At 34.8% G+C, this 144,179-nt stretch overlaps 5 protein-coding genes across 6 annotated transcripts; 2 read left to right on the plus strand and 3 right to left on the minus strand.

Moving 5' to 3' along the window:
• The first annotated feature begins 9,854 nt into the window (after positions 1-9,854).
• On the plus strand, positions 9,855-14,391 carry LOC122598437 (transcription factor ABORTED MICROSPORES). The gene is made up of 9 exons (XM_043771030.1): positions 9,855-9,944; positions 10,458-10,561; positions 10,658-10,846; positions 12,202-12,280; positions 12,392-12,460; positions 12,605-13,300; positions 13,396-13,704; positions 13,777-13,953; positions 14,067-14,391. The coding sequence occupies exons 2-9, from the start codon at positions 10,464-10,466 to the stop codon at positions 14,325-14,327; spliced, it is 1,878 nt and encodes a 625-aa protein (XP_043626965.1). The 5' UTR covers positions 9,855-9,944; positions 10,458-10,463; the 3' UTR covers positions 14,328-14,391.
• A 6,503-nt stretch (positions 14,392-20,894) lies between these two features.
• Positions 20,895-21,560, minus strand: LOC122597897. Its single transcript, XM_043770482.1, has one exon. It carries the CDS (start codon positions 21,422-21,424, stop codon positions 20,999-21,001), a length of 426 nt encoding a protein of 141 aa, XP_043626417.1. The 5' UTR covers positions 21,425-21,560; the 3' UTR covers positions 20,895-20,998.
• A 2,001-nt stretch (positions 21,561-23,561) lies between these two features.
• On the minus strand, positions 23,562-28,805 carry LOC122598365 (protein ALTERED PHOSPHATE STARVATION RESPONSE 1-like). Its single transcript, XM_043770956.1, has 4 exons — positions 27,746-28,805; positions 25,882-26,102; positions 25,131-25,354; positions 23,562-24,765 (listed from the first exon to the last, which is right to left on the minus strand). The coding sequence occupies exons 1-4, from the start codon at positions 28,713-28,715 to the stop codon at positions 23,934-23,936; spliced, it is 2,247 nt and encodes a 748-aa protein (XP_043626891.1). The 5' UTR covers positions 28,716-28,805; the 3' UTR covers positions 23,562-23,933.
• An 8,044-nt stretch (positions 28,806-36,849) lies between these two features.
• Positions 36,850-37,479, plus strand: LOC122596893. The gene has a single exon (XM_043769537.1). The coding sequence runs from the start codon at positions 36,850-36,852 to the stop codon at positions 37,477-37,479; it is 630 nt and encodes a 209-aa protein (XP_043625472.1).
• Positions 37,480-55,623: 18,144 nt separating this feature from the next.
• Positions 55,624-61,872, minus strand: LOC122595749 (probable protein phosphatase 2C 60). Of its 2 annotated transcripts, none has more exons than XM_043768181.1 (5): positions 61,613-61,872; positions 60,505-60,904; positions 59,331-59,698; positions 56,931-57,167; positions 55,624-56,215 (listed from the first exon to the last, which is right to left on the minus strand). In XM_043768181.1, exons 2-5 carry the CDS (start codon positions 60,821-60,823, stop codon positions 56,003-56,005), a joined length of 1,137 nt encoding a protein of 378 aa, XP_043624116.1. In that variant the 5' UTR covers positions 60,824-60,904; positions 61,613-61,872; the 3' UTR covers positions 55,624-56,002. The 2 variants fall into 2 exon arrangements, with proteins under 2 accessions (XP_043624116.1, XP_043624115.1); XM_043768180.1 differs by having other exon boundaries at positions 55,624-56,251; positions 61,613-61,864.
• Positions 61,873-144,179: the final 82,307 nt, after the last annotated feature.

Below are 144,179 nucleotides of genomic sequence, written 5' to 3' on the forward strand. Positions count from 1 at the left end.
CCATAGAGAACGTAGAAGCAAGACTTGTCATGCTATTCCTGCTCTTTCAGATTCAGCTAACTCCACTCCTGCTGCTGATGCTGAGATTGATCCTGATGTTGCAGCTCAGCATGATTCTGAATTACGTGAGATTTTTGAGGATATGGAAGATCCTGTAAACAGAGCAAGTTCGGTTAGTCCGGCAAAGAGGCACGGGAGTATTGATCTTCAATATACCATAATTAAGCGTCGACGTGTTGTTGAAGCTTCTTCTGTAGCAATGCCTGATTCTCCAAGACTGACTGCTGCTGTTGATCCTGTTCTTGGTCGTTGTGTTGATCTTTTGGAGACCAGAGTTCGCACTTTGGAGTCTGATCTCACTGATACTCGCGCTGCTTTAACCTTTTTGATCAACTGGGTCAAGAATCAAGGGGGAGAAGTTCCTGAAGAGGTCTGCAGATTGTCAGCGGTTCAACCAAGACGTCAGAATGACGATGATGATGCTGATAATGCTGGTGAAAGGAATGTTTCTCGCCCAGTTGAAGATAGAGGAAAGGGTGCAGCGATCGAGGGGCAGACAGGAGGTGATACTTCTCAGCAAGGTGCTTCTGGTTCTGGTGCTGGTCCTTCTGGTGCTCCTCGTGATTCAGGTTTCTAATTTTGATTATGATAAAGATTTTTAGATAGAATGTATAATTGATTGTGTGTAATAAGTTATGACATTTTGTGTAATGAAAATGTAATCTATCTTATTTCAATACAAGTACATTTCATCTTTATTATAATTGTCATGATTATTCTTTCTATTCTGGTGTTCATTTTGTGTAAATTTATATAGATGATCCAGATTATACAGATTTATTCTTTGATGGTGATGAGCTCGAGGAAGGCGAATTTGTCCCTGAACCAAATCTAGATATATTCAAGAAGCCTTATGGGTTTGATGAAGTATGGGACTCAATTCCTGAAGATCCGTTGATTGAAGAGAATAGAGTGTTGGATCAGAAGAGATCAGATGTTAGGGAAAGAATGCTTCAAGTCCCATTCAGCAGCCTAACTCAAGTTTTACATTTTGTTGTGTATGCTAAGAATGGTGATGTATCGATTCCATTTGACTATGAGGTTAATGTGACAAAGCCATTCAATTCAAATGATTTTCAAGTTCCTCTCAGAGATGATGATTCATTACATAGTGTTGATCGACGTGTTCCCGAGAAAAGAGTGAATGATTGGATAGTACATAGGGAAACGTGGAAACCAAATCTGTATTGGACTCATATCTCGGATAAAGATGCTGCAAAGTACAAGACAATCATCTGGAGTTGGTTTTATGATGATGAATTGAAGTTGTTTGTGCTTAAAAGACCAGAAGGTTGTCAGTACTTAGCGTGGTGTGAGAGACATTTTAGAAGTTTATGTGAAGAAGATTTACATGAGCTTGGAAATAACTGGATTATCAATCCAAGCGATGATGGCTTAGCTGATGTTGTTGGTAAGAATCTCAGAAAAGATTTCTGGTTAAGGAAGAACATGAAAGATTCTGATAAACCACAGTTTAAGATTGAGCCAAGATCGAAGAAAAGAGTGGTTAAGCCAGATAAAACAGTTGAGTTTGTTCAACATGATATTAAGTGCATGATCAAGGTCCCTGCCAAGAAATGGGCACAAGATGTCTTGGACAAGATGGATAATTGGGAAATTGATCGAAATTCTGGTGAAGCCAAGATGTATGCAGATTCAAAGAAGAAGATTTTGTTGAGAAGAGTTTATGATCCGATGCAGCTGGTGAACTTCTCAAGAAATGATCTGAGAAAGTTGTACGATACAGAGTGTTTGTTTTTGCCATTTTGGAAGCATGAAGAAAGTAGATATCGTAAGATACTTCAACTCTGCTTACATGAAGATATTCATGCAAATAGCAAAAGATTGTTGTTTGATGAATGATCAGATTTTGAAGACTAAGAAATCGAAGGTGCTGCTGTCAAGGGGGAGTTTGTTGATGCACGTTGATGTGACAACAACAACTTAGATTTGATATGTCGTTTAGATTGAGACATTATGTTAATTTATGTCGTATCTATATATGTAATTGATAGATTATGGACTTTATGTTTTGGTAATGATCGATTACATGTTTTGGTGTTATATATATGTGTTATGTATGATGTTTGTTGTGTGATATACAAGTACAAACATAATATGTGTTAGGATTCCTTAATATGAAACACTTAGGAATATAACTAAGTCTTATATCTAACGAAGATAAGGTATATCTGTTTTCATTTAATATTAATTGTATCCTATATTTGCATGTTTAAATCCATGAATATTTAAATATTCTAAATGTCCAATGTCGATTAACTATATGAGAATATAATTAAACGAAGACAAATCTGAGTGATTGGTAAATATTTTTGGGAATATATGAAGATAGTCCTACCAAACTCGCATGATATCCATAGAGATGCATATCGGACTACCCCACTTAACGAATCATCACTTTATGGATCGGCGTCATTGAGTGAAATTTATAAAACGGTTGCTTTATTTATCCTTAGACTTGAGATACAAACAGGTTATGCATGCGTGGATTGTATTTTCTTGATATAGTTCTAACTATCCTGAATAAGGTAGTAATAATGGGCTATTTTCAAAAATGTAGTGAAATGACATCACTAACACGTGTAGTCAAAATAGGATTTGTTCATTCAATTTGCAACTGCAGAATAATACCATTGGGCCCCTCATTGATTAATTAAGATGTTTATACGGCCGTATCTAAATGATCTCCATATGTAGTCTCGATTAATTTAGTAATCTTAATTAGTTATAGAAAGGAGAAACAGAATTCTTAAATTATGGAATGACATCAATCCATATCCATAATTAACAAGGTATCTGAAACAAATGAATAATAAACACTTAAACCGTTTCAAAAGATACTTTAAGAAACTATATTTAAATATTTCTAGGAGCATTGGCGTGTTGCTCGACGCTAACCAATGTTATTGTTTTATATAACATACTCAAGTAGGAACTGTTAGAATATGATCACGTTAAATAAACGCATGTCCGAAAAATATATAAGCCTACAGGGTCACACAAAATGACACATATACTCCATGAAATTAATTAATATGTTAATGTAATATATTAATTAATATGTTCACGAAATGATTAATAAACGAAAGTTAAAAGTTAAATAAATGTTTATTAATTAAAAGAGAAAGATTTAATTGTAAATTAGGAATTGGAACTGTTTCCTAGTTCCTAAAGGGGGCCGAAATTTTGATGGGGTTTCCTAATATCCATCAAACTTGGTCACCAAGTTTAAAACCCTAACAATTAATCCTTACAAATAGAGGTTAAAGGTTAAGGGTTTTTATGCATACATACAAGACATTAGTTTTGTAAATCTCTCATCTCTCTCTCTCTCTCTCTCTCTCTCTCGCTCTCGCTCTCTCTCTCTCTCTTATTCGACTATAGCAACAAAAGAAAAAGGGTTTTCAGTTTTTGAATTCAAGGGTTAAGTGCAACGGATTTGTGAGTTCATGATCGGGTACTAGCATACATCATAGGGGTGTCAAGTGTGCGATCGTAGGGGGTTTTACTTTAAACCCTAACTAATAATAATAACTTATTATTAATATTATTGATAGCTAAGCTAAAAGGTACACATCCGATTCTTTACTTTGTTAATTAATATTATTACATATATGTTTCTTTCCGCTACGTACTCGTAATTATTTATTTGATAATATGCATAAATCCTAATAGATGGTTTTCTTAATATTTACTCGATGATATATATAGATATTAGATACACTAGAACATAAAAACAGGAGCATCAATTTTGTTACGGTAAACATAACAGATTTGAAACATAAATAGAAAATTGGAAATTATAGATTGTAAGCAGCACTCAGGTTGTTGATGTTAATGTAAACGGATTTTTGATCATTGGAATAAACTTTGATTCTAATTTATGTCACAATTCTCTTTCAGAAGGGAACGAATTCGGAAGCCATGAGCTATGGTAAATTATCAGGAGTGAAATCATCAAAACTTTTGGAAAGAATTTTTGGAAGTCTTTTGGGATATGATGAACTTTAGTATATTCCTGATATGTGTATCATGCATATTTGAAGTCTTTTGTAATCAAATATGCACTTTGAATTCGTGGCTAAAATCTTTTGTTAATCGTCCGAGTATTTTGTTTAGTTGATAATCGTAATGGTATTCGTAGTTGCATGATGATGTTTTTGTGGTTCATTTTTTGTTTGATAAGGAGTGAGTAAAATTCTGGATAGTCGGGATGGATTACCCATGACAGACAGGTTGTTGACCTGGAAAAATTCTAGGTGGGAAGCTGCATTTATAGCGAATCCATGTTGAAAATGGCAAAAAATTTAGGGAGGATTGTCCTCCCTAAAACATATTGCGTGGACACCTTAAAATAAAAGAAAAACTTATACTACAAGGACGGTTCTCACGAATGCTAAATACGATTACTGTAGCTTAATACAAAGTATTATTATTTGAACGGTATAATATAACCTAACAATACATATATTTATACATTTATATATATTTATATATAAAAATGTATTTTTTTTATTGCGAGGACAGTCCTCCCAATAAATAATTTATATTTCTTTTTCCTTGTTTCTTTTTCTACTATATCTCCTTGCTATATGTCATAACTAGATTATTGACCCGAGTAATACGCGAGTAGATATATATAATTAATAACATGTTATCATTTCATGACAACATATTATGTGATATAAATAAAAAAAATTAATAAAGATTATATTTTATATATAAATATTTGGTTTTTTTACATAAGATGAGGTATTTTATTTAAATATAAAAAATGACATAAATATTTGTTTTTAACATATTATTTATTCTTCTATTTTATAAAAATAGGAAATTTAATTTTTCAATTACTTTTAATAACATCTCTTTTAAGTTAAAATTTGTCACAAGGTTTAAAACTTGAATCAATATAAAATTAATAAATTAGTTGATTAAAAAATTAGTAAATTTTAGTTAATTATATTTTATTTTTTTAGAATCCCAAACTACCCTACCTATAATCTTAAGCTATACAAATACTTAGAATAAAATATAAGTCTCAGAAACTCTTCCTGGCCCCTAACTCTCAATAATTCACATATACAAGTGTAGGAAGTGAGACTCGAACGCTGAAAAAGATCTCAACCTTAAAAAAACATACCAATATCCAACCAATCTCATTGGAATCATCATTGTTAATCAACGGCTCATATTCAATTATGCATTATTAATTAAATTAAAGATATATATCTAGACGTAGTAGAATTCAAGGTGGTCTTATATAAATATATATATATATATATTGTCATATATATTGTCAATATTCTAACAGATTGATATTTATCTTATTTATTGATTTGATATTTATGATGATTGTTATCGTATAAAATAAAATAAAAGTGAATCCCATCAAATATTGTAAAATCAATATATGTTTAAAAATATTGATTTAATGTAATCAAATTTAAGGGTTACGTTTGAAACTTCTGATTGAAATACAAAGTCAACATAAAAATTCCATTATATATTTTAACATGTTAAAAAAATATATTAGAGCTATTTGATTCGATGAAATTTTAAATTAATTTGCTTAAAATTAACTTAATTAGCATTAAATTATATGTTATAGATACGTATATTATAGTTACAGTTGATATATGTATAATACGAAGTCAATATTTACAAATTAAGTTTTATAGATAAATTTTACTCTTCTGAAACCTTTTCTAAATTTATATATATATTATACATTTATATAATTTAAATACATAGAATTATATTTTATTTAAAATATAAAGTAGAAATACTAATGTTGCATTTGACCAATTTTAAAATTAATGACGAATCATCATTTTGATATAAATTTTGTAATTAAAAATTAAAACTCATCTAATGATCATTGTTATTTTAATACTTTAAGACTCTCTCATATATATGATGTCATCGTTCACTTACGTTTGAGTTAAGTCGATTTTAAACCCTTTTCGAAATATCATTCAAAATTTGTGTGAAAAAATTGTTATGATTTATTAAAACAAGAAAAATCAATTTCAAGTTTTAAAATAATTTTGAAGAGCACATTCTAACATTTTCTAATTTTTTATTTTTCATAGTCTGTAATTCTTTTTAGCCCCAACCCTAAAACAATTTTCATTTTGATTCCTAACCATAATTGCTTATCCCTTTTAATTTCTTACTAAGTCATAGGTATGTTTGTTTCCTTTAATTTTTTTGTTGGAATATTTGGTCTTTTTATATTATTTTTGTATAAATTGTACCACATAAATTATGTGAAATTTTATATACAAATAAATTCTTTTTTTAGTAACTATTTTGAAAAACTTTACCATTTAAACAATAAATGTATAGAGATAAAATACAAATGATAGTATAGATTGAAAAGAAATAATGCATGATAATGACCGTAATAGATTAAAAATAATTAGTGCATGAATATACATTAAAAGATAGCAATTATTATTGTTATTTTATCCTTTAAGTTTGAATTTATATATTTTGTCTAAACTATAAAATAGAATGACTAATGTTGTGTTTGACCAATTAAAAAGGGAAAAAGAACAGTTTAAAACTTTATGTTTAATATAAAATAGATAAATCATCTGTATTTTAGTGTTATTTATAGACGCATAACATTTAGTAGTTAGAAATAGTTTTAAAAAAATATTAGCCTATTAAACTATTGATATAGAAAATCTATTATAAAAGTTCAATGCTATAGGTGTTATAAAAATTATAACTTTTTTTTTGAACGAAAAATTTAGGTTCAGCGGCGTGTCATTTCATATACCAACCCATGTCTCCATTCCTGTAAGCATTTTGCTTACACCAGCATTTAAACCCAATACCTCTTAGTTTCAGGCTCCACCATATATCAATCCATCTATTAATGATTGTTTATAATATACTGATAAATAGTTTTATTTTGCATGTTTTATAGTGATAAAAATGATTAACTTATTAATTCTTTTTATTATTTCTAAATAAGACGTAACCAAATTGCTATTTATCTATTTAACAATGGTTTCGCAGTTGGTTTAAAAATATTACATGTTATTAAAAAACATAAAAAAAAATCAAGCAAAATATAATCAATAAATAATATAAAGAAAAACTTTGATAAGAGAAATATATATATATATATATATATTATGAGATTAGGGTTTATGTGGCTGTTAGACACCCAAGCTTGGGTGTAGAACCCCTCACATCTTGTTTTTTAATCCATAAAAAAGCATGGGGGTCAAGCATTTATAGATATACTAAATAATTAGTATGTGAGGGGTTCTACACACAAGTTGGGTGTCTAACAGCCACATACTTCATTTTCTCATATATTATATAAATTATACGTGTGTAAAAATTTAAATCAAGCTGTTTACGTGTATCTAAAAAGGTTCATGTATAAAGCATAAAAGAATGAACTTGTTTTAGTATATTTATACAAAAATAATGTTCATAGTGATTTTACAGATATAAAACAAAAAAAAAGTAACCAAGCGATAGAAAAAATAGTTTTAGTGATTATAAAATGTAATAGATTGGATTTTAGATAGATTGTCAATAATAAAGGTTTACTAAATATTATATATAGATGGGGATGTGTTAAAAATGCCATAAATTGAATAGTGTGCATGATGTGTACACATCTTTGTTTCAAACTCTTATTTACATATTATTCGAATAAATCTAATACCAAATTTATGTGTATTTAATATAATATAATTTAATTTTAATTAAATACATATTGTTATACTTGATAAACTATATAAACTAAAAGGACTAATGTTATATTTACCTAATATTTAATTTGGTAATGACACAATTATTTCATCTAAGGGTTGTGATTAAAAGTTTAAACTCATTTATATACATTACAGTCCATTCAAATATAATTTAAATAAGTATTTCATAATAAAATTTTAAATTTTAAAGTTCACAAACAATTAAAATAAAGTTAAAGTATCTAAAAAAATCTTAAAAATAAAAACATGAAAATATCAGTTATACAATTCCGAAAGTACTGGAATATACCGACTGTAATGTTCAATGTAAATACTGGACAAAATTTCGTGCTATAAAATTTTTTTATGAATAAGTTAATCATTTCTTTTTTGGTATTTTCATTAGTCATAAATTAATATTAGTATTATCATTAGATTAATAAAAGAAAATTTTATGGAAAATCATACGTAATATATAATATTAATAACTTATTTAATAATATCAGATGAATATAATATTATGTAATATTTAAGGAAATATAACATTGTATTGGAAAAAACAAAAACATACTCATATTTTTTAAGAACATACGTACGCATATTTTATTGTTCTTACATATTAATACTATTTAATACATAAGGTTATATTATATTACTAGGTATTTTACCTCGCGCGATGCACGGTTAGTTAAAATGGTTATTTTATGCATTAGTAATTTGTTATTCTACAAGTTTATTATGTTGAAATCAATTATATTATAATTCATGGTTAATTCCTTAATCATTCTGGTCACCTTCTATCTTTTCCTACATATCGATATCACAGTCATGTAACCAATTTTGGTGATTATACACCCGTTTATAATCCTAAACACAACTAAGAAATAAATTATTTTATCTCCGTTAATCAAGAAACTCATCTATAAAACTCAATTATTGTTATCATTATATTATAAAATATGTGAATCCCGACAATATTAGGCTTTATTTGATTATCAAAATTTTATTGACCAATTAATTCATTGAAATACCGAAAATATTTTCTTTTGTATGTAAATCCCTACAATATTTGGATTTATTCGGTTATCAAAACTTTAATTATTTTATTAATTTTATACAACTTACGTAGGTTTCTAAAATATTGAAAATATTTTCTTTGGGTTAATAGATATTATTAGCTTTTAATTTTTGTTAATATTTTTTTTTATATATGTAGATAATAAAATTAAGATTAATAATGTCCTATGTAGCATTGTTTAAAGTTAGCTTTAAGTTGGATGAAGGTTTTAAAATGCTAGGATTCTTACTATTTTAATAATTATATATATATATATATATATATAAAGTTGAAGGACTAATGTCGTGTAAACTTAAAAATAAATTTGGTAATGATACATTATTCTAATCTAAGGGTTGTAATCAAAAGTTTGAACTCATCTAACGGTTTTTGTTTTTCCATAAAAGAATTTAGGACCTTGTTATATATATATATATATATATATTGGTAGATAGTCGTCGCCGGATACTTCTTATGAGAGGGATTCTACGTCAAAGATATTGCAAGGACTTGTCCTCGTGAAATGTTTTTGCAAGGACAATTTGGACATTTGACGAGGACAATAGTTCTCCCTAAATTAAGACGATTTTTATTGTAGTGTGTCTCTATGTGTAACTATAGCAATATAGCATAGTAAGGTAATGAATTTTCAGGAAATAATTAAACCATGCATCCACACTTTTAATATGAGGAAATACATGGTTCGTCATAAACAAAAGAATTTGAAAAGTAATTAAGATTATTTATACGCCATCTTAGGTCATGCAAATCTGGCTGCCCCCATCCTAACGGCACATATTCTCCTACAAATTACACAATAAAACTTTGTTTCTTTATTTCTTTCAACTCTCTCTCTCTCTCTCTCTCTCTCTCTCTCTCTCTCTCTCTCTCATGCATCAGCTACATTTCACCTACCCACAAAAACGTCTCCATTTAAACTTCAAAGCAAACTTTCATCTTATATATATACGTATCTCTAAAGAGGACCAAGAAAAACGCAATTCGATAGCCTTTTTTCTGGCCATTTTCGCACTTCATATGTTCATGAGATCATAAAAATATATGAAGGTGATTATGAACGTGAGGTGGGCACCTTCTAGTTGTTAACTATTGCTATCACTAAAGAAAATATAACTTGCTTTTAGTTGTTTATGTACTTGTGTTTTTTTTTGGTCATGCTTTAACTTTTTTGATTAATCTTTTTGAATTTGTTTCAGTCAAAAGAGGATCATAACCATATTGTAGTGACCATAAAGACTTTGTAAGATATATATGTTCTTTCATCTAACTATGAAATTGTATTAGTCTTTTCTTATCCGAATTCGACATGTTTCCTACATGGAATCGTTTAGGTGACTTTATATGCAGTCGCTAGATATATACGTCTTATATATATGAAATTAAACATCACTTTTCTTTATGTTAAGATGTTTTTTCATCATTGTTCTTGCAAATAATATTGTTACTTTTTGGGACATTTGTGGGGGGCTAGTATGATGTAGACCAATACATTAACCAAGTCTCACATATATATATATATATGTATGTGTATCAATACATAATTTTCCTTTTTCCATTGAGGTTTGTTTTGGATATAGGGAAAAATGGAGGTTATGCAAGAAATGATGGAAAGGCTAAGATCAATTGTGGGTCCAGAGAGTTGGGATTACTGTGTGCTTTGGAAACCAAGTAAAGATCAAAGGTAAGTTTATTACATATATAAAATATATATGCACACACCTATATATGTTAAATTGTTAACTAATCTTGTTTAAATGTGAAATATGATGTGATATAGGGAGATTGAATGGGTAGATTGCTGTTGTTCTGGGGGCTCAAGGCAGCATGGAAATGGTGGAGATAATGATCATCATCAAGAAGATCAGCAAGTATTGTTTCAATGCAAGGATGTGGTTTTTCATCACCCAACTACTAATGCTTGCCATCTTCTTTCTCTTTTACCCTCTTCCATGCCTTTTGACTCTGGGTAAGTGTTAGCTGCCTTTTATATTCTAACACACATACAATAACAAAAATACCTAATCTCGTCAAAGGCGAGGTATGATGTACTGATGTACACAGTCATACCTCTATACGAGGGTAGAAATACTTATTCTGGTTCGTTTAACATACATGTATAGTAACAATATTTGATCTTGCATACTTATGCATAACCAAAACAAATGTATATGAAAATATGTACGTAGCTACTTTGTGCATCATTAATTAATTGTATATAACTATCTACAACAATTTTTGATCTTGCATACTTATTTATCTCTGTGCAATGTAGGAAGATACTTAAGCTTTCGTCACAATGTACATTTATAATCTCGATCTATAAAATGTTTTAGATTTATGAACTGTGACGAAATCACAAAAATGTGGTGTGTCTATACATGTAGGAAAATTGTTCGTATATAAACTTTAAAAGTATAAATATAAATTTAAGTTGTACTACGGATGATATATGACCCCTCATGTCAAATACCACTTGTTACCCCGGATACAACTTTCGAAAAATTTACACTTAATGCGGAGTTACTATTTTCCAATCTTAATTAATCCTTTTATTATTGGACTAGCCAAATGTCTCCCGGGTGCGACGGTGAAATGGTGGGGTGATAGGTCATAAAGTGTGTTAGGTCATACTCGATCATAGGGGTGATAGATCATAGGGGTGATCAGTAATGGAGTGATTTACCTGACGGGCTCCGCCCTCAGATTTAAAAGTTCGTTGAAAGTATCTCGAATGACCTCTCTAATGAAAGAACATGAAGTTTTAAAAACACCCATATAACTTATATAATTTATCGATCTATAGTTTTTGAGATAAAAGATTATGGATGGATTAGAGGAATAAAATGATTTATAAAGGAGAAAAAAAAATGAGTGGTTGAGATTTGGAGAGAGAAGGAAAAATGAGTGAGTGAAAGGGATGCATGTTGTAAATAATTTCATTAAAGGTATAGTTATATTAAGTGAAGATATTTAAACTGATAAATAAATTAGAGGTATTTTAGTCCCGCTCAACTAATTAAAGCTGAAAATAATAGAGAGAGTAAATATTTTATAATATAGTATAGATATAGATATAAGTAATCTAAAGTAGAAGTAGTTAAAAATAATATAGGGAGTATATGACTTCCTAATTTATTTTTATTTAAAAAAAAAAAACTTATTATTAAAGGGCAAGTATATATAATGGCGTGCAATTTATCCATAAATCCTGCATATTTTGAAAAAATGATGTTATGTTTGAGTAATTATATATACATTTAGACTTTTTAACTTAATTTTATAACTTTGATTCTGCTAAGCATATATATATTACTACTTCAGAATATATGGACAGACCATGATATCTAACCAACCAAGATGGATAAACTTTTCCAATAGCTCCAATTCAGATTTTTCAGAGGTAATGTGTTACCTATTATGAATTCTTGTATCCGAATTACTAATAATCTATAGTAATTAGTGCATGACTATATATACTAACTGCCTCATCTTACTTTCACTTGTTGGCCAGGAAAATCTTGGGACCAAAGCTTTGATCCCTGTTCCAATTGGTCTTGTGGAACTCTTTGTATCTAAACAAGTAAAGTTTCTCTTCAGAAGCCATAAAATGCATATAAGCTCGACTTAATTATTAATATTATCGATCATAGACAGATAATAATGGGCTAGTTTTAAAATGATAATCGCGAAATCTAGATATGATGTTCTTGTTGTATGTGTGTAGATATCTGAAGATCAAAGCATTGTGGATTTTGTGACCACGGCGTTTAACATGTCATTAGAACAACTGCCGATGATGAACGCAAACAATAATGTGGAGTCGAGTTTCTCAGTGAACATGGACAACTTAGATGATGGAGAATCAAAAGATTACATAGCTCAAGTACTTGATGATGAAAAAGATCCAACTAACCATTTCCAACCACCGATTTCTCCTGCAACCATGCTAGAAAATCTGAACCTCTCGCCCCACAATATGTCTGATAACCATTTGCATCCGATGAACTTTTTACAACAGTTTAACTATGGTGAAAATAGAAACACCAAGAACATGTTCTTGGAAAGCACGAGTGAGCCTATGCCCATGATGATGAATCATGATGATCCATTTGATCCCAATTCTGAGGAGAATGTTGGATTTGATCATGAAATTGATATGGCGTTGCAAGGGCAGATGATGGGCGAAAAGGGGCATCTCATGGAGCAGTTAGAGAACGCTCCAAAGAAGCAAGGGAATGAGATAAACCGTTCAGACTCTGTATCCGATTGTAGTGATCAAAATGATGATGAAGATGATCCTAAATGTAGAAGGAGAAATGGAAAACCACAATCTAAGAACCTAATGGCAGAGCGTAAAAGAAGAAAGAAGCTCAATGATCGGCTCTACACTCTTCGTTCTTTAGTGCCAAAAATCACCAAGGTATGCTCAAGACTTGTATGTCAATTCAATTTGAATTTGTAGTTAAAAGTCAATATTTACTAATGTTGGATCATTTGGATTTTCCTATCCTGTAGTTGGATAGGGCGTCGATTCTCAAGGATGCCATTGAGTATGTGATGGAGCTGAAAAGGCAAGTGGAAGATCTCCAAAATGAGCTAGAAGAGAACTCGGATGACGAGGGTACAACAAACAACCAAAGCACCATAGTTGAACAAGAAGTGATGCACGGAAATGGGAGCAATGCTAAGCGTAGATATAACCACAGCCATGGGATGTTCATGAACGGGCCTCAGTTAGAAGCATATTCGGGTGTCGGTAACATTGAAGTCTCTAAACATAACCAAGACACTGAAGGTGCTAATGAAAAAGGCCAGCAAATGGAGGTAGTACTCACCTTTCTTGACCCAAATCATCTATAAAACTTCTCTGTAATTTCTCTGTCCTTGTGTGTGTAGCCACAAGTTGAAGTGTCGCCGTTAAATGGAAATGAATTCTTCGTGAAAGTATTCTGCGAGCACAAACCAGGAGGATTCGTGAGGTTAATGGAGGCATTCAACGCTCTAGGCCTTGAAGTGACAAATGTCAATGTTACTAGCTTCAGATGTTTGGTTTTGAATGTCTTTAAAGTTGAGGTGAATCTAAAAACATCATTCTATTTACTCTCCTGCTTTACCATACTATATAGGACCTACAGAACAAAATGCAGGTTTCCACACCTTTATCATGTTGTTTTTTGGTGTAACAGAGGAAAGATAGCGAAATGGTGCAAGCTGACCATCTTAGGGAGTCGCTGCTTGAGATAACACGAAATCCATCAAAGGGGTGGCCGGAATCATCTACGAAGGCATCAGAGAATGGGCATGGCATGCTGGATCACCACCACCACAACCATAACCACCGTCACAATCATAACCACAATCACCACAACAACCACCATTCTCACCTCCATAACCAGCAGCCGAACCCTCAGTACAACTACAATGCTATTTATCAGGTCCTTAATTAAGCACAAGTGTTTGTGTTTTTAGCTTCTAAGTTTTTAGCATAATATAAAAGAAATGATATGATGTAGCCTCTAAGAACAACGTGTTGTCTTGATTTCTAATAATAATTTGCACTTTCTGCTGCTATTTTTAGTAATTACTAGCCATCCCATTCAAGTCAACATTCTTCTTTTATCATAGAGATTTCAAGGAATGACAGAGAGTGACCCATTATATTTGTCACTTCCATACAAAACAACCCTCATACTTGTAAACACGATTTTATATTTTTTGGCAAAGAGAAGCTTTTGCCTACACAAGTATGTGAAACAATTTTTCATTGTCAAGAATTTGTAAAACCGTTATATCGAGATTTGACACTTCCGGATTAAACCATTCCACCTAAAACTGGAAGTGTCAATTCTGGTTTCATCGTATGTAGCAACTGAGACAAAAGGTTTAATTTAGTTCCAGTTCTAACATAGATGAAACCAGAATTGACACTTCCGGTTTTTAGTATAATGTCTGAATCCGGAATTGTCAATTCCGGATATACCAGGTGTAGGAAATTTTTAGCAACAGAAATTTGTTTGACCGATTGCAAAAATGCTTGTTTTACCAAAATTATCTTGTAAACGCTCAAAAAGGTGGAAAAAAAACTAGCATTTGTTTTAACTAAACATTAACAAAGTAAAAATGATTGCTATGTAAATAGGTGACAATTAGGTCTGACGGTTGAAGAAGCAAAATCCCCATACCCCCTTTCTCTTGCCCAACCTGTACATGTACCCGTCTTGCCCTACCTTTCTATCTCGCCCGTATTCACCCTACTAGTACACAGATGCTCCTTCATGTTGAATCCTTTGCGAAAAAATTGTTTTCGATTTCTAGGGTGGGAAAGTCACAATCGTTGTTTAGTAAAAAGAAGTGGCCTCTAATGCTTAAATGAGCTTGCATGTTTTTCTATATCTTCTAAGGAAGTAAAAAAAGTCAATATACATATCATAACGTGGCTTTTTTCACTCATCCTCATGAGTCATGATTTTACCACCATCAGCGTTGATCACCTAGTGACAAAATTTGATGCCTTTTTGTACTATCGAACTTTCTGTTTGATTGCCATTTTGAACATTTTAACTAGCAATTCGTGTTCATGAAAGTTAAAAGACGCAAAAGGACGGCAGTTGGAGAATCAAAATCCTGTCTACATAAACATGAAATTGTTATCTAAATGGACAAGAGCCAATCATCACTTCAATAATGAGAAAGTGTTGGGTTCAAGTCCCATTTAACAAAAAAGTTAGGGATCTATATTGACCACGAGATTTTCTCTCACCTATGGTGGGTTTACTCATTTGGGTGGCCTTCAACGTAGAGAATGGAGACGATCAGGTGGGTAGTGGTCTGTCAATGATCCAAGTGTAAAAAATATATCAAATGGAAAAGAAACATATTCATATGCACCTAAATCTTTTAAAGGTTAACACATTATTTAACCCACAAAAATAGGTTTGGAGCTATAACAAAAAGACCGATTCGCAAATGTTCTAATAACTTCAAATGTCATATTTTTTAGTCTCAAAGTGGGATTGATGCCGACAATCGAATGATTAAGAATAAGCCAATATGTTTCTGTTGGTAACGGCCAAAACAAGTCAGGGTCAAAATGGGCCAGTGATAAGAAACTAACGGGCCCGCAAAATAAAGAGAGTAACACAGTAATTAACAAGTAACACCACAACTTAATATCCTCTCACCTTGGTTGTAGAGACACTGTCCATTTTGCCTATATGACTCCGGATTACATTTGCGTAAGACGTTTTATACATTATGTTGTGAATATATAGACATGTTTACCAACCATGTATTAGTTGTTTCACTATCATAGAGATTTCTAGCAATATACTAGACTACAATTGTTATGTATAGCTGAAAACAAATCCATTACAGTTGTGCTTTTAAACTGTATGTTTGCTAGTTGACAAGTTGTTTCAATAGATAAGTTGATTGCCGATTTAGTTGCCCGTAACTCCGTAAGTGTTGTGTTTATCCCTTCAGTGAATGTTATTTTGTAGGAACAAGTGGCTTGGTAGGCAAGGTTGAAGATAGGGTCGACAAAAACACTATAAAGGATTAACGTGGGTTTACACTTGCAAATGGTTTTAGCAAGTGTATCTTTTGCATCCCCGTTACAATACCTCAAAGTTTTGATAGTAAAGGTTTTTATGGTGGTAAATAAATATACAGGTTTTTGATTAGAAAAAAATAATTGGTTGTGGGTTTTACAGGGAGGTTTTTGTAATGACCAGAGCAAGTACCCGCGCGTTGCGGCGGTGAGATGGTGGGGTGATACCTAGGTCATAAAGTATGATAGGTTATAGGAGTTGATATGTCATAGAGTATGATAGTCAAATGTCTTAGCCGTACGGGCTCCGCCCTCGGATTAAAAAATTTATCGAAAGTATATCGAATGACATCTCTAATGAAAGAGCATGATATTTTAATAACACCCATACAATTTTTATAATTTATCGATGTACGGTTTTTGAGATAAAAGATTTTGAATGAATTGGAGGAATAAATAATTTATGGCAGAGAGAGAAAAAAGATGCTTGGTTGAAATTTGAGGAGAGAGAAATAATATTATAGTTATTTTAGATAAATATAGAATAAATAGGAGAAGCATTTTAGGGAAGTATTTAAAATCAATATTGAAAATTTCAAGTTCAATGTTGAAAATCTAAGGAAAATCTGCTTTATAATATAGTATAGATATTTGGTATATAGCCATATAGGTATGTATTTTTGAATACATATAGGTATTTTATACTGGGTTGTTATCATTTGAAAATTAAAATTTTTGTGAAAAAATATATTGTGATTTGAATTTAACACAATGTGTTTTTTAAAAATTTAATGTGTTTTTAAAAACTCATTGTGTTAAGTTTATATTACAGTGTGTTTGAACAATTTTTTTATTTTCACACGCTATAAAAAAACATTGTGATTTAAACTTAACACAATGTGTTTTTAAATGTGTTTTTATAAAACACAATTAAAACACATTGTGTCAAATTTAAATCACAGTGCGTTTTCGTTAGTTTTTTAAAAAAAAATTGGTTTTCGAATGACATTTCACATTTTATACCAGTAAATCAAATTGGTAACTTCGATGATTTCCAAAGTTATGTTTCCTCCATCCCAAAAACTTCAACGTCTTCTCATCATCTGGAATGCTTGGCTTTGTCCCACAAAGGAATCAGTGTCAGAATTTATTTTATTTTTCTTCATTTTAGTGGCTTTGAGTATTGCGAAGGAATCTTTGAATTTAATGTATCGACATTCAACAAGTAGTAAAGAAAATTAACATCAGTTGTTTATGTTTTAACATTTTTTTCGATCTGAAAAAACGTATTCGTTTTTCTGTTTGAATAGATTACTCTCATGCTTGAACCAAGTAATAGCTTCGTTTTTCTGTTTATTCGATGACCACACCTGAGTGACAATGGAGGTGCGGAAAGTGAGGTTGCACCACATGTTAAAGATGCAGGCCGTGGTGGATATATTTTGTTTGGTAAAACTGATTCTAGAAGAGATGTGGGTGGCTTGGAATTTTCTTCGGACAGTCCGGGAACTAAAAGTTTGCATAAGAACAAACCCAATTCATTTATTCTAAGGACGAAAATGCTAAGAGACAAGAAAACACTTTTTGTTTTTCATTTTTTGTTTTTCAAACAAAAATAAAAAAAAAAAAAAAGAAAAAGTGATCAAATCATGTTTTTCAAAAAAGTTTTTCAAGAAAACAGAAAAACATGAAAACATTTTTTTTATTGTTTTCTACTTTTCATTTTCCTATTTTCTAAAATTTAAAACCTTAATTATATTAACTCTTACCTAAAGTCATTGCCCATCTCATTGCCCGTCTCCGTCAAGGCGTAAACTCATCACCCCAACCTCTGTCACCCATCGTCCCCAGCCCATCCCCAACCTCCTACTTGAAAAAGGATAAACATGTTTTCTAAGAGGGTTGGCAACCCACCACTCAAACATTTTTTCACCACTCACTTCTAACAAATCATCTTATGCCACCTCAATTCCACCACTCACTCACCACATCCAAATTTTGTTGGCATCCGAACACTCAATTCACTACTCATTTTACAATTTTCATTTTATTTAAACATTAAATTTTCATTAAATTAAAAACATTACATAATAAATCAAAATAAAACATACATAATACTTAAAAAACATTACGAAAACATTACATGACAAATAAAAACACAACTAACATAGTAAATTTAAAATACATAAATACTAAGCATCGGAATAGTCTGAGTCAACATTCTATCACCATCGTTACGATGAATGTAACGGTATGGTTCGGGTGACCCGACAACGTTGCCAGGTGGAGGAGATACGTACTCCTCCCCCGGGTCAGAGTAGTAAGGTACATCCTCACCATTACCGACACTGCCTTGCCAGTACTCCCCGTGGCCTAGCGTGGTGGTCAAAGTCGAAGAGGCGGTGGTAAGCTGACAAATAACTTGATTCAGCCAATCCATATTCTGACGAAGATACGCGAGATACTCACTTTCATTGCGATTAAGAACCCGATTGGGAGCCGTCAACTGGTTGATCTGGGCTTGGTAAGCCGCCTTGTTTTCAGACACGCTCTGAATGACGTTGTTTACTGCAGTGCGGTGTCTGGAGTCTTAATTTAGGTGGACTTGGATCGACATTTTAACATCACGAAGATTAATTGGAGTGTTAGCCATGGAAGAAGGTAGATTGTGGTAAAATGAGATTTATATTTAGTAGTAGTAGAAAGTATTTGAAAGAGTTGTGTGTGTAAATATGTAGTAGTAGTATATATAGGAAAGTGAAAAGATAAAAAAAGAAAAAAAAAAAGAAAAAAGGCAAACGGCTACTACATTTTCGAAATCCGACTGTTGCATGTATCGATTCCAGGACCTTGTGAGTGGTGGAACGTGTGGTGTGACCACTCAAACTCACCCCGCCACGCGTGGAGCGTTGGCGGCGATGTTCCGTCATGGCGCCGCGGCTATAATGCATCCACCATCCATCCATTGCCAACCCCCTAATATGGAAAAGGAAAATGAAAATAATATTTTTTTAATTTTGAACGTATTTTTAAAATTTTCATTTGTTTTCCAAAAATAAAAAATTCCTCCCACTTTCTAAAAAATTAGAAATGAAAAAGTTAAAAAATATTTTTCACAACTAAACAAGCCCTGGTAAGTTTAAAGAAAATGTAAAACGTGTTTTGCCAAAGCCACCTCTATGGTGAGGTGAGGTATGAAGAAGTCAAGAAACCCACATTTTCTTATTTATCCCCAGACTAATCCTCCAGGCCCAAACGAACATTTTAATCATTCTCATTCTGATTCCTCTATTCCTACTGTCCAAACACACACGAGAATGTGCTCACCAATGATATCCTAGTATCCTATCCATGCATCCTACCGACTCACACTGATGGAAGTCTTCAGATTTGGTAGACACAAAATAAATTGTTATAAAAAAAGATAATCCTCAGAGGCACATTGCTTCTTTGTTCCAACAAGATCATCTATAATGAAATCGTCATTCCTATCCTAGTCCGGATGTTGGAACCTGACAACAGCTTGTTTCTCAAATGTTATTACAGGTTACAATGCTTTGTACGCTAGAACAGGTATAGGGAAAAACAGGGAAAGCTGGTACATATATTTAACACTAAGTTACATCTGCAGCTTATTTCATAAGATTAATTTGATCAAACCCGAAGGATTGAAAACATCATGTTTCCTACAATGACAGTTCATACATACGGTACAGTAAAGTACTTCCCGCAATAGAACATAACCTTACAGCCCGAGTTCTTATAGAGTTATAGTAGTAATGATCAAATCCCATATAGATTATCTATGCAACCATCGTACACTACAAGGCACTGTAAAGTCTAACACAGACTAGGGACGACCATCAAGCTATAGAATCATCATCAAAACCACTTCAAAAATATGAGTGCTGGCCGCTGGGCTGGTGGCATGCTCAAAATTAATAACTTCAAACCAAACCAACTAAGAAATTCACGCGTCATGTTTAATCGAAATCAAAATGATGTATAAATGTATCACAGGACCATGAATTACAACTTACGTTAAAACTAAAACTATAGTGAATTAGGAGCTCACAAAGAAAGATAACCAAGACAACTAAAGTGAACCATATATACAAGCAATGATCCTCGGAAAATATATCTATCTATCATATTAATATAGCACCTTTCAAACCCGATTCAAAGTCATTCTTCCACAATCAACATTTCAATAGTTCAACAGTTACCCAAAGATAGAAAGACTACTTTCAGAAGACCAAAGTGCAAATCAAACCCTCGACCTTTATTTCCAATCAACATAGAATGCAACATATACTCATCGTACATCAAACAACAACAAAAACATACGAAACCACAAAATCTAACATCACTAACTTGTTCATAACACAAAAGAGTCATTAATTAAGCATAAAACCAACAAAAACAAAGGATCACCTTTGATTTCCTAACAACAACAAATTCACAATTCACTAACAACTCTTTCCAATAACCATTATTATTATGATATTATCATCATTACCATCATAACATAAGTAAATTATTATAAGAACCAAAAAAAAAAAAACATAATCATACAGAGGTTTTAATAATCTGTCGCCTAGCCAAAAACCTAGCAATAGGAGGAGTAAGAGCAATCGTAATCGGCACACGAACCGGAAACAAAGCCTTATTACACAAAACAGCAAGCGCCAACGCGCCGCCGCTTGAAGCGGCTAGCTCGGCTGTTCGGTTTCTTTCTTTTGGTGGCTCATTCACTTTTATTTCATTATTATTATTATTATTAATATCATTATCTTTAGGGCCAGCCATACCTACTTTATCAAGAACAGATTCAAGTTGTTTAAATCGAACCTTTTCTAAAGCTGATTCAACGTCCACGTTGTTCTTGATGGCGACGTATAGACCGGCGATGCTGGCGGCTGAGACTGAGAAATGGACGCCGAGTGCGACTTTTCCGTATTTCTTTAAAAGTTCACGGAATCTGCCGCCTGCCATTTTTTTTCTTGTGATTTGATTTTTTGATTGAAACTTTGAGAGGGGTTTTTGATGGATTAGGGTTTTAGATTTTGTCTGAAAATGTGAAAGGAGAAAAGTCAATCGGTCGTTTAAGTGTTTTACCGGCGGCGGCTAATCTGGGCCTTTTTCTTGTATTGTTATTGGGCTTGACGGGTTATATTTAACATAGCAGTTAGCCTATATGGTAAAAGTAAGTTTCTTGAAGAGAAATCCAATGTATAATCTTAATCTTTAAGAATATTTAAGATAGTTTAAATCTAAAAGTAATATTTATAAATAAAATAAAAATTCGAACATTGACTCGGTATACGACATCAGGGAAACCTTACCGTATATTAGTGAACCCAAAGTTTTGTCATCCCTAAGGATCGAACTCAAGACCTTAAGCTTGGGTAAACCAGGAGTGCTCTGACCTCTTTAACATTTACGTGTTGAAAGTTTCTTTTATTTTTTTTTCAAAACTAACTCTTTAGAGAATCGGGTGCTATAAACCCAACCTAAGACCATCAAAATTGTACATTATTAAACCCAGTTGCAAAATGCAATGAGCCAAATAACGCTAAAAAAATATTACATTAGGGTGTGTTGTGTGGACAATGTGCTAGTTATATTAGATGGATGATACTAAATTTTTCTGACTAAAAGTTCACTTCAAAATGTTATAGAAAGTAGGGGTGTTCATGGTCCGGTTTTAACTAAATCTCAGACCAAACCAGAATTCGCGGTTTCAACTTATTTCAATCCAAACCGGACCAGGTGTATTGTCAAACCAGACCAAACAAAACCATGTAAGCCGGTCTGGTTTGACCGGTTCAACGGTTTCGTTATTTTTTTTTTCATTTTTATCCCCAAATAATTTTATGCATATATATTCCGTATATATATATATTTTTTTCTTTTATTACTCAAATAAATATCACGAACACTATGATCTTAATATTATTAATAAAAACACTAATAAAGTTACAATTATATTGTGTTTTATACTCACAAAATAAGAAATATTAAAAGTGATGAAGGACTCGAGTCTTATAATTTTGATCTATGAGTGGAAAATAATAGAGTAATGAAGATGAAAAAAATAAAAGGATAAACTAAAAATAGGAAAGAATGAAAGAAAAAGTATATTTATATAATATAAATAAATGTTTATTAGAATATCTTATAATTGTCTACCAAATTTTTTTTTATAATATATCTGAACTAAAATACCTGATAATATATTGCGCATAATACTAAAATATGTAAGTAGAATATTTTCGGTAAAAGTTGATAAATATGTGAAGTAAATATATTATATATATACATATATGTCTTTTGGTCCGGTCCGGTTTTTGACGGTTTACGTTTTGCTTAAACCGTAACCGGACCAAGGAACCTGGTTTTTCAAAAATTAAAACGTCAGACCAGGCTTTAACAACTCAATCCGACCAAACCAATCCAAGTACCCCGGTTTGGTCCGGTTTTAACGGTCTGACGGTTTGATGAACACCCTTAATAGAAAAATATTACTTCTTTTCCGAATTTATAACTTACAAGTGGGGATGGTGTTAGCACTATGGTATATGAATGGTGCTAAATATGTATATCTTACCATTATTATTATTATAAAAGGGAAAAAAAAAGGCTGGTTAGTGGTTATTTTATAGCAGTGTGTTGCGATTTTTTGTTTTATATTATGTTGCTTTTCTATTCTATGTTAAGTTGGTATGTACATAAGTCAAAAACTCAAAATGAAATGGTAAGGCCATAAAAACTTTCATACTACAATTATGTTGTATATCTGTTTGTTTTTTCTTTCCCTGTAAATGTAAATCACTCCCTTTTACACAACTGCGGAGCAACCAAAATGGTCTTGGCCCTGTGCCAAATTAATCGTCTTGTCACATAACCTAACCAACTATTAAATACTGGATTCGAACGTCATTACTTGCCACTAACAATTTGTCACATAAAAGGAAAAAAAAAAAAAAGAACACAAACTAAATGAACAATAAAAAAAAAACATATAAATCAGTTTTCAAGACATGTCTGCACGCCCAGACATAAGATGCCCCTTTAAGCAAAAACAAACACAAACTAAATGAACAATAAAATGCAAAGGCTACTCAAGAAATGAACAAATAGAAACCTTGCTCTTAAAATCAAACAAAGGTTACTACTTAATAGTTACAACCAGCTGCTCACTTGAACCTCCACATTTCTACACAACTTATTGGAATTATTACCAATAAAGATGCAAGAAATTTAAGTTCTAACCAACAAAATTGTGAGCAATAATACCACCCAACCCTAATCAAATCTAACAAGCATAAGAAGAATAAAACACTTCTTGACCACTTTGATCAAATCCAACTAATCAACTAAATGAATGTGTCTCAGCAAGCGGCTTCAATCACATTCATAAATCTAATGTACAAACAATCATTACAAATAACACAATTACCTCTAAAGAATCTTTCGGCACAATATTTTAAGAACCTTCATGTCACCGGCTGCACCCGTCTTCTTGAATATAAGTCGAGTTGTCCACTTTTTCAGGGTTGTCACGACTAACAAGATCATGGTACATCTTTAGTGACCCTTTTGAGAACTCTATTGAAGCCTCAAAAACCCGACAAAACCCTGTTTGCAATCCGTTTAATGTGATCCGTTGAGTTTCTTGCATACAACTTTGATGTTTCCCTCTTTCCAATTCTACTTTTGCTCTGAACTCATCTAGATAATCTTTCCTTTCTTTCAAATAATCTGCTTGATGGTCAACATCAACTTCACAAAGCTCAAGATTCGTGCTTTTTGGTTCAAAAGCGCGGTTTTCAGTCTTCTGAAACGCAAGAATCTTACGGTCAAGTTCTTTAGACAAGCTATCAGCTTTTCTCTTTTGATCTTGTTCTTTCCCCTGTTGAACCCATAAAGCATGCAAATCCTTTGAGAAGCTTTTCATGGAAAAATAAACCGTTTTGTCAGGTAATTTGTCCATTAAATTAAACCAATCTTGGCATATCATGAGCAATGGAGGCCCGTTTAATGATTGAAAAGGTTGAGATGTGTTTCTACTTTTTGAGTAGAGTTCAACTTCAGGAACTATGAACTTTGATAGCCAACTGTAAAGAGCTCCAACATATTGTTTTTGCGCCGTCAGGTAGTCTCGAAAGCATGCCCGCCAATTCTGAAGCTCAGCCTCCAGTTGCAATGTAGCAAGACGGTGATTGTTGTTTGAGAACTTCCCGTATGTTGGGCACGTGAATAGTTTGACTTCAAACATGATCTTGTTTTGAATTTCATGTGCTTCCAACATAGCCTTCCACATGTCCATCATACTGCATAAAACATGACACGGGTTATTGAAAAGATCATTTCTTCAATGATGTACTACATTAATTGAATAATTGTACTTCAAGCTGTAATTGGTAGTCAACCATGTATTATTTCATTGATATAAGGTTGTCACAATGGACCACTTATATTACAGGTAGTACAAGTTCTTACTATGAGTCAACCGAACTTTACAAGCAGTTATTACAGTATTTGGTACTTGATCCCTGAAAAACTTTATATGATCTGTGGACTATGGATGCAAATCTAAATATTTAATGTTGTACTGCCTTTTATTAAATACAATATTGTGTCTAATGCATAAGTTTGCTGAATTGTGCAAGTGGTTATAGCAGTATTTGGTACTTACCCATGTAAAAGTTCAATGATTTGAGGCTGTAATTCTTCATCTCTGAGTTTATCAATTCTTTCTGAGATCGATTCTGCACTTCGGATAGCTACCAAGATTCGACTATACAAGTCTTTAACTGCAGCCCTTGTTTTGTCTATTGTGACACCCTCGTCTCCCTTGACATCTTGGTTCCTCAACTGGCTGCATTTTCTCTCATATAATTTCCGAGTGTTGTCTCCAGCCTAAGAATGTGGCACATGTCATCAAAGCAAAACATATAAATAGGTTCATATAGGTTATGTCAGATATCAAATGTGTTAGACAAGTTAAAGCATAAAGTAACTCAGACGGTTTGAAAGAAAATCCAAATGTTTAACTAAATTCATAAGATCTTCTAAATCGCTTAAACTAAAAAAAATATTCGATCATTCTTATTGCTATAATATAGTTTTCGTATGCAATTATGCATACAAATGTCAAAAATAGGATAAAAACTGGTCAACCTAGTGTTCCCCATTGTGACCCATTATCCCACCCTTTCTCACCCAACCTTTGCCGCATCTATAAGAACAATCACTCCATCCCATAGAAGTTTTAGCGTTTGACTTACATAAGTATTTCACAATTAGCTTAATGTATAAAAAAAGTGCCTTAATGCATCAGGTTTTATCAACTTTGCGAGTACATTGGACAGGTGACTAGGACATAATTAATATCATCTCTTTTGCATCAAAGCAACATACAAAATATGATAAGAAATAAGAATTACCTTGACTTCTTCATATAACTTCTTTTCCCAGGCATATAGTCTTCCTAGTGTTAAAGAATGGCTTCCTGAATTCATTCCCCCTCCGTCATCAAAGAGATCATTATTAAATTCAGTCCATGCAGAAGCCGTTTTAGAATTTGATGCTACAAGACTCTTACACGTCGTTGACCGATAAGATGTTGAACGTACTGTGATTGCTTGAATGAGCTTAGTTGAACTCTCTGCAGATTATAACACAAAATTTGATATCAAAGGTTTGTTTTCCCCATCAAACACGCACTTTAAATTTTGAAAGTAAAGGATTAACTGAACATCCACAATAGAGGGAAGACAATAGAATGCCAAATCAAAAGCTTAAATGGGTCTACGAATAATACAAGTCATTTACATTTATTAAGCTCACATCGTATTCGAATTTATAAAGTTCACACAAGAATCAACCCTTGAAAGTCAAAATGCATGATTAACACCTGTAAATAAGGGAGTTTGCAAAGAAACAAGAGCAACGATGGGACATACAACTAACAAGAATGACAACCCATAAACTTAACTAATGCAACAATACACAAAAGGTGAAATCCTGAAAACTTAGAGGCTAGCAAAAATGGAACACATATTGGCTGGTTAGAAACAATGCTTCTTATTGTTAAGCACCTACACTACCTTATAAGAAAGTCAAGAAAAGAATGTCAATGTTAACTGTCTATATATATACACACACACACACACATCCGATGACGATGTGCGAATAGGTAAAACATACATAAGCAATTGTTGCACCTTCCCATCTAAAGCATCCCCATGGGGGATACCCGCAAACCCAAAGTTATCTAGTAACTGGGATCCGCCAGGTTTGGCAGCAGTTTCAGAGCCGGTTTAATAATCTGCCTACCTAAACCCGACCCATTGCCATCAGTAATCCCCAATAAGACCCACAAAATGAATATTTAAGATTACAAAATAGCTATAACAAGTACTGCCTAGAAATAATCAAGTAACAAATGAAAGATAAAGGCTAAACAGAAGCGTGCCCCATTTAACATTTGGCATTAGGTGCTCAAATATATTAACAAGTATATGCAATTATTCAAATGATTATGTGCTCAAACATAATAAAGACTCCTTTACTATTAGCTCCAAAAATTGCATTCGTGCAGTACCTCAAGTTCATTTAGAAAATTCTCTCATAATCCCAAAATTAAGATAAATGATGTCATATTGTCAATTTGAGCAGAATACAGTTTAACCTTTATCCTAAAGATATAATGACATACATCAAATCTTCATCAAGGGTAAAAAAAGTTACCCTGAAGTTAATATTGATTTGACCTGTGGAATTCAACTATTGCCTGAACGATATGACTAATTAGCCCCTCCTTTTAACATACGACTCTTGATAGTCAAACCAAACAGTACTCAAACAACAATCCAATACTACTCTACAATACTAGCCCCCAAATTCCCAAAGTTTTATCAACTGTGAATATGTATAATACTCGAGCGAAAATAAGACTAGGATTCTCTCATGTTCAAAATCAACATGACGGATCGTGTTGAAATTAATGTGAGTGCAAAATTACAGTTAATGTCGGGTTTTATTTTATTGCATTTTCTTTTTCCACAAAATTCAACATGGCATATAGTCTTGACTATGAACTTGAGATGACCTTAAGATAAATGGAAAACAATATAAATGTGTCTGCCTATAAGTAGTAACCTTTAAACACAAAAAGCTTTCATCAGAGGCAAATATCTGCTCACATAAGCCAACCACCCCCAAAATTTGAAGAAAAACCAAAATGTGTATTTACATGAAATGAAAAGAAAAAAAAAATGAAATGGGAAAGGACTGAAAAGCCCCTACCTTTAATTTCATTCAAACCAGATTGTAACTGGACCCTGTTAGATTCCAGCATCTTAGATACACCTTTCCCAGATTCATAAATCCTCAGAAAATAATCTTCAATATCTTTCAATGCTTCCAACAACTCCCTCCCATTTTCAGGTGTATCTATAACTACTGACAAACCCTTTGGTGTTTGTATGTCATCTTGGCTCATTTTAGCACTATCCACTGTTCCCAAAACTTCACAACTTTCTTCTTCTTTTTGTTTAACACAACTCTCTTTTTCCTCCTTCTTCTTCTTCTTCTTATTTTCACTGTTTACCACTTTGTTGTTGTTTTTTACCACTACTTGTTCAACTTCTTCCTCTTCCAAATCAGGTATCCCTTCTTGTTCCCTAACTACCCTTAAATCCTCATCAAAATTACCATTATACCCTCTCATCACCTCTGGCCTCATAGTGTAAAATGGGTCAAAAAAATCCCATCCAAACTGATCCCTTTGTGGTGATGGCATTGTGGGCACACTCCCCATACCCATATAAAAATACCCATTTCCATTCCCAACTTCTTGCTCTTTTTCCAAACCCATATCTGTTTTAAAAACTTTCTGTTCATCTTCTTCTTCCTCTTCTTCTTCTGAAGATGATGTGCAAGAACATGAAGTTGAACCACATGCAATATTATTGGAATCTTTGTTTGGTTGTGGAGTTGAGTTTTGTTGAAGAAACAAAGGGTTTGAAACTACTTTTTTTTCTTTTTGAGGTGAAGGTGGTGGAAGTGTGATTAAAAATGGTGAAGAAGATGAAGAATGTCTTGCAACAAATAGTTTTAAAGCTATTGAAACACCATAAACTGATTGACAATACTTAAAATGTGCTTCTGCTAATGCATATCTTTTCTCTACAGCTAATTTTAAAAAATGCTTCCTTTCTCTACATATACCCACTACCTCTTCTTCTTCTTCCATTTTTGTAGCTACACACCCCATTTTCAGCCAAAAAAAAAAAAGGTTTTTTAAAAAAAATGATTTTTATAAGAAACTATTCAAGGGCTTGATAGATTTGTGGTCTAAAAATACTGGGTTTCTGTCAAAATGGAAACTTTTTTCAAAAGAGTGCAAAAAAGTGCAGATTTTTATAGGAAAAAAACAAGCACTTCAGAAAAAAAAAAATCAAGATTTTAGTAAGTTTCTGTTGGCAAGAATCTTGCTTGATGAACATTAAGTAAAACCCATGTAACCAAACTCATTGAGTGAAGAAAAAAAGGAAGAAGCTTTATAGAGAGAAATAGTAAAGTTAGTATTTTTCTGAAAATGGCTTGTCAAACATAAGTGAGAGAGAGAATGTAAGTGATACATTGTGTGTGTAACTGTGTAAGTGTGTTTTTATGTGTTTGAATATGTAACTGCAGAGTGTATGATATTGAAGTGATTGTACATTATGTATTAGGAAATGTATATAATGCATTGAGACTTGTAATGTATGTTTGTCTTGGATTTGGGGATTTTGGTCACAGGAGAAAGTGGTCAATTTTGTATAGATTGTGTTTTTAATGTATGGCAGGAATAAAATGTTGCTAAATGGAATTTAGCTGCTAAAAAGCAAGAAAGAAATTGGGAGGTTTTACTTGTTCAATGTGTTTGAAAACTTTTTTCCAGTCCAATAGTTGCTAGCTTCAGAGTTATATTTCGAATTCCCGCCATCATCAAAATGTACGATAACAAGTAAGATATTTTAAGTATGGCCGATCATGTGTGGGTTTGAGTCGATTTTGACTTTTGACCTAAAATTAAAACCTAAGACTAATAGGAGTAGAACTTCTGGGGAATACCCCTTCACCATTCAAAACGAGACACGTGTTCTATACTAATCATATGAGGCATTCCTCTCATTCCTTTGGAGTGGAGTAATGCCCTCAAGGCATTCCTTTTATTTTTAATTTTTTTTAAATAATTGTATATATGTATATTTTGATATGTATATATATTATTTTTAACTAGTTAAGTAGTTATGTCTATATATATCATTAAAGTTTATAAATAAAAGCTACTAAAAACTAAAACGTCTTAATACAATACATATTTAAAATAAAAGTACTTAATTAAAACATGGAGGAATGAAAAGGAGAAAATGAAACATACTAAAATTACTGAGATCGATATTGGGCGCGGATTCGCGCCTTTTCCTCCTCCAGAATAGCTCGGTCCTTGGGATTCACATTAGACAAGTCCCTAGCCAACAAATTCATTCGCTTGGTTCGGACTTTTTCGGATTTCAGTTCAAGCTTCTTCAGTTCGATCTCTTGGCGTGCCTTGCCCACTTCTTGCAAACTCCGCATCTCCATTGCTATGTTATACGCCTCCACATCCACCGACGCCGCAGCCTTCCCCTTCCTTAAACCCCCCCCCCCCCACGGGCGGCTTTTTTTGTCGTATCCCTCCCAACCGGATGACCCAACCTAGACAGTTCTGGCTGCGGTTCCCCCTCATCAGTATCATTAAGGTCGAATGCAACCCTCGCAGACGACCCCACACTTTGTTGACCCAAACTTTTCGATGTTGTCTTCGACCATTTTGAACTCGGCTCACCATGACTACTCATCGCCTCCCAACTCTCAATAACCTCCCACTTCGAACTTCTCCTCAAACACTGCCATTCTTTCAAAAACTTAAAAATCGGAAACTGGGCATTATATTCACTAACAACATTACTAATCAAATCCTCTTGACTACTACCACTTTGATAACCCGAACCACTAAGCCTAGTTATGATACCATTAAACATAGTGACACTAGTCCTAATTTTCCGTCACTTCCCCTGTAACGATTCAATACCCCGGTAAGTCGGTCTCTTCAAGATTTTGTGATATCCTTCCTGAATCTTCAACCAAAAGGTCCGAGCCTTTTGATAATTTGCTACAAAAAACAAATACAAAAAATATATATATCATATGGTTTTATATATATATATATATATATATTACATATATACGGTTATATATATGTAGATATAGATATGTGATGATGTTATACCGCATTTTGGGTCCTCAGATACATCGACCCAAGATCGACATAACGCCAAACTTTCCTGTTCCGACCAGTTAACTTGAGAGGGGATTTTCTTCGGGGCCTCTGTTTCTTTCTTCCGATGTTTTCTTTTCTCTTTTTGCGGAGACGAAACACTAACTTCGGGTTGTGTCTCCTAAACCTCCTCCACATCTTCATAAAAGGAGCTCGATGCCAGTGGTGTATTGACCATCCGTTGTGAGTCTTAAAAACAAACACATAAACGAAAAATATATCAAGATTTATATATACATATATATATATATCCGAAATATATATATATAAAAATATATATTTATATATAAAACAGAAAATATATATGTATATAAATATAAAATCAAAAAAAAAAATTTATATATATATTTATAACCGAAAATACATATGTATATATGAATAAAAATCAAAAATTACCAAACATGGCGCTGGGTGTTTGAGCGAAACCTGACGGAGAAGGTCCAAAACCGGAGTTATCTTGTCGAATCCACGGGGTTCTATGTCCAGGGGGAGTCATCGGTGATCCAATGTTCATTGTACCGAGTGATTGAATAAAATCCGGATTATTATGAAGATTCGGGTCATCGAAATTGTGTTGCAGGGGTGTTCTTTGATTGTTATCCGCGTTTTGATTGGAGAAAAGGTTAAAACCCCACTGATTGGGAAACATTTTCGGTTGATTTGGATGAAAAAGGTTTGATTTTGTAAAGAAAAAAAGATGGAGAGTTGGAGAAGAAAGAGTATAGATATAAGAATGTGTTTTGTATATATGTATATTTAGATGTGAGTAAAAAAAAAAAAAAACGGAAGAAACAATAATCAATGTTGACCTCCACTAAATGCCAACCACTTCGGACGCGTTCGAAATGCAACGGGGCACGGTTTTTCACTATCCGGAACGCCCCCGGGGCCGAAGTGGGGCTATCCCCAGGCGTTCCGCACGAATATTTTTGGTGGGAACGGGCTACTCCCAATAGTCTAAACTGTTCGGTTCCGTTTTTATAAAATTAAAGCCGTTTGGATTCGATTTTTGTTGAATTCCGACTTTTAGTTTTTTAATTGGTTTGGATCGGTTTCGGTTTTGATTTTGTTTTTTCTTTCTCTACTCTTGAAATGACTGAGAATGTAATATAGAGTAAATATTGATATCATCTTGAGTAAAGCAAATTTACTCCACAAGACTCACACACATTGTTATTTTTTATAGTAACTTAGATAATTTGTAAACTTTTTTCTAAGTACTGTCATGTTATTCGCGTGGTGGTCATGACGGCGACGGTGTGGCAGTGGGGGTGACTATTGGTGGTGGAAGAGACGTTGAATAATATAGATAATTGATATTTTAAAAGATAAACAAGCATGGTACCCGCGCAATGCGACGGCGAGTCGGCGATGACGGTGGTGACGACATATATTGGTGTAGGTAAAAGTATTTGATTTAAAGGGGTTAGTAGAGATATTTTCTAATATAATGGAATAATGGTGTAATTTAATATTAAGGGTTGATGGTAATTTAATTCATTAAAGGTATTTTGGTCAATTCGCATGTCCATTTATGTAAACTTTCAACATAGAGGTTATAAATTTTATATAGTAGTATAGAAGATTATAGTGAATTTAATAATTACTGTTAAAAAAGTATAGTGTATGTGAAAATATTTTAAAAGTTGTTAAATGAAAATGGTACATTATTTCAGCACTTCTTATAATAAATTGTTGTTATTTTTATAAAATAGTATATAAGTATAGAAGATAAAGAAGATATCAATAATTTGATTAACCATAATTTTTCATAAGTACCTTCTAAATATAAATATTATCAATGCATAACCAGTTAAAATAATTTTTGACAAATTGCTTAATGAAGTGTATCTCAAAATGCAAAAAAAATCATATATATAAAATGATTTAAACAGTATAACAGAACAATAGAGGTGTAATTTTCTACTAGGTCAAAGTAAAAATCAATAATATATGAAAACGATTACGTATTTTTAACACTATAAGTTAGAAAAACATAAGAAACTAAATATATTAATTAGTTTAGTTTGGTTTGGTTCGGTTTTGGTCTGTTTTTGTCATATGAAACTGAAACCTGAACCGATCCATTTAGTTTTTTTTTAAATGAAAACGATATGATATTGATCGGATTTTGTTTTTTTAAAACAAAAAAAAAACAATCGTTTTGATCGGTTTTCGATTTTTTCGATTATTCTTTGTTCTCCCTAATTTTAAGAATAAAAAAAAACTAAGAGATTAATCGTTCGTTGTTGCATCATATATTTACTGCACTAATTGTCTAATGAAAGATTAAAATTTATTCACATATGCACATCGTATTTTCTTTTCTTTTTGTACAATTAAGCGTGTTCGGACGTTAGCAATGCCAAATGGGTGATCCTTCTGGAAAGTTTGATTGAGCAACCAGAAACAAAGTCGTGAGCCTATAGGCAAAACGGATAATATTGTTTTGTGGTAAGGTGGGATGTATTAAATACCATTAAACTTTTAAAAATATTTGGCCATGGTTAAAAATCCCTCAAGTCTTGTTTTTTTATTCCATAAAATTTATGGGGACGAATCATTTATTCAGTATTCAAAAAATCTATAAAAAAAATAGTATGTGAGAAGGTTTTTTTTCTAAGTTAAGTGTGTGACAATCTCACACTCAAATAATAGTCTCATACTCTTATGTTGAAAGTTACGTGATGAAAAGGTATAAAATACTCGTAATGATTATATTACACGATCCGTCCTTCATCTTTTAAAATATATCCAACAACTTTTTATCATTTACTTTTACATCAATTATCTACATTACTCGATGCCGTCGCTGCCACCAACGGTTGTCCCACCACCATACCAACGCCGCCACGAATACCGTCCCATTGCGCTAGTACCGTGCTAGTACTTTTTTAAAAAGAAATTAAAACTTCTTAAAAGAAAAATTATTTCATGTGTTTCTCAAATTATAAAAATGCATATTAGATTTTTGTAAAGATAAGTTTTATTTTTTTTATAATTAAATTCAAATTTTAAAAAATACTGATGTGCATTTATGTAGCATCTTAAAACTATCTTTCTTGAGTCGACGCCTTTTTGAAAACATTGAACAAAACTAGTTTCGGGAAACTCTGGGTCATCGACAAAATAGTCTCTCATTAGAGTTTCTTAAGCTTTTTCCCAAAAAAATTCCATATACGCCCGACCTAGCGATAGAGTTTGTCGTGTCTTAAAGTGAATACCAGTCAAAGTTAAAAGTCTTTTTTTGTATTAGTTTTTGAATAGACTTATATGATTTAATGACAAAAATTACCATATTTTGGGACTTATTGATTGTTAACAAATCATATGAAATTTAGGTTCACTTTGAAACAAAATCCTGGTTTTGTCAGTGTTATATATGATTTTCAAAAAATGGTAGAGTACTGCTCATGGATATGTCATCAACGGAATAGCCAAAGGGAAAGTATAACTCGTCGGAACGAAAGGAAGACGACAACATTTTAAGATGAAGTGGTTGTATTAGTATATATGACATGGTTATGATTGTATAAAAAATTAGTTGTTTTTTAAGTAATCTAATTTACATATAAATAAGAAAAAAAAAATGAAGATTTAAATTTATTTAAAAGAAATGATAATGGGAAACGGTAAAAAAAAAAATCATATGTCACTTGAGGGTGAGCCATACGTTTTTAACTTTTGGTCTAGTGGTTAAACCGTATGAGGATAACGAACTGGCGATGGTGAAGCAGCCGTGTGGCAATCTCGAAATCACAAACTAACAATATCTACATTATGCATTTGTACCGTGTGTAATAAAATTTGTATCTTTGTTATAGATTACAAAATTATGTTAGTAAAAATATCACTCCCCCTATCATTCAAACCTTCAACTTAAAGCACAAGGTGTATTGGTATTCGGCTATTTGCCACTTGATATATTTATTTTTGGTGGAAATGAGTAATTCTTTTAACTAAATATTTAATAATCATTCTAATTATAAAATCATGATAATTGGTAAAAACAAGATATAAAAGTAAAAAATATAATCAGTAGAACTTAATTATCGATTTAAAAAAAAAAGTTTTAGCTAATTTTTAAAAAGATATACTGTATCATTTTTCTTATGGTAAATTATATTTCTGGTCCTTAAACTTGACATGTTTTTCATTTTTAGTCACTAAACTTCAAATTTTGTAAATTATACACTGAATTTGCCACTTTTTTTTCACTTTTGGTCACCGCATCAATTTTGTTACCTTCCCTCCGTTAACTTGCTCAGATTCTTTAGATTTTTTTCAGTTTTCGTTCTTTTCATTTATTACATTATGAAAAGTGATAATCGGTGAAAAGTACATTTAAAACTCATCCATTTATATGATTTATTACAAATTTATACGACACAGACAAAAATATTTACAATTAAATCATAAGGCGTTATCGATTATTCTGAGAAAAAAAATCTAGAACACGTTACTTCGGTTACCTGTTACAATATCTTATATTTATTATAGTTTAACAATAGTTAATAAAATGAATTAAGGAAAACTATATAAATTTATATAACACAAACAAAAATATTTACGGTTAAAGTAGACATAAGGAAACTAAAAAGTTCAAACAGAGGCACTATAAAAAATCTAACTTTATAAATAAAAATTTCAACTAACAATTATTTCATCGTCGTTCAAAAAGAATATCAATTATTTCATCTAATCAAACTAACCGTAAATATTTTTGTTTGTGTTATATAAATTTATATAGTTTTCCTTAATTCATTTTATTAACTATTGCTAAACTATAATTAAAATAAGATGTTGTAATGGTTATCCGGAGTAACGTGTTTTAGATTTTTTTTCTTTGAATAATCGATAACGCCTTATGAGTTAACCGTAAATATTTTTATTTGTGTCATATAAATTTGTAATAAATCATATAAATGGATTGATTTTTGAATGTACTTTTAATCGATTATCACTTTTAATAATAGAATAAATGAAAAGGACGAAAACTGGGAAAAAAACTAACAAATCTGGGCAAGTTAACAGAAGAAAGGTAACAAAGTTGACGTTGTGACCAAAAGTAAAAAGAAAAAAAAAGGTGTCAAGTTTAATGTCTAATTTGCAGTTTTTGAAGTTTAGTGATTAAAAATAAAAAACGTGTCAAATTGGGAGAACAAAAGCCTAATTTACCGTTTTTCTTATTTCGATGTTGGTAAATAGCAGTGGAAATGCAAAGTATATGTAAGGTGGAGATAAGAAAGGGCCAGAATCCAAGGCTTGTAAGAAAAAGCTGGAGGGGCTCGAGGAGTGAGGTGGAATTTAGCCTCTTGGGTGCTCCCTTGTTAATTTTGAGTGCACAAACAATTTATTGCGAGTACTTACTTAACTTATTGATTAGTGTCTAATTACTTGCTTAACCTCTGTGTTGTACGTATTAAATAATTTAAACTTTTGTAGTTTTGTATTTAATTGATGAGTTTTGTTAAACAAATTCCTAAGGGGGAAGGGAATGGACAACAGCATCCCCAACGGCATGGCATGCCGCCGAGGGAACACCGCCGCCATCCTTCCGGCATGAGGACGACATGGACACGAGCGACATTAAAGCCCGGCGAGGGATGAGAGATTTGGACCGTTGGGAGGAGCATGTGAGGGGTGGGGTCCGCCACTTTTTGACCGTTGAAGCTTAATTAAAAAAAAGAAAAAATTTTCTACCTCTTTATCTATAAATATACATCATTTTTAACCAAAAAAATCACCAAACAAAAAACATATCTTCACATTTTCACCAAAACAAACACCACATTACTAAAAAATGGATTCCTCTTCCTCATCTTCTTCATTTTGTGTTCCCCCGGAGTTAGACGAATCATCTACGGGGAGTACTTTTGAGTTCTTTAACCAAGTGTACGCCGAGCTTGAATGTACCGGCACCTCTACCGACACTCGTAGGTATATCGATCAAGACCAGGAAGAAGCTCACGCGATACTAATGCGTGACTACTTCGTTGAAGACTCAAAGTTTGACTAACCATTTTTTCGTCATCGTTTTCGCATGAGCAAGGGGTTGTTTTTGAAGATTGTTGGTGATATTGAAGCCAACTTTAGTTACTTTCAAGAGGGGTACGACGCACGGGGTAAAAATATTTGCACCGCTCTTCAAAAGTGCACATCGACGATCAAACAACTGTCTACGGGTGAATCTTCAGACGCGTATGATGAGTATTTATGTATGGTTGCTAGAACTTCACGCGAGAGCATGGAGTACTTTTGTGATGCGGTCGTCAATTTGTATCAAAAGGAGTTCTTACTTAGGCCTACATCTCATGACTTGGCTCTCATCACACAAGCTCATGAAGAAAGACACCACATTCCAAGAATGCTTGGTAGTCTTGATTGTACACACATCGAATGGAGGATGTGCCCTAAACACTTAAAGGGGCAATACACGAGGGGTGATCACAAGGTACCTACTATTATGATTGAATGTGTTGCTTCTTATGACTTGTGGATTTGGCATTCGTTTTTCGGTCCCGCTGGATCGAACAACGATGTCAATGTTTTGCAGCACTCACCGTTGTTTCAAAACGAGCGTAATGGATCCGCGCCAAACAGTTCGTTTAGAGTAAATGGACATGAGTACAAGCGCGGTTACTACCTTACCGATGGAATCTATCCTAGGTAGGCTGCGTTTGTTAAAGCTTATCCTCATCAAGTGGAACAAGATGAAAAGAAATTTAAAAGACTACAAGAGGCTAAAAGAAAGGATGTTGAGCGAGCCTTTGGTGTTCTCAAGGGAAAATGGAAGATCTTGGACCATCCCCTCCGGCTATGGACAAAGGAGAAGATCAAAAAAGTCGTCGCTGCGTGTACTATACTTCACAACATGATCATCAAAGACAACGGGCGGGCGATATCACCGGTTCATATTATGGATCCACCGGTGCCAAAAGTTTATAACCCGGAAGCAAACCGGGAGATAATGGACGAGAACGTGCATCATCGGCTCCGATACGATCTCACGGCGCATGTATCGGCTTTAGACTTATCATTCCTTGACGATCCAGCGATGCAGCCACCATCAGTTGCGAGTTTGATTTAGTTGTCTTCATTTTAGAAATTTAGAATTTAAATTTATGTACTTTTTGATTTATGTTTATGTAATGTTTAGTTTAATTTGAATGAAATATTTTAAGTTTTTATTAAAAAAGAAAGTGTTTGATTAAATTAAATGAAAAAGAAAAAAAATAATTTGGGAGGGATGAGAAAGTCATGAATACCATTAAAAATAGTTGGGATGGATGAAAAGGAAAATTGAGTTGAAGATCTTTGATTGGTGGAATTTGGGAGGGATGGAAAATTGGGAGGCATGACTCCCTTCCCCCTAAGGACTTTCGTTAAAGTATATTAAATAGTTGTACACTTAACATGAAAATAATGATGGACTTTTGATATGAAAATGTACAATCGTTTTATGCAAGTTAAGTGAAACCTTATGGCTTCATTAACATTTTCCTTAATTGATTAACTGGTACGTGTAACTTTTCGTACGTAATTGCAGTACGGGAATCACTAATTATTTATTAGTACATCGTTATTATTCTATAATATTAATAACTATATTAAATATTAATTTTAATATAAAACATAAAAAGTTAAGTCAGGGATATATGTTGGATGGTGGGAATGTATTTTTGACCAATATACACTGAGCTCTGACCAAATTAGATAAAAGGATAAACATAGCCTATTACTTTATTTAATAAGAGAATAGTATTATTTTGTTTTTACATACATTTCTAATATAAATAAAAGATTTGACAAACAAAGCTATAAAATTGTTGGAGTGGAAGAATCCTCATTTATTATACCTGAGGTACCAGGTTCTAATCTCCCTTGAACTTTTAAGCCAATTTTTTTTGTTTTGTTTTTTATTTTCAAAATTCACTTTGCCCTTCCAAATTTTATATTTATAACCTTGAAATTTTTTATTTAGTTATAATTAGATATAGTTTCATTTTAAATGATTACTTGGATTTAATTGTATGTTTTCAAATGGTTTTTTAAAATTTTTTGTTTGTCTTAAAAAAAAATGTTATTCTTGGACTTTCATACATAATTTATCTTTTTGTAATCTTTTGTTTCTTTTAAGTTTTTCTTTTTTGTTTTATGTCTTATGTAACTTTTTGGTTTTTTATAATTTTTGTAACATTTGTTATATATGTTCAATATTTAACATTTTGTTTTTTTTTATATTGAAGTTTTAGATTTTTAACTTTATAATCTATGTTTTCTTTTTTTTTTCTTTGTATTACATTTTGTTATTTTTAACATAATTTATAACTTTTTTTTAAAAAAAAAATATTATATCATTTTTGTTATTTCAAAACTTTATCTCATATATTTTTTAAAATCTTTTCATATTTTTGAATATAATTTCAGACGGGTTAATTGGTTTTTCCGGGTTCTTTGTTTTTAATGATGTGTTTGGTTTTTTTACACGTTGATAAAATAAATTAACTATCCTCGGCTTTTTGGAAAACTTTGTTTTACATATATCCCATCCGGTTTTCCTTTTAATTCCTTTTGTATCATTTTTTTTCTCCTTCATGATATTTTGCGGTAAACATAAATACGATGTTGTTTTTGTAATATTGATCTGAAAAGAAAAACGGATTTTCTAATGTTTTATACCTTATGTTTAGTTTTTATAAATATGATTTTTATTTTTGTTAAATGAATACTACATGTTATCTTGAAAAAATTTGCTGCATTTTTTTAACTTCGTTCAAAAATGCAGACGCTTGCAGAAATTAACGCCGCCCATCGGGCGGGTTGAACATCCTAGTTGAATAACAATTTAAGGGTAAATTACACTTTTCGTCCCTGAAGTTGACAGCTTTTACACTTTTCATCCTTAACGTTTTTTTATTACAAATTTAACCTTAAAGTTGTCAGAATTTTTCAAATGACGTCCTTTGGCTAAACGATGTTAAGTTTCAGCCATTAAGTCCCACACGCGCAAAACACGTAAGGGACTGAAAGTGAAAAACGTAAAAAGTTCAGGGACGAAAACTGAAATTTACTTTATCAATTGTCATCATCTTTATCTTCTCTGGCTGAGTGGCCGTAAAATTCGTCGGAAAACTTAAAATGTCGATATCTCACTCGTTTCTTCGAATTAGACCACGAAACCACCACTAAACTTCTCAAAATTAATTTCTGCATCAATCCTAACCAAAAGATTTCAGATTCAACACTTGTCGGAAAACTCAAAATGATATTAACAGTCATAAAATGGGTTATCGATACACTAAAAATATAAAATACCTCTTTTGTGACTGGTAAAGTGGGGGAAGTTTTCTTTATCAAATTCTTGCTTACAAACTGTAGGTTTTATGTTCCAGTAAAATCTTTGGTAATTTGCTATTTATCAATATGTATCCAATTTTATTCCTTGCATGCAGACACACATATTTCAAGAGTAAAAGAATATTATAGATTTGTGTAAGTGCACGTCTATATCAATAGCAGTCTAGATTGTTTGGGCTTATATTGTAATATGTCTTTGTCATGTGATTGTCATTAATAAACTTTGTATTATGCATAGAATACTAGATTAAGTTTGAGTATTAAATGTGTAATAATATTCTGCTATGTGAAATACGACCTCGTATTTGCAGGGTCAAATACGAGGTGGACTATAGGATTACGACCCCGTAATTGCAGGGTCAATTACGAGCCAATCAAGAATTACGACCTCGTAATTATGACGGGCTGGGCTTGGATTTACGACCTCGAGTCGCTGAAGCCTTTGGGAGGTTTTCCTATAAATATCAGAACTCTAACAGAGATTAGGGTCAAACATTTGTCGAATTATCAAGCATATTTGTGCAGGTTAATAGGTCAAAGGTCGTTCCGCTAGCCCGAAGAAGACCTGCGAGGCAGCAGGTGATCTAGGGTCTTTCGTTGTGAATCACCACGTTATAGAGAGGGATTCTGCACCTCTGGATAATGGGATCAAACTATTAACGATCCGCGTCAAGAGGACTTACAAGTGGTATCAGAGCCTCTTGGTTTCATACCGGAAGGTTATAGTTTGTTGGTGATAGAATAACATTATCATTTTTATCTTTGTTTGTATTGTTAAGTTTGGTTGTGCAGGTTTTAGCGCAAAGAAGCTTAATATTTTGAAAATAAAGAGACAAAGAATTGCTTTGAAACAGGATGTTCCATATTCCTGAAGTTTGAGCTTCAAATCTCAAAGTTTCTGGTTTTCATGATATTCAACTAGTACAGGATTGATTGTTGGAAATTCAACTCCTCTATCACATGCCGATTATGCAAGGCGAGCAGGGACTTGAGATAAGCTTAATTCGAAGAGATTTATTGTTGAGGGAGAGGACTACAACAAGCTTTGGTTCATTAGTTGATTGTTATGACGATACAGGGAGTTTGAAGTTTGCTGTTTAAATCTGAAGTTTCAGGATATCAAGTTTCGGGTATGGCAATTAATTTGTTGTCTCAATTTTTTTTTTGTCTTTCAGTGTATTTGCAGAAAATTCAATCTAAAGAAAGGAATTTTGAGCAAAAGACTGAAGTATTTAAAACAAGGCTAAGATCATTAGGTTAGTTAAGTGTCATTTGCTTTGACAAGTTTAATGTGGAACTTGCTCTAATACGGATTTAACAAGATGATTATAGCAATGTTTAATGTATATATACTTAAGTTGAAGATCTTAGATATAGAAATCCAAGATTTAAATATGAAAAATTATCAACTATGTTAGATTACCTTGTGAACATTGACATTTTGTGAATGTAGAAGATTAAATGAAATCTTAGACATAGACATAATGAAATTTCACAAGTGGTTATTTAGTACCTTAGATATAGACAGTTTGTGAATGTAGAAGATTAGTTAAAATCTTAGACATGGACTTACTGTGAATATAAAAGGTTATATTAAAATCCTTAGACATAGACATAATGTAAGTGTAAAGGGTTAGGTAAAACCCTTAGACATATACATAATGTGAATGTAGAGGTTATGTAAAGCCTTAGATATAGACTTAGAGAATGTAGAAAGTTTAGGGAAACTTTTGACAGTGACATTAAGTGAATATGAAAGAAATTACATGATTATTAACTGCCTTAGACATAGAAACATACTGTTTAAATGTGAAAGGCTGAATATTTTATATATCTTAGACATAGATATATCGTTTAAATTTGAAAAGTTTTTAAGCATACAAACCTTAGAAATAGAAGCAGATATATGAACGTGAAAGGTAAATGTTGCTTTCGATATATACATTATATTTAAATATGAAAAGTTTTATGTGTCTTTAAAACTTTAGATATCGAAATATAGTTGTATATGTGAAAAGTGTAAAATACTGATTATTTAGATCATATAGTTATGAAAATCGTCCATAAATTGAAGGGGAAACCGAGTCAATTTTGTTTTTCATAAAAATATGAAGTTATAATCAATATGCTAAAATGTATTAAATTTATATAATATAAAGAAATTTTGTATTATAAGAATTTCTACATGATTGTGAAATGTGTTTTATACCGTCACATTTCATAATAGAGTGTTTTGCTCTGATAATATGAAACGAGACCAAAAGGCAATGAATACTGTTTGAAATTTGTATAATATAAATAGAGTTTATATTATAAGAGTTTATGTTTCATAATGTATATGTGTGCTCTGATAATTAATCATAGTTATGTACACAATCATTAACTGAGGGGAGTACATAAGAATGATTAATTATTCAATACAACATCATAGTTATGTATCCCAGTCATAAATTGAGGGGGAGTATATAAGAATCCCAGTCATATATGTGTGCTCTGATAATTAATCATAGTTATGTACACAATCATTAACTGAGGGGAGTACATAAGAATGATTAATTATTCAATACAACATCATAGTTATGTATCCCAGTCATAAATTGAGGGGGAGTATATAAGAATGATGGTAGTTATATTGATTGATCATAGTTATACTCCTAGTCATAAAATTGAGGGGAGTGTAAGAATGAAGAATCAATTTTATAACTATGAATATTTTGTGAAGTTGTATGAATACGTTTGTTATGTCACAAGTGGTAACAGATTAATCGGTAAATGGATTAATTGCAAGTGGTACATTAAGGGAAAACTCGTTTCGAGATTGTTTAAGAAAGATTGATCGTGAAAAAGTTAAAGAATTTTGTGTAAGTTTATTAACTTTTCAAGTTTAAGACGAAGATTTGGGAAAAGATGAATATTCGATGGCTACAGGTTTGGTCATTTTAATTTTTCATGTTTCCAGGAAGTTCGTAATAAACGTTGATCAATTATTTGGAAACTTTGACGAAAATTGAAGTTTAAAGTGTGTAGGAGGTGAGATTATGACCTCGTAATTGAAGATGGCAGAATACAACCTCGTAATTGGTCTATTGGGACAAGTTCAATACGACTTTGTAATTGATGGGCCGGGTTGACCCAGACCCATTCGGGTCAAATGGGTATATAAACCAATTTTACCCAAACACGACCTCACATATTAAAAATCATTTTTAGAGCATTACGACCCCGAATATCCACTTTGCTACCCCGTTTGTGATTTGATAGATACAATTAGATCGAGTGTTTTTCGTTGATATATTCGTCATCCTCGTGAAATACTGAATCTAGGTTTATAATCTAATCGTCCAATAGTTAGCCATGCAACAAGAAAATCAAGAAAATAGGGTTCGAAATTTTCAAATAAGTTTTTCCTATGTTCTTCGATTTTGATGTTTTCTGGGTAAAACTAAGGGTTGGGGTATGTTTATCACTTGAATACGAACGTATAGATACAGTTTTTACAAGTTTTAGTTGGGTAAATCGTGTTTTCGAGTTGGGGAAGATGAACAGTGCGACGACCTCGTATTTAGGGGTTTGCTAGCCCGGAAATACGACCTTGCATTTGTCAATCGATTTTGATTTATGTTGACTTCCAGAATACGATGCCGATTTACGACCTGGACAAATACGTGGCCAAATTGGAAAATACGACCTCGTATTTTAGAGTTTGGTTGACCGTATTTTGACCATGAACTACGACCTCGAACAAAGATACGATCTCGTATTTGACTTAGCAGATTTCAAAAGTTTTATTTTTATAAAATATTTGAAAACTGGTTATTTATCATTTTAACTTAATTACAGGGTTAATTTATGTTAAGTTAACAAATTTTCAAAAGTTTATCATTATATATATTTGAAAATGAGTTAATTTTGTATAACTAAATTACCGGGATAATTTATCTATATGTTTTGATCCTAAATTACAGAGATAATTTATGATTGGTTAACTTAATTACAGAGATAATTAATGTTAATGATATTAACTAAATTACAGGGATAATTTATGTTAATGTGTTTAGTATAAATTACAGGGATAATTTATATGTTTTTGACTAGATTACAGAGATAATTCTAGTTGTATAAGTTATGCATGTGAAGTTTTATGTCGATTTAGGTAATTAATTGTTCGTTATTGATTACAGAAATGGCAAGAAACTTTAATTGTGCATATAACTACGTAATGAACTTTGATGATAATCAAGAAGGCATAGAGTACTATCACGAGATATTTGCTTTCTTCCGAAGATCAAGAGTTCGTTATGCTTTGACACATTCGTCGGTTATCTATATAGATTATCTAAGAGATTTCTGGGCTAATGCTAATGTTGTTCGTGCTGGAGATGAACATATTTTTCATACCATTGTTGTCGGGCAGCAGATACAGTTCACTGTTGCAGATCTCATTGATATACTTCGATTAGGCACAGTTGAGCAGGAAGGTGGTGCTACAGATCTCACCAGATTCTGTCATGAGGTAATTCAAGATGCTTTCCGGAGAATGGGGTTTGCAGGTGACCTGGCCAGTAGAACATTGTTGAATAAGGGTTTCTACGGCAGGTGGAGGTATCTTGCTCATGTCCTTAATGTTGGGTTAAGCAACAAGAAGTCTGGTTTTGATGCGTTAAACCAGGAAGCACAGGCACAGATGGTTGGCTTGGTGTTTAACAAGCCATATAGTTTTCGAAGTTCTTCTTCGACGAGATGAGAAAACAGATCACAACTGCGGGCAAGAGGAGGTTTTTGTTGTTTCCTCGACTTGTGATGATGATTATCAATGCTCGTCTTCCGAATCTACCTGCTGGAAGGGAAGTGAAGCAAGTGAGTTCGATCATCAGACGTGGTTATGATGAGTTTTTCTCTCGATACCCGAATGATCCAAATGCACAAGATGTTGTATTGTTCGGTGCGATCATCAACACCAACTATGTAGCACCAGCTGATGAGGTCATATCAGCGTATGAAGGGTGTTAGAGCACATAAAGTGCACAATCTGTTATCCGATGCAATAATTCTAAAAGGCTAAGAACTATTAAGTTAATAAGGCCCAGTCTGTTTGTATAGCCTATAAATATAAGTCTTAGGTCACGAATTTAGATTGATGATTTAGTTGCAACATAGAGTCATTCACTAGGTTCTCGAGGTAGAGATCTATACCTCGAGATACCGCCCAAACTATCACGATTCGTTTCAATGATTGTAATCCGTAATCATTGTAGATGTTGTTCATACGGATTCATCTTGTAATCATATGATTAATGATAGTATTTTTGTGTTTATCTCCTGTTCTTATTATCTTTGTGTGTTTATCATGATAATCATTGATTAACCTAAAGACGATCATAGATGGATTCCGCACATCTATGATTGTTAGATCTCGTGTTAATCGATCCGGGAACGTGCTGAAACACGTTTTCACAAGTGGTATCAGAGCATTGGAGGATGATATTTCCTCAAACGAGATCTGAAAATTAGGTTTTTGATGAAGAATTCGACCAGATCTGCTAAATTCGTTCTAAGTTCATCTCACGAAGATAGGAAACGAATTTAACTTTAAATTCGTTCTAAGTTCATCTCACGAAGATAAGAAACGAATTTAACTTACGAAGTTAGTGGTGCTTACGAACTTAAGTCTTAAGTCTTAACTTCGTACAGATGAGGTCTTCACCTTACGAACTTAACCCAAAATAGCCAAAAACACCTCACGAACTTAACCCTTTTCACCTGACGAACTTACACTTACGAACTTAGCATTTGGTTGCAAAGTAACTTTGTTCTTACGAAGTTAGATTGCACTTACGAAGTTAGTTGTTCTTACGAACTTAAACTTCGTTTCATGCAGACTCAGTTCTTACGAAGATAACATCTAAGTTCGTGCTGATGTCATCAAGAAGTTAGTTTAACTGAGAGTTGATGTCATCACGAAGATAGTCGTTCTAGCTGAGACAAGTTTGTATATGGTTCTTATCAGACGACGAAGATGTTCTCAAGCTACTTTAGAGGTTCAGTGTGTTTCAACATCAGAAGATCAATTACATGGAGGAAGCACACAGCAGGGTAGTTATAAAAAAAAAAAAAAAAAAAAAAAAAAAAAAAGGCGGGAAATCTCGAGTAAAATTTAATTTCTTCTATGGTCTTAGAAGTGGATTTTTACACGAGATTCAAAATTTGGTAATGGTCGAAAAATTTTGGTCCGTTTCCGCGCATATTTGGCACGGTTTCAGCACAAAATTTCGACGGTCATCAAATTTTTCTTACCATCTTAGATTCAATAATTTACGTGAATACCAATGTTTCACGTAAAGGTGTTTTTCCCAGAAAATTTGGAGGGAAAATGGTGTACCCTGTTACCGGCGAAGAGTTTGCAGTTGTTATATGCTGTAGGCCATTTGGAACCTCATACAGGATAGGAGATACCTAAGACAGGCTGAAGTTCACGATTTTTGCAGAGAAATGGGGGGGAATAAAACTTTCAGTCCTCGGTATTTCTAAGCAAAAATATGAACTACTCGACATTCATTGAAGATCAAAGGTTATTCTGTTCATTCATTCAGTTTAACGGTTGATGGTGATTAAAGTATTATAATGTTCGAGTTTGAAGATCATCATGTTATTATTGGAGTATTATTAGAAGTTGATTTTTTTTATATAGCGGTTTGAACTGTTGAAGTGTTGGTGCAATGAAGCTGGTTACTTGTTGTTGAGTATTTGAAGATTGAATCTTATCTATATTCCAAGACATAAAGATGATATCAGGTGACTGAGAGGAGCAGTCACGAAGATAAAGATCTTTGTGTATGGCAGCGTATACAACTGAAGAGGATATCTGATTAGAAAGGCTTCGGGTGATTGGTAGAGTTGTGAAGATACAAGACAGAGTCAGACACTGCTAGTTGAGACAGGATTCATGATACTACAGTTTGTGATTCAAGCTACAGAGTTTCTTATTTTGTGAGAGCTGATTGATTTGATGTTGATTGTTGGAAATTCAACTCCGCCATTACATGCCAATTAAGCAAGATGAGCAGAGTCTCCGGCAATAAATCCTAGGGTGGAAGATTGCTGATGTTTAATTTGGAGGTGCTACTACTGAGGGGGAGAACTACAGCGAGAAGTGTTGGGTTGGTTAGTTTTCATGAAGATATAGAGATTTTGCAGGTTGAAGATGAGATTGCAGTTTCAGAAGATCGAGTCTCAACATTGAAGATCCGATATCTCAAGTTAAGGGGGAGGCTATTCATTTAGACTTTCTATAATTAATATCGGTTTGTGAAGAATTGATTGCACCGGCCAAGGGGGAGTTTGTTAGAGCACATAAAGTGCACAATCTGTTATCCGATGCAATAATTCTAAAAGGCTAAGAACTATTAAGTTAATAAGGCCCAGTCTGTTTGTATAGCCTATAAATATAAGTCTTAGGTCACGAATTTAGATTGATGATTTAGTTGCAACATAGAGTCATTCACTAGGTTCTCGAGGTAGAGATCTATACCTCGAGATACCGCCCAAACTATCACGATTCGTTTCAATGATTGTAATCCGTAATCATTGTAGATGTTGTTCATACGGATTCATCTTGTAATCATATGATTAATGATAGTATTTTTGTGTTTATCTCCTGTTCTTATTATCTTTGTGTGTTTATCATGATAATCATTGATTAACCTAAAGACGATCATAGATGGATTCCGCACATCTATGATTGTTAGATCTCGTGTTAATCGATCCGGGAACGTGCTGAAACACGTTTTCACAAAGGGCCTCAACCAGAAGATGGTGAAGTTGCTGGAGATGTTGAGTTTCCAGAGCAGTTACATGATGTTGTAGTTGAAGGTGATGTGCCGAATGAGCCTGATGTTGTTGTACAGGTTGCAAATGATGTGATTAACCAACCTGGTGCCAATCCTGAAATCGTTGATGATATTCTGGAGGAGATGACTGATCCAGATGGTGACATTGCACAAGTGCAAAGGTACAATCCCAATGATGATGATCTAGTAGATGTGGACCTGAACCAGGACATTGATGATTATGTAGCTGAAACTGCAATTGGTTCTGAAGCAGCTATAGCTGGTGGTTCAGGTGCTGGTGAAGCTAGTGGATCTAGAGTTGGTCAGGCTATTGGGTCAGGTGGTGATGATGTAGGTGGAGGAAAGGCTATTGCTGATGTTCATGCAGACAAAGAGCCTTCTGTACATTCTGATGATGATTCCAGCAGTGATGGTGATGAAGATCCTTATAGATCGCATGCATTCGTCAGAGTTGGATCTATGATGGTTCCTAAACCTACTGTGGCCAGTCAAGGAAGAAGAAGAAGAACAAGAGATGATGATGCGGATTGGGAGCCAGAGCAGTCTGTACCGAAAAGAACAAGACTTGTCAGGGAACAAGAAACTTCTGCTGTTGCTGGTGTCTCTCAAAGTGTTCCAAGGGTTGCTGTACAAGAGACAAGACAACCACAGACATCAGAAGAAGCTACTCAAGATGTTTCTAGTCTGTAGAGACTACTATCTGAGCAAAAGGAGCAACATGACAGAGACTTGTCTGAGATGAGGAGCTTGATCCGTAGTTTGTCTGAGAACTTCAAGAATGAAGCTGCCAAAACTGTAGAGCTTACTGATAAGCTGAACAAGGCAGAGGTTGTAGTGTCTAATATGTACAAGAAGTATTTGGCTCTAGATGAGAAGGTTGTTAGGATGGCAGATGCATTGAAGAAGGGAGTCAAGATCTCCGAAGAAAAATTGCATGAGCTCATCGACAACTATCTCAAAGTTAGAGTTGAGAGAGACAGTTTGGGTTGCAGAGGTGATGAGCTAGCTAAGGCAAGGCATGATGATGATCAGAATGAAGATCCTGATGCTGCCACAACTACTCAAGAGCTTGGAGGAAGTTCTGTGTTCAGAACAGAGACTCATGGAGAGTCTAGCCAAGCTGGTATTGCTGGCAAGGCTACCTCAGAAGCTCCATAGACTCAAGAATAGGTTGTCACCGAGATGAATATGTTAGTTGAGTTTGAGGTACCTCAAACCAAACACGTTACAGAAGATATTGACGTTGATAGATTGGGTAAGGGTTTGGTAGGGCAATATGAAGTTGTTGCTCTTTATGATGAAATTGCTAGTGCTCAGGATAGTGTGTCGACCAAGACCGATTCTACTACCAATGCTTCTACAGAGTCAGATTTGCACCCATTGATCGTGCATAGACTAGAGAAGAGATTGGGTTATGATCCACAAGATCATATGAGAGCTAGAGCAGAGATTATGGATAGTGATGATTATTATGATCCAGGATCTCTGAGGGATCAAATAAAGAAAAGGTTAGGGTTAACTCATACTCCTTCAGAGTCAGAGTCAGATCCAGACTATGAGAATGAGACTTAGACTAAGGGGGAGCAGAGCAAGAGCAAGAAGAAGAAACAGAAGAAGTAGATTGATGACAAAGACAAGACGAAGACATTTATTGTAACGTCTAGAAGCGTCTATGTCAATAGCAGTCTAGATTGTTTGGGCTTATATTGTAATATGTCTTTGTCATGCGATTGTCATTAATGAACTTTGTATTATGCATATAATACTAGATTAAGTTTGAGTATTAAATGTGTAATAATATTCTGCTATGTGAAATACGACCTCGTATTTGCCGGGTCAAATACGAGGTGGACTATAGGATTACGACCCCGTAATTGCAGGGTCAATTACGAGCCAATCAAGAATTACGACCTCGTAATTATGACGGGCTGGGCTTGGATTTACGACCTCGAGTCGCTGAAGCCTTTGGGAGGTTTTCCTATAAATACCAGAACCCTAACAAAGATTAGGGTAGAACATTTGTCGAATTATCAAGCATATTTGTGCAGGTTAATAGGTCAAAGGTCGTTCCGCTAGCCCGAAGAAGACCTGCGAGGTAGCAGGTGATCTAGGGGCTTTCGTTGTGAATCACCACGTTATAGAGAGGGATTTCGCACCTCTGAATAACGGGATCAAACTATTAACGATCCGTGTCAAGGGACTTACAATTTGTATGTTATGCTTCTAAGATTTTCAAGGTAATTTAAGATGGTCACTTTGCAACTTCATGCCAATGCTGTTTACTAATTGTTGTTATGTTCACTATTATATTTTGTTTAAATTTTCAGCTTGGTAATGGATACTATAAGATTTCATCGTGGCTACCTAGCTTTATGTTCAAAGGAATGAACATATAGCAAGAAGGTGAATATGGTTCATTAGTTTTTAGTTGTGTCTTATGCTGTATCTTGTTGCCTTTAGTTGTGTCTTATGCTGTATCTTGTTGCCTGGTTAAAGCTTGACGGAAAGGTATTACATATTTACCTTTTTTCAGCAATTACGTGTGGTGATATACATTTTGAGTTTTCCGGCAAGTGTTAAATCTGAAATCTTTTTGTTAAGATTGATTCGGAAATTAATTTTGAGAAGTTTGGTGGTAGTTTTGTGGTCTAATTCGAATAAACAAGTGAGATATTGACATTTTAAGTTTTCCGCCGAAATTTCCGGCCACTCAGCCGGAGAAGATGAAGATGATGACAATTGATAAAGTAAATTTCAGTTTTCGTCCCTAAACTTTTCACGTTTTGCACTTTCAGTCACGTGTTTTCCACGTGTGGGACTTAACGGCCGAAACTTAACACCGTTTGGCCAAAGGACGTTAATTGAAAAATTCTGCCAACTTTAAGGTTAAAATTGTAATAAAAAAACGTTAGGGATGAAAAGTGTAAAAGCTGCCAACTTCAGAGATGAAAAATATAATTTACCCATTATTTAATACAGAATGTTAAGGATTTTGACCATTATCTATATCTATAATTATAAAGCAAATAAAGTTTCAACAATATATACATGATATTGCATGATGTACCATACATCAATGCCTCACAGCTTTCAACTTTCATTTTAATCTCAAATCTCAACCAATAATTTTTTTTCTATCATCCAAAAGTCATTTTATTACTCTAATTCATTTAAAATGTTTTATCTCAAAAACCGTATATCGATAAATTATAATTATATGGGTGTTCTTAAAATTTCAAGCTCTTACATTAGAGATGCATTCAATATACTTTTGACGAATTTTTAAATCCGAGGACGGAGCCCGTACGGCTAAGGCATTTGGCTATCACAATCTATGACCTATCACACTCTATGACCTATCACCCCCACCATCTCACCGCCACAACACGCGGGTACTTTCTCTCGTTTATAATCAATGTTCAAGATTCCATATTTATTTTTAAATCTTAATCATTAATTTTAATCTAAAAATTAATAGTTTTAAACTTTACTTTTAAAGTTAGTAGCTAATTAACACGGGTTCAATCCGGACATATTAATAAAAGCTTTATAAGAACGCATCTTCGCCACTGAAGTTGCGGGAATCCAACGGTACTCATAACCTCGAAACAATATACCTTAAAATTAACTTATTAACGCGTATAATATGCGGATAATTTAAAAATCTATTATGACAAGATTATTTAGATAATTGAACTTAAAAGACATGTACAAATTATTAGAGTTTTTTTTGAAAAAATAAAAATATCTTTTTTAAAAAATAACATTAGAAAATAACAAAAATAAATGCAATAAATTTTAAAAAGGAAAGTTTTATGACATCATAAATAAATAAAATAAAAATAAAAAAACCTTAAAAATGACAAATAAGTTATTTATATAGAAAAGTGATGTCATAACAATTTTCTTTTATTCAGTAATTCAACATTTATTTTTAAATCTTAATCATTTATTTTAATCTAAAAATTAATAGTTTTAAACTGTACTTTTAAAGTTACTAGTTAATTAACACGGGTTCAAACCGGACTTATTAATAAAAGCTTTATAAGAACACATCTTCGCAACTGAAGTTGCGGGAGTCCAACGGTAATCATAACCTCGAAATATTTTACTTTAAAATTACCTTATTAATGCGTATAATATGTGGATAATTTAAAATTCTATTTTGACAAACTTATTTAGATAATTGAACTTAAAAAACATATATAAATTATTAGAGTTTTTAACAGAAAATATAAATATCTTTTTTAAAAAATAACATCATAAAATAACAAAAATAAATGCAATAAATTTTGAAAAGGAAAGTGTTTATAACATCATAAGTAAATAAAATAAAAAATAAAAAAAACCTAAGAATGAATTTAAAAGTAACAAATAAGTTATTTATACAGAAAAGTGAAGTCATAACAATTTTCTTTTATTTAGTATAAAGAAAAGAATTGATAAGTTGAGGGGTTTCCGACTTTCCGCCCCAAAATAAATAATAATTCTCTTCATATGATATTAAAGTCTTCCTTAATACTCAAAAAACATTAGGTTGAACGAGAACGGTACTCGTGCATTGCGGCGGCCGTCGAGTTAGTGGTGGTAAGATGGTGGGGTGATATGTCATAGAATGTGATTGCCAAATGCCTTACTCGTCCGCTCTCGGATTTAACATTCGTCGAAAGTATATTGAATGACAACTTTAACGAAAGTGCATGAAATTATAAAAAACCCATATAATTTTTATAATTTATCGATGTACGGTAATTGAGATAAAAGATTTTGAATGAATTGGAGGAATAAATGATTTTTGGAGGAGAGAGAAAAAAATGATTGGTTGGGATTTGGGGAGAGAGAAAATGTAATTTAGTTATTTTAGGTAGATGTAGAATTGATAGGGAGACATTTTAAGAAAATAAATGTTAAAATTTAAAATTTAGACAGAGATTTTTTGCTTTATAATATAGTATAGATAAATGATACCATTAAAACTAAACCTTTAAAATATTGTGATATGTTTATTTACCAGAAAAATTTATTTTATTTTTATAAACTTTTTTTTTTGAAAGACAGCAACGGATAAATGGATAACATCCCCACGCCGGTTTAACTCCTGGCAATGCCCTAAAGGGTTTGCTCTCCATGTGTTAGATGAGTATAGCATTGCTAAGGCTCTCTTAACACATTTGCATGTGGCAGGATTCGAACTTGAGACCCCCAAGGAGGAAACCACTTTGTGGAAAACCCCTGACCACTGGGCAACATATTCTTTAGCAGTCTTATCCTCCTAAGAAAAAATCTCAATCAAATGAATTAACCAATCATTAATAGATGAATTTGTATATGGTGAAACTTAAGATTGAAAGGTCTTTGGTTTAAATTCTGGTGTGAGCAAATTGCTCCAAGAAATGGAGACAAAGGTTTTAATTTCTTCTGAAATTAAAGTTGGATATATGAAGAGACATGACTCTAAGCCCAAATTTACTGGTCTAACAATAAAAAAAAAAAAAAAGAAGCTAAATCTATTTTATCACGATATGCGTTCCTTTAAGAGCTATATTGCCAAAGACCAACAAAGGAAATGATGTATGAAAAAGTTAAAAATGAGATGACAGTTGAAAACAATAATGAAAATGTAGTGTCAATTGTTAAAGGTGGGTTGTTATCGCCCTAATGTTTCACTTGTAAGACAAAAATTTGGATTTTTTTTCAGGTGCATCTAAGATGCTAAGGGGATTTAATTTTTTGAGTATCAATTAGATGGCGTCCCAGAGAGAAATTGTCACACTAAATGAAAAATATATGTTAATTAGATTGACGAACTCTTTGATATGAATATCATGTTAAATTGAATTTATAAAATCTAAATAATTAGGTGTTAGCACATTTCTTGGACGGAGATGAAAGAGACGCTACAAGAAATCCATAAACTCCTACCTATTAATAATTAGGGTGAGTAAAATCCGAACCAGAAAACCAAAAACCGACAAAATATAGAATGTATTGATTTGAGTTTCGGTTTCGTATGTAAAAACAGACAGGCAAAACTGACCCGACCCGAAAATCATATATTTTATTTTGTTATATATTTATAGTGTATATATATGCCTTTTAAGTAAATTGTACGTAATGTATTATCAACCATAGTTTTAAATAGGACTGAGTAGGTAATTATAGGTTTTAATAATAGGAAAATGCTAAACTTTTAATATCAAAAATTTACCCCTTAAATTTTATGATAAATATATAACTATTTTATGTATCTTAACTGTATTTAGCAAGACCTTAACAAAATGTTATAATAGTATAACTTTTTGGATAGATAAGAAAATAGATATTAAAAAATTGAAAAATCTTTTAATAGAATGGATACATTTTCTAGGTTCAAAAATCAAAAGAAAATTATATGATACACTTTTAGGTTCAAAGTATTTTTTACCCAATAACATGACAACTGGTATCTAAGCTCTTCAGATTAGTTATAGGCGGTCATAACTCATGTATCAGAGCCGGATGAACTTTTTCTCGTAATTATTCTAGTTCTTGATCAAAATTTTCAAACTCTTGAGGTTTTTAATCCACTGTGCCAAGTATGTAATCCCAAATAATTTTCAGAGGGAAGATGACATAGATTAACAAATACAACACTCAACTTGGAATGGATGACATTGTGATATGTTTTCCCTGGAGAACGACAAGGTTAAAGACCAATCTTAGTTACTTAAGCCTTTTGCAACATATATACTCCGACCCGTCTTCAAGGACAATAATTCAAACGTATTAGTTCAAGTAACAACACCGCCAAATTTGAAAACAGCTTTAGCTTATATACTTATTTTAGATATGTTCTTAGACTTCGTAATATCATATGGTTCATTTTCAAAAGTTTTTCAGGTAAAAGGTCCTCTCTTCCCTTGCTAATGCTAATGCGGGATTAGTTACTTCTAACCAGTCTATTGACTCCCGAACAACTACATTTGTCCATGAATTCCTTCTGCTTCACCTTGTGGCCTGGGTAAAAGGTCCTCTGGTTAAAATTATATTACCCAGAACTAAAGTTCATGCGTCTGAGTTGCTAGAACGACTATTAAAGACTCATGCACATCGTGCACCGTAAAAATACCAAGACCAAGTACCACCACCTAGTCACTTTTATTTGGTATCTTTAATTCTTCAGAATTGCTTCAGAAAATGCACCACTTTCTTGGCATCCTTTATATACATCAGATCCATGTATAGAAGCATGTTGTTACCAAACGACAACCAACAGCTACCGCTTCTCCGATCAAACCTTTAACTCATTCTGCAATGACATGGTTGGTACCATTCTCCTAATTCCATGCACCAGTCACCTCCAGCCGACATGTAAAGATGTGCCAACATGAACATGGTTAGAAGCGACCATCCAGAATAATACCAGATCACACCCAGATGGGCCCAACACGAGCCAGGTGTTGCTTTAATGAAAACCAGGCCCACAAATCCATGTAGAGTTCACCGAAACAAAACAATACAATCAAGAAACAAGTTCTTGCATCCAAAACGACATCTAAAACTTCACAAAATTTACTTATTAACAGGCAGATTTGGACTTGGAATTGGGTGGAAGTGTGTAACTAACAAGCTTTTCAGTTAAAACACAGTAAATAAAGGGAATAAACTATAACACTTGTACCTGTGAAGTTTTAGTAGTACCCCAACTCAACATGTTACATTTTACTATAAAGAATTTTAAACTTTTACTCTAAGCAACCAACATACAGTTAACCATGGTGCACCGAGGTTGCCTGGTTTGACCATTCACAAGAAACTACATGGGCCTTCCATTCTCTATCCAAGGAACCATGGTGCACCAGGTTGCCTGGTTTGACCATTCACAAGAAACTACCTTGGATTTCTCTTTCTTTGGGGTGTATTCACACTGAGGATATAGTACGGGAAATGTCAAATTAGAGAGGGATACACAGACTGTTTCTATATGTATAGTAGAGATTTGAGAGACCATCAGGTGGGGCCAGGAGCAAGTGTGTTTGCTGGTAGATTAATTCCTGCTCCTTTCACTGAGACGCTAGGGGTTCTAACCGAGCTAGCTCTGCTCATGAGGTTCGAGTCAAGAAAGAGCACGATCACCGAGATGTCATCGTGGAAATGACGACGAACCCCACGATCTATCTTTTTTAAGTCAGAGTATCTCATTTCCCTCTTCTTTGCTGCTTCCTGCAATGCAACTTTTACTAATCTCTTAGCACTTCCCTGCATCAGTTAATGGGATGAGTCGAATTATTTGTTCAAGGAGGAAACAGTCCTTTTATTGAATTTGAAATGTTGAAACACATCACAGGCTGAAGCTTCTCAATAAGTATAGAAAACACTCAAGACAAAACCATGCAAATCAAAGAACTACAAATATACAATTTGAGCTTTGAGGTCAAACTACAGCAGCTATTTTTACCGCATGACTTAGAAATTTTTTTTTTAAAAAAAGAGAGTCCACCAAATCAATCTTCAAACAAATTCTGTTAGCATAATAATTGATGACCCAAACTAATACTGTATATTTATTGGAATTTGCAGATAGGTTTGATCTCTGAAGAGAATATTAGCCTTTGGGCCTAAAAAAATCTGTTGAGGTTCATTGCCAACTAAAAAACATTCTAGATAGGATAAAGAACACCCAAGACGAATCCATCAAAAATCATTAACTAAAATGGCACAAAGTGACTTTAAAGGTCAAATCAGGAGGTTTTAATGACAAAACTGGTGTGAAATATATATTAATTTAAAAACATGTATCAACTAAATCATTCCTATAATATTTACTGCAGACATTATATTGTTGATCCAAATTTAGTAGGTTAGACCTCAAAAGTAAGACAACATGACAGAGTTCAATAATTAATTATGTTTTGATGTATTGAGTACAGCATCTTACAGTGCGCGGGTGATTTTGAACAATATCAACAGCTGCTTGGTTTGTCAGGTGCTCCCAGAGGCCATCTGAAGCAAATATTATGAACTGATCATGTGGCTGCAACTGGTGAGCCGAAACTGATGGATCTGAGCTCAATATTGGTCTTTTAAAAGGTTCACGTAGGCGGAACTTGGCATACAAAGGGGCCCTATTAAATTCTGCCTTTTTCAAGTAGACGTCCCCTATGGATCTTGATATCTGCAACAGCAGAAAGCCACAAGTGTTCAGGCTTATGATATTATATAAAAGACCTTATGACAGTTAAACAATTAATATCCATATATCTGTCCATGGTAATCATCTACAACTGTTGCTAGCAGATTTGGTTAACAAGAGCCCATACTACACCCAGAAATAGAAGGCTTTTGACTACAAGTTGACTAGAGTCTTGATCTTAAGAAAGCCTTTTGACTACCAGTGCCATACTCATAAGAACTTGCAATTATTTCAAAATTAGAAATCTTTTGTATCGCAGGATCATGCAAGTAATATGGGTCTTAAGCATTTTGAGTAGACCCTTCTTGCCTGTATACCTAATTTAATTAGGTAAATGCAATAAAGATTCTCATGTTAATTAGTTAGTTGTTCCTCGACCAAGAGATGGTTTCATTGTTTTCTAGCAAATGGAGGACGTTTATACATTTACAAATGTGTGTTGGTTGTCCACAAGTAGATTAAGAAGCAGAGTTTTTGAAATGCTTTATCGTTCCTTCAAATCTAGCATAAGAAGCTTCTTCTTTTTTAACTACTGGATAGTCTTACTACCATGGTCCCTTTAACGGTAAGATTGACGAGGGACGGATAAAGATAGATAGACCAAACGATACCATCATTCATTCCCTATTATGTCACCTATTTTGGTTAATATAACAACATGCACCTGGAAGATGAAGAGAGGAGGGAAAGACAACTCGTATGGACTTTCCAGTACTGTTCACTGTGAATAGAGGTAAGAGTCAGTAGCCCTATCAAGATGCACAGCACATTAACTATTTGTCATTTAATTTTTTCAGATCCCACATCAATCATACAGACATGTTATAATTGTTAGTTTGTTATAATATAGTGAACTTCAAGTATATGATAGAGAAGACTTTCTTGGTTTAAGTGTGCAAGCATAGAACCCAAGAAAGTTCAGAACGACTATGCTTACTTCATTTTGTATTATTATTTATCATAATATCTAGTCATATATTCTAAACCATGACTCGTTCCATTAAGACAGTTATAAAGCATATGTACACTCCTTTTATTCGTGTTCCCTCCTTAATAAGATCTCTCTTGCATCAACTGTCCAATGAGGATTACTGAAATCTGATGTAATAAAAAAACAAACTCAATAAACTTGTTTTAAAGATTGTTCATCTTTCATGGTTGATACAATTTTTCTGTAGTAAAAGATATCCTAAACTTATATCTCTTCATAACTTTGACTAAAAATGTAACGTACACCTTTCAAAAAAACTCATATCAATCATTTAATGTCTTCACTTTTGATTATGCAACCAAAAAAGAGGAACTTGATTTGCAATGCGGCCGACAAAAGGTGTAAAACAACGAGCCATTAAGATTCATATAACAACACCCAAGAATCTATTATGATCTAGAAGTTTCCACTTGCATTTTCTTAAAAGAAAGGGGAAATTCTAATAGTGGAGCGAGGTCTATGTTGTCTTAGTTAGGATGCAAATAAGTCGTTTCCATTTCAAGTTCGACAGAGATGGAATCTCAAGCTCTACAGGAACCTAGCACTGCTCCAAGACATTGACTCGAGCTCGGCTCAAAAAGCTTGCCTATTGATATAAATTCAACTTTTAATAACTGAACTTATTTCAAGTATATAAAAACTATATTCGATGACAAAAGTTGATTGTAAGCCAAAACCCCTTAAGAGGGCTAAATATACATATGATAATAATATGAACTGCAAATTTCAATAGAATTAAGTCGTATATACCACTACATACTACATAAGGCTTGAAAAGCTCGATAAGATAACAAGCTGAGAACTCATAAGCTCGAGTTGGACCAATATATACTTACACACACACACACACACACACATATATATATATAAAGCTTGTTTTCATGCTCGAACTTGATAAAAGCACCAGCAGAATGAGCTGGAGTGGCGCAATAAAAACATGACTCATTTGTCCTTAAACAATAAGAATATGATCAGTAACTAATAATTAATTCAAAGATCGAGCCTAAAAGAAAGATTATTGCTAACCTACAAGGGTTCAAGATCCAATCAAGTCAAGATGGATCAATGCAAGCAGTATTCTTAATGGATAATTCACACTAGAAAAATATGGAATTAAATTTTTTAATTCAAGTGGAATCAATGTAAAAAGTTACCTGTATGAGCCCTTTTACCCGCCACACGTTATGCTTCAAAACTACAATTTGCGAGTCATCTGGATGTGTGGAGTGCAGCTCCTGTCTTACAGACTCTATACATGCATTGTGTTCAGCTGAAAGTTGAATAGCAAGAACTTCCCCAGTTGACTTCACAAGCCTCCCCAAAACAGCTCGAGAGTCTCCAAGATTAGCAATGTAAAGGGTTCCACCACATATTACCCCAACTAGGCAGCATGATCCAACGGCAGCTATTTGTGGTTTCATTGGCCACTGTTTTGATACAAGAGTGAGAAAACCATCTTCCGTTGCCTGAAATGCCTTCTTAATTACCTCCACTGACATCGATTGATTCTCGGAAGTAAACCCTAAGAAATCATGAAGTAGATAAATTCAGTATTTCAGTATTCCAGTAAAGAATACATGTTCACCTTTAAGGTCAAACCCAGTATGTTCAATACAAAACTGTTTGCACTCTACTAAAAAGGCAAACTGTAAATTGTAGAAATTTATATCTCTGCTTTAAATGTTTTACAAACAATCGATTTTGAAGTTGAAAATAGGTTATATGAAAAAAAATAGGTCATGATTTTCCCCAAATAGCCAAAGTGATTTGTCCCCTTTGTCACCTTTTTGGAAAAGTCAACAAAAATTGAGCTCTAGAAAGTGAAAAGCTTATGCACAGCATTAATAATTGCAACAAAAAGAAATTACTTCATAACTAAACACACCATTTGCTTATTTAAAAATTTAGTTTTGTTAGTTCCATGCATGGTACAGCCGTACAGGAGAAAAGAATATGGGGTCCACAAGGATAAAACAGAAGAGCCAGTAAAAATAACTGGGATAGTAAACATTTTAGTTATAGGCCAAATCAAACTTTGAAAATTTCATCAGTGAAAAGAGAACACAATAGCTCAAATTTCCCAATAGCATTAATGAAAGAGAAACTCAATAGATCTTCAAGCAATGCCATATGGCTGATCAGAAATATAAAATTTCAGGTCTAATAACTAATAAAACACTGGCGATATTTTACTTGGAGTGATTTGAATATTGGAACAATCAAATCCTCACATTTTAATCACGGTTGCTTATTGCCGGATTTTAAAAGTAAACAACATATCTAGTTACATGTAATGACCATAGGGCGGTATGTGTTTAAGTGACTTACTCTTGAGATGTTGAAAGAGGTTACTGTTAATAAACCGTGACGTCTCAGGTCCTCCATGTCCATCATACACTCCTACAAAGGTACCATAAGGTCCTGATTCTTGCAAGCTCAAACACCCTGATTCAAGCTGACTCTGATCCTCCAATAAATTATTGGCTTGAACTACAGCCATGGAAAAATCTCCATTAAAATGTTGTCCTGTATCCTTGTACCATAAAAGCCCATCTTGACGACCGCCAGAATCAGAACCATTGTGAACATGTCGGTCCGACCTCGGCCGAAAACAAGCCCACAAAAAGTTCATGAACCCGAATAGCATACCTCATCTCATTGAAATCCCTCTTTGAGTTATCCGCATTCCCACTTACGCACCTCAAATCAATCCCGGGTCTTTAAAATCCTACATATTAATAAAAAAACGTCAAACTCCCAATTTTTTTGTTTACAGCAACGACTATCAAAAAGTATTACAAATATGCAAATCGTGTAAGCCGAATCTGACCCAAAACCCATAGAAAATTTGCTCATTAGTCAACAACATCCCAAAACCATCATATAAAAGATTAAATAAAAACATAATTTTCCAAGCATCCTATTCATATATATGCTATCTTATAATGTTAAAGAAGGTTCGGAAATGAATACTTCTAAAGACCTTCTGACTTAAAATTGCGTTCAATATACATAACAATCAAAAACGGGCAAAAGGAGAAGGTTTTCGTTCGCGCAGGGCAATTCTTGGAACTAGATGTACAGAACATAACCTTGGTGTCCCGTGGTATCCTAGGTTCGTACCGAGGTTCGTATCCGAGGTCTAGGCCAACAATCAAAACATGATAAAATTATCTCAATATAAACTATTCCAAAATGAAACATAAGTTAAAAACCTAAAGAACATAACTTTAAACCTAGCTGATGAACAAACAAAAAAAACCTATGATCACATTCATTTAACATATGTAAGTCAAAAGGGTAAATTATTATTTATTATATGCAGTCAAACCCAGTAGTAGAACAATCTGGAAGGCAAGAATAATACAGTAAATAAAACCAATAATAAAGTAATAAAAAAGAATAAAACTTGATTAATGAAATGATGTGGGGGTACCTTTAAAAGGTGAAGCAGAAGAAGAAGATCTGAAGGAGAGATCTAAAGTATTATTATTGGATCAGTTTGAAAACCCAATCAGAAAATAATTGAAATGAAGCAGGCAGCTTTTTTTGGTCTGTAAATCAAGAAATTGGGACCAAGAGATGACAGCAAAGCAGTGGACCGATATTCAGAAAGAGAGAGAGAGAAAGAGAGAGTGCTTATCAAAGGAGGGGTGAAGAGACAGATAGTCAGAGGAGTTTATCAAAGATAGATATGTAGGTGATATGATGTGTGATGATATATGGTGTGTCATGCGTGAGTGTATGTATATATCATGTATCATGTGGTATGTATGTATTCTATTGATGATGGTTTTACATGAGTCGCCCGGGACGTGCACTTAACATCGAGACAAGTGGAATTTTATAGAGTAATAGGGTTCGATTTTGTTTCACTGCCAAGTCTCGCTTTGGATCCGGACAAGTTTTCATCCTTAGAGGCAAGGGTGTAGTCGGTAAAAAAACATCGACAAATAGGATCGGCAAGGATCGCCAAATTGGCCCCTACACCCTTCACTTTGGCAAAAATCGGCAAGGGCCATCAGCAAGGGCCATCGGCAACTCCAATCGGCCAAGAATAGTCGATCCATGTGAACGTTGGGTGTGTTGGAGAAAGTGTCTTTGACCGTTTCTTCCTCGGTTTTATACCTAAATTCAACATCACCGAAATAAATGGCCGATAGCCAGAAAAAATCACCATCGCTAGAATAAACGGTGAGTGTGATTTTTCAAAAAAAAAATTTCAATTCCAAACAAGTGTAATGAAATACACATACCTCATGAAATAAAGAGAGATCTTGCAATTAAAGACCTCTTTTTTCGACGATCTTCTTTTTTCCTTATTCGTTTTCTAGCGATGCAAAGACCTCACATACGCATCTGTTTTCCGGCGATGCTTCCTTCACTACCATCACTATACAAAGATTGATATAGATATAGATATAGATATAGATATAGATATATAGTATTGTTGTTATATATATATATATATATGTAAAAGACAGAGAGACCGAGAGAGATAGAGAAGGGAAGCGGTGGGTGGGTGAATATATGGGTGGGTAAGGCTTATTTTTTTTCTTATAAAAAGAAAAAAATGGATATTTTGGAATCAGAGAATCGACACTATAGCTTAAGACTTGGCAAGTTTTTGGCTAAAAGCCATGTGTCAGCTTGTGATTGGTTAATACAGAACCAAAAATAAGCCAAAGAGCCAATGTGCGGCACTACACCTGAACTCTATCTAAAATAACTTGATGATTATATAACTGGTTAATATATAAACGATGACTTTTTTAATTTACATTTATTCATGTCTCCTCGCCGTCATCTTTCCATCATAAGAATATTGTTTTTTTTTTTCCGGAAAATGCCGTCACCCATGGTAAGAATATCATAATAATATTGTTTCCATCTCAAGAATACATCCAGATTATTGAGATGCTTCTATCTCGTTTCGGGACTCAAGTTAAATCATCACAAATCTAATTTCTATGGAATCAACGTCAATCTGGATAATTGTAATACCTGCTGCACCACTTTAAGGTGCAACGCCGACAATTCCCTATCACCTATTTGGGCTTAACGGTTGGCGCCAATATGAACTTAACCTAAAACTAGACCCCTGTCATCAACACCTTTGAAAACCGCCTAACTATCTAGAAAGCATCCACTCTTTTCTTAAGCGACCATATTACCCTCATTCGCTCTGTGCTTGACAGTCTTCCATCATACTTTTTCTCTTTGTACAAGGCTCCGGTAAGTGTCCTTTCCAAATTAGAATCAATTCGTAGAAAGTTTTTTTATTATTATATTATTATTATTATTATTATTATTATTATTATTATTATTATTATTATTATTATTATTATTATTTTTTGTTTGGGGAGGGGGGGGGGGGGGGGGGGTACGATGTTTGGGGAAAAAATAGCTTGGGTTTCATGGGACAAAATTATTGCTCCTATAGATTCGGGTAGGCTAGGGTTGGGTTCTTTACATACCAAAAAACTTTTTCTTCTATCCAAGTGGTGGTGGCGATTCCGTACTAAACCTGAAAAGTCTATGGGCTAGGGTAATCTCTGTCATTCACCCGACTACTCGGTTTTGTTCCCCATCCCTGTAAAATCCAATATTGTGGGAATTTGGAAATCCATTGCGGATTTAAACTCTCGATCACCTCAGCTACTTTGGTATTGCTTGAAGTCTTTAATAACAGCTACACTAGGTAATGAACATACTTTTGGATTCTGGATCGATACATGGACATGTTCATCTCCTCTCTATTCGCAATACCCTGATTTATTCAAGATAGAGAGATACAAAAGCTATTTGGTAAAAGAATGTTGCACCGGTAGAGGTAGATTTTCACATTGGAAATGGAACTGGATTCACCCCCCTTCAATCCCGATGGAACTTCATCAATTTCAAGCCATGCTCACCTAGGTACAATCCACCACCCTCTCAGAGACAACCGATTCCTGGAAGTGGAGTTTAGACGTTTCACAAGGTTTCACAGTTAAATCCTTATGGGTAAAACTCCAAAATCAGCCTTATGGTCCCAAATAATGGGTTTCCCCTTGGAACAAGTTCGCTACGCTTAAAGTAACTACCCTTGGATGGCGCATAGAGATGAAACGAATCCTCACGTCTTCAAATTAGAAACATCCCAATACCATCCACCACGTGCTCACTATGCAATTCCTTCACAGAAACCGCTGAACACTTATTTCTCAACTGCAACTTTGCTGATACCTTATGGAGCTTTCTTCAAAGCTGGTGTCACATCCCTCAACAGAAACCACAGGATCTTCAGGAACTTATGGATAACCACAAAACCATCAGCTCCAATCCCCAAAGGCAGAAACTCATCCACACTGTCATTATAGCCTACTGTTGGAATCTATAGAAAATCAGGAATGAAGCTATTTTATCTGATATAACAACCTTCCTCGAGATTTGCGTACAAAAAACTCAAAGGGACTAGTTTCTTATGGCTTTAGAATAGATCGTCCATCCCCGACCTTACATGGACTCAATGGAAAAACTTCACTACTTAGATTTTTTACATTGTACTCTCTGAACTTTGTATGTAATTCCTAGCTTATCGCTAGAGTTCACATCAATAAAATCATATTTTGAATGTTCATAATAAGAATAATAATAATATTGTTTTTTTAATTCTGCTATTCGAAAAAAATAAAATTGTTTTTTTTCTCTTTATTTGTTTATTTTTAAAATATACTTTATGTAGGGTTGTCAGTCTCGACCCAACCCGAAACCCAACCCAAACCCATCCTGAAAAAAGTCAGGTTAGGGTTGGGGATTTTCGACCCGCCAACCCCTGTTGATGAGCGTTCATTTTGTGATAAAAAAAACCCTATTGAAAGGCTTCATTTCTATGTCCAAATGAGTTATTATTCCGGAATTATTGGTACTTAATGAATCGTATGTTTATGCAGGTTCACAGAAGATGCGAGAGAGAGTAAATGGCATCAAGTAACTCAAGAAGGAAGCCTATGATGTTACAAGACACAAGGAGGTGATTCGAGAGCAGAACGAAGACGAACAAGCTGCAGCAGGAGCCACCAGCATCGCTGGCGACATGCCAGCGCCGCTGGCCAACACCCAGCGCCGCTCACCACCAGTCAGAGCCACTGGCCCATCAAAACCCAGACCCAGCGCCGCTGGCAGACCCAACCAGCGCTGCTGGGCGGTCCAGTTCAGCAACCGACTTTAACCTCTATTTAAGCCGAACTAACCCTCAAAACCCTAAGAAAGAGCCGATTCAGCAGCCCTAGCCGCCCAGTATCAACCCTAGATTGACTTTGCAGATTTCCAGAAGGTTTTGGAGCTTCTAACGGCTTCCGATCTTCATCCTTGGTCTAGATCTTTATCTGTTATTTATCTTTCTTTGTTGAACAATGTCTTTCATCTTTTCAGACTTTGTTATTCCATTAATAATGCTAGGCTAGTAGGCTAAATACTTGTTTGGATCAATGTGATCATGTAGACGTTTATTGTTTTACTGTATTTGTTAGAATCTGTTGGAATGTGTTTTATTGTTTATCGTAGATCCATGTTTATTAGTAATTCATATTATTATCGGTTTTATATATGAACATATTACTTTATTTCTGATGGTTGTCTATGATCATACACTAGGACTAATATGCTAGGACAGAAAACAACTAGTCGGTCTATAACTAGAAGTAAAAAATGATTCACTTGTAACCGAGAGATCTAGAACCATAATAACTAGGATGAACTGAACATGATGCTTAACAATGTCAGACGCGATCCTTTGACTTGGAAACAAGCACTGTGGTCACCGGAGATAATTATATGTGGTCATGGCTTTAGAGCCGGGTAATTAAAAGATGAGTTAATAACACAAACTTCAGGTCATTAATTCTTAAACAATGAATCTAACGAGAATTTGTTTATAGGATAGTGTGAGTCTAACGACAACACTAATAATTAGGCGAAGTAAATCTAACGAGAATCTGAGCTGTGATTAAGTTTCCAATAGTCTAGCAAATCGGTAGGATAGTATTTGGCCATACCATGAGATCGGATATGCCAAACTAGTATTTTAATTTAATTATTGTTATTTGCTTTTTCAAACTATTTTCAGACTGAGCCTCTCACTGAATGTGCGGTTGCGGCTTTTATTTACTTTTTATTGCATTAGTATAATAGGAAATCTTGACAACCCCACAACCGCTAGAATTACACATATTACTAGATTAGGTGAAGCAACGCGTCCCTGCGAATGATCCTGTAGCTTATTGCTAGACTATACTACACTGACTGGGTTCTCTGCTCGTAAGAGTGTGTGGATTAAGATAGTTACTTATACAACATTTTATAAATTTAAAGACAGAATAAAAACACGCATTACCCGTCAATCTGATCTTTTTCAGGTTGGTTAGGGGTTGGGTTGTCAGGTCGACCCGCCAACCCGATATCTTAAAAATATTTGATTTATATATAATATCTTATACTCCACTATCTACTTATCCATACGCCCCATTTGCATTTTCTATATATCTAATCTACAGTAACTTCATATATCAAATAAGAGGATGATTCAAAATTTTGTGAGATATTAACTGATGTTGGGTGTGACGGTAAGTTTATTAGTTCCAACAATACCCTCGTATTTCTATCATTTTTTGGTACTTTATGTTTTTAACGTACACATCAATTATAGAGATTTATATTGGTTGATTATTCTATTATATATATATATACATATATATATATTTGCTTATCAGGTCATATGGGTTAGGTCATGGGTTGGCGGGTTGTGGATTAGGTTTAAAATTTCTGACCTTAAATTTTTAATGGGTTGGGTTAGGGTCAGAGTTTTTCAACCCATGAACCCGCCAACCCAAACCCGTCAACCCGAACCCAAACCCATTGGCAGCCCTAACTTTATGTATAACAATATTTTACAATATAACAACTAAATTAAAACAAATGTGTTATAAAAGATAATCCGGACTCCTTTACACCATTTAGAAGTGATATTATCATCAAATCATTGATTTATTTACCATTCGATATACCTTTTGTAACACACTATATAAGTCAATAAAAGACATATGTGATAAATATACCAATCGTTGTAGTATCAATATCACTTCCTTTCACCTTAAGTGAATGAAATTATGTAACATCCCGAACTTTTTAATTAACGGTTGACTTGAGTCGTTAAGTCAACACAACATGTCCGTTAAGTCTTTAGGAGATTTAATGTTTATGTGTGATTGATGTGCTTTATGTGTACGGGTTTTAAAGCCTTAATGATTCATGTGTTATTGTGTTTAAGATGATTAAATGACATTTTCAAATGGCCGTAACTTTTGAACTATAACTCCGTTTTTGACAAATAAGCTATCCAAGGAATCATTAGAGACTCTACTTTTTAATGGTCGTTATTTTAAAAGATTATTCTAATGTCAAAGTACCTGAGAGGTTGAATAAGTGAGTTATTGTGAAGTCCCTCACTCGATGGTTCAACCCACAAGTGTAGAATAACAAGGTCAAGTATGCACTAGATTGGACTAGTATTGCTTATAATATAAATGCAAGAATATAAATAAAGCAATAAAGACTTAAGAAATAAATAAGTAAACAAGTAAGTAAATGGTGGAACACAAATGTAATTTTCAAGTGTATTTTATTTATTTATGTTAAATAAAATACAAGATTGTTACGGAACCAAGATATTACAAATAATGTAAATATCCTAACAATCTATGAATTACAAGTGATTTATTCTTGCCAAATAAACTTAAGATCGAAATACTTAAAGTTGTGAAGTATTCCTTGTAGTGATCGAGAGTATTTGTGCAAGTTCACCAAATTGCAAAAGTGATTTGGATGTTGGGAAATGACTTGGTATTTATAGGAAAAAAGAATTAGTATTTAATTCTTTTTGCCGTATAAATAAGGTTTCATGCATCTAAGAAATATAATATTTATTCCTTAAAAACATTGGTTAAAGTATAAAGTCAATTTGATGTGACTTGTGATACTTTAACCAACCAACTTTACACGCGTGTAAGAACTTTTAACAAAGGACAAATGGAGTGTCCGGATAAAAGCGTGCAAAGGCAAATAAGTCAATTCCTCGTAATTAGTATTCAGAATTGTAAGGTCTAGAACGTTGACAAGGACTCCGGTCAGGAGATCTGGTAAAACTGCCAGTGGGCTCCGCCATTTGTCACTCTTCTTTCTTCAGACTTCAGTGAGAATGTTCTTCAGTGGAGAGATTTTGACTGGAGTGAAGTCCAGTGAACCAATCTGGTGGAATCCAGATTCCTATACAAGTAAAAGGTTCACTGGCCTTCTCATAATTTCTGGACAAATCTTCAGAGGGCTCTAGTCTTCAAGTCTGGAGCGAGTCCAGTAGATCTGGACCTAACAAGTTCCCCCTATTTGTTTAGAAATTATGCAAGGATTTTCAAGCTTTTATCTATACAAGTTTGTGCTTGAAAAATCCTTGAACTTTTGATTAAGTCTAATTTAAGTTACTGAAAAACACTTTATAGATAATCAGTGTTTCCAGTTTTTACATTTTAAATTTGCTAGGCTTAATCTGATCAATTACTTGTGCAAAATAAAGCTGGCAACTTATATTTACAGACATCAACTGGTAAAAGTTACAACTTCATTTATAATAAATACAAGTACAAGTAAAAGATAAACGAGTTAGGCTCTTCATTTTTGCACATGCCCTTGGGCTTCTTCAGTGGCCTTCCTCTTGGAAGCAGGTGAGGAAGGAGATGAGTCTGGTGCACGCATTCCTAATGCTTCCTCCATTTTCTGCTTATTCATCCAGATCTTCTTAAACCTCTTCAGGAGGGCTTTCACATCTTTAGTCACATCTTTAGAGCAATTTCTCTAAGTTCAGTTACACCGAAGGTTTTGACTGATGTAGATTTTCTTTCACCCTGGAAGCCACCTTCCCTAGTTAACTTCACATAAAATTTAGACATTTCTTCATGGTTTTCAGCAAGTCTAATCTCAGCACCTATGATCTTTCTGGAATCGACCCTGTACATCATCGTTTCATTGTACCTGGTCTTTTGTTTGGCAATAGTGATCATATCTTCAGTTTCCCTGGACATTCTCCTTTGTTCAGCAGCTTCTTGTATTTTTGTGTTGTTTATTCTTTCAGAGATGTTCAAGGGAATGAAGATGCTAAGATCTGCATCTCTGGCAGCTTTTGTTTGTCTGGTGGGTGCCTCTGGAGTCCTACCAATTCTTCTTTCCTCTGGGCAATCAGATCCAGTACACTCACCCCATATATTTCAGAATCATACACTTGTTCTTCTTGGGCGTACATGGATCTGACATGAATATCATCTAAAGCATCCAGACACTTATGAACTCTGGGATCCTCCTTCATCTTTTTATAAACATCAATATGAATGCCTAACCTGCCAGCATTGTAAGAATCCAGAGTCCCATGTCTAGCCATCTCCATTCTATGAGCAATTAATTCATCCTTTAAATTTTTCTTGAAAATTTCTATCACAATACACTCTTGCTCTAGTCTTTTTGCTTTGGCTTCATCAGCTGATGCAAACTCCTCAACTTCTTCAATTTCTTCTCCATACACCACATGCTTTCGTCTGACCTTTTCTAATGTGGTTGGGATATCTGGGAACTCTTCAAAAACTGGCTCACTGACATCAGTACCAGCAGCCACTTCATCCTAAACAATTTCTTCAGAACCACCATCACCTTCTTGTGCACTGGCATTAGTACCAGTCACTTGTTCTTTTTGCATAATGGCTTAAGTATCAAGTGCCTCTTGAGTTTGTTGTACACTGACATCAGTACCAGTCACTTCCTGCATAATGGCTATTTCTTCTCAAACATCTTTTTCCACACATCCACCTTTCTGTTCAGATCTTCCCCCTTGGAAGGTTCACCAGTCCAAGATATGTGGACATTACAAATCTGCTCAAGCATAAGACGATCATTTGACCCAAAGTTTCTCCTTGCAATTGGGGTCGTCATATTGATAATCTAGCCACTTCATCTTTGATCAAACCAACTTCAGTAGGTAAGTTCTTTGGTAGAGCATCGATGACTCTTCCTTTTCTTCAGATGCTTTCACTGCTATCATAGGTTCATTCTCAGATCTCACAGTCTCAGCAACATTATGTACATTCTGCTTAACTATCTCAGATGCACTTTCTTCACTTGAGTATACAGCATAATCAATTGTTGTAGCTACCTCATCATATAACTCTACCATGTAGGCATGATTCGAGGTATCATCAGATTGTGTGTCCCATTGATAATTACCATCCGGATTCTAAACAACAACGGCCTTTGACTCCGAAAATGGTGACGAAACTGGCTGTTGTGGAGTAGCAGGATATGTAATCATTGCTTGAGTTTTCTGATTACTTGGGGTAATACCGCCTTGATTGTAATTTTGACGACCAACAACGGTATTATCAAACCTCTTAGGTCATTGACACTCTCTTGCAAAGTGACCAAATCCATCGCAATTGAAACATTTTACCTTGGTGCCATTACCTATAGGTCTCCTGGTTCTCTGAGTGAATCTTCTGACCTTAATAGTGAGCATAGCTAGCTGCCATTGTAGATCCATTTCTTCCAAATCATCAGGATCTATCTGATTGTAATCGTCTTATATTAAATGGAATTAAAAGATCATCCACTTCGACTTCATGACACAATTTATTTAGGTTGCATTTAAGTTAAAACCAATTCAATTATGTTGATTTTATAACGAGGTAGAAGAAAGAACTCACTAGTAGCGCTCCTAGCTTATTACCCTATCCGGCCCGTAAACCAATCTTTCGACCCCTAAGTTCCGGTGACCACCTTCCCTATCAAACCCTACTAAATTGACGAATTGGTATTGTTATTGTAAACAATCTTGTCTATCCATTTTACCAAACCGTTAACACTTCGAATTCTATTATCTATTGTCGTTTATCAACTCGTTACCACAAGTCAACACCTATTAATTTTACCCAATTAACTAGAACAATGTACTCCTAAACTTAGATACCTCTAAATCATTCATACATTATCAACAAATCAATAGATAAGAGCACAAGAACTCAAAACATTAAGATTACGACAAAACGTTTAACAATCAACTTGAATTCAAAAGATTATGCAACCATTATTCATTGTGTCACTTCATCTCAGTGGATGATGAAATTATTTAACTAGACATAATCATAAATAAGTCACAAATAGTAAAAGAAAGAGTAAATATCTTGTACCAAAGTGTGAAAGACAATGAAAAGCTAAGAAAATTGATGTTTGAATGCCTTGAATCCCTCGAGTAACCCTTAGAACTTGGAGAACGTAAAAGCTGCTGAAAAGTGCCTCAAGAAACCCTAAAATCGATTTGAAGTGAATGTCTCTCGAATCGGAGGGTTTTGGTCTTGTACTTATAGTGAAATTCCAAAAGGGTTTCAGCCGACTTTCTTTATGCGCCGCACAAAATCAACTTTCCAAATATTGGAGCCCCGATATGCGCCGCATAGCCTTTGTGTGCGCCGCATATTCACCTTTGCCAAATTCCCTGATCAAAATTGCTTTATTCCATGCGCCGCATGCCACTTCTATGAGCTGCGTAATGCTTTGGATCTCGCGAAACTTGTATTTTGACGACATAGAAACGATATGGGAATGTATATATAAATGGGCATATCAAGACCCTTCGAGGCGAAGCAGGTTCAGGAGCGCAGAGCACAAGACCAATCAACTTCACAAGCTAAGGATCGTTGGCAAGAGTCTCACAAAGATATGACACAACTTTAGTATAAATGAGCAATTACGGATCCATGAGACTGCGTGACAGAAGTATGCCACGCCAGAGGCTTCGCAACGAAGAGTATTCCAGCCCCAATGGCTTCGCAACGAAGAGTATTCCATTGCAAAAGCCTTCGCAACGAAGAGTATGCCAAAGCGAAAAGCTTCGCATCGAATAGTGCATCAGCGCCAAAGACTATGTAACAAAGACCATGCTTCAAAGCATCATCGAGGGTGGAAAGCAGTTGACCCTCAGAGCCTATGGAATGATGCACAATGATCATGCTACATAGATATTCATAGCTTATGAAGCTGGCGACAACCACATTTCCATCGTAATAGAAGATCTCAGGGGCAGAGTCTAGCGAATATCTCATTGATTACTGGTACATAGCCTGTACTTAAAAGAATAAAACTACAAGTAATAATTGCCACCCCCTGACAATCACTATGAAACAAAATCCTTCGTAAATGCCAACCAAGTTTACGTGCTTGCGAATAGGAATAGGGCGTCGTGAAATATGAGACGTCTTGGTCCTATTCTGGCACAAACCCATTTCTCTCTCTTCCAACGAGGACATAGCCTTCGGAACATTATAAAGTTTTTAGATGGCATTATCTCACGATTATAAACTTGCTGGAGCTATTGAAGCATTTATCTTTGCAAACTCACCACGAAACCTAAATCCAACTCCCCAAAGAATGAATCACAAACCCTATAATGGTGAAAAAAGAAAATGATGAGTGGTGGATGTGTGTTAATTTGCAAAAAAGACGAAGACGGTACAAATTTTTACAAGCAAGATGCTGTCTAGGCTAAAGAATGTAGGGGTTGTGTATCAGCACCTGGTTGACAAAGCATTTGCCACACAGTTTGGCAAAAACTTGGAAAATTACATGAATGACATTGTATGGACGAAGAAAACCTCTTATAAAATATTTGGGTGACCTTCGGAAACCTCCGAACAATAAACCCAATTCAAAAAAAATGCTCATTCAGAGTAAAGGAAGGAAAATTCCTAGGGTATTATAACAGCAATGATGATATACCCATACAGAGCTCTAGCTCCATACCCGAAGCAGAATACGAAATCACCTTCGTACAGGTAAAAACACTTATACCCATAACGGAGCTCAACCTCCGTTTAGCATGATTACAAGAAAGGTCGGATAAAGAACTTTTCCATAATTTTCCGATTAAACATATATTAAGCTCTGATATACTCGAACGCGACTTGGTAACAAGATTGCCACAAATCTCCTCAAGAAGGAAATAAGATATTCACAAAGAAGGAAGAGATTTACCCTAATTCTCTTACCTTTCTCTCCAAGTCATCTACCCTCTATATAAATAGAGGAAGAGCCATACGACACATTCATCATACATACACATCCAACGCATAAACCCTCATTCATAGTTTATTTGACCTCCGAATAAACCCTAAAACATACCCTCAAACCCTAAGTCGAACGAATCAACTTAGATCAACAAACAACATGCGTAAAGCAGTCTTCGACCCTCTGATCGTAAGGGAATCGCCGATAAATACCAACAACCATACTCACACCTCCGGTAGAGCCATAATGCGATTAATTGATCAAACAAGCAACAAAGGGATACACCTTAATCCCTCGACTGTTGACAAATTAAAACACGTCTGTTTACCAAAGATAACAAAAAAAGTCCATAGCCTAAACGGGGAAGGTAACTTATTTTGAAGAAAGAAGACTTACAAAACAACAATAATACAAAAATCGAAGACAGTGACAGTCGGAGCAGATCAAATAGAAAATAAAAGTAGCGATATGATACAGCGGCTACTAAAAACCCCTAACCGCCGATATAGCATCTCGAGATATCTAACGCCTGAGAAATTGACTTTTGGGATATAAGGAATTTACCCTAGAAAATGACGAAGTATCTAGGAATAGTCTAACGCAATGCTTATTTAGCAAAAATCACCACCTTGGACTGGCGGGCTTGATGGTGTACGTCACCCCCGAGACGAAACCTGACCTCCGTAACGGAGCCAAACCTGCGTGACGAAGGTATCCGCTGTAAGTCTTATCTATATATGGAAGAGATTATCTCAATCTCTTCCTCCTAAATTAAAGAGATTTGCTTTTATCTCGTCCTAAATACCAGATCTGGCATATAATTAGAAATATTCTCAAAATCCTAAACTTATTCTTCAAGATAACCATTCCTATATAAATTAATGAGTTCTAAACCTAAAAACTCATTCTCCTCCTCTCCAAAAAACACACACACAGATCTGGACGTCCTCTTCTCTCTATAAGAGATGCTCCAACGACTTACAATAATATCCTCATGTATCGACAACATATCAACATGCGGCGGGACGATGACTCTCTGTCCCGAAGCTCCCACAGCCTATAATGATTAGGCAAAAGCATCCTTGAATGTCGGATATTATAATATCCTTCTACGAGCATGCTTAACACGATCGAACAGATCGGAAACTCATTCAATAGCACAATCATAATTGGCTAAACAACACATAATCGATTGGCTTAAAGAGACACGAACTCTACCTTCGGGGAATCGCCAACAAACAACCAAAAACACCCATCATCCCCCCTTCTAAACCTAATCTCGGTTTGGTGTACAAACAGTAAACTTTAGAAGGTATATGATATGTGCTTGTGTATTGCTTTCTAATGACAACCAGAGTACTTTCGTAAGTCTTATTGAACATATGCCGTGATGATGAAACCAATGTGACTCCATTAAAAGATGTGAGTATTAGTGCTAAGAAATGATTGTAGATGTTCCAGTTGAGATTCTTGGCCAGAAGTAAAATAAGCTTTGTATGAAGTTAATTGAGCTTGTTATAGTGAGATGGAATCGTATTAACGGTTGAAGTTGATTCAGAACTAACCTTGCCTATTTGATGCTGAAGTGATTCTGAGGATGGAATCCTCTTTTGGGGGTGGTAATTGTAACATCCCAGACTTTTTAATTAACGGTTGACTTGAGTCATTAAGTCAACACAATGTGTCCGTTGAGTCTCTAGGAGATTTAATGTTTATGTGTGATTAATGTGCTTTATGTGTATGGTTTTAAAGCCTTAATGATTCATGTGTTAATGTGTTTAAGATGACTAAATGTGATTAAAGTGTTAGTAAGTATTCCCGTTAACTCGTTTAAGTCCTAAATGTAAAGTTGTAAAGTTGGGGGGCCTAAGTGTGAGCTTAGGAAAGTGTGTCCAACAGATTAGGGGGTGATTACTGATGTGTTAAATCGAGTAATAAAATTTATAAACACGAACTACTAGAAAACTGACTACAACACACTTACGGGCAGTGTACCCGTTCGTATGCAATATAGTAAACCGGTAAATCCGACGTCGGACACAAGGACTTACTAATTAATTGTCTTAAGAAATGTGATTCAAGAAAATGGGGGTTTTGTGACCGAATTGTCACTTTGCAAAGTCAGTGAAATTTGTTAGTAATCCCTCAGGATTAATCGAAAGAAGATTTTGTTGTTTTAAACAATAGTTTAAAGGTCACCCATCTTGATTTCGCTCGACAACATGTTAAGACTGCACATTTGATGAAGTTCAAATTCAATTTAGTTGATTAAATAACCGAGACTCAAATTGATCGCCAACCCCGTACCCGTCAAGTTAACAACTTCATTTGAATCTCTAGTTTAAACTAGTTCCATTATTAAGACCGGTACCTCGAGACACCTTTTTATAACTTTACTAATTCAACAATGGTTTTGGTCATTTTAGATAACAATTGTGTCTATTGATTGTACCCAACCATTAACCCGTTAATTCTTATTAATTATTAATTACCTTCTACCGTACCCGTCATAGAACCAATCGCTTCTAACCAAGCGATCAAATAACTTCTGCCCAACCCGAGTTACCACTAAGATTGTGCAAAAAATTATCTGCAATCAATAATTATATAAAAAAAAATTAATAAACTAAGATCACGACACAACGTTAAATTAAATGAACTTGAATTATAAAAATAGTGCAATCTTTACATATTGTCTTACTCCATCAAGATGGATGAAAAGGCGATTAGCTACTCATATTGAAATAAGAATAACAAATCAAATAGAGAGAATTCATCGTTACCTAATACAAAGAATTGAACGGAAATAACGAGAATAATCCAATCGTGCTAGAAGTCCTTAAAGATGGTTCAATAGATGAAAAATCTGGAAAAAGGTCTCCACGAACGGCTGGAATGCAAAAGTTAGGGTTTTGGAATGATTAAGCATGCTATATATATGTTTCCAAAATTTTGCCCAGATTCGGACCTAGTTGCGGGGCAACTAGGTCTAGCTTCACATTAACTTGTTGACTTCCAATGATTTGAAGCTGAAGGTGTTGCGGGGCAACTACATAAGTTGTGGAGCAACGACTCTTCTCTGTTTTCCTATTGCGGGGCAACTCCCCACTTTCCAGCTTTGACTTTCATTGACTTTTTGCTATCTTCATCCAAACGCTTCATGAATCATCCGTTAGCACTTATTTCACCTCAATAATGTCGTTTTCTCCAGATTTACGCTTAAAGACCTGTCAGTAGCCTGAAACACTAACAAATACCATAAACGCACCAATTGTATACAAAAATGGCTTATAAACCATGCTAAAACAACTATATTCATTGTGGGAAATGGGTCTAAAATACGACATATCAAATCCCCCCACACTTAAGCTTTGCTTGTCCTCAAGCAATTCCAAGCTGAAAACAAATCAAACCTTGGTACATTAAGGAACCACATTTCAGTAATCAAAAAGAAACTCAACCATAATCAAGAATGAGAATAGATGGTTAGGCAGTTTTAATCTTAAATGAAAACCGAAATGTTTGACAATATTTGACTGATATACAAGCCTTAATAACACGACTAAGCACAAATGAAATGAATAAGTGATATCTCGCTTATCCTACTCCAACTAACTTGCTTTTGGGGTTGAATATTTGAATAATCACTCAATGCCAAGTCGTGATGCATAATCTTTTAACCATAGGCTTGTACTAGGTTCGTTCCTACATCGCCAAGGCGTTAGCGCCCTATAACGTCTATCAGAAAAGGACTTTACGGGTTGTAACATGTCTAAACATGGTATTTAAACAAGGGTATGGAAATTTAGGTAAACAAATAGTGTTAACAAATAACTAACACAACATTTAACAAAGTTTTCACATATAGTCTAGTCCATAAACAAACCCATATCATTAGTTGCCAACGGTCCAAATCCCACGAAGTTCTCCCTACTCTACCCACAATAGAACGATCAAAAACTGACACCATTGTGGTGTATGCCAATCAAACATCTCGATCCACCTAAACTACCCATGTTGGCTTAAACGAGCGTGCCAACTAAAGAAGAATAACTCATAGGATATGGTATTGCAAAATCCTATTTCGTTGGTTATAAAGATGTACCAACTCAACTCTTATAATTTGAAGAAACCTTGAAGCTTTGTTGATGTAAATGATGAACCAACTAACAAAATGATTTGACAAAAAGGAGAAATACCAACTGACAGCCCAAGCTCTTTTTCATTTTTCTCTCTTTTTTTTTTCTTTCTGTTTTTCAATTCTTTTATTCTTTTTATTCATTATTTTTTTGTGAGCTATTTTTAGTCTGACTAATTGGTATTCTCTTACATAGCAAAGAAACAGTGACAAATCATTTAATATAATGCTAAGATGAACAATCCAGACTTAATCCAAAATCATGATGAAATCAAAACTACCCCGATTAGATGAGAATATCCCAACCTGACATAACAAGATATAACCCAAACCATCCACTAGCAAAGGCAACCAATGACCCACCAGGACTTCGACTATCGGTATGGCTAAGAAAAGTTTATATTTAGGTAGATTTAACAAAGGATAGGCTAATGACAACATGTTTTCTACTGTTTCTTGCACTAAAAGTGAGTGCAACACAAGGGTTTTAAATGGGTGGTTCACTAACCAGTGTAGTTAGCTACTAGCACATCACAAAACATGCACATATAACAAATTTAACGAAACAAGGGGTGAAACTACAATGAACAAAGGTTTTATCCTAAGTTTGCCTCTTCTTCATCTAGAAAACCACGGAATGATCACCAGGACAAGTTTTAGAATCAACGCTATCACCAGCACACTCATAGAAATTTAAATGATTCGGAAATGGAAAACCAACCTCAAACTTGCACATCATAGTTCAGAGCTCTAAAAGAGACCCTTACTTCTGGATAAATCCAAAAGCCTAAGAAAGGGACAAATTTACAAGGCTAATAATTCAAAACCATAACACCTATCATAACTAACAATGAATCAATAATCTCACAATTTTGTGTTTTGGTGCTATAAGAATGCTAGCAATGTTATTAATCCAGAAGGGATGCCACGTTAATCAGTCAAAACACATTCCACATATTAAATTTTTTCCAAGGATGTAGTTATATTGCTCAATTATATGTATAATTAGGTGACAAAAGCAATTAACTACAAGGACAAGCAAGCAAAAGTTTCAAAATTCCTCTAAAATACCCGACTTTTTCCTATTTACCACCCCCCCCCCATAGGGGAAAGTAAACAAAAAGCAAAATGAAGAACAAGAAAAACTTGCAGGGTATGACGGGTGTTCCATGCTTGAATGATGCCAATAAGAATATTGCGCTGAACTTACTGCCAGCATATGCATATGACATTCAACTTGCTATCAACATGAACACACAATTAACGAGCAACATTATAAAATAAAACATGCATACCATTCTTCCTACTTATTTAAATAGAAATGGAAAAAAATAAAATAAAATACAAAACACGGGTTGCCTCCCGCGAAGCGCTTAATTTATTAACGAGTCGTTAGCTAGACTCGATCCTCGCAGAATTACCAAGGTTGGGATTCTGACACCCCCACACTTAAAGTATTGGGAGGTCGACCCTTGAAAGGAGAGAAACAGTTACCTTTCACCTTTTCAGAAATCCAATCATTTGCTCGACCAAAAATATCAACAACCATCATCAGCTCCTCTTTCTCACTTGTTGATAAATTCAAGCACAACTCTTCAGACAACTTAACATTCCCACGAGAGACAGCAGACTTCAAACGGCTATAAAGTTTACGGATCTTAGCACACGGGCCATCCATTAAGTTCGAAACTGGCACTGCTGCCATCTTCAACTCACCCTCCTGTTTCTCAAGCTTCTTATCTAACCATTCATCAATCTGCGAATCCAAATAACTAACACAAGCAGTTTCAACTGAGTTAGCAACATTAGGAAAAGATACAGAACAGGTGTTTGTAAATGTCACCGACTCATTTCCTGCTCTCAAAGTAAGTTTTCCACGACAAACCTCAAGTTTAGCATCGGCCGTGGCAAGGAATGGTCTCCCTAAGATAAGAGGCACATCTAATGCTTCATCTGCTTCAATAATCACAAAATCGACAGGAAAAACCAAACCGCCCACCTTAACTAACACATCTTCTAGAATTCCCATTGGTCTAATTTCAGATTTATCGGCCAAATGGATTTTCATTTTAATCAGTTTCGGTTCTCCTAAATTCAGTTTAGAATAAATCGATGAAGGCATTAGATTAATACTTGCTCCTGAATCGTTTAAGGCTCTTTTCACAGATAAATTACCAATTTTACAAGGTATGGTAAAACTACTTGGATCCCCGCGTTTTTCGGGCAACTTACCTTTCACTGTTGCTGAACAAACATCCTCAAGCACTGTAGTTGTCACCCCCACCAGATTTTTCTTATTCATCAAGATTTGCCTCAAACACTTTGCATAACCTAGCATCTGCACAATTGCATCTAAAAATGGAATGTTAATATGCAATTTACTGAGGTGACTCACAAATTTATCCATTTGTTGCTTTAGTAATTCTTTCATTATTCAGATCACAGACACACTTCTCTATCACTAGAACCACCTCCTCCCTTTCCTTGATCAATTCTTGTATGATACGATCGTTTCTTGGTGATTTGATGAGGTTTTGATCAACAGTTTGCATCCTTATTGTAATCTTCAGGTATTTGAGGTATTATTACATTGATTTCATGTCATTTCAATCCCTTGATTCAATTCATATCTGGTCTAAGTCAATAGGGGTTGTTTGATGTCGAAATCATGCGTTTCAATCGATTTGGTAACCTAAAACTTTTGTTATTGTGATGGAAATTAAGTAGGGGTTAATGAATGATTTCATGGTATCATTACGGTCTTAAAATGATGTGTTTTGAGGTACAAAATTTGTTCATAAGGTTTGGGGTCGTGAACATGCGGACTACTCCTGGATTGACATGTCATTCCTTAATGACATTGATGGGCCGCTGAAAGGATTATCAATCCAGTCAGGTGTGAGGTTCCCTGTTAGGTCTTATGACCGCCAACACACAAACTTACACCTATAAGATGTGCGTGACTCATGTCACACCTGAAATGATGTTATATGTGATGATGAAAAGATGATTAGGCACAACTAGGATGAACGATCCTACATGAATGATGTTTATGGCTATATGAGATGTTTTGTGATGATATGTGCCTTAATGATGAGATACAACTTTAATTAAGTTTTAATTGGACAAGTATATTTATAATCATGTGTTATCTTACTTAGCTAATTCGTTAGCTAACACTTGTTTCTTGAAATGTGTTGTTCCCTCAGGTTTAGCAAGCTTCGAGTGTTGATGAATAAAGAGCGAGGCATGGGTAGATTGCTTGAGGATGATCATAGTTTACACATAGTTGCTGCTCCTTAGACCTTTGAATTATGTTAAGATGTTTATGCATTGTATTGACTTGTAATCGGTTATTTTATGTTAGGCAACCGATGGATTTCCATTTAGACTTGTTTCAATGATATGGCTAGTAACACCCTTTAATGATTAAACTAAACTGAATTTATTGGTTTGGACTTTTAAACGTTTATTCAGCTTCTTTGGCGCCATTAGGCGAAAATTACTGGAAATCCATATTTTTAAACGACAGGTGTTACAAATTATCTACCCTTCGGTCCTAGTACTTAGAACGCACACCGCGTTGAACTCATGCCCAGTAAGTCATCATCATCACAAATGGATCACAAGATATAGTTCCTCCACTCGTCTTTAGTAAGTTTTGAACCTGTGACCTCTAACATTCACCAGTAACCCATGTGATCACATAATGGTGATATCAACGAGGTTTCACTCCATTGATTACTTTAATCATTTATCTCCCATTCTCCCTACATTAATAATTGTCTTTACAATAGCCTCATTTTTAGTTCCCCCTTTTTACTTATATATTTCATCTACTATCTGGTGAGCTATTTCGAACCTAATTTCATCTAGTCAATTTAAAGTTTTTACTCATTTCACTTCACATGTAATTTCATTTCACCATTTTTTTTATTTAGCTTATAAATGATCTTATAGATTTTTTTAAAAATAAAAATAAAAAAGTGTAGTATTATGGGTTTAAATTACAATTTATATAAATTTAATGTTACACGGAGAAAAGTAATAACTTTATGTTTTTTGTTTAACTGCAAAAGTAATATATAATGATAACAAAATTACATAGTTAGCAAGATGCTAGAGGTACAAAAGTAAAATTAGAAAATCTAGATAATCACTATGTTTACTATTTAGATCAAACCAGAGACTTCAACTGCGAAGATTGCAAAATAGTGGAAAAAATTTGTGGCAATTGCAGTTACCCGATACACAAGAAAAAACCTTATCAACGAAAACCGAGACACCCGTTTTCACTTCGTGATGTTTTGGATGCAATCCCATACAAGTTTCAGTACATAAGATCCAAAAACCAAGAAAAGAAGACTGAGCAACCAGATGCTCAGCCGAACAGGTCCAACTAAATGGGGTTGTCGCATCATTCCTCCCACAAACTACCAAGCTTCTGTCCCGTCTAACGATCGACTGGTACGAATAAGAAACGATGGAGTTAAAAATAATGTTGTTGCTCTCACAAACATCATTGTGAACCGTATTATTTTTTGCTTTCCACAATTGCTACACCAAATGAAAACGATCGCTTGGATCCTGTGGCAGACGGTTTATCCAAGTTACAACACCATTCAACAAACCTTTGAAAGAAAGGTTGGGTATCCCTGATGCATGTTTTTATTCTGAATTTAAATTTATAAATGTTGTAAAACTAACTATCTTAAACCACACACTCTTACGAGCAGAGAACCCGGTCAGTGTAGTATAGTCTAGTGATAAGGTACAGGATCGTTCGTAGGGATGCATTGTGATGAACGTCCATTTTGTGATAAAAATCCCTATTGAAAGGATTCATTTATATTTTCCAGAACTATTCGTACTTAATGAATGATGTGATTATGCAGGTTCACGGAAGATGCGAGAGAGGGTAAATGACATCAAGTGACTCAAGAAGGAAGGACAAGTGGGGAATGTTGGGGTGAACCAGAAAAGTTTGGGTAAAGCCGGATCTAAGCGTTTGGCTAGGTAAGCGCCCTGTAGTAAGAGGAGTAGTTATGAACCCTGTAGACCATCCACATGGGGGTGATGAAGGGAGGGCCCCAATTGGTAGAAAAAAACCCACAACCCCTTGGGGTTATCCCGCACTTGGAAAAAGAAGTAGAAAAAGGAATAAATATAGTGATAATTTGATTCTTCGTTGCCGTAGTAAATAAGAGAGAAAAGAGAATTTCTTTCTTCGTCTTTACCAAAAAAAAATTGGAGAAAGCTGTGTCACGTTCACTAAAAAAATCCTTTTGTAGCGAATAATTTATTAAAAATAAATAAATAAGCTTAACACAAAAGCGGAAAAAGAAATGATAATAACCTGGTCCCGCGCATCCATGAATCGATTAAAACCCCAGATTCATACTAGAACCACGATGATTTAATAAAAATACTAAGTTAAGCCCAAGGATTCCCTGAGTAAGAACCATCGGATCATCACTTATTTCACGAATAGATAACCACCAAAAATACGAAGAAAGATTTGTCTTTGCGTCAAAATATGCATAAATAAATAGGCATTTGAAAGGAGAAAAAATTTCTATTTATATTTCTTGGAAATTTTTTTGGAGCCCGACCACACCTATGAAGTTACAAGATACAAGGAAGTGCTTCGGGAGCCAAACGAAGACGCACAAAGAAGAACAACAGCCACCAGCGCCGCTGGCTACCAAGCCAGCGTCGCTCCCAGTCACCAGCGCCGCTAGCCCAAAGAAGCCAGGACCAGCGCCGCTGGTCGGCCCATATCAGAAACCGACTTAAACACCTATTTAAGTCAAACTAACCCTCAAAACCCTAAGAGAGAGCCGATTCAGCAGCCCTAGCCGCCCAACAACAACCCTAGGTCGACTTTGCAGATACCAAGGAGGTTTTGGAGCTTCTAACACCTTTCGATCTCCATCCTCGGTCTAAATCTTTCATCTTTATTTACTTTATATTATCAAACAATGTCTTTCATCTTTTTAGACTTTGTTATTCCTTTAATAATGCTAGGCTAGTAGGTTGAATACTTGTTTGGATTGATGTGATCATGTAGACGTTTATTGTTTTACTGTGTTTGTTTAGATTCTGTTGGAGTGTGTTTTACTATTCATCGTAGATCCATGTTTATTAGTAATTCATGTTGCTATTGGTTTTATATCTGAACATATTAGTTTAACTTCGATTGTTGTCTATGATCATACACTAGGACTAATATGCTAGGACAAAAAACGACTAGTCGGTCTTTAACTAGAAGTAAAAAGTGATTCACTTCTAACCGAGGGATCTAGAACCATAGTAACTAGGATGAATTGAACATGAAGCTTAACAATGTCAGACGCGATCCTTTGACTTGCAACCGAGCACTGTGGTCACTGGGGAGAATTATATCTAGCCATGGCTTAATGGTTGGGTAATTAAAAGATGAACTAGTAACACAAACTTTAGGTCTATAATGCTTAAACAATGAATCTAGCGAGAATTTGTTTATAGGGTAGTGTGAGTCTAGTGACAACACTACTAACTAGGCAAAGTGAATCTAACGAGAATATAAGCCATGATGAAGTTTCCAACAGACTAACAAACCAGTAGGATAGTATTTGGTCGAACCATGAGATCAGAGATGCCAAACAAGTATTTTAACTTAATTACTGTTATTTGCTTTTTCTAAATATTTTCAGATTAGCCTCTCATTGAATAAGTGGTTGCGGCTATTTTAATTTATTGTCAAAGTATTAGTTATTTAGGAGTTAGTGACAAACCCCCAAAATAACTAGAATTACACATACTACTAGATTAGATAAAGTAACGCGTCCCTGGGAATGATCATGTCGCTTATCATTAGACTGTACTACATTGACCGGGTTTTCTGCTCGTTAGTGTGGTCTACTTTAAGATAGTTACTTGTACAACTTATAAATTTAAAGACAAAATACAAACGCACATCACATTGCTGCTTTACCTAATCTAATAATATGTGTAATTCTACCGGTTGTGGGGTTGTCACTATTTCCTATTATACTAATGGAATAAAAAGTAAATAAAAGCCCTTCTCAATTGAGAAAAAATTGGTATGCAACTAGCAATGCCCTCTTTGGTTTTCATCCGGTTGGCAATCCTCTCTTCAACCGCTTATTCAGCAAGAGGCTCAGTCTGAAATAGTTTGAAAAAACAAATAACAGTAATTAAAATAATATACTTATTTGGCATCTCCGATCTCGTGGTACGACCAAATACGACCCTACCGGTTTGCTAGACTGTTGGAAACTTAATCACGACTTAGATTCTTGTTAGATTCACTTCGCCTAATTACTAGTGTTGTCGTTAGACTCACACTACCCTCTAAATAAATTCTCGTTAGATTCATTGTTTAAGCATTAATGATCTAAAGTTTGTGTTACTAGTTTTTCTTTTAATCACCTGGCTCTTAAGCCATGACCAGATATAATTATCTCCGGTGACCACAGTGCTCGTTTCCAAGTCAAAGGATCGCGTCTGACATTGTTAAGCATCATGTTCAGTTCATCCTAGTTATTATGGTTCTAGATCTCTCGGTTACAAGTGAATCATTTTTTACTTCTAGTTATAGACCGACTAGTTGTTTTCTGTCCTAGCATATTAGTCCTAGTGTATGATCATAGACAACCATCAGAAACAAAGTAATATGTTCATATATAAAACCGATAATAATATGAATTACTAATAAACATGGATCTACGATAAATAGTAAAACACATTCCAACAGATTCTAACAAATACAGTAAAACAATAAACATCTACATGATCACATTGATCCAAACAAGTATTCAGCCTACTAGCCTAGCATTATTAATGGAATAACAAAGTTTGAAAAGATGAAAGACATTGTTCAACAAAGAAAGATAAATAAAAGATAAAGATCTAGACCAAGGATGAAGATTAGAAGGCGTTAGAAGCCCCAAAACCTTCTGGAAATCTGCAAAGTCGATCTAGGGTTAATACTGGGCGGCTAGGGCTGCTGAATCGGCCCTCTCTTAGGGTTTTGAGGGTTAGTTCGGTTTAAACAGAGGTTAAAGTCAGTTGCTGAACTGGCCCGCCCAATGGCGCTGGCTAGGCCTGCCAGCGGCGCTCGTGGATGGCCAGCGGCGGTAGTTGCATAAGTTTGATCTCGTACTTCTTCGCTCGGCTCCCGAATCAACTCCTTGTGTCTTGTAACTTCATAGGCTTCCTTCTTGAGTCACTTGATGCCATTTACCCTCTCTCGCACCTTCCGTGAACCTGCTTATATACGATTCATTAAGTACTAATAGTTTCGGAATAATAACTCATTTAGACATAGAAATGAAGCCTTTCAATAGGGGTTTTTATCACAAAATGGACGCTCATCAATCCCACATTTTAACCATGAAAAAAATGAGAATATTGAGACTACATATATCAAATGTATGTTCAATAAATTTGACACCATTGACTTACATATATCAAATGAAATCTACCCCTTTAGCAAAGTATTTAATGTTTGTAGATAAACATTCCCTTCTAAGTCTCTAAATAACTAGATTTATCTTTTTAGGTACGAGGTTGTTCTAAATCGTTTTAACATTATACTTAAGCAACATAAGGGGCAAGGGTGTAGTCGACTTATTTTATGGGCAAGTTGGTTCGGCTAGCATCGGCTCTTTGGCTACCTTCTAGCATGAGTATCGGTAAGCATTGGCAAGTTGGATCGGCTATATATATTGGCTACATTTGGTCGATCCTTATGAATGTTGGGAGCGTGCTATGTGACCTTTTTTTGGCTCTTGTGCCAAAACTTATCTATCACCGGAAACCTAAATTTATTTTTTGGGGTTTTTGATTTTGAGGCTAATCCTATGGTTTTCTTGGCTTTTATTGCCGGAATCCATGCCGGAAAAAATTGCCGATGCTCCTAGCATACAATACCCTTATTCCGGTAAGATCGGAAATCCTTCGTTTCCGGTGGTCGCTGGCCGGAAACGTTCACATTTTACGGCCAAATAGTTGTTTGGCTTTAGCAAGGGTACTGTAGTTGACACATTCATTGGCTCTTTGACTACTTTTAATCGTTTTCTGGCGATCCTTTTTTTGGGGTTTTTGGTTTAATCGGTTTTCCGGTGACCCCTTTTTTGGGGTTTCTGGTTTAATTGGTGCTGCATGGGCGATGATGATACAAAATGTTCGTACAAATGGGACTAGGATGATTTGGGTCGTATCTTGGCAGGGTAAACCTTCAGGTTGGCAGCCATGGCGTCTTCACTTCCGAAATTCCTGACCCCCAAATTCTGAGGCCAAGTATCATTTTTTATTAAAACGGTCACTTTTTTATTCTTTTTTTGGCAACCTTTAAATTTTCCAGCATTGGCATTTTGGCAAGTTTTTGTCTACTAGACCATGTAGTTTGGCTACTTTGGTTCTTTTTGGCTAGTTTTTGGCAAAGACACGTAGCGACATTTGATTGACTGAAAACTAGCAAAAAAACTAGCCAATTTACCAAGTTGTGGCAATACACTCTTGCCCCCTAATATGTCATGTGATATAGAAAATCAGTGAAAGTTCTACACCTAAGCTTAGTAGATAAATATATTCACTTTTCTATATATATATATATATATATATATATTACGGCATAAATAAATGTCGTGCGTACATATATAGAAAATCATTTCGGAACAATCATTTCGTCACCATATGTTTGTCTCTGTGCATTTAGCTGTGCTTGAACTGCGTTCTTGGAGCTGGACTCAGAAGGTAGGCCCCACTGTATGTCATCTCAAATGTCGCTACAACATACTGTAAGAGACTTACCAAATGTCTTTCACGATGACCAGTTGGACATACAACGACAGAATCTATTGTTGCAACAACCTGTCTTTCTACCAGTCGCATCTTTCATCACCCTCATACTGAAAACTACATCTCCATTGCTGGTGAACGATTTTAGACCCATTAGTCTCATTGGAGTTTTATATAAGATTATTTCAAAAATCTTATCCAGACGCATTTCTTTTGTTATTGATGAGCTTGTTGATCCTGTTCAGTCAGCCTTTATAAAAAATAGACAAATTTTGGATGGGCCGATGATTCTTAATGAGGTGGTTCACAACCTCAAGACAAAAAAGAAGAAATCCATGATTTTTAAAGTAGACACCATGAAGGCATATGATACTCTTAACTGGGGGTATCTCATCTCTGTTCTTAAGAATATGGGTTTTGGATGCAAAATTGTCGGATGGATACGTGTATGCCTTGAATCAGCTAGATCTTCTGTGTTAGTAAATGGTAGTCCCACTACAGAATTTTCTCTTGGTCGTGGCCTTCAACAAGGGGACCCTCTAGCTCCCTTTCTTTTTATTCTTGCCATGGAAGGATTTCACGCTATAATGGAGGATGCAAAAGTTTTTTGTGGCATTAAATTTGGTAACATCAATTTGTCAGATTTGATATACGCTGATGATGTGATAGCGTTGGGGGAGTGGTCCAAAACAAATTTCACAAATGTTTTAAACATTTTTAATTGTTTTTATCTTGCTTGAGGACTCCAAATAAATGTCTTAAAATCTAAATTGTACGGCGTTGGTGTTACAAAAGTGGAGATTGATGCTCTCACAGCAAGTACTGGTTGCAAGGGAGAAAGATTGCCTTTCATTTATCTCGGTGATCCTATAAGAGCTGATATGGGTAGAGTCATCTCTTGGCAACCTGTAGTTGATAAGTTCATAAAAGACTATCAAAGTGGTGTGCAAATATGTTATCAGTTGGAGGCAGGTCTATTCTTATTACTTCTGTTCTTGGCTCTCTTCCAACATGCTACCTATCTCTATTTAGTATGACTGGTGCGGTGTGTAAACAGTTAGAATCTTTACGGTCTCAATTTTTTTGGGGCAATATAATACCTTGGGTTAAATGGGATTTGGTATTGGATAGTAAAGATCGTGGAGGGCTTGGTTTTGGTAGTCTTAAGGCTTTTAATATGGCTCTCTTATACAAATGGAGATGGAGATTTCACAAATCCCCTCATGCTCTTTGGGTTAGGATTCTCAAAAACCTATACCTAAATTTAGTCAGTTTGGAGCTCCTATTGAAGTCGACGAAAAATCTGGGCCTTGGCATAAGATTATGAATGTTGTGGTTTCTTTACATGAATCTGGGCAGATTCCTTGGTCAGCAATTAAAAGGAAAATCGACAATGGAAGTTCAACGAGTTTTTGGCAGGACATTTGGCATAAGGACCAATCCTTAACTGTTCTATACCCATGATTATACAATCTGGAAGTAAATAAGTAGGTCTTAGTTGGAGAACGCTAGAATGGGTCGGCATTTACATGACAATGGAGACGTCCTATCAGGGGAGGGATTGAAGTTGACCAGTTTCGAAGCATATGTGGCAGTATTACTGAGGTTACAGTTGTGCATCATCCAGATACATGGATTTGGAATGGCTGCAATATGGAATCAGTCACATTTAGTGGTATGCGAAAGTACTTGGATGCAAAATTTCTCCCTCATAATCACATTGTCACCAGATGGAATAAAATAGTCCCTAGAAAGATTAACATTCCCGTTTGGCGGGTTTTAAAGGATCGACTTCCAACAAGGCTTGATTTATGGTTCAAAGGTATCACCAATATTTCTTTAATTTGTCCTTTTTGTGCAAATAGTTTAGAAACTATCCAACATACTCTGTCAGAATGTATCATTGCAAAAAAGGTATGGAGCTCACTTTTCCAAATGGCTGGAGATTAACTTGGTTCACGACATTGATCACATTGGTTTTTTGGATTCAATTATGTCTCTAGACCGTAGGTACACGGTGAAGAGTATCATAACTGTTATATATACAGCTTGGTGGGAGTTATGGCGATTTAGAAACAAATTTTTTTTTAGTCCAGCTAAAAAAAGGGAGATGGTTCAAGTGGATTCAATTATTCATTTTTCATACATGTGGTCCCAAAATAGATGTAAAAAGTTCAAGCTTAACTGGACCGGTTGGCTCAAGAATCCTCTTCTGAAGGTGTAACATCCCAAACTTTTCAAGTTTGACAATTTGACTAGTCCGTTAGTTAACATCAGGTTCGTTAAGTTTATGTACCCAATACGTGATTATGTGATTTAATGCTTATGTGTTTTATCTAAAATGATTAATATGATGAATAATGAAAGTACTTAAAGCAACATTATGAAAGTTAAGTGTTTGTTAGATCTTTAAGTCTCCGGGTAGGTGAATTAAGCTAAGAAAGTCAAGTTTAGAGGTTGAGGGGCCCTAAGTGTAAGATTCGGAGTTGATGGCCAGGGGTTAAGGTGAAATTAGGTATCCCTAATTGTCACGAAATTAGATCATACGTGTGTAAAACCCTCCAGCCAATCCTATCTCCCTCCTAAAGCAGTTCATCATCGAAAACTCTTCGTTTCTAGGTGTTTCATCCAAGTTTTGTCAAGATATTGAATTCCCTAAGTCATCTACAGGTAATATAGGTAATATTCTCTTTGAAAACTGATCTTATGAGTCATAGATGAGTATTCAATCTAGGCATAGGGTTTGGGTTGGGTTATTTGATTAAATGTTTATCGATTTTATGTTATTCGGATGAATCAATGAGTGAACTATGTTGTAAAGGATCAAAGGATCAATTGATAGATTAAAGTCATCAAAAGTAATGTCAAAGAGGTTAATTTTATGTCTCCAGGTTGAATTAATGGTGTGTGTTCGTATGGAATTCGTTTAAAGATTGAAAAGTCGGGTTTTTGGTCGTCAAGCTGAGGTGCGGTGCACCACTGCCCAGGTTGGGATTTTGGATTTTCGATGGGAGCTTGATATGCGACGCACTAAGGGCTGGTGCGGCACACCTATATCTGATCTGAGTTTTTTGTATGATTGGTGCGACGCACCTGATGCCCAGTTTGCACAAAATACTCCGTTTAGCTTATATGTCGATCTTATACTCATTATAGGTAGTCTGGAGCATTTAGCAAGCACTGTAAGGTAAGATACACTACTTTGACAGGCCGAGGGTTCAACAAAAACATAGTTTTCCTATAATAACTTCCCCAAATGGTATCTTGTTGCTTATGGGTAATCGAGATTATACGGGAGGTTATTTAGGCTATGTAGATTCATATTAAAGCCTGAAATGCTACCCCAATGATATGTACTGATATGAGATGCTATGTATGCTTAATAGATGATACGATATGAAATGATACATGATATGAGACAATAGATGATTTGCAACGATATATGACATGAGATGATAAATGATATGCAATGTTGTAATGATATACGATGTGCAATAATATATGATGAGGTACGTGATGTAACAATGTATGTGATGTAGAGATATGCTATGAAATGTTGGGTAATGTCTTGAGATGAATTGGAATGTGTTATATGTTGATGATATGTAAAATGTACATGACTACATGGCTTGTTCATCTAGTTTACTAGACTTATTAAGTTGTTGCCATGACACGTGTACGTTAAACGTTAAGACGTATATGTGATAATGTTTAGGTAATATGAACACCTAAACTATATGAGATGTTAAATCAAGCTCTTAATTTATATGTGAAAGTGTTAAGCTTAACCCATACGTGCCCTTGCCCGGCAGGTGCGTAGATGTGGTTACTTGGGTAGCTCCTTGCAACATGGTTTGAGATGTGAAGAGTAATACGGGAGGTCTGACCAGCCCCATTTGTCTTGAACATACGGATTACTCCGGGATTGGCTTGCCATTCCTTAACGACAATGACGTACAGCCATAAGGTTTGTCCATCTAGTCGGGTGTGACTTATGTTACACATACAAAGATGTATATGTTATATGTGAAGCGTGACTTATGTCACCACTACAAAGATGCTTAGATGTTATATGTGAGATGCAAAGATGACTAAGCACATTTAGGATGTGGTATGATATGTGTGATGACTTGTGATGATATGTCCCTTAAAGATGAAATATGATTTTTCTATAATGTTTGAACAGGATAAACGTCTTAAAAACTGTGTTTTCTTACTTAGCTAATTCGTTAGCTAACACTTGCTCTTTTAAAATGTGTTGTGCCCTCACGTCCAACAATAGTGAGCAGGTTGATGTGAGAAGATGTTAGGCATGGGTAGATGATCTTGAAGCTAGCTATAGTTTCCCCATAGTGGCTGCTCGCTTTAGACATTTGCTTTATGTTTAGATAATAATGATTTGTATTGATAATGTGGTTGGTTGTTTAATGTTGGGCAACCGATGGGTTTCCATTTGAACTTATTTTGATGATATGGCTAGTAACACCATTTAATGAATAAACCAAACAGAGTTTGCTGGTTTGGACTTTTAAAGTTAACTTCCGCTTTCTATTGACACCGTTAGGCGAAAGTTTTTAGAAATTAATATTTTTAAATGATGGGTGCTACAGAAAGTCACAAAGCAAAGCTATGAGAATGGATGATCTATTTGGACATTGGATATTCTATTGCTGCAAAGGAGATTATTGCAATAGGCAGTGTGGTGTGTATCATTGATTTGTTTTGCTACATGAAAAGTGGGTTTTCAAGTAATTGTAGCCGATCTTGGATGAATCTAGAATAGGTAGATTATTTCGAATTATAGATTTGTAGTTGTATTATTGTTTGTATCCAGCACCTTGCTGATGATGTTACATATATATATATATATATATATATTTATATTTTGCCGTTAAAAAAAAAAATAGCATATATCATATATGGAACTTCTTTTAATTAACTTATGATGACTATTTAGTCATTTACTAGTTGTAACATGAATCTTCATAGAGCATGACTCATTTGTGTACTAAAAATTTAATATCACGTGAATCATGTTTGGTAGATAACACCTGCATATATATTGGGTATATACTCTAAAAGAAACTACTCGTAACAGATACTTCGCCTTCGGTCGTATTTTCTATTTTGGTAACATATTTTATTTATGATAGCTATTTTGTTCATTGACTTGGTACACTACTAGAAAATCTACTGGATAACCAATTTCATGCTGAAAATGATAACTGCTCAAACTAAAAAGAAGTGGATATCACTTTCATATAAAGATATTGTATCATACTATTTCGTTCAAAAAGATTCTGGAATCATATGTCAATATGTCATTGATGGCGTTTAATTAATAAATTACCTAAAAATGTTTCTAGAAATTGGAATTAAAAAATCCTGATATGAAGAAAAGTTTTAGTAGTACCTCCCTCATATAACCTATTTTTATCTATATCTTATATTACATTATTATTATTTTTATTAAATCACAATTATTTGATGATGACTGTTGTCATTTGAATACCCGTTATGAACTTATGGTAATAGATCACGATCACAAATTTTGAAATTTAATTTGATGAGCGATTGATTATCCAACTTTAATGATCGATTTTCTAGTTAAATCATGTGATACTTTAATTAAAAAGGCATGATTTTCAGTTTTTTGCTAAATGTCCCTCTTCGTTAAAAGAGTGCTTTAAATCAGGTTAGTTTAGAGTCAGGGGTTGACGGGTTGGGATTACTCAACCCTAATCGGTATTAGAGTAAGCAACATTATAATAGCTTAGATATACAAGCATGTTATCTGTACAATGCGACGACGGTGATGGGAAGGTAGTTTAGTGGTGGCGGTGATGATATTATTGGTGGTGGTGGCGGTGTCAAGTGATGTAGGTTGATGTAATTATGATAGTGGAAATATTTTTGAAGATAAAGACTTAAAGTGTTAATTATTAAAATAAAGGTTTAGAGTGTAAATTAATTCATTATGGGCAAATTTGGTACTTTATAAAAACTCTTTCCATAGTGGGTGTTTATTAAGAGAAATTTAGTAATTCTGTATGTAACTATTGTGTAATTATTTCTTAAAATAGGAGTGTGATAATTTTTATAAAGGATTATAGATAGGGTACCCATGTGTAAGCCATCACTCTATAGTCTATACATAGAGACCTTTGACAATCCATACAGTTTATTTTTTTTACCGACATGTTAATTGGTTAGTGGTTCGAACCCTAACAGTGACATTCAAACTAGGAGTATGCTAGAAGTTGAAACCCGAAAGCACCAATGGAGACCAAGGGTTCGTTAACACGGCCTACACGTGTCTGAAGAGGTAAATGCTTGAAACCATAGAGAATTAAGATTTGATCTCTAGTCTACAAGCCAATATCCCCTCCCCAAAACCCCCAACGAGGCCCAGGTGGCCACTTCATCTAAGACCAAGTGGTTTTTACAATCCATACAATTAACATACAAAAAGGTCGTTGTTTAACCTGATATCGAAATCAATTTTGAAACTCTAACCACCACCTTCACAAGGCGTTCGAGAAATATTCGTCCCACATAGTCATCGCTACTACCATAATTTATGTACAAATTAAACCTTACCACCCAAGCCATCACTATCAAACCTCAAAATCGACCAAACCCGTCTAATCTCATCCCTTAAAACGCATCCACACGCCGCTACAACGACTTACTGACTTTTCACAACTTGTCAAATTCCGTCCAAATTATGGTGGTTTCATCATTACACTACAACGATTGTGATCTTTATTAACATCATTATGCTGATAAAATGTCAATGGGGTTGATGACATATTGGTAAGATACTTGTACCTTGGGATATCCTATCATGATTCAATTATGGGAGGGAGTGTATATTTGAGTATTTTCATGAGAGTCTTAGGTAGTTTTTGTATCACAGAATTTGATTTAATATGATAGAATTGGAATTAAAATTTCATTCCTTAATGTGTTTGGTTGTAAAAAGATCAAAGAATCTCATTATGTTGAATTTGCTGTTTCGGAAGCGTGCGAGTCGTGTTATCGCACACTTGCTCTCTAGGGGTGTCATCAGGTTCCAACTTCTAGCATACTGCCCATTTGGATGTCAGTGTTAGGGATTCGAACCAGTAGCCAACTAATATGTCGTTCTAGAAAAGAAAAAAAATGAAAATGTTAATAAAATCATGGGTAAACTACACAAATGGTACCTAAGTAGGTGTCGAAATTTCACTTTTCGTACCTCAAAGAATTTAATTACGTGAGTCATACCCAAAATTGCCAAATTTGCACGCTCACCATACCTCCACCTAACGGCACCTAACGGATCGTTAAGTTTGATCATGTGCCAAGCATGTGTGTAAAGGACTGTTTTACCCTTTCTTATTTATTCCCCGATCATCGTCACCGTTCCAGATCTAAAAGTATTATCTATATTCATTTTTATATGGTATACACTATTATAGCATCATCATCAATCAATCCATCCATCCAAGATCTATAATATTTTTCATTTTTACAACTATTTTTTCAACTAGCAATAATAATAATAATATCAAATCAAAAAATAAATTAAAACATTAAGATCCCAAATCTATGATAGTAAGTAGTGAATAAATACCAATCTATCACTTGATTTCTTGGCATAGTGGTGTGTGAATAAAAGGGATTTAGAGTTCTTTGAGTTTATTGATTAATATGATTGCTTACAATTTGAGGATATAACCTCTATTTATACAAGAATAGAAAACTAATTATGGTAACAAAGTCATGGTTTTGTAAACCTACTCTAATTCCTTGATCGACCCTAATTGAGTGTGCTCCAAGTCTTGATCTTCTATTTTAGGGAAGTGATGAATATTATTCTGATCCTTAATCCTTCCTTTCTAGCACTCCCCCTCAAGTTGAATAGTGGGATTACCAAAATTCAACTTGTTCAGGCACTTGTTGAATATATTCGTTCCTACTACTTTAGTAAAAATATCTGCAAGTTGGTCTTCGGACTTAACAAATGGTAATTTGATAATCCCATCTTCAAGTTTCTATTTGATGAAATGACGATCAACCTCTACATGTTTGGTTCTATCATGTTTAACCAGATTTTCTGAGATCTGAATCGCAGCTTCATTATCGCTCATGATCCGAATACTTTCTTTGGGAGTAAATCCTAACTCAGTCAAAAGTTTCTTCAGCCATAATGCTTCTGCTAAGCCTTTAGCTATACCCTAAAATTCAGCTTCTGTACTTGATAGAGAGACAACTTTCTGCTTCTTACTTTTTCATGTGTAAAGATACCTCCTACCAGAGAAAAATATCCTGAAGTTGATCTTCTGTTCCCTTTATCTCCAGCCCAATCAGCATCTGTATAAATTTGAATATTCAGATGACCATTTGCTTTAAGCAATACTCCATGACCAGTAGTTCCTTTGAGGTATCTGAAAATTCTTAGAACTGCATCCATGTGTTCTTCTTGAGGTTGGTGCATGAATTGACTCTCTACTCCAACAAAATATGCTATATCTGGACGAGTATGATCAAGGTAAATCGGCTTCCCTACCATTCGCTCATATTTGTTCTTATCAGCAAGCTTTCCATCGAATTTCATAAATAATTTTTGATTCATAACCATGGGTGTATCTGCTGGTTTACAATCAATCATCCCTGTCTCTGCCAAAAAATCCAAAATATACTTCTTTTGACAAATAAAAATTCCTTGTTGTGATCTCAACACCTCAATGCCAAGGAAGTATCTTAAATTTCCCAGATCCTTCATTTCAAACTCCGCACATAAATCTTTTTTTAGCTTTTTGATTTCATTTTCATCATTTTCGGTGATAATCATATCATCAACGTAGATTATCAAACATGTTATCCGATCTCCTTTATGAAAAAGAAAAAGAGTATGATCAGAGTTACTTTGCTTATACCCATACTTCTTCATGGCCAGTGTAAACCTGCTAAACCATGCTCTAGGTGACTGTTTCAGTCCATACAAAGACTTCTTTAACTTGTAGACCTTTCCAGGCTTGAAAAATTGAGCGAAACCAGGTGGAGGGTCCATATACACTTCTTCTTTTAATTCTCCGTGTAAGAAAGCATTTTTAACATCGAACTGATGAAGAGGTCATCCTTGATTTGCTGCTACAGAGAATAAGACCCTTATTGTATCTAGCTTTGCCACCGGGGAGAATGTTTCAGAGTAGTCAATGCCATATGTCTGAGTGTATCTTTGGCAACCAATCGAGCTTTATATCGTTCAATCTCACCATTTGGCTTAAACTTAAATGTATAGATCCACCGACAACCTACTGGTTTCTTTCCTTGAGGTAAAGCATACTTGTCCAACATTTCATTTTTCTCTAATGCATCCATCTCTACATTCATTGCATCTTTCCATTTCTTTATTTTCAAGGCTTGCTCTACACTTGATGGAATTTCTTCTAAATATAACTTTGTCATGAATGCTCTTGCTTCTTTAGACAGATTTCCTCCTACTATGTTAGATACAGGATACTTAGAATTCCTAGAGAATTTTTCCGGAGAGTACTGTTTTGCAGGTATTCCTCGTGTTGACCTGGGTGGTAGAACATACTTTTCTGGAGCTTCTGTAGTATTCTATTCAACTTCTACAGCATTCTGTTCAACCTGTTCTTCACTTTCATGCACACTTTCATTCGTGGAATCTGGTACACTTTCATTTGAAACATAAAAAGAACTACTCAGTGAAGAATTACTTATCTAAGACATCAAGTTTGGGACAGTATTTTCGGTGGCACTGGAATTTTGAGACTGAGAGGACTGTTCTTGAGACTAAGAGGACTGTTCTTGAGAGTCAACTAAGGTATTTTACTAACTTCAGAATTATAACTAAGCCAACTCAATGTGTCACATTGTTCCTCCCCCAGACCATTGTGTTGTGGGGAGTAAAAATAGCTATTTTCAAGAAAATCATAATTCATTGTGGTAAACACGTGCTGGGTTTTTGGATTATAACATCTATACCCCTTTTGAGTGACTCCATATCCCACAAAAACACATTTCTCAACACATGGATCAAGTTTATTTCAATATTTAGAATATGAACAAAGATTGTACATCCAAAAATTTTGGGTTGAAGAGTGAGAGCTTGTAGAAGAGTATGATATTCAGTGAAGGTTTCTAATGGGGATCTCATGTCCAGGATTTTTGTAGGAAGCCGATTAATTAGGTAAATGGCGGTGGCTAGAGCTTCAGGCCAAAACAATTTAGGAACACAAGATTCGATTATTAAAGCTCTAGTCATTTCCAATAAAAAGACTATTTTTCTGTTCAGCAATACCATTTTGTTCTGGGGTGTGAGGGCATGTGGTTTGATGGATTATACCTTTGGATTGAAAAAACAGGTTTATCTGTGAGTTTATATATTCTCCACCATTGTCGGACCTTACAATTTTGATAGATTTTTGAAATTGGTTTTAAACCATGGTATAAAATGCAGTGAGCCTGCCATATACTTCGGCTTTATTTTTCAAAAAATAAATCCAAGTCACTCGGGTGCAATCATCAACAAGTAGCACATAATACCGAAAATTTTGACCTCCAATAACAGGTGCCGTACCCCAAACGTCTAAGTAGATTAATGAAAAAAGTGTTTTAACTTTAGTCTTATTAGGTTTAAAGGTCTGTCTGTGACTCTTAGCTAAAATGCAAGTTTTACAAGAAATTGGTTTATTGGAAGGAAAAAGATCAGAAAACAAGATGTGTAAATAACTATCAGAAGGAAATTTTTCCGAGTAGTTTGATGCCATAACCATGCTTCTCTTTCACTCGTTCCATGAGCGAGCATCAGGGTTCCACTTTGAGTTACTTCATCAACATAATACAATACTCCTCTCTCAGTGTCACATCCAATGATCTGTCATGTCTTGATATCTTGTAAGATACAAAAGGTTGGATGCATGAGTATTGAGCAATTGAGTTCTTTTGTCACATGGCTTATTAAGTTTATGTAGCTTATTAAGTTTATGTGAGAAAAATGGAACATAAAGACAATTTGACAATTTAATGCTCGGGAAAATCTCATTGGTGCGTCCGGACTTTACATCCATTCTTCCCTTGTTCGTGGCTTTAATGTGTGTTTTCACGGGTATTGATAATTTAACAAAATCTGACTCTTTATACGTCATTTTGTCAGTTGCTCTACAATCAAAAATCAGTGGTCCATCTGGGTTTTTATGATTGTCTTGGACCGTATTGGTTATAAAGGTCGATCCGTCCGATCTATTAAAAGAAAAACTCATGGGATTTGACTTGATTATATTTTGGGAAAACAAGGAATGTCTATTATTTCCGCATATCCTTTTCTTTGTTCCTGTCGCCATCAAGAGACCTTCTTTCCTATTTTCTTGTTCGGCCGCCACTACCCCTACGAATCCACCACCAGATCTTCGCCCATCCTGGTTGTCACTGGATTGTTCTTTGTTGATGTAGGTAGTATTGGTGGTAAGACCTTTCTCTTTTATTGATTTGACCGATCTGGATCCTTTTTGGGTGCCATCGGTAAAAATATCCGGATAACCGATGAGGTAGGGTTTTCCTTCTTTGGTATTCCGGCGGTATCCCTTTGTTACCCCGGTTCCTTCTGCGGCACCGGCGGTAGGTTTGCCAGATCATTTCTGGTGTTGTGGTTGTTTATTGATAGTTGTTTTATACAGATTTCCTAAATCAAACCCAAAGTCGCCGGGATAATTTTTCATGGTGGCTTGGGTTTTGATATTGTTAGGAGATTGAGTTGGATTTGCTTACGATTCGAAAAACAAGTACGAGGCTGCAGCTTTCTCTTCGAAAGAAACCAAAAGCTTTTCTTGTCTTGCGGCTGTCGAAAATCATGAGTCAACACCACCAGCAATTAAAGTGACCTAGTAATTAATGAATGTCACTTGATTAATTTTCCTCTTTTTGTTTCTCTCGGCCGAACAAACAACACACATACCCCTCTAATTTTGACCTCATTCAATAATAATGTAAGCTAGTAATAAATTCTAAGCTGCTTCTCCTCCTTTTTTGTTTCTTGCGGCAGTCCAGCCCTCAAATATGATGTAGGATTCGATGTGTTTTTTTTTTTTTAATAAAAGGGATTTAGAATTCTTTGAGTTTATTAATTGTCAGAAATATAAATATGGTGTTAAATTGTAAATTAGTTGTTGTGAAGGAGGTTTTAGTCTTAAGTAGATGAAATGTATAAATACTCCTTAATTATTTTGTAATATGACTTTACACATTCAACTCATACTAACTTCTCTCTAACTTACTTTTTCTCTCTAACTTTATCTTCAACCTCCCATCATTCTCACACACTAAAACACACATTCCACCATTAAACCTTCAATTAAGCTCAAGTTTAATCTTAACATTTGGTATTAGAGCATAATCGGTGAATCCGAACGATCCACGAACATAATTTCATCCGATTTTGTTCGAAATTTCGAGATTTGAGCTTAGTTTTCGTTCTGAAAATTTCTGATTTTGTATAATTCAAGACTATTTAAAAAAATCTGAATGCAGATTAAGTATGAATTAGTGTTTGATTTGCTAAATTGGTGATCAATTTGAAGTTCTAAATCGATTTTTTTTTCTCATATTATTGTGTTCTACTTCTTGCTCGGCATTTTAAATAAGAAGAAAAAGTCTATAGAGCTACAGTATAGTTACACGTGCATCTTCCTTGTTTGTATCGACACATAAAAAAAAGGAAGAAAAGGTTCGCAGAAAGAGAAAAAGAAAACTTAACAACTTTTCATCTTCAACCTTCTTTCATCGATTTCATCACTATTTCTTCATCTAATCATTCTAAAATTCATTTTGTTTTACTTGACATCATTTTCTGATCATTCTCATGGTTGAAATTTTCATTTTGATCAACGTTTGATGTTAGCTCAAGTTCCGGCGAGTTGACTCATTTTCCGGTGACTTTAGATCCGAAAATCGTTGGGTAGGGTTTGTGCGGGATTCTTCACTGAGTAATTTGGTAAAAATTTCAAGTCGTAACTTGAAGAAACAACAAAGTTATTGTCCTTTAATTTCTCCGGTGAGATTCCGGCAACTAAGATCTGTTAGAGATCTAAAAATAGTGATAAATTGTAATTTAAGTTAGTGGACTTACTTGTTAAGTCATAGATAGATGATTTCTAAGGATGAGGGACTAGATGTGTTAATTAGGATAATTGTATAGTTAGACTATAAATACCCCTCAACACCTTAGAAATCATAAGTCTTTTTCCCCAATCCATTTAATTCCTGTAATTTTACACACACTTAATCCCAATCTTTTCTCTCTCTCTCTCTCTCTAGAAACACACACTAAAACACCAAGAACACACACACAAATCCACCATTGAATCTGTGAATTCGAGGCTCAAATCGTGTTAATTACATTTGGTATCAGAGCAAAACATCATTCTGATATCGATCCATTACTGAATTCAATCACAGTTTCATCAACAATTCAAAATCAAAACCGTTTTTCAAACCGTAACTTGTTCTTCATTTTTCATCTATAAAAGCGCATAAAATCATATATTTTTGTTTACAATTAGATTCCTGATAGTTTGAAACACATTCATGTCAAGTTTCAAGTTCCAATTCGATCTACAACTCGAGATTGAATTTTGAGTTTTTGGCGCTAAAATTTTGGGATTTGATTCCGTTGTGTTTTTAGCTGAATTTTGTTTAAGGATTTGTTGCGGAGGTGAAAACAAACATTTTGCAAGTGATTTCAAGTTCTAACTCTCAGTAATTTGAAAGATATTTAAGTTTTTAGAATTCATCAATGGAGTTTTTGAAAATAGCAGATGAGATGTTGAAGAAGATGACCACAAGACGATCTTGGCTAGGACGATCTTCACAAGATTGTCTCAGCCTTTGAACTTTCATTTTTCCAGATTAATAAGCTTTGTGGCTTGTAGGACGATCTTCACAAGATCGTTCTGGCAAGTGGTTGTGGTTTGAAGTGTTTGTTTGTGGCTAACTAATCTGAAATGACCGGTTTAGTCAATTCAAATACTTAAAAAGTATTTGAAAATTGTAAGTTTTGTGACAGAAAGCTAGGACGATCCTGACAAGATCGTCTCAGCTTCTTGAAACTTAGGACGATCCAGACAAGATTGTAAGTCCCAAACTATTGCTAGATGAGTGTTGAAGACACCTCTATGTCAATGGTGAATGAACTTTGCATCACAATCAATTAATTTGGACTTGACCAGTTTAGATTAATTGTGTACCAGGTTAACTGGAGGTAAACTTATTAAGGTGACAGTATGAATAAGTAAATACAATGCAATAATGTAAATGACAAGTATATAAATTGGTGAGACAATATGTATTTTTCAAGTGTATTTTATTTGTTAATTGTTTAAATAAAATACAAAGTTGTTGCGGAACCAAGATAATACAAGAATATGAATATCCTAACAACCTATGAAATACAATTGATCTAAACTTGGAAATTCTCCTAAACAATCGAAACACTTAGAGTTGTGAAATGTTCCTTTTTGCGATTGAGAGAATATTGCACAAGTTCACCAATATTGCAGAATATATGTATTTGCAAAGTTGTGAAAATGCTTGTGCAAGGACCTCTATTTATAGTTGAAATATGAGCATTGGGATCTCAACTTCGACGTACAAATATGGTTGACAGCACACAAAAGTATTGTTAAATAATCCTTTGTGTGTGCTAAATAAAGTAAGACAAAAGGTTACTTTATTCAACCACTCTACATCTTTGCACTTTTATCCACAGACAAGATTATTGTCCGGTTAAAAGGATGTAGTGTAAAAGGTCCTCCTCGTGATCAGTGTAAAGCTTTGTAAGAGCATTTACACTGGAGGATTCTCCAGTTGATTGATCTGTTAGATTGTCAACTGGGCTTCGCTGTCATTGCCAATCTCTGTCTTCCATTTGTTGTCTTCGACTTCAACTGGAAGGTCTTTAGATTCTAGTCTTCAGATCTCAACTGGAGGAAGTCATCAGTTGCTTAAACTGTACAATGCAACTGGACTTCTAATATTTCGGACAATTCTTCATGCTCTCCACATGCAGCTGGAGAGCTTCCAGTTTATAACTAAAACTGGACCTAACAAAGATCGTCTCAGTTTCTTTGAAAGTTGGAGTGGTTTGATTGATCATTTGATGTCGTTGTGATTGCGAATTACACACTTTCTGGGTAACTAATCTCATTGATTGGTTTTGCTCAAATTTTTTTCACTCCATTTCATACTGGAACTCTGTCCAATTTTTCAAAAATTACTTAGAGAATTTCTTCAAGTACTCAAAACCTAAGACGATATTCAAAACAAGACCGTCCCATTTTCCTTCAAGATCGTTTCATTTCCAAAACTCTTATTTCTCAAATTTCATTACAATTTCCTTTAATTCAATTTCAATTTCATTTCATACTTAAACAAATTCCACTGAATTTCTTCCAAGACGATCTTCCATTAAATCGTATTACTTATTTCTTCAAATCTAGGACGATCTTCCAAAACGATCTCACCTAGAACGATCTTCACCAAGATCGTTTCATTTCCTAATTTTAACAACTCTCATTTCATTTCAAGTTTCAAATCAAATCTCTTTCAAATGGCTTCTCGTGAAGCATTGGCATTGGGTTCCGATACAAGACCTCCAGTTCTCTACCGTGGTTCCTATGAACTATGGAAGAAAAGATTTATGGACTATGTGGAATGTCAACCAAATGGTCACCTACTTAAAGATTCCATCCTTAATGGACTTGCAGTTCATCGCCATCCCACTACCGGTGCAATACTCACTCTTGATCTTTTGAATGCTGAACAAAAAGATCGAACAGCTGCATATAACAGAGCTAGATCATGCTTGTACAAAGCACTACCGGATGAAATATATGGCTCTGTTGATTCTTATGATACTGCCAAGGAAATATGGGATGAAATGGCAAGACAAATGGAAGGATCTGATGTGCCTTCAACAATAAGATTGACAAATGTGATGACTGAGTTTGACAACTTCAGCAAATTGCCAAATGAATCTCTAGAGGCTGTCTACTGTAGATTCTGCAATATCATAAATGAACTTAGGAAGAACAATGTCAAGAAATCAGAGATTGAGTTAAACATCTAATTCATCAAAGCACTTGGTCCAGAATGGGAAGATTTTGGAACACAGATTAAGCAACATCAAAATCTGACCAAGTTCACCATCCATAATCTTCATGAATCTTTCAAACTCAATGAACATCAAGTTCTAAACAAAGCTTCATCAAACAAAATGCCAGAAGTTGTATCTTCTGATCCTTTGGCATTGATTGTTGAAAAGAAGGTTTCTGAAGCTTTTAAAAGGCAAATGGTAGTTGTTTCTTCATCTGATGAGGAGGGAGATGATATGATGGCTACAAGAGATGGTGTCTCAGATGAACTATATCAAGCTCTTGCCGCAGTAACTAAGCATTCCAAAAAGAAGTTCTACAAAGCAAGGCCAACAAACAACAATCTCCGCACCTCTTCTACAAGTGCATTTCCAAAGAAGGAACACTATCATTTAAAGAGTTATGAGCATGGTGAAGGAAGTGGATTAAAGTGTAGATGCAGATTCGTTGTGACAATCGCAACATAGATTTGATTATCGTTTATGTTTTAGGAACTATGTTTGTAATCATTTAAATAAGAACTTGTGTTGATATTTAATGATTACGTTTGAACTTCAATATAATATCTGTTTATGTTTTGTATTGTGTTTGTGTGTTATATATTGTTTTGCAGGTACAAGAACATAGAATCAAGGTTTATAAGTGTTGTAGAACACTTAAACGATGATTGGATGTTATGTACGAGCCAAACGAAGCTAAACAAAGAGTCAAAGGTCGTCCCTCGTGCTGACGTCATCAGTATGTAGGAACAACCTCGTGCTGACGTCAACACGAGGTATGTCGATTGACTTATTGTTTCGGGCCTAATCTGCGATTAAGGCCTAAGCTCACACGATCCAATACTTAACTAGTATAAATACAAGACCTAATCTACGAAATTAGGTTAATGGTTTTCGAATCCTTGTTAATTATTCACGAATTTACGAGCTAAGGTTAGTTGTTCCTTCGTGTGTTCTCCTACACGAACCACAAGCCTTGTGCATCTCCTTGGGTTGATTAATTACTTATTAATTAACAAAAGGCAATAGCAATCTAGTTATCTCAGGAGGATTCCGCACTCTTGACATAACGAATCGCGTCTTATTACGATCCACGCAACGATAGGGCACCTTACAAGTGGTATCAGAGCCCTAAGGTTGATTACCAGAAGGTTTAAGATCGTTTGATTAGCTATTGATTGCAATTTTCGTTCGAAATTCGTGTTAATTTGAAAATTCGTGCTCTTCTTCGTGTTACTTCGTGCATACGTCAGCACGAAGTGAACTTCATGTTCGTGATCATGTCATCAGTTAACTTCATGTTAACTTCGTGCCACGTCAGCGCGAACCACTCTACGTGTCTTAGGTCGTGACTAGTGTTTTGTATGCTTCGTACTTCGTGCGACGTGTACTTCGTGGAAGTCATACAGCTTCGTGCCACGTGACTTCGTACTTCGTGCCACGTGACTTTGTACTTCGTGCCACGTGTCCTTCGTGCTATACAAACTAAGTAGTATTTTGTTTTACTTGATTTCAAAAGATTCGAAATGACGACTTTACCAGCTGCCGCAAACTCACCCAATGCCCTACTTATCAGCCAAATGATCATGCACGGGAGGTTGGTCGGGGTAATACACTTCCAAAGCTTTTCCGAATGGAAAATTATTGGATGTGGAAGAGACGTTTTGAAGACTACATTTGTCTCACTGACATGGAAATGTGGCTTGTGATAACTCAAGGTTTTGATTGGCCTTCATATGAAAAGAACGGAGTAATCGGTAGGTACACTTATGCTGATATGCCTATTGAAGAACGTAAAAGATACGCTGTTGAGGGAAAGGCATTATCCACTCTTACTATGGCCTTGCCTCAAGATAGTGTACATTTGTTTAAAAAGTACACTACTTCAAAGGATTTATGGGATGCTCTTGAAAGATATTGTGAGGGCGATGTAACTTTGAAGAAGAATCGTATCAAGCTTCTGAAGCGCCAGTATGAAGCCTTTAATGGACTGAAAAGGGGAATCTCTTGACGAGATTATTATTCGATTCAGTCATTTGACCACTGAGTTGTCGTACGTTGAAGTTGTTTATCTTCAAACTGAGCTAGTTGATAAGTTTTTGGATTCACTGCCTAAGAACTGGACTGATTATGTTCATCAACTTCAAGATGATCAAGAATACAGTACATGGGACTTTGAAAAGGTAGTCTCCAGGCTAAAGAACAGAGCCATGAAGAGAAGGATTAAAGATACTCACTCGGATTTTACACAAGATCCATCCTTATATCATGCTAAGTCTGTTCATTTAGCAAGTTCCAGCTCAGGAAACAATGCATTTCTAAGTGGTGTAGAAGCTACACCAATAGTAGATGCTGAAGGTATTGCTGGATACGTTGCTTATGACAATGCACATTCGAATGTCAAGAGCAATGTACAATCTTTTCATTCTATGCCAATGAGTATGAGTTCTGCAGAAGGAAGAATGAGTGTTTACTCAGCCTTTTGTAATGCTCATGAAGCATTTATTGGAGGAAAGATTGTTGATCCTGCAATAATTGATGAGGATTACAATCAAATAGATCTTGATGATTTGGAAGAAATGGATCTACAATGGCAGCTTGCTATGCTTACTATTAAGGTCAGAAGATTCACTCAGAGAACTGGGAGACCTATAGGTAATGGCACTAAAGGCTTTGACAAATCCAAGGTGAAATGTCATAACTGTGATGGATTTGGTCATTTTGCAAGAGAGTGTCAACGACCTAAGAGGATTTATAATACCGTTGCTGGTCGTAAAAATTACAATCAAGGCGGTATTACTCCGAGTAATCATAAGACGCAAGCAATGATTACATATCCTGCTACTCCACAACAGCCAGTTTCATCACCATTTTCGGAGTCAAAAGTTGTTGTTGTTCAGAATCTAGATGGTACTTATTAATGGGATACACAATCTGATGATACCTCGAATCATGCCTACATGGTAGAATTATATGATGAGGTAGCTGCAACGATTGATTATGCTGTGTACTCAAGTGAAGAAAGTGCATCTGAGATAGTACAGAAGAATATATGTAATGTTGCTGAGACTGTAAGATCTGAGAGTGAACAAGTGACAACAGTAAAAGCATCAGAAGAAAAGGAAGAGTCATCAAATCCTGTTGATGACATTTCCATGAAGAGCATTGAAGAACAAATGAAGAACTTCGTGATATCTGAAGGTATGACAACTGAAGACTTTGTTGCATACATGGCAGATTGCAAGGCTGCAGATCAGAAGGGAGAACCAAGGAAGCCTATCAGTCTTTGGTATGTTGACAGTGGATGCTCTCGGCACATGACAGGGGACAAGAATGTTTTGTCCAATTATGAAGATGTAAATGGTTCGTATGTTAGTTTCGCTGGTCCCAAGGGCGGCAACATCTCGGGCCATGGTAATGTTGTCAATGGGAAGATTACGCTGGAGAAAGTCAATTATGTGGAACAGTTATCACATAATTTGTTAAGTGTTTCTCAGATTTGTGACAAGGGTAACACTGTCCATTTTAATGAGAAAGAAGCACTTATATTGAAACCAGGATATATTATTCCTGAAGACTGGATCCTGCTAAAAGCTCCTAGGAAGAGAGACATCTATGGCCTTGTGTTAGGTGTTGATGATCCAAAGGAGTCTGTTTACTTGTTATCAAAAGCAAACGAATCTGAATCTTTGTTATGGCATAGAAGAATGGGACATATCAATTTCCGAAAGATGAATGACATTGTCAAACATGGTTTGGTTGAAGGCGTTCCCATGAAGCGGTTTGGAATGGAAGACAAATGTGTACCTTGTCTGAAAGGTAAACAACAAAAGTCTGCACATAAACTGAAACAAGAAAATTCTATTGCCAATCCTTTCGAGTTACTTCACATGGATTTATTTGGTCCAGTGAATGTAAGAAGTATCGGTGGGATGTATTACTGTTTGGTGGTTACTGATGATTACTCGAGATTCTCATGGGTATTCTTTCTTAAATCGAAAGATGAAACTCCGCAGATTTTGATAAATTTCTTTGTTGAAACTGAAAACATTTATGGAGTTCGTGTTAAGAGAATTAGGAGTGACAACAGAACTGAATTCAAGAATAACGTGATGGATGTCTTTTGTTTGTCAAAGGGACTCCAACATCAATACAGTTCTCCGTATGAACCACAACAGAATGGAGTTGCTGAAAGAAAGAATAGGACTCTAATCGAGACAGCCAGAACTATGCTTCCAGATTCAGGGCTTCCTACTATGTTTTGGGCGGAAGCGGTGAATACAGCTTGTCATATTTTAAATAGGGTTACTGTAGTTGAGCGTCATAATAAGACATGTTATGAGCTTCTACATAAAAAGAAACCGAATTTACAGAATGTTGAACCATTTGGTGTACCGTGTACTTTCTTGAAGTATCTACCTCAGTCAAAGTTTGATTCAAAGGTTGAAGAGGGATTTCTCATGGGTTATAAACCGGGAACATCAATTCGACGGGTTTACAACAAACAGACCGGCAAAATTGATTTGGGAACAAATGTCAAGATTGTCAGTCATAAGCCCGCTATTCATTCTGGAAGTGGCAAAAACTTTGATTACGATAGTGTGTTTAGTTCATTACATGGTCCTGATTCTTATTCAGATCCTGAGACAATTGATGATGTGATTATTTTAAGAGATCACATGGATAATACTCCTATATCTCTGCCTACTCGAAATATCGATACTACTCCAACCAACGTTCAATCTACTACTGATGTTGATGAAAGTGGTAAGGACAAGAATAAGACACCAGATAATGATAATAGTGAACCCGCGAATACTACACCACCTACTCCATCGAAGGTTACACTGCCTGATGATGATCCTATTTATGAAGAATCGGAAGATGATTTTAGCTCTCCTGAGTTTCAGATTAGAACAAATTTAGGAGAAAGTCTGAATGTTGATTCGGTTCCTCAATATCGAATTAATAAGGATCATCCGATTGAAAATATTCTTGGTAATGCTACAGAACCTGTTCGAACTAGAAATCAGTTGAATAAGGATCTGACTAGTTTGTTTTGTGAAGTGAAAGACATTGGATTGATAACTGAGTGTTTGTATTCTGGTTTCATTTCACAAGTAGAACCTAAGAATGTTAAGGCAGCACTTCAAGATCCATGTTGGGTTGAAGCTATGCAAGAAGAATTAGCTCAATTTGAAAAACTTGGAGTTTGGGAGTTAGTAGATGTGCCTAGAGGTAAAGAACCGATTGGAACTCGTTGAGTATATAAATGCAAATGAGATGACAAAGGGATTGTTACTAGAAATAAAGCACATTTGGTTGTTCAGGGGTTTGCACAACGAGAAGGATATGACTATAACGAAACTTTTACACGAGTTGCTAGGATTGAAACTATAAGGTTATTTTTAGCCTATGCAAGTTTCAAAGGTATAAAGGTGTATCAGTTAGACGTTAAGAGTGCCTTCTTATACGGTGAAGTCAAAGAAGAAGTGTATGTTCACCAACCACCGGGGCTTGAAGATCCGAACTATCTAAGAAGAATATATCGACTGGATAAGGCTCTTTATGGATTGCATCAAGCACCCAGAGTGTGGTATGAAAAGTTGTCGACACATTTGTTGATAAATGGATTTACAAGAGGATCGATAGACAGCACATTGTTTATCAAGTGGAAGAAGCGAGATTATCTAATTGTACAAGTTTACGTGGATGATATCATTTTTGGTTCATCTAATATAAAGATGTGCAAAGAGTTTGAAATGAGCCTGAAAAATGTATTTAAAATGAGTGCTATGGGGGAATTACAATTTTTCCTCGGACTATAAGTAGATCAAAGGAAAGATGGATTCTTTATTCACCAGTCTAAGTATGTCGATGACATCTTGGAAAGGCTTCAAATGCTAGAGTCCAAGACATATGGTACTCTTATTCAACAAAATCATGGTTTAGGATTTCTTGATCCGAAAGATGAACTTGTGAATGCAACTTATTATCGTGCTATTATTGGCTCATTGATGTATCTGACTGCTTCGCGTCCAGATATTATGTTCGCTGTTTGTCTTTGCGCTAGATTTCAAGCTAGTCCGAAAGAGTCACATTTGATTGCAACAAAACGTATTCTACGCTATCTTAAGGGAAACCAAGGGCTTGGTCTATGGTATCCAATAGGAGGAACGTTTGATTTTGTTGCATATACTAATTTGGACTTTGGCGGTTGTAACAATGACAGAAAGTCTACGACTGGAGGTTGTCAGTTGTTAGGAGGAAGATTAGTATCGTGGCAATGCAAGAAGCAGACATGTGTTGCTCAGTCTTCAAGTGAGGTAGAGTATATGGCTGCTGGTAGCTGTTGTTCCCAGGTATTGTGGATTCAGCAACAACTTCGTGACTACGGTATGGATTTTCTTGATACTCCTATTAGAATAGACACTAAGTCAGCTATAGACATTACAAATAACCCTGTCATGCATAAGGTCACCAAGCATATTGATATTAGACATCATTTCTTGCGTGATTGTGCCCAAAAGAAGTTAATTCATTTGGAAAAGGTTATAACCGATGATAATTTAGCTGATCTGTATACCAAAGCATTTGATAAAACTCGATTTGAGAAGTTAATTCTTCTCAATGGGATGAAGAATGTTGACTCATATTAAATTTCTCAAAGAACTAATTTTGTAAGTATGTGTTTGTAAATAGCTAGAGTCATAAAAATACAAAAAGAGTTCTTAGTGTCATGAAAATCATTAAAAAGTGAAAAAAAATGAGAAAATGACAAAAATATGAAGAGATTTAAGTTAATGCTGTAAGATGATTAGAAGTGAGGATACTTAGCTTTTAAGTCTGCTTAATCGTAATATAACTGCTTAGTTCAGTGATTACAATTTGGGATATATTGGTAGACACAAAGTAGCAAGGTTTCCTTAATCTGAACTTAAATTATACAATGTTCTTGTGGGAAACATATTCAGATATATGGTTGAGAATGCTTGCTTTTCAGTAATGAATTGATCTAGTCCTTAAATTTTGTGAAAGATCTAGCATTACTATAAGATTTGTTCAATATATAGGCAAAAACATCTACCAATCATGAGCATGAAAGTTAAATGTGATATTGTTTATGCAGATGAAATGAATGAAAATTAAGGGGCTAATGTGGTCTTTGAGATTCGGACACGTATGTCCTCGGGGTGTCTTTGTATACCTAGCCTACCTAAAGCTTCCAACTTGGGATAGGTTGTCAGAAAGTTCGATACATGGGTCTCATAGAAAATCACGGGTTCCTTATAAGTAATGAAATGCAAAAGCAAATAAATTAAATCACAAAGTAATTAAATTTTGTTATCTCAAAAGTGTCTCATGATTTGTTTAAGGATGTTTTTGAATATATATTGAATATTTGTTATCTTAGTGCTTGTATCGATTACGGAAGTATATCTGAATGTGGGTCACATAAGTTCGCAAACTATTCAATGGCATATTAGGCTACTCGGGTTACATGGTGACTGTCCTTGGCCAGGGTATGTCGAAAGTGTCATAATTCGAAGGAAACTGGAAGTACCGAGTGTTTAAGAGGACTAACATACCGGTAATCGTGGTTGGGTCACTGTTCATAACTTATAATAAGAGAATTATTTCTCACTTGCAGACTTATGTAAATGCTAATCTGATCTAATCTGCAGAAACTTAAGATTTCTTGTAAATAAATAAAGTAGTTTAGTATTTTATTTTTATTTTTATTTTTGTTTCGTCTTTATTTTTATTTTTGTAATAAGTGTCAGTTTGTGTGTCAAACTAGTTCTTATTGCACGAGAGATTTGATAAGCATTAAAAGTTATAATTCTTAGTGAATTATATAAGTCTTGTTGCTTACGGTATAAATGTTTACAAGATGGATTTTCTAACTAATACATAAGTTGTTTAATTTAGAAAATGAAATGTTTTGAAAATTGAAAAGTTAAAATATTTTTGAATATGTTTCAAGTAAATTTTTGAAATTTCAATTGTTTTTGGTTGATAAGTATGCTTGACAAAGATTGGACTTGCCTTAGATTGCTCGGTTAAGTTTTTGGTTGTTTTGCATATTTATGATATTTTTATTGTTCTTGATGCATTCATGAAGTTTGTTAAGTGTGCAGGTTACAGATATCAAATTTCATTTGAATATCATGTTGAAACAAGTCGGATTGGATATATCATGATTAATCTACATGCGGAATGCATCATTGCCTATTTATTAACCTAAGACTTAGTGTGATAGGTTATAGTTTTATTATCAAGATCACAACCTAAGATGTAATGTGATAGGTTGTTGATATGATATTTTTGATGTATTGTAATGCATTATACATTAAATATGTTTTAATGTAAGTTTGCATTTGTTTAAAGTTAAACATCAATGAAGAAATGATCGATTTTATGTCAACATAATAATGTAAGATTTATTTGATACATTATTGTGATGACAAGTTAGTACGGATGATTTATAATTGCATATTCGAGTAGATACAGGTTTTTGGTAACGAGTATCTACAGGTTTATGCTTCTGGAATTTCTGGAATTTTTTCCTTGTTTAAATTTCTGGAAAATTCGCGAAATTTGGCTAAGGAATGAAGCTTATGTGGTTTAAAATCTGAAAATTCGAAATCACCTCGTGCTGACGTCAGCATGCCTCGCGCTGACGTCATCACGAAGCCCACGATCTGCGTGTTCGGCCCGGCCCATGTGGATTCGAATATATATATGGGTTATTACTATTTATTAATTACCAATTAATCAAAATTAACCCTAAGTAAATCACACGAACTTCGTCTCCTTCGTGCTACTATTTATTCACACTTCTTTCGATCGATTTCATCCTTTTTCTTGATTATTATCCAGATTTGTTGGTAATTTCATAATCTAGGATAGTGAATGGATGTTTTAACTTTGCAACTTATAAGATTTAAGCCGTTATAATGCCTGATTTTCGATTTTACCTCGCGTGAACAGTAACTCAGACGAACCATGAATTAGATCTTTGATTTTTGATGCTTTGGACTTAAATTGGACTTAAAATTAGATTAATTGATGTTTAAACATGTTAAATCTAACAAAACTTTAAGTAAACAAGTGTTAAATCAAGATTAATCAAAAGAATTTGTGTTTTAGTCACTATTCACACGAAGAACACGAACCAACTTCGTGTTCATCGAATTAGTTTCGATTTTATTTTATGGGCATACACGAACCAGAAACAAGTCCACGATGATGTTTTAGATTAATTTTTAACATCAAATGGAGATGTTTTTACTTCGTCGTGTTTTTTACATCACGACGAAGGAAATCCTCCTCGTGATGACGTCATCATGAAGCAGACGATCCACAACCCTACTTTTTTAGTTTCGTTTATTCTAACTTTTGTTTTTCTTGTCGTTTTTGTCTGTTTTTGTGCAAGTATGGCAGGACAAGGTAATAACGCTCGTGTATTTGTCAAGGAGCACAATGCTGCACTCGATCTCAGCATTACGCAGACGGGGTGCACTTCAGAGTTTCACGTGTCCTACAATTTCTTGCACGTTCTCGTGTTCATTTTGCAGTAACAGAGAACCCTCCGTTGGTGATTAGTCTCATTCGGGAGTTTTGGAACTCAGCCCGTTCAGTGCAGATGGGTGCTCATACATACATTCGCACTACTGTTGGAGGACGTTCTTTCTCATTTTCGGTTGGAGACTTACGGACGATATTACACTTGGGTGATGTCGAGATAGAGCAAGGTCCGACTGAGTTTTCTAAGGAATTCTGCAACGGTGCTCTACGTCATATGGGGTATACTGGTGCTATTTCTCACCCATACTTCAAGAATCATCTTCGTGGCAAATGGAAGCTTCTTGCTTACTATTTGTTGAGAGCCATTAGTCATCGGAGTACAGGCTATGACCAGATGAATATTCAGAATGCTTCTCAGATGGTTGCCTTGGTGCTGAACAAGCCATATAGCTTTTCTCAGTACATTTTTGATAATTTGGAGAAGCAGTTGAGGTCATTTGGTTCAGACAAGAAATTCTTTCTGTTTCCAAGATTTGTGATGATCATAATTCGTCACTATGCAGCTGATTTGCCATTTGACGGTCCTACATTTAATTTAGGTCGTCTTACTTTTAAGGCATTTGTTGAAAGTTTGAAGCACTTGTCGGGTAGAGATCATCCGATACATGTTAATAATCAATCATTGTTCGGACACTTAATCAATCATACCTATGTTGCACCCATACAAGGTTGGGAGGATGAAGAACCCGTTGTTGCTGCTGCTGGTGGTGATGATCAGGCTCAAGAAGATCCTCATGAAGAACGAGCTGATCAGTTTGAGGGGCTCATTGATGTTCCCCTGTATGCTGGAGATCTGGAGCATGATTCAGATATGGATGCTCTCATGGAGGATATTGATGATCCTACAAATCTTGTACCACCATCTACTGGAGTTTCTGCTTCTACCTCTGCTCCAGTTGATGTTGATGTGGGTCCTTCTGAAGTCCCTGTTAATGTTGTTGAGGATTCAGAAGATGAAGAAGAGGAAGAAAGACTGCCGAAGCAAAGAAGAAGACATGCAAGATCTCAGGCTGAGGTTGATAGAGAGTTTGCTGCTTATAATGAAGCCATGGAGAGGTCTCATGCACCTAATGTTGGTGATACTCCATTGGTTGCTGCTTTAAGAGCTTCATTTTTTGATGTTCCTGTTTCGGTGTCTACTACTTCTGCTTCTGGTGTTGTTATGGGACGTCTGTTGGCTCCTCTGCAAAGACCACAGATGCCTCCCACAGGGACTTTCAGTGCTCGTATGCCTTCATTTGAAGCTACGATGCCACCTCATACCTCTACATCTGATGTTGCTTCTATGTCACGTCCAGTTACTCCGGTTCAAGTGCAGCTGAGTCGTTTATTTTCAGAGAAGAAGATGTTAGAGATGAGGGTCACAACTTTGGAGAGTCAACTAAAGCTCCAAGCTGCTAAGCATCAGGAGGAAGAGATGGACATGATGACAGCTCTTGTTCATTCTCTTGGTTCTAGACTTGACCAATTCTTGGCTCAAGGGGGAGATAAGAGTGGTTGTAAGGATGATGAGCTAGCAAGGAAGTCAAGAGATGATGATCATGAAGATCAAGATCTAGCTCAAGGTCCTAATCAAGCACAAACAGATGTTGGTGAGCCAGAGAATAGAAGTCAAGGTCAAGATACTGCTGGTGATGCTATGGATACAGAGACTGCAAACATTCAGGGGGAGTCATCAAGACAAAAAGAGTAAGAGATTGCTGGTACAGCTGATGCTAGTACTTCTAGGACTCAAGATAAAGGCAAAGCTGTGATGGCCGCTCCAGATGCAGATCCTGATGATCCTAACAATGATGACGGGGAAGATTCCAATTCAGGTAACTCCGATTCTAATTCTGATAGAATAAAAAGGGAGATAGTGAATGATCCTCATAATCGTATAGAAAAAGAAAATCTTAGCAAAGGAAAATCTACTCAGGATAGTGAGTCAACTAAGACTGATTCTACTACCAATGCCTCTACAGAGTCAGATTTGCACCCTTTAATTGTGCATAGACTAGAAAAGAGATTGGGTTATGATCCACAAGCTCATATGAGAGCTAGAGCAGAGATTATGGATTATGATAATTATTATGATCCAGGATCACTTAGGGATCAAATGAAAGAACAGTCAGGGTTAACTCATACATCTTCAGAGTCAGAGTCAGATTCGGATTCAGATTCGGATTATGAACCTTAATGTTAATGATTTTTGTTATTGTTTTTGTAATAATTATAAGATAAATATGAATGTATTTGTTACATTATATTTGTGATATAATATTATTGTTGTAAGTTAAAATAGATAAAGATTATAAGATAAATATTAATGTAATTGTTGCATTATATTTTTGATATAGTATTATTTATTTTAATTTCTTTTATGTATTTATACTATGTTATTATGTCTTGATTATAATTTATGTTCTTTATCTTTGTATGTGTAAATCGTTTGAATTGCAGATAAGCTTCAAAGGATAGGTGCATTGGACGATCTTGATGCTGAAGAAGATCTAGAAAGTATCGATGATGAAGATTTGGAAGAAGGAGAGTTCATTACTTCGGAAGCTGATAGAAAAGGGTTGCTTGAGACACCTTATGACTTTGATCGTGTCTTTAATGAAGATGAAGTCATTCAAGTTGAACCAATAGCTGAAGTGGAACATCTCAATCTCAATCTAATCAGAGATAGTCCAGATGAACCTAAGAATGCTGCAAGTTTGAGGTTTGCGGTATATGCAAATATAGTTGATGAAGGACATGATAATATTTTTGATCTATACTGGAATATAGATGCTACGCGAGAGGTTGATCTTGGAAGATTTAATATACCTCCGGAGTAGCAAGATCACGAGTTTATTATTAATAGACTGATTCCAGGTTATAGAGGACATACTGGTTTGATGATACGTGATACGTATAAACCATCAATGTTTTGGGAATATATCTCAGACAAGGATGCACCCAAATACTTCTCAGTGATACAAAGTTGGTTCTATGATCACAGAATCAAATTGTTTATTATCAAGAGAATGGAGGGATGCCAGTACATGTCGATGAGTGAAAGACACTTCCACTCTCTCAGTGATTCAGACATGATAGATTTGGGAAGACGCTGGTTCGTTAATCTTCAGAGCAATGGACTTGCAGATTTCTACTGGAATAGATTCAGAGATGAAAGAATTAAGTATTTCAGTGCTAGAGGTCTGAAGCCAGAAGAAAGGTTGATAAAGCCAACACCTTTGAAGAAGATTAAGAATCCGGATGGCATATTTCGGTTTGTCCAGAAAAGAATTAAATGTGTTAAGAAGGTTCCCGCTATCAGATGGGATCAAGATATGCTGACAGAGATGACATTTTGGCAAATAGATATCAAGTCAGGCGAAGTACAGATGTTTGTTGATGATTCACAAAAACAAATGTTGCTACGCATGTATGATCCAATGCAGGTTGTCAATTTGTCAAGAGGTGATCAGAGAAGACTTTTGAATACACCTTGCTCAGCAGTGGACTTTTGGAGAGTTGAAGAAAGGCGTTATCGCAACATTCTCGCTCATTGTTTACAAGAGAGAATTCATGCGAATAGCATTAGACTTTTGTTTAATGGATAGCTTTGAAGTTCACATTCGAAGACTTTAAAGAAATCTAGTTGCAATCGTCAAGGGGGAGTCTATAGATGCAGATTCGTTGTGACAATCGCAACATAGATTTGATTATCGTTTATGTTTTAGGAACTATGTTTGTAATCATTTAAATAAGAACTTGTGTTGATATTTAATGATTACGTTTGAACTTCAATATTATATCTGTTTATGTTTTGTATTGTGTTTGTGTGTTATATATTGTTTTGCAGGTACAAGAACATAGAATCAAAGTTTATAAGTGTTGTAGAACACTTAAACGATGATTGGATGTTATGTACGAGCCAAACGAATCTAAACAAAGAGTCAAAGGTCGTCCCTCGTGCTGACATCATCAGTATGTAGGAACAACCTCGTACTGACGTCAGCACGTGGTAAGTCGATTGACTTATTGTTTTGGGCCTAATCTGCGATTAAGGCCTAAGACCACACGATCCAATACTTAACTAGTATAAATACAAGACCTAATCTACGAAATTAGGTTAATGGTTTTCGAATCCTTGTTAATTATTCACGAATTTACGAGCTAAGGTTAATTGTTCCTTCGTGTGTTCGCCTACACGAACCACAAGCCTTGTGCATCTCCTTGGGTTGATTAATTACTTATTAATTAACAAAAGGCAATAGCAATCTAATTATCTCAAGAGGATTCCGCACTCTTGACATAACGAATCGCGTCTTATTACGATCCACGCAACGATAGGGCACCTTACATAAAGCATGGTGAGAAGAAAGAAGGATTTGAGAAGCCAGCTATTGAAAAGGGGAAAATATCAGACAAAAAGTGCTACAAGTGTGGAATTCTTGGTCATTTTGCTATTGATTGCAAGCAACCTCGTAAGCGAAACTATGAATACTACAAGCAGAAGATGTTATTAGCCAAGAAAGTGGAAGCCGGTCATGCATTACTTGCTGAAGATGACAAATGGCTATTGCTCTCGGATGATGAAGATGAAGATCTTTCTGCTAATGTTTGCTTTATGGCAAGGTTGGCCAAGGACAAGGCTTTTGAGGCTAATATCACTTATGATGAGTACCCGGATGATGAGGTAAATCTTAACTCTACTTTTTCATTAGTTAGAGATAAAGAGTCACTTAATTTAGCTCTGTCTAACTTGACAACTCATATTAAGTCTTTAGCCAACAAAAACAAAAACTTGCAAAATAGTATTTCATTGTCTAAAAGTGAATTTTCAAAACTTCTTGAAGAACATTCAAAATTACTTTTTGAACATGATGTTATTAAACAAGACTTTCAATCATATAAAGACCAAGTGTTGGTTAAAGAATGTGAGTTGAATGCCTCTCCTGATCCTAAGTTATTACAAAAATGTCATAATCTTGAAAATACCATTCAAGATCTTGAAAAAGCCAATTAAGATCTTGAAATTCAAAAGACCAATGAATGGCTTCGGGCAAATGCTAGACAAATGGATGTTGATATTCTCAATAAGAAGCTTCAAGAAGCTAAACCAAACAATGTTGAACTCGAAAGGAAGGTTTATGACTTAAATCATACTTGTTTTCTAAAAGGCGTTGAGATTGAAAATCTTGAAAAACAAGTTGAGGAATTTAAAAAGAATATATTTTTCTATCAAGAGAAGTTATATAAAGTTGAACAAAACCCTCTCTTGGATTTCACTGCCTATTTTAACAAGTCAAAAATTGCAAAAGATGATCTTCTTTTCGGGTTGGGATTTGAGAATATCACACCATTGCAAAAAGCCAAAGATGAAATAGAACCTTTGTATGATGAAAAATTTCTTCGACTTGGTATGGTACAACAATTTATTCGTCCATTGGAAACCAAAAGATGAATTTTTGGTTAATTATGATGCTCTAAATGCTTCTTACGAAACAAAAGAGTCTTCAATTTTTAAATTGGAAGAAATTGCATCAAATTTTCAAAACCAAGAATCTGTTTGTCCTCCACCTAAACCAACTAAAATGTATATTCCATCAACATTTTTGGAAAAACAAATAGAAGGTTTGCAACAAAAAGTGGAATCTCAACAAAATGTAATTAATCACCTAAAGTCTCAAAGTCCGAGTTCAGAGGATGAATTTATTGTTGTTGATACTAAGAAAGTTTGTGTGAATGTTTCTACTCAAACTGACCTAAGTTCTTTAGTAGACCATTCTACCCAGACTACTTGTGTTTCATCTACCGATACCTCCACTCAGACCTTGATTGATTCTCTTGAGTGTACTTGTCAAAATGCTGCTACATTTATAGCTGATAATTATGTGCAATCTGATTTATCTGATGAAGAAATTGCGCATAGTTTAGTTTTGATATGGTACTTCTATAGGTTTTTCACATGCAATACTCTTGAAGAGTTAGTTGTTCACCCTAAGCTTAGTGCTAGTATAGGTGTTGATACTTCTACTCAATTTTCTAGTGAGACCAAAGATGTGTCAGTTCAAGTTGACCTAATTTCTGAGACTACTCGTGATGTGAAGTTGGAAACCAAGATCTCTAATTGTTTAAAACTTTTGAAAAAATCTAAAACAATTCACTCTCCAGTGCAATTTAATTTTACAAATGATTTCACTAAAGATGATTTTGATAAATTCATGGAGGGAGAACATGTTTTTGATTCAGAAACAGAGAAAAAGATTGAATCTACCAAAATCATAGTTGAAACAAAAGAGAAATCCAAATCTGAAAATCCAATTTCCAAATCTCCAACTTCATATTATTCAAAAAAACGAGTTAATTCCAAACTCGTCAAGACTGAACCAAAGACCATCACAAAGATCATTAAGACTGAACCAAAGTGTCCTACCCCAAATAAGAATGACAAAACCAAACAAGCTGAGATCACTCCCAAAACAAAGTACACCAAAGTGAAACTTCTGAAAGATAATCCTAATGTTTCTTCATCTAACTCTCAATCTAGTTCTTTACCTAAGGTATCTAAGTCTAGCTCAGTTTTGCTAACTAGGGATATATCAAATGGTGCGACTAGATATAGGGATAGATATGGATGGTTTTCCCACGATAAACCAAAGAAACAAGAAGTTTACGCACCTACAAAAAACTCTAAAAAGATGAAAGTGTTCAAAAACCCTCGTTCTAATCTTCTTAGTGTCAATTCAACAGGTGGAAAGAGCTTAATTAGTGATACTAAATGGGTTGCTAAGACATTAGAACCTAAGATCACTAGTAAGCATGTTGAGGAAACGAAGAAGAGGAGGAGGAGAAAGAGTCATAATAGGAAGAAGAGAGTTCCTATTGATCTGAACAATTCATCTTTGAAAAACAATGTTAATAATACCAAGGCAATGCCTTGTGGGTCTGTACACAATCTTAATTCTCGTGCTTGTGTGAATGATTTGAATGCTGATAGACATGTTACTTTTAATTCTAATGTGAATGTGCGTACCTTTTATCTAAATATGCTTATTGATGATGTGCTTGTTAATGCTTATGTTGATTCTAAAGCATGTTTGTATGCATTTCCTAAGTTATATACCCTTCCTGTGTTAACTAACCACAAAGGACCCATCTTCAAGTGGGTACCTAAAGTCGGTTAAATTTCTTTGATTGCAGGAAATAACCATCTATGTTTGGATACTCGATTCCGGGTGTTCAAAACACATGACTGGCAATAAAGCATTGCTCAAGAACTTTATCGAATGATTCATGGGAACTGTTCGATTTGGGAACAACAACTTCACTCCTATCTTAGGTTATGGAGACATTGAACGCAATGGAATTGTCATCAAGAAAGTTCATTATGTTGAAGGATTAAGTCATAACTTGTTCAGTGTTGGACAATTCTGTGACAACAATCTTCAAGTTCTTTTTCGACAATCTCTTTGCAAAGTCCAAACTCTAGATAGAGTTGACATTCTTTATGGCGACCGTGATGATAACCTTTTTACCGTTAATCTTGATAATAACCAACCAACCGATAATATTTGTCTTATTTCAAAGGCTACGTCAAAGAATTCTTGGTTGTGGCATAGAAGGCTTTCTCATCTAAATTTTCCAACTATCAATACTTTGGTCAACAAGCATCTTGTTGAAGGCTTGCCAGACTATAAGTATGAGAGTGAGCATGTTTGTCCTTCTTGTGCTGTTGGGAAGATTAAACGAGCTTCTCATAAATCGAAAAAATCTCCAAATTCGTTAGCACCTCTTCACTTTCTTCACATGGATCTTTGTGGGCCGATGAAAGTACAAAGCCGAAATGGGAAGAAATACATCTTGGTTATTATTGATGATTATTCAAGATATACTTGGGTCAAGTTTCTTGCATCCAAAGATGAAACAACTCAGATTTTGATTGACTTCATCACTTCTACCCAAGTAAATCTTCAACTTCCAGTTCGTTACATCCGTTTGGATAACGGTACTGAGTTCAAGAATGTCGTTTTTGATGAGTTTTGTAAATCCAAGGGTATTACTCACCAATTCTCTGCAGTTCGTACCCCACAACAAAACGGTGTCGTTGAAAGGAGAAATCGAACGCTAGTAGAAGCTGCAAGAATAATGCTTGCTTATTCCAAGTTGCCTTCCAATATGTGGGCTGAAGCTGTTGACACTGCTTGTCACACTGAGAATCGGTCCATTGTCAATCAGCGTTTCGAGAAGACTCCTTATGAGGTTGTTAACAAACGCAAACTCATCATCAACTATTTTCATATCTTTGGGTGTGTTTGTTATACTTTGAATGATCGGGAGAATCTTGGAAAGTTCGAGAAGAAAGGTGATGAAGGTTACTTTGTTGGTTATTCCAAGACATCGATTGCCTACCGAATCTACAATCGCCGAACAAATACAATTCAAGAAACAATGAATGTTTGGATTGATGAGATGTCGGGCATGATATTTGAACAAGAAAGTTTGCTACCAACAAGTAATGATCCAAGTGCTTCAAGTGCTTCAAGTACTTCATCAAGGACTTCTTCTTTAGCATCTAAATTCAAGAAGTTTCTAACTCCAACAAGTGATGAATTAGATATTCTTTTTGAAGAATTCTACAATTCCAAACCGATTCATGATGAAGAACCTCGAGTCATCGTTGAACCAATTCAGACAAATAATCCAGTTCCTGACAACAATCATGAATCATCATCAAGTTCTTCTGAGCAAGGTGCTACTTCCTCAAGTAATAGTTCTTCATCCTCTTCTAATGATTCTTCTTCACCACCCTCTCCTGATAATTCTTCTCAAGTGAATGTTCAAGAACAACCTACCCAATTTACTCAAACAACGAATCCGATGAACACTCCAAATGTGTATATGCCACTTGATTTCGATCATCCATCCTATGAGGAAGCTGTTCTACCAAGCTATGATTCCATCTCTCAACAAAACCTAGGTTTTAATGATGATGATGTTGATGTTCAACAACAAGATCCTCTTCCTCATGATCGCAAATGGTCACGTATGTTGAAAAATCATCCTACTCATCAAATTATTGGAGATCCACAAGCCGGAGTAACTACTCGTGCTTCAGTAAACGAGTGTCTTGTTGCACTTTCTCTCAGCAACATCGAACCCAAAACTGTCTCTGAAGCTCTTCATGATCCAGAGTGGGTTAAGGCAATGCAAGAAGAACTCGCACAATTTGAAAGACTGAAAGTATGAAGATTAGTTCAAAATCCGAGAAAAGATGAACCAATCGGAACAAAGTGGATTTTCAAGAACAAAAAGGATGAAAATGAAGTGGTAGTAAGGAACAAAGCTCGACTTGTTGCAAAGGGTTATTGCCAACAACCTGGTGTTGACTTCGATGAAACTTTTGCTCTAGTTGCAAGAATGGAGGCCATTCGGATTTTCTTAGCTTATGCCGCATTCCGAAACTTCACTATGTTTCAAATGGATGTGAAGACAGCTTTCTTGAATGGTGACCTCAAAGAAGAAGTTTACGTTGAACAACCAGAAGGTTTTGTTGATCCTAAAAGGCCAAACCATGTCTACAGGTTAGACAAGGCTCTCTACGGTCTTAAGCAAGCACCCCGCGCATGGTATGATTCCTTAACTACTTTCTTGATAAGAGGTGGCTTTACCAAAGGCATAATTGACCCTACCCTATTCATTCACAAACAAGGTAAGCATGTTCTTCTTGTCCAAATATATGTTGATGACATTATCTTTAGGTCAACCAGTCAAACATTTTGTCAAAACTTTTCATCTCTAATGGTTAATCGTTTTGAAATGAGTATGATTGGGGAAATGAACTACTTTTTGGGTATTTAAATCAAACAATTAACAAATGGTATTTTTATATCACAAGGTAAATACATAAATGATATATTGGAAAAGTTTGATATGACTTCATGTTCTTCAATTTCTACCCCAATGGCTGCTCGAACAAACATAAATGCTGATAAAAATGGGAAACCATTTGACCAAAAGAGATATCGAAGTATGATTGGTTCATTGTTGTATCTCACAATATCTCGCCCAGATATAATGTTTGCAACATGTATGTGTGCTAGGTATCAAGCTGCTCCAACTGATTTACATTTTCAAGCCGTGAAATGAATATTTCGTTATCTGAATGGTACACCCAATTTAGGTCTCTGGTATCCAAGGGATACTGGATTCAATCTAACTGCTTATTCAGATGCAGATCATGCAGGTTGTAAGCTTGATCGCAAGAGCACTTCCGGTACATTACAATTTTTAGGTGATAAAATTATGAGTTGGTCTTCCAAGAAACAGAATTGTGTGTCACTATCAACAACTAAAGCTGAATATGTGGTTGCGGCTAGTTGTTGTGCTCAAGTGTTATGGATGAAGACGCAACTAACTGATTATGGTCTGAAATATGATCATATCCCTATCTATTGTGATTCTCAGAGTGCCATTGCTATTGCTGTCAACTCAGTAAACCACTCTCGATCAAAGCATATTGATGTTAGATATCATTTTCTCAAAAACCATATTGAGAAAGGTGACATCGAACTCTACTTTATGGGAACCGACTATCAACTTGCAGATTTGTTCACAAAACCATTAGACGTAAAGAGGTTTAACTTTCTTATCTCCAAGCTTGGCATGCTAAATCTTGAACCTTAACTTATTTTGTTCTTAATACATTCTTGAAAAACAAAAATACAAAATTTGAAAAGACAAAATCAAATACAAAAATATAAAATTTTGAAAAATAACAAAAAGATTTTTTTTTTCTTCTTCAAAAGTGGTTTACATATACTATGTATATAACCCGTGCTTCATTGATTTATTTATATCAAAATGGCTTATACATACTCTGTGTATAACCCGTGCTTCATAGTTTTATTTATTTTCAAAAGAGGCTTTCATGATTTCTTTTTAAAATCATGGGCAAGAATTATTTTTCCCGCCAAAAGAATTTGTTACTCACTATTGTTAAACAAATTTTTTTCCAAAAAACTCTCAACTGTTGATATAAGAAGCAAAGGATCGAACGCCTTTGTGTACTCCCTAGTTGTCTCATCTTGAACAATTGACTGAGTTAAATTTTTTTGCTTAAAATGTTTATTTACATCCAACTTGTTGATGTAAGATGCGAAGGATCGAACGCCTTTGTGTACTCCCTAGCAGTCTTACTATGAACATTGTTGTTGAAGCAAAACTTTGTGTTTCTTAAAATCTTGTTCACGTTAGACTCTCAAATTTTTCTGTATATATCACAACAAAGATTTTACTCTTTTTGATTTCACAAAAACCAATTTTTGCTTCACCTTTCTATGAAAACAAATTTTAATCTACTTTTACATAGATTAAGGGGGAGTTTGAGATTTCAAAACTTCAAATGTGTTATTAAATCTTTTCATACACACATTTGATGATTTTCATATGACTTTTCATCAATTGAAGTTCGGTGATTAGTTTGCACATGAGCGATTCGTTCACTCCATGAACTTCATCATCGCCGATGAGTTCTAACCCCGGAGTATTCAATTCTTTCATTAGATTGTAAGGGTATTTTGAGTGATGATGGTTTCGTGCAAATAGGATGGAGGAAGTAAAGTCGAAAAGTGAGAGGTTACGGTGATATGTTGTGAGAAAAGGATTAAAAGAAATGATACCCTTCCCTAAATTCTCAAATCGCCGGGTGAAACACATTTCTATCGGATGTCATTTGTTGATATCTTGATAAAGACTTCATGGACCCAGTGAAGCGATGCACATCTTTACCTAACCACTCCAGTGTTTCTTAACAAATACTTGTTTAATTTCTCACGGAGATTTTCACATTTCTATTGACTCTTCATTTGGAAGATGTTGATATTGAAAAAGGGCGACATTCTGCTCCAGTCCCCGACTTCATTTGATCACGTTGTGTCTAAAGCTATTTTGATCAATCATTAATTTTATTATTATTCATTTCGTTAAGACACATTCGAGTCATATCTTTGTGATATTATTGCTTATCTATGTGATATAGCCGGAACATTTATAGTGATATCTTAATTGGTATTCCACGATGATCAAATGGAAATCCTACCAATGCTAACATCTTTTCCAACGTTGAACGTAGGTCTCATAATTACATTTATGTGATTATTGAGTGAACAAGAAGTCTAACAGTGACCTTGGATTTTACCTAAAAGTCTTTAAGGATAATAGATTGTGGTTATTGAACGCTTTGGCTGTACTAACCATGATTTATATTCTTTGAAGCAATCTAGTGGTTGAAAAGCCGCAGACCGAACTATGTTAGAACATTGCTTTGTGCATGTCTCAATGATACATAGGAAATCCGAAAAATGTAACACATTTATATCGGTTATTTCATTTATCCTTTTGATTTTTGAACATGTTAATGGATCATTCTTATCCGGTTTTTATTTCTCATCTCACAAACACAAAAACCACTAACACCACTCTATAACGTTTGTATCAACAACTTCATCCTTACATTTTAGTTACCCTTAGGATTCTTTGGGTTGGGCTAATGGTTTGGGTTGATGTTTGATATTTCTCCATGAAAATCTAGTTTTCACTTGTGATATTTTTTTTCTTTTTTCTCGCATTTTATCAATCATTGTTTGCATAATGACATTGGTTCCCAACTTTGTCATTTTGAGGGGGAGAAAAAGATTATGATTGATTGAGAAAGAAAATTTTGAGCTTGATTTGTGCAATCATGGAGTTAGTGTGAAAAGGTTGTATTGGTTGGGTATATGGAAGATGAAGTTGAGAAAGAATAATTAGATTTCAGTGCTCAGATTTTCACAGTTCTTGACTTAAAAAAAAAAAAACCAAGATGATTACAAAGATAAGAATAAAACCAAAGATGAGAGGATATTATCTCAAGATGGAACAAATGTTCAAAGATGCTCCAAAATGTTTATACTCATGGATTGAGGGGGAGTATGATTATTTCATGGGAGATTTATTCAAACTTCATTCAAATGTTTACTCTCCAAAGTGTTCAAGTTAATGTGACAAAGATCAAAGCTACAAAAAGTTGAAAGATTGATTGGAAGATTCAAGACAAAGAAGTAAAGCTTCAAAAGAGTCTTCATCAACATATTTCATTCAAGATTTTCAAAGTCATACCATGTGAATAAAAGGGATTTAGAATTTTTTTTATATTTTTTTTATTTTAGGATTTGTTTTGTGGCTCTGATACCATGTGAATAAAAGGGATTTAGAATTCTTTGAGTTTAATGATTAATATGATTGCTTACAATTTGAGGATATAACCTCTATTTATACAAGAATAGAAAACTAACTATAGTAACAAAGTCATGGTTTTGTAAACCGACTCTAATTCCTTGATGGACCCTAATTGAGTGTGCTCCAAGTCTTGATCTTCTATTTTAGGGAAGTGATGAATATTATTCTGATCATGAATCCTTCCTTTCTAATATGGTGGTCGGCGCGACAAACCACTGGTAATGGAGTTTTTCCGATTATCATCTTTTTTTTCACATATTCCCACGATCCAAGCACCATCTAGAAGATGAATATAACTCTTGCAAATAGTTTTCACCTTTGGATCAACCGTACCATCTTTCTTAGTGGACATCAAAAACCACATCCTCCACTATTCCAACATTCTTTTTGCATTATGGGGTCCAAATGTGAAATGGAAAATCAGATTGTCGGTTTTGCTTTCATTTTGCAAGATTGCAGGTGCATGAGGATTGTTTAGATATTTTATTGTTTGGTTATGGATATATGTGATAGATTACTTAGTTGTCTGTAGATAAATAGAGAAGAATAGTATAGATGGATAGTATTGGTTTGTGAATGATGGGTATGTAATATGACTTTTTTGAGATAAAAAAAAAAAAAAAAAAAAAACATTCATTTTGATTCAAAAAAAGACGACAGCTATGTAAAGGAGCCTTTGTTAGGTTTTTTCGCTATCATCTTTCTCCGGGAACCATTGTTTTTTAGGCCATCTGGGTAGGTTTTGTTTGTTCGGCCATCAGTGCTTGTGTTGGAGAAGTTTATGTAATGATGGGTTTTATGATTTAAATTGTTTTCAATTTGATTGGTTTTGCTTAAAGCTAAAATAAGATGATGATAGCAATTAGCAAGGATCAAGGCAAGGGATGAACTAGGGGTCAACATGTGTAAAAGACGGCTTTACCCCGTCACTTGTGCAGCACATGATCAAATTTAACGATTCGTTAGGCTCAGTTAGTCAGAGGTATGATGAGCGTGCAAATTTGACAACTCTGAGTATGACTCGCGTAATTAAATTCTAAAAGTGAAATTTCGACACCTACTCATATACAATTTGTGTAATTTACCCTAAAATCATTGACATTATATTTAGTTGTGATATGTAATTTTGGGAATCCCATTTGTGAGGGTCGTAATCTCATTTAGAGTCTGATATTCGTTAGGACTGAATAAAAGAGTAATTAGGTGCATATTATTGTTCCAATTTGGAATCTCAAGTTTGAATATTGCAAATATTCTACGAGTATATATACCAGTCTAAGTTGAAACCTTCGCTAGAAAGGACTAAGCTCTCATGTCAAAATCTTATATCGTATTAATTACCTTTGGAACAAACAAAATGATATGATTAATTAACACAAAATACCGTCTAATGATAGTCAATTAAGGGAACTATTTATTCTAGCATGGACATATCAGGAATTTTTTAATTTTGGCTCGAGGCACAAAATGAAAACGCTAACCTTTTGCTCCATGCTCAAATATGATAGTTATGGTCGGGCGTATGCTATTACTTTCGGCAATCCTTTTATGTCCCGTCGATTTTGTTTCATCTTTGTTGCCATAATCCAGATAGGTAAAAAACAAAAAGAGAGTGAGAGAAGGGGTATAGTGCAACCTTATGTAAACCCAAAAGTTCGTTGATGTTTACGATTTAAGTAGATGATAGCCAAATCGAGGATTTTAGTTAACTATTTAGAATCTTATCCACATAATGCACAAGGAAATGTATATATGTGGTAAAGATGAACGTCATTACTTCAGTTTGTATATGCGACAACCGGAGATGCATGGTGGTCGACAAATGACTTTACAAACCACCGGTTTTGATTAATTAACATCTTATCTTATTTTTTTTATATATAAATAAAACAAAATTGTTTATAAGATATATTTTTAAAAAAATTTTGATGTGTCAAGTTTAAATTGTTTCCTACCAACATTTATAAAAGTACATGATGTAAGTAAGTAACTGCTCAGTGTCGCCTTCCGCGGGTTTTGAGCCCTAATACCTCGACGGTGTATGGGGGAGGTTAAGATGTAGGCAGACCTTACCTCTACCTAAATAGAGAGACTGCTTCCAGTTTCCACCTGAATTGTAGAAAAGACCCTCCAACCTTTGCATGGGATGAGGATCGAACCCATAATCTCTGTCTCCAGAGGCAAAAATATTTACCATTGATAAAAGTACATGATGTTATATATATTTTCTTTATTCCTCTCTTATTTACACATTTTTTGTTTATTTTTACCTTACAAAACAAACCAAATTATGTTCCTTCATATTCTCATTTATTATAATTTTAGAGAAATCAACTCTTTAAAACATTATATTGTGATACTATACTCTTCAATTTCACCGATCATTATCTGGTATTTTAAAAATATTATTTATTTATTTATTTTAAAATTAAAAAAATCATTGTTTATTGTATATCTTACGAGGTTTTAGATTATTTTTAATAAATAAATTGCTTTTATGTTTTTATTTATGACTTTTTACTTATTTAATTTTAAAAATCAATCGTTATATGTTTTTTAATTATGGATTTTCATGTTATAAACAAATATCTTGTTAGAAGACTTATCTTGCCAAAAAAATTTTATGTATACTTGTATTTTTAAGTTTTAATCTTTCTTGTAGTCTCTATAATTGTTTTGTGCTTTTTGGTCCGAAAACTTCCATTGAATCAACAAATAATTTTGAGCACATCTGGTCAAAGCATATCTTGTCTTTATCACAAGCCATTTCCGGCTAAAGTTTTTTAAGTTTTGCACATATCTGCGACTTTATAAACAATAACTAAATTATAAAGACTAAACAATTTTAATGCAACTCTTTGTTAATAATTTTATACATTTTTTCATATTAAATTATAAACTTATCAACCACACAAATAACATATTAGACATTTTTTGGTAAAACTTTTATTAAATAATCCGAATCAAATCCGAGTTAATTACTAGTATGATGGGTATATAAAAGTTGAAACATTGTGAAGTATTTAATATGTTACATACATATGCTCGATTTTTGTAGGAGTTCCTCCCCACTTTATTTCAGAGGAAAATTGTTATAATGCATTATATAAAATCAATCATTCAACCCAGATGTTATAGCAAACTATGACAAGTTTTTGAAACTGAACCACGATACAAAGTTCAGTGAAATTTTATGCCCAAAAGGCCAAAAAGATGTCAATCTTCATTCCTTTGTTTTCTTTAATTATACATAATTCATTCATTTTACATTTTTGTATCTTTCCTCAAAAGAATCCACAACATATGCTACGATTTCCTCATTTCCCATACCCTTTATAATTAAACAAGGTTTAGTTAATCTATATGAACCCATATAAGCTTCACTATAGTCATTAAATAAGTATGCTCAAAATTGTTTACATCAGATTTGAATAATTTGGCCGGCTTGCTTTTCTAATCCGTTTGTTCCGGTTTGGTTTCTATTAAAAGTAATCCTATGTTTTCTAGTTTGGGGCAAATTTGGTCAAAAATGGTTAAGCAGGGCCATGAACACGCCAGACGGTAATGGTAAAGTGGTGGGCTTTAGCTCGGGTCTGAGAAGCCCGGACTTAAAAAGTATTAAAAAGGATGGAACTCAGCGAAAACCGAGTTATTTTAAAAAAAAAAAATGGCTTGTTAGGGCCCGCAAAGCTAGACCGGTCCAAATTGGGTTTTTAATTGGATTGGACGAGGACTTTTTGGCTTTAAAATTTTAGTTTATATTATTATAAATTTATAATGTATAATCTATAACTTGATTAAAATAGAATTTGACTTGTATCAAATTCACCAGTTTGAGAGTAAGTATTACCAATTATAACCCATATTTCCTAATTTTCATTTCATCATTTTCAGAAGTTGACCTATCTATACTTCTATAATAACTTATATATTAAAAGGTAAAATGAGAAAAAATGTTTAAAATACTTATAATAGTTATATTATAATATCAGTTTTTTATTTTTTAAAAATCTTCATTAACTTTTTACATCAATTACTTTTACATCAATTATCTACACCACTCAACATCGCCTCCACCACCAACAGTCATCCCCCACCACCACACCATTGCCGCCACGAGCACCATCGCATTGCTTGAGTATCGTTGTAGTTACATTTTAGTTTCAAACGATGAGTGACCGTAGAGTTATAAAGAAGCGCTGGGATAATATAGAGAATATTTAAATTAAATTTGCACTAAAAAATTTATCCCTTTGATTGGGATATGGAAATAGAATTACTACATAATTAGATTTAGCTTATATAAAAAAAAGATTTATACACTTAGTATTTTCGATTTATATACTTATTGAAAATGTAAGTTAATGTATAGTTTTTATATTCTATAAAAGAGAAAATATAAATAATAAGTTGATATATTTTTAATTATTTAAATGATAAAAAAAAAGAAAAGAAATAAAGATCTCAGCTACAAAAATGTAAATATGTAATAACTATATACTATTCAAAGAGGGACGGGAGACTACTTAATCCGGCCTATGTAAGACGTGATCCAAAAAGGCGTAACTGAGCTGGGCCATTAGCTTTTCGGGCTGACACCTATTTGTCCACTTTTAAATGAGAGGGACCTAAATGTAAAATATTGTGGGCTGCACTGGGCTAACCCGGGTCAGGCCAAACTTTTACTTCATTAAAACTAGTAAGGTGTGGGTAACTCGTTTAATCATAGCAGAAAAAACAAAAAAGAATTTTGTTTAAGGTCATTCATTTAATTTAAATTAATAGAAGTCATAGCACATCAAAGATGAGCATAAATGATGTGCAAAATTTATATCAAAAGGTTCCGGACATGCAACCCAATGAAAATGAAAGCGCGGTGGTAATTTTAAAAATAAATTAAATTTTTTTAAACTTGGTCAGTTTGGTCAGCTTGAGTTGGATCAGCTTAGCATCTGGGTCAGTTTTGGGTCTGGTCAGGTTAGGTCAGCTTGGATCAGCTTAGGGTTGGGTCAGTGTTGGGTCAGCTTGGGGTTGGGTCAACTTGACACAATTTACACATAATCTACACAAATGTAGATTAATCTACACAAATGTAGATTACGGGTTTTGGTTCAGCTTGGTTTCTGGGTTGGGTTAGCTTGGGTCAGGTTGAGCCAGCTTGACACAATTTACACATAATCTACACAAATGTAGATTATGGGTTTTGGGTCAGCTTAGGTTCTGGGTTGGGTCAGGTTGGGGTCTGGTCAGGTTGATCAGCTTGGGGTCTGGGTTAGGTTGGGTCAGCTTGGGAGGTCAGATTGGGGTTGGGTCAGCTTGGGTTTGATGACAAATTATTTACAAAAATGCCACCGCATTTTTTTTTAAATGCCACATGTCACATTCTGATTGGTTTATAGGACTTTCTCTCCATTTTCTTCTTAAGATACCTTTTTATTTGATCTCTCATATATATATATATATATATAACAAAAAAATTATTAAGGGTAACTTGGTCATTTCATGTCATTTAGTTTACTTGATGCATATAACAAGCTAGCCAATGCAATCCGTCCCTCACTCGTTCTCCACTCGTCCGCAAGGGACGGACGAGTTTACACCATTGGGTTGGACTAGTCTCTCACTAGTCCTTGGATGACTAGTCCTCCCAGGTTTGAGTTATATATATATATATGTGAGTGTGTGAGGTGTTTTTGGGTAATAAAAGATGGGTCCAAAACTAATTCTTTACAATGTGGATGTTTTGAGGGAATTAATCATTATAGTGTTTTTATTAATGTGACGCTGACTGAGACTAGTCATTATGGGGATAAGTTCTAGTACTGGATAGCCCCTAATAGAAGATTTTGAAAGACAGGTGCGTATAAAAAGAAATGAGTGAAAGTTTGATGCATTTTCAATCAATTAACCCATTCCAAAAAAATGTCTAGTCTAGTTTTTCTTTTTTTTTTTCAATTTAAAATAGTTTATTTTAAGCTAAACTGTCTTTTTAATACTTACAATATAATTTATTGAATTAACTAAAACGACAAATCATATTCCGTAAAAATAGTTTAAGTTGAATTGCTAGTAGGTATAAAAAGTTGAGTTAGGTTGGTTGTTTTCTATTAAGACTTAAAAGTGGGATTTTCGATACATACATATGGCCCCGTTTTCCTTTTTGCTATTTGCTTTTACTTTTATAAAACACAACGCAAATTATAACTCTACTTTTGTGATCAACATCAAAATCGGGTGGTGCGCTGCATTTCCTACTGTTATTGTTGAGGCTGCCGATGCTTTGGATTGAGGTGGGTTTGGAGCCTGATCGAGTCAACAAATATATAAGACATCTACTGCGGTCAACACATCAAACTAGTTTTCAAGAGTCACTCTTTTTTTTCTTTCTTTTCGGACCCTACAAAAGGCGTAATTCTAAGTTGTGTATTGTTAGTTTGTTCCTGATCAGTAATTTACTATATATATTGTCTACTGCTGATGATTTTTTGATATTTAAGAATCTAGAGGATATATGGTGCCCTCTTGGAAAACAATGGAGACAGGAATATACTTTTGGCACCATCTTATAAACACAATGTTTTTATTAGATGTAAATTACTCGCATATGTTAGGAGAGCGTACATTTCTTTATGGGGTTCGAGCTAGAAACCCTTAGTTAAACCCCTCTCGAGGAAAACCTCTTTGTCCAACTTTGAATTCAAAATTTTGGTTTTCTGATAAACCCATCCATGGCCCACGGCGCCACGTTAAGGCATATCAAACTCCATGTCTAGTGGCTTACTAGGCTTGTTGGTCCATAGCTTTCTTTGATATATGTGATTGCGTTTCCTTAAACTGAAATGTAGTTTTAACTGTTTATTAATAGAATGTAGTATTGATGGGGATTATATATTTTTTTTTTTTTGTGTATCTTGCTATGTCCAGTTTATAGAGTTTGTCTTCTAATATAGTATACAAGTTGTTAACTTCCGTTTCTGAGCCTGCAAAAAGACATTGTGCTTTAAGGTTTCCTAAGGATGCAAGCATTAACATTATGAAACCTTAAAGCACAATGTTTATTAGCGGGCTCAGAAACTGAAGTTAACAACTTGTATACTATATTAGAAGACAAACTCTATAAACAGGACATAGCAAGATACACAAAATATATATATATAATCCCCATCAATACTGCATTCTATTAATAAACAGTTAAAACTAAATTTCAGTGTAAAGAAACACAATCACACGTATCAAAAAAAGCTATGGACCAACATGCCCGCTAAGCCACTAGACATGGAAAATGGAAGTCTTGTTTATATTACCACATACATAAAACATATAATTCTATGCATCACTAATTGTAGACCCTAACAAGAAAGAACAAGTAACATAATTATACCGGGTCAGTTACGCGTACAATTTTCTCCCCCGAACTCAAACACTTTACATACACAATATCGCTAATGCTTCAATAATTTCTTCTACATCATCAACTCCTGCAACATCCAATGTAAATTTCTTTCAGTGCTTATCAAGGAAGACTTAAGCTAGATTATTGAGGTCAATATACCCCTGTGGGGTCTGCCTTAGTAATTTCAACGCCAGTAGCATCTTCTGTAAGTCCCAACTCAATAGATGGTACTGACTGAAGACACCTCTATGTCGATGGTGAGATACTTTGCAATGTACACACTGATATGGAGAAATAATGGGCATGGCACAGTTATGTGGTTGATGATTTAGTGGAACTCTAAGATGGTATTGGCAGGGTGGTGGACCATGAGGAACTCTTGATCCTTGGTGGATGTATTGAGGTTGGTTATATTCAGGATATTGAATGTTTTGTGGTTGCACATAATCTTCCCCATCATTCCAATCATACCCATCCGAACGATCATCAAACCTTCCGCCACCTCAATTATCAACTCTATCATACACCGACTCCTCCGTATACCATGATCCATCTCCAACATAGGTTAGTGTTCTAAATCGGTGAGGGGTTGTAAAACCACTCCACATGGATCGGGGTGGTTGTTGTTGTTGATGTTGGTTTAGAAGTTGGTTGTTTGGGTCAAGGTTGGTTTCTTGTTGAATTCTGGTGGGTAGAATGTTTCATTGTGGGTTACCAGGATCACTCATGTTTGCACGGTGAAGTACTCGGTTCCTCCTATCTGTTTTCTCAATTTTCGGATCAAACAACAAAGGTGACTTTTTCTTGGAATACCTCGTATGCATACACGACCTACAACCTGCACACAATCAACACACCTAGCGTAAGACTGAACTACAAGAATTAAAAAGAAATAAACAAACTACCAACTAAAACTAAACTAATTCTTTTTGTATTTTCTGAAAACTTTTGAATGAACTAATTAAAAACAAACTTTAACACTTTGCACACCGATTCCCTGGCAGCGGCGCCAAAATTTGATCGATGTCGTCAGACCGATCAAAAATATAAACTAAATACTTATAAATAGTATGGGTAGGTCGAGTATCGTTTCCACGGGGAATCAAAGGGTAGTGTTAAACAATTTACAAGGTTAATTAAACTAGGCATAAACTTAAATTCGATTGATTGATTGGTTTGATTAAAACTAAAATTGATTATGAACTTAACAATATGATTCAATAAAATAAAAGTATACCATTCTCATGCTACCAATTATGCTTTCAAATATGTAACCTAACTTATATTCGTTGGAAATCACATAGACATGATTCGTTATAATGTTTGGATTGAATGAACTCAAAAACTAATTTTTTCAGTTGTGATGATTCATGATAACGATAATCGGGGAATTGACACAACTAGATTCTCAATTCATTAAAGTAAAATTACAAGTTCATGAGAGATTCATTAAATAATCAATGATCAATTAACAAGTTAAAATCAATAGATAGATGAATTTTATTCAATGTCATAAACAAGTAATCATTCAAATAATCCAAACAACATTAGATGTAAAAAGACTAATGAGAAATTAAACATCTAATCCAACATGAATATGAGAAATGTTAGGTCCAGATTTACTGGACTAGCTCCAGACGTGACTACTGGAGCCCTCTGAAGATTTGTCCAGAAATTATGTGAAGACCAGTGAACAACTCACTTGTACAGGAATCTGGATTCCACCAGATTTGTTCACTGGACTTCACTCCAGTCAAGATCTTTCCACTGAAAAACATTCTCACTAAAGTCGAAGACTGAAGTCTGAAGAAAGAAGTCTAACAAATAGCGGAGCTCACTGGAAGACTTACCAGATCTCCTGACTGGAGTCCTTGTCAGTGTTCTAGACCTTACAAGTCTGAACACTGATTACGAGGAATTGACTTTATGCCTTTACCCGGACAATCCATTTGTCCTTTGTTAAAAGCCTTACATGCATGTAAAGGTGGTTGGTTAATTAGAAGACAAGTCACTATCAAGTGACTTTATTCTTGTACTTTAATCAATGCATTTAAGGAATTAAAGTAATTTCCTTAAATGCATGTAACCATATTTGTACGACAAAAAGAATATTATATTTATTCTTTTTGCCTATAAATACCAAGTCACTTCCCTCGTCTAAATTACACTTTTGCAATTTGGTGCTTTTGCTCAAATACTCTCGATTTAAACAGTTATACTTCACAACTCTAAGTATTTCAATCAAGGAGTTTATTTAGCAATATTAGATCACTTGTAATTCATAGGTTGTTTAGATACTTACTTTGTAATATCTTGTTTCTCAACAACCTTGTATTTTATTTAACATCAATAAATAAAATACACTTGAAAAATTACATTGTGTCTCACCATTCACTTTACTTGTTTATCTTTATATTGCTTAAGTACGTATTACTTTATATATATTCTTGCATTTTTATCTATCGTAATACTAGTCCAATCTAGTGCTTACTTTACCTGTCTCATTCATACCAGTCCTATCTAGTGCTTACTTGACTTGTTGTATTCTACACTTGTGGGTTAAACCATCAAGTGAGGGACTTCACAATTGGTATTAAAGAAGAAGGCTAATATACTTGCCTAGATCTGTATTTTCTTGATGGCCAACCCAGAGAATACACAAGGAAACCCTTTAAATACTGGACCTCCTCCCATTATTGAAACTGAACAGACTACTGACCATGTTAACAATAATCCCCCACCACCACCTCCTATTCCTGCTTCTCCACATGTGCATGTGCACTACTCAAACACTCCTGTTCCCAAATTCAGTGGGAATGGTGATGAATTTGGCACGTGGAAAGCTAGTATGATATTACATATTACTAGAATTGAGAGAAACATGATAAAATTTTAAATGAAGGACCTTATATTCCTAGAAGTCCTCTCAATCCACTTCTTGATCCTCTTGGAGCAAGATCTGGAAGGGAAAAGAGAAAGGAACACTGGTCTGAAGAGGATAAAAGACTTGTATTTATAGATACTATTTTAAAAAATATGATCCTCGGGGCAGTTCCTGAATCTCTTATTCCCACACTAGTTCTTTATCCTAGTGCTAAAAGTATGTGGGATGAACTAGTAAACCAGTATGAAGGTGGTGATGACACTATTGTTACCAGAAAAGTGTCTTTGAATAAGAAGTACGAGTCATTTTTTGCTCTACCCAATGAATTATTAACTGGTACTTACACCAGATTTATGAGTATCATAAACCAGTTGAGAAGGCTTGGAGTAGAAAAAGACAAGGACATACTTCTTGAAAAATTTTGTGATATTCTTCCATCTAAATGGTCTCACATGATCGTGGTCTTGAGACAAGGTAAAACCTTGCATTCTCATACTTTGTCAACATTGTATGGAGCCTTCAGATTCACTGAAGAGAATCAAGCCCAGAGAATTGAGGCAAAAAAAGATGTTATTAATCATGTTTCCACCAGTTCCCCTGTGGTTAGTCATACTGAACCACCCTGTGCGGCATTAATGTCTTATGAGAATGTATTTTCGATGAAAAAGATGATGTCTGAATTAATGGATTCCGGAGCCATGAATAATATCTCTTCAGATTATGATAAAACTGATAGTGATGATCTGATGGCTATGATTGCTAAAACGTTTAACCGTTTTAAAGCAAGAGCCAACAGACCCACTGGACAACATGCACCCAGTTCTTCCATTGACAAGACCAATATGACATGCTTTAAGTGTGGAAGAAAAGGTCATTTCATGAAAGAGTGCAAGTCCAATCAGTTTTTTTCTCAATCTGGTCCATCAACTTCTTATAACAAGCCTGATGATAGCTACAGATCCAAGTACAAAAAGCTTAAGGCTCAAATTGCTCTCATGTCTGCAGAAAAAGATAATAATCAATGCATGGTTGCTGAAGAAGAATGGGTTCCCTCTGATGACTCATCAATTGATGATGAAGAGGAAAGAGATTGCTGTTATATGGCTCTGGCTGATCAAGAGCATCTGGTTAAGAAAGATGTCACATCTGGAAGATTGGTGGACATTGTTATCAAAAAGGTAATTGATTATGACAAGGAAACTGATCCTGAATTAAAATTGGACATTGTTGAAGCTCTAAACTCTGATTTAATTTTTGTGGAAACTGTTCGATCAGAAATGTCAAATAATTTTGAAACAGATTTTTCTGAAATGACAAATTTACAATCAAAGTTAAAAGAACTTCAAGACATTGAATTGGCTTTTAAAGCACAAGTTTTGGTCACTGAACAACTGGTCCAAGAAAACGAAGAGCTTGAAAATGCTTTATCTAAAGAGAAACAAGTCATTTAGTCATGGCTTGAGACCAGGAAACCATATGATGCTGCACGAAACCAGTACCCCTCCAAAAAACGTGCATATCTGGGGGTGATGTAAATGCAGCAGCATTAATACCTGTTGTTGACCGATTGCTAGAAGTGTTAAAACCTAGAACTATTTATGATGAACCAACAACTCCCAAGACTTGTATTATTCCACCAGTTCATTTGACCGAGATCAAGACTGGAGCACACCAGATGAATGCTCCAGTCAAAAAGGTTAAGCAAAATAAACCTTTGTCTCAATCATCTTCTGAAGAACCCCAGGTTCAGAAAAAGAAGAATGTTGTCTCCCCACCTAAGCCAAAAGTCCAGTTATCTGGAAAGGCCAAAGTGTCATCTAAAGAAACTATTTTGTTAAGATTGGAGAGCCAATTTCAACTACTGGCTCGTCAGGTTCAAAGTTGTAATGCAAGATTAAACAATTTTGAGGGTACTACATCTGGCCCTAAATAAAATACCAAACATTTTTCCAAGAAAGAAAAATCGAGCACACCTGTTGAAATGAACAAGAAAAAGGTTTCAAAACTGTCAAACCCAGTGGTCTTTTCATCCAAGACTACTGTTGAAGAAAGTGAACTCAACCAGATACCCCCAGGGATCCATTTGGCAGGATCCAGAAAACCCATCAGTCGATGGGTTCCCAAAACTAACTAATCAATCTGGTGGATGTGCAGGGCGATCGAAAGAAATATATTTGGTATCTTGACAGCGCTGCTGGCAGGACAATGATCTGATGTAAGACCCTGCTGGAGGAGTTCGTGGCTTCAGACGGACCCTCTATTACTTTTGGGAATGATGGTCCTGGAAAAACTGAGGGATATTGTATCCTGAATAATGGTCAAGTCAAATTCAGACGGGTGGCTTATGTCAATGGTTTGAAATATAACCTAATAAGTGTGAGCCAACTGTGTGATGATGGTTACCAGGTGTTGTTTAACATCTCCCAGGGCATTGTATTGGAAGGTAGTATTGATTGCTCCCAGAAGAGGAAATGTGTATGTAATGGATATGGAAAGCTCTCCTTCAGAGCAGTGTTTCTATACCAAGGCTGATGAAGACACAAACTGGTTATGACATAAAAGGTTATCCCATTTAAACTTCAAAAATATTAATAAGGTGTCTAGAAAACAACTTGCAAATGGGATACCTTCAGTTTCTTTCAAAAAGGAAAGGCCATGTCCAGGATGTGAGATGGGTAAGCAGAAATGCACCAGTTTCAAGACAAAGCAGAATTTTAGCATATCTGAACCACTTCATATGCTTCATAAGGACCTTTTTGGTCCAGTGAATGTTCAGACTCGTGCTGGTAAGAAATATACCCTGGTAGTAGTTGATGAGTACTCCAGATATTGTTGGGTATTATTTCTTAGATCAAAGAATGAAACTGCTACTGAAGTCATCGCTCTTATCAAGCAAATTGAACTCAAATATAAGCGAAAAGTGTGTTAGTTAAGAAGTGATAATGGAACAGAATTCCAGAATGCAAATCTGGAGCAATTCTGCACTGACACTGGTATCTCCCAAAATTTCTCATCAGCACGCACTCCAGAACAGAATGGAGTTGTAAAAAGAAAGAATAGAAAACTGATAGAAGCTGCCAGGAGTATGCTTGCTGAATCTGGTCTTCCTAAAATGTACTGGGCTGAAGCAATTGCAACTGCTTGCTATACCCAGAATCGTTCAGTATACGTGAAGCGACACAAGAAGACATCTTATGAAATATTGAGAAATAGAAAACCAAATATTGGTTATTTTCACGTTTTTGGATGTCCAGTGTATATCCTGAACGACTCTAGTCAGTTAGGCAAATTTGATGCCAAAGCTGATGAAGGATATTTCATAGGATATTCAGCCATTCGCAAAGCCTTCAAAGTTTATAACAAGAGACTGGAAAAGGTTCAAGAGTCAAAACATGTCACATTTGATGAATCCAATGAAGCAATCAATAAAAAGCCAACCCTTAATTCTCCCCCAGAAAATCCAATTATCTTTGGTGAATCTGATCCTATCAAAGATTCATCTGAAGATGCTTCCAGTTATCCTGACTTGGAACTAGTGAAATTCGAGAAACCGCCGTAATACTTCATTTTATCCATCAATAAGTTTCAAACTACCCTATGAACTTGTTATTGGATCAGATGTTTGTACTACTCCTCAAGTATCAGCTTCAATTGATTTTGAGCCAGTAATTTAAGAAATGCCTTTAAATGAAGAAGTTCATGATGCAAATCGTGATCTTACAGATTCTGATGAAGACATTGAAGTTGTCTGGCAAGATCCTCTTTCAGAAAATCAATTGAATACTTGCACTGATATTGTTGTTCATAACAATCCTAGTCAATACTCTAAATGGACCAGAAATCACCCAATTGATCAAGTCATTGGTAATCCATCTAGAGGGGTTCAAACCAGAAGTGCCTCCAGTGAACAATGTTTATATGTCAGCTTCTTATCACTGATTGAACCGAAGAAGATTGGCGAGGCAATGAATGAGCCAAGCTAGGTGATAGCTATGCAAGAAGAGCTTCACCAGTTCGAACGAAACAAAGTTTGGCATCTGGTTCCTCCTCCAGTTGGCAAGAAACAACCAATTGGAACCAGATGGGTCTTTAGGAATAAGGTTGATGAAGATAGACACGTGATAAGAAATAAGGCCAGATTAGTGGCACAAGGGTACATCCAGACAGATCTTGACTTTGAAGAATCATTTGCACCAGTAGCAAGGCTAGAAGCCATCAGAATGTTTTTAGCCTTTGCTGCTCATCATAAGTTCAAGGTCTACCAGATGGACGTCAAAAGTGCATTTTTGAATGGGGAATTAGAAGAAGAAGTTTATGTCAAGCAACCTCCAGGCTTCATTGATGAAAAGCATCCACATTAGGTATATCGTCTTGACAAGGCACTGTATGGCCTCAGACAAGCCCCTCGAGCCTGGTATGATACTCTGACCAAACACTAATCTGAAAACGGTTTCAAAAGAGGTGCAATTGACAATACCTTATTTATTCTTCGTGAAAGAGGTAATCTTCTGTTGGTACAAGTTTATGTTGATGATATTATTTTTGGCTCTACTGATGAATCTTTGTGCAAGAAATTTTCGAAAATTATGTCTTCAAAATTTGAAATGAGTTTGATGGGTGAATTAACATTTTTTCTTGGGCTTCAGATTAAACAAACCAGTGATAGTATTTTTATTAATCAAGAAAAATATGTTAGAGATATTTTAAGAAAATTTGATATGAATTCTTCACCTTCAAAATCAACTCCAGTTTCTGCACCTTTAACAATAGATTCAGACCCTGATGGGAAGCCAGTGAACACCACTGCCTATAGAGGCATGATTGGTTCACTAATGTATTTAACTGTCAGTAGACCAGATATAATGTTTGCAACATGTCTTTGTGCCAGATATCAGTGTAACCTAAAAGCATCTCATCTGGCGGCTGTAAAGCACATTCTGAAGTACCTTAAGGGTGCTCCCAGTTTGGGTCTTTGGTATCCCAAAGGCTCTGGCTAAGATCTAATGGGTTATTCAGATTCAGATCATGCAGGTTGTAAGATAGACAGGAAATCCACTACTGGTGGATGTCATTTCCTTGGTGGCAAACTGGTGAGCTGGACGAGTAAGAAGCAAACATAAGTCTCTCTATCCACTGCTGAAGCAGAATGTGTCTGCAGCTAGTTGTTATGCTCAGATACTCTGGATGAAGCACCAGTTGCTTGATTATGGTATTAAGTATTCAAAGACCCCTATTTTCTGTGATAATACCAGTGCCATTGCTATCTCAAACAATCCAGTCATGCATTCCAAGACGAAACACATTGATGTCAGGTATCATTTCATTTGTGATCATGTTATGAAAAATGATATTGAAATCCACTTCATCCCCACTGACAAACAACTTGATGACATATTTACAAAACCTTTGGATGAGAAAACTTTTCAAAATCTTGTCAGTGAGTTGGGAATGTTGAACCCTTAATCTGGAACCTTGTTATGAACGCCTTTGTGACACTGTCAGGGTTCTTTGATTTCAGATTTATAAATCTATACCAGTAAAGCTATCGAATGCCTTTGTGATACTATCTTTACACTGATAGATTTATGGATCACCATCCAGGGGGAAAGTCTCAGACCACATTTTTTTTTATCTAACTTTCAGGGGGAATTTATTAATTTTATTTCTCACTGGACAAATTTTTCTGGAAAATGTTTCTAGTACCTTGTAAATGTGTCCCTCTCATTAATACTGGATAAGTTGACGTGCATGTTTGAAGTGACTTCAGTCGCTTTGTAAATGTGTCCCTCTCATTTGTTTATATTAGTTGATGTGCGTGTTTGAGGATTACTAGAATGGTCTAATCTGGGTACGTACTGGAGTGTCCTTCCAGTGTATCATCAGTGCATATTCTACTGGCCTAATCAACTAGTGAAACTAGAATGTCCAGTCAACCTCCAGATGCATTGAAATGAGTCTTTGTGTGTCAAGTCATAATATTTTAATACTTGATGCTAGTGCGTGCCATCCATACAAACTTTTTATCTGGACAGTTACTGTTCACCTTACGTGGCATGACTTTTTCAACTTAAAATGATGGTTTTGTTACCTTGGGAAGACAAAAAGTGCAAGTTGGTAATTTTTGTGGGCTGTCAACCGTCATACATTTATGTTTGATAGGAAACATTATATACGGATGTCAAAACCGATCAAAATTGTTTTGAAAATTTTCAAACTTACCGGTTTGAATTCCATTTTCTCTTTCCTTTATAAATACCCATACTTATATCATTTTTCAGTTTTATCTCGAAAATCATTTACTCCCAAATCTTCAAATTTCTTCATTTATTTCCTCCTTCATTTACTCTCCAATCATTATCATCTCTCTTCTTAAATTTTTCCTTATCAATTCTAAATTCTTTCAGTTTCATCTTCATAAATCTCAATGGCTCCCAAACTATCTCCTAAAAATCTTCTAGCTGCTAATTATGCACCCATAGACAATGTCTGAGGGATCTCAACCAGTTAACCTCATCTCCTACTGAGGTTGACATTCCATCGGTGATGCTGTATCTGTTCAGAATACAAAAAGAAGAACCAAATGCATCATCACCAGATGAAGAGGCTGCAGGTGAGCCTCAAAACAATGAAGAAATCATTGAAGTTGTTACTGCTGAAAGGGTGCTACCCATTACTCAAGAAGCCCCTAATCCCACCAGACCAAGGAATAGAACTCGTCGTCTTAGGAGAGACGGAGTTTTGGTGTCATCTCCTCCAGAATCTGCTCAACAGGATTCTGAAGATTTTGATCAGGGAATTGCACAAGCAACCACTTCCACAGTTCTTGTAGAAGGAAGTGGTGAAGAAGAAAGAGGGTCTGGCTCACCTCTAATTATACCAGTCTCAACTTCTAGAAGTGGGGACATCATGACTTCTGATGGGTCGTTAATTGTTGAAGGAGTTGAGGGGGAACAAGCTGAGCAGATTGAAAGAGAGAATCTGGAGCAAGGTGCTCAGATTGACTTGAATAGAGTGGTTGAGAATGTACAAGTAGAGGACCAGGTAGGTGGAACCAGCTCAGATTGGGATATGGTTGATTCCCACTATCTGAAGACAATGATTTTGATGTAAACATGAGTTTTCTGGGAGAAGAAGAAGTTGATCGCACTATCCATTCTGTCTCCCAGTCAATTCTTTCAGAAATGCCTCCTCCACCTCCAGAAAATACACCAACACCTCCTCCAGAACAAACAATAACAACACCAACAAATTGTGAATCACCTTCTGCACCAGAAAATTAACCCCTTCAAACTTCTGAACCACTGGTAGTCACCCAATCAACTGAAAATATCACAAGGGTGTTGCCAGTATCTTCTATCACCAGAATCACCAATCCTTCCAGTGGTCTCTCCTCTTCTTCTTCAACCGAGGTCCAAGGCCTTTTTGATAAGGTGGCGGACCTGGAGAGATCACTCCAGTCTTCTTCTCAAGTTATTTCTGACTTTAAATCTCTAATTTCAAATAATCTTAAGTCAGAAATGAACATGTTTGCTGGTAATGAGAAGATGGTCTTTGAGAAGCTGGATGAACTTGTTGTGGCAACAAATAAAAACTCTGAATTTATACAAGTTGCAGTCTAGGGATTAAAGGAGGATATGGTGACATC

The sequence above is a fragment of the Erigeron canadensis genome, chromosome 4 (genome assembly GCF_010389155.1).
Source record: "Erigeron canadensis isolate Cc75 chromosome 4, C_canadensis_v1, whole genome shotgun sequence".
Lineage (NCBI taxonomy): Eukaryota > Viridiplantae > Streptophyta > Magnoliopsida > Asterales > Asteraceae > Erigeron > Erigeron canadensis.

Bases quoted from the DNA above. Each gene is read 5' to 3' on its own strand.
- LOC122598437 (XM_043771030.1), top strand. From the start codon at position 10,464: ATGGAGGTTATGCAAGAAATGATGGAAAGGCTAAGATCAATTGTGGGT. The intron at 10,562-10,657 runs GTAAGTTTATTA...GATGTGATATAG, and splicing joins AAACCAAGTAAAGATCAAAG to GGAGATTGAATGGGTAGATT. The intron at 13,301-13,395 runs GTATGCTCAAGA...CCTATCCTGTAG, and splicing joins TAGTGCCAAAAATCACCAAG to TTGGATAGGGCGTCGATTCT.
- LOC122597897 (XM_043770482.1), bottom strand. From the start codon at position 21,424: ATGGCAGGCGGCAGATTCCGTGAACTTTTAAAGAAATACGGAAAAGTC.
- LOC122598365 (XM_043770956.1), bottom strand. From the start codon at position 28,715: ATGGGGTGTGTAGCTACAAAAATGGAAGAAGAAGAAGAGGTAGTGGGT. The intron at 25,355-25,881 runs GTAATTCTTATT...CCACATTCTTAG, and splicing joins AGTTATATGAAGAAGTCAAG to GCTGGAGACAACACTCGGAA. The intron at 24,766-25,130 runs GTAAGTACCAAA...TGTTTTATGCAG, and splicing joins ATCATTGAACTTTTACATGG to TATGATGGACATGTGGAAGG.
- LOC122596893 (XM_043769537.1), top strand. From the start codon at position 36,850: ATGAGCAAGGGGTTGTTTTTGAAGATTGTTGGTGATATTGAAGCCAAC.
- LOC122595749 (XM_043768180.1), bottom strand. From the start codon at position 60,823: ATGCTATTCGGGTTCATGAACTTTTTGTGGGCTTGTTTTCGGCCGAGG. The intron at 59,699-60,504 runs GTAAGTCACTTA...ATGATTTCTTAG, and splicing joins CCTCTTTCAACATCTCAAGA to GGTTTACTTCCGAGAATCAA. The intron at 56,252-56,930 runs GTAAGATGCTGT...TAACTGATGCAG, and splicing joins TTCAAAATCACCCGCGCACT to GGAAGTGCTAAGAGATTAGT.